The sequence below is a fragment of the Salmo trutta genome, chromosome 28 (genome assembly GCF_901001165.1).
Source record: "Salmo trutta chromosome 28, fSalTru1.1, whole genome shotgun sequence".
NCBI lineage: Eukaryota > Metazoa > Chordata > Actinopteri > Salmoniformes > Salmonidae > Salmo > Salmo trutta.
In genome coordinates, this window is record NC_042984.1 from 29,923,031 (window position 1) to 30,046,760 (window position 123,730).

The following is a 123,730-nucleotide window of genomic DNA, read 5'->3' on the forward strand; positions in this document are numbered from 1 at the left end:
TGGCCACCGTGCTGCAGCTCAGTTTCAGGGTCTTGGCAATCTTCTTATAGCCCAGGCCATCTTTATGTAGAGCAACAATTCTTTTTTTCAGATCCTCAGAGAGTTCTTTGCCATGAGGTGCCATGTTGAACTTCCAGTGACCAGTGGGTATGAGGGAGTGTGAGAGCGATGACACCAAATTTAACACACCTGAGACCTTGTAACACTAACGAGTCACATGACACCGGGAGGGAAAATGGCTAATTGGGCCCAATTTGGACATTTTCACTTAGGGGTGTACTCACTTTTGTTGCCAGTGGTTTAGACATTAATGGCTGCGCGTTGAGTTATTTTGAGGGGACAGCAAATTTACACTGTTATACAAGCTGTACACTCACTACTTTACATTGTAGCAAAGTGTCATTTCTTCAGTGTTGTCACATGAAAAGATATACTCAAATATTTACAAAAATGTGAGGGGTGTACTCACTTTTGTGAGATACTGTATATGTGTGGCTGACGAAAACGTATTTTCTGAATCAAGACCATACTTGGTTACAACAACAAGAAATGTAACATCCGTCACTCCTAGGTATCACATATGACTTTTTCCATATGTCATATTGTACATAAGTACTGTAGACAAAATAAATCAAAAATAATTCCCAAAAGGGCATTTAATTGGTCAAAAGAACATATTCCTCTGTAAAACATTCTCTCTGATCTCTTTTCTTCAATTCATTCAAAAGTCAATCTACCTTGGAACACAAAACATGTTTAATTGGTCCATATCCATTTGTCGTGTTAAAGACATAGCTAGACAGCAAACTTGTGCAGATGGCATCATGTCAAAACCATGAAATGAATGATTGGGAGTTACTGACAGAAGCAGATGACCTATGTAGTGCAGACAGTTCTACTGACAGTTTTACTGGCATATTCAACATCAGAAGGAGCTCCCTGCTATGTTCTAACAGACTACAGCTGTACAGTACACATGACCCAGTGTTCCTCCCGACACTAACAGTTGCCGTATATCTTTATTTTTTTTTGGTGATAATATTCTTTATTAAATTCATTTTCCAATTTGACAGAGAGAGAATGGGAATGAAGCACCAGTGGTACATTTTCATGAATACAGTTTTTCTCTCCTACATCGTTCAATTCACATGATCAGTTACAGTTGTTGTATGTCTGCACCTGCTTTCGTATGGCCTCCCGTGCTTCCGTGGCGTTCCTCTCCAGCTCTCCTAGCTCGCTCTGCTGGTCCAGCATTTTCTGCTCATTATTACGGAACTTCTTCTCCAGCTCTGAAACAACGGAACAACAGAGAACAGATTATGGGAAGACGACAATAGAGGGACATTCTTTGAAAAGCTTAGCTGTGTCTCAAATGGCACACTAGTCCCTATATAATGCCCTACCTCTGAGCAGAGCCCTATGGGCCCTAGTCAAAAATAGTGCACTATGTAGAGAACATCCAGTTACGACCACATCTGCATACAAAACCAAAGACACTATATTGATATCCTTTGGCCATGGACTACTCTTAACCATGATTACTCTTTATGGATTCATACCACTCTATCTACACCTGTTGAGTATGTATTCTGTATCATATGCTTCAGAGGGCAGTACAGTAACGTTACATACTCCGTAGCGTTTCTATGCCCTTGTTGGCCTTAGTGAGCAGGTCTTCAGCCTCCTTCTTGATCTCCTTGGCCCTCTGGTTGACGTTCCCCAGGCCCCCCGAGGCCCCACCCAGAGAGTCCACCTTCATCTGCAGTTCCTTGTACCGATCCTCCGTTTCATTCAGCCTCTGGAGCACAACCAGACACATAGAGCAACAAGTCAACGTGCCGGACCACATGGATATCTATTGTCAAAATGAATAGATTTCTTCCCGTGGCTCCCCCTTCTGGCTATTGGGATAAAATTCATAGTGTGGTTTAGAAATGTATATGGCAAGGTAAAAGATAAAATGAACACGTTTACAAATAGGGGAAGACGCAGGAAGACTATCCGTACCAAACTTTAAATTGTATTTCAAGGAACTAGCATTTCGGCTCTTCCTAAATCGATTTAGACATGATTCTTCTGCCCCCTGAGTATGGAGAGAAATATGATGTCTCCTATTGCTCTGGAAGAGGTGCTCTTCACTGACACTGTACAGTGGGGGGGGAAAGTATTTGATCCCCTGCTGATTTTGTATGTTTGCCCACTTACAAAGAAATGATCTGTCTATAATTTGAATGGTAGGTTTATATGAACAGTGAGAGACAGAATAACAACAAAAAATCCAGAAAAATGCATGTCTAAAATGTTAAAAATGTATTTGCATTTTAATGAGGGAAATAGGTATTTGACCCCTCTGCAAAACATGACTTAGTACTTGGTGGCAAAACCCTTGTTGGCAATCACAGAGGTCAGACGTTTCTTGTAGTTGGCCACCAGGTTTGCACACATCTCAGGGGGGATTTTGTCCCACTCCTCTTTGCAGATCTTCTCCAAGTCATTAAGGTTTCGAGGCTGACGTTTGGCAACTTGAACATTCAGCTCCCTCCACAGATTTTCTATGGGATTAAGGTCTGGAGACTGGCTAGGCCACTCCAGGACCATAATGTGCTTCTTCTTGAGCTACTCCTTTGTTGCCTTGGCCGTGTGTTTTGGGTCATTGTCATGCTGGAATACCCATCCACGACCCATTTTCAATGCCCTGGCTGAGGGAAGGAGGTTCTCACCCAAGATTTGACAGTACATGGCCCCGTCAAATGATGCGGTGAAGTTGTCCTGTCCCCTTAGCAGAAAAACACCCCAAAGCATAATGTTTCCATCTCCATGTTTGATGGTGGAGATGGTGTTCTTGGGGTCATAGGCAGCATTCCTCCTCTTCCAAACACGGCAAGTTGAGTTGATGCCAAAGAGCTCCATTTTGGTCTCATCTGACCACAACACTTTCACCCAGGTGTCCTCTGAATCATTCAGATGTTCATTGGCAAACTTCAGACGGGCATGTATATGTATTCTTGAGCAGGGGGACCTTGCAGGCGCTGCAGGATTTCAGTCCTTCACGGCGTAGTGTGTTACCAATTGTTTTCTTGGTGACTATGGTCCCAGCTGCCTTGAGATCATTGACAAGATCCTCCCGTGTAGTTCTGGGCTGATTCCTCACCGTTCTCATGCTCATTGCAACTCCACGAGGTGAGATCTTGCATGGAGCCCCAGGCCGAGGGATATTGACAGTTCTTTTGTGTTTCTTCCATTTGCGAATAATCACACCAAATGTTGTCACCTTCTCACCAAGCTGCTTGGCGATGGTCTTGTAGCCCATTCCAGCCTTGTGTAGGTCTACAATCTTGTCCCTGACATCCTTGGAGAGCTCTTTGATCTTGGCCATGGTGGAGAGTTTGGAATCTGATTGATTGATTGCTTCTGTGGACAGGTGTCTTTTATACAGGTAACAAGCTGCGGTTAGGAGCACACCCTTTAAGAGTGTGCTCCTAATCTCAGCTTGTTAACTGTATAAAAGACACCGGGAGCCAGAAATCTTTCTGATTGAGAGGGGGTCAAATACTTATTTCCCTCATTAAAATACAAATCAATTCATAACATTTTTGACATGCATTTTTCTCGATATTTTTGTTGTTATTCTGTCTCTCACTGTTCAAATAAATGTACCATTAAAATTATAGACTGATTATTTCTTTGCCAGTGGGCAAACGTACAAAATCAGCAGGGGATCAAATACTTTTTCCCCCCACTGTATATCCCTTAACCAATGTAAACTATGCTTTGGTCCTATTATTGCTCACACAATTTATTTTTGGCGCAAATTGAAAAACAATGTAACTGGGAATCAAAATGGCATGCCCATGCTACAATATTTCACAATAATGCCTTGAGATCTGGAGGGCACCCTTTTGCATCCTCCCAATGGCCCAAATGTGGAATCCGTACCCTTGCTGATATCATGGAGAGTAATGGTTGAGAACATTCCAAGATTTGAAAGACACATACACATTACCAGGCAACTCCTTTTTTCAATATTTACAACCTAGGTCAGTTAATGCTGGCTTATGGAGTCCCTTGGGGAACCCAACTACCGAACCCTCTAATGATGGGATTTATAAATAAATGATCTGGGCTCCCAAAAGGACTGGTCTATATAATATATAAACTACTTTTGGAAAGCTCATATTCTAAGCTAGCCATTAAAAAAGTATGGTCCGGGTACAAACAAACAACAACTAACAGACACACAAACAATGACTACATCTCCTCTGCCCAGACCTGCATGCTCACCACCTCATCCCTGGTGTCTGCATTATTGTTTGTCACTTGGCTTGGAAATTGTACCAATTTTTTTTTCTCGGTCGCCCATGTTATTTCAATATTTCAATAGTAAATCATTAGATTTTTACATTGTGTTAACGACGGCGAATTGATTGATTTAGAAGTTTTTTGTATATATTTTCTCCAGATGAGTGATGAGAAGATAATCGTCCAGCCCATTGAGTATCTCACTACACCCCCATATGCCATGTCTTGAAATATACAGACAGACGGATTACAAGTTTACGTTGTAATACTTCTAACAGAAAACGTTCCAGCTCCGCCCACAACTTCTGGACTTCATAGCATTAAACAAAAGCATGGATTATTAAGTCTTAATTAGTTTTACACTTAGGGATATCTTTGTATGTATTTCTTTGATTATTTTGGTACCTGTAACCCCCTTAAAAATAAAGACTAAATTAAATGAAATGTTGGTCACAAAAAAGCATGGAGGACCACAACCAGGACACTCATCCAAACACACACTTATGCCGGCACGCAGGCAAGTACACAGTCACGAATGCACACACACCTGCTCCAGTCCCGATGCTGCATTAGTGGCATTTTGGGCCTGGTTCTTGGCATCTTGGGCCATCTCCCTGTTCTGATCGGTCTTAGTTTTTAGTGCCTCTACCCCCATCGACAGGTTGGCCAGTCGCATCATAGCATCCATCTGCTTGGCCTCCAGATCCTGAAGATTCTCCTCCACCTGCACGGGGACAGAACAAGATAGATAACAGAATGAAAACACACACACACACGGTGGTGTGGCTGTGGACAGTACCGTTGCGGTGGTGTTCCTGGTGCTGTTGAGGTTGTTTAGGGCCTGGTCCAGGGCTTTGGTTGCTTTCTGAATAGCCTTTTCAGATGCATCCAACGCCTGCTTAGTCGTGTTGGCTGTGTCCTTCACTCCTTCTGCTCGTGTCCTTCAAACACACACAGGACACGTGTGAGACCGGGAGCTCTGCTGTTCTATGAAAACACGCTCTGTGCATGTCCCGTGTTCCATGTTATATCACATAGGCTAATAACAGAGGAACTACTGGTGAACAGACAAAGATCATCATCATTGACGTAGGAGTCTATACGTCTAAGTCTAACAGGCCTCTCTTTGCCTCTTTCTCCCTCTGTCTTACTTGGCATCCTTAGCTCGGTTGAGCAGCTCCTTGACCTGTTGGAGTTGCTGGGAGGTGTGGTTGAAGACCCCCTCTACGTCTGTCAGGTTGTTAATGTTGTCTTTAATCTGCTGGACCATGCTGTCCAGAGTGGTTCTGTTGACAGGAAGTGATATGGCCAGCACCTGCTGAGCCACCTTCTCTATGCTCTCTGGGTCCGCACCCTCCTCTGTACACAACACACAGTGGAGAAGGACCATGATCAATTTCATATCATAAGACGTGTTCCACAGAGAGAAGTTATCTGAAAGGTTACTGGCATTAACAAACCAGTCAGGAAATCTTTGATCTTCTGAATGAATTCCTTGAGTTTTTTATTGGAGTTTTCAAATAAGTCCTTCTTCTTCTGGGCTTTGTCCAGGGTGTCCATGGCTTGATTCTTCACATCCTGGGTCAGCATAGCAATGTCCTGGAGCTGGAAACATAAAACTGGGGATTACTGTACATGCAACACATATACAAAACATGCTAGGATTGCACTCACAAGAGCGCTGACGAACACATAATACATCCCCTTTTAGAGAAGTTAAACGGCAGATTTTGCTCAGCGATTCAGCTTATACTGAGATGCAGTACATGCATGCAGAGGTATAGTGCATGTGAGATATTTAGGCAGACAGACCTTCTTCGCCATACCCTGGAGATCCTCACTGGCAGCAGTCAGGTTGTCTGTGACATCATTGGCATGTTTCAGTCCCTTTAGGGAGGCGCTAACAGTCCCGTCACACCCGTCCCCTCCACACACCCGCCGACCGTCATTGTCATGACAACCAGCACCCCCACATGGGCTGTCGTGACATGTGCCATTGGAGCTGGCATTGGAATGGCCACCACATACCTGGAAGAAAAACAACAACACCGGTGGGGTTAGAGAGCTACAGGGTACAGAGAGCTACAGGGTACAGAGAGCTACAGGGTACAGAGAGCTACAGGGTACATATCTAGGGCAGGGATAGTGTAACAGTTGTCACTAGTGAAATCATGACAGGTCTGACAGTTAGCTCTATGTGACAGGGATGACCGTCCTGCTATGATAGGCGACTAGCTTCCATTTAGGATACAGACCCCACTACATTGTCCCCTACAGGCCCCTACACTCTTAGAAAAAAAGGTTATTTGTTTGTCCCTATAGGATAACAAGTTGTGGTTTCAGGTAGAAAGAACCCTTTGGTGGTGAAAAAGGTTATACTTAGAACCTTTTTGTGTTGAAAGAGTTCCACGTAGAACTTTGTATAAGTGAAAGAGTTCCACGTAGAACTATGTATTAGTGAAAGAGTTCCACGTAGAACTTTGTATTAGTGAGAGTTCCACGTAGAACTTTGTATTAGTGAAAGAGTTCCACGTAGAACTTTGTATTAGTGAAAGAGTTCCACGTAGAACTTTGTATTAGTGAAAGAGTTCCACGTAGAACTTTGTATTAGTGAAAGAGTTCCACGTAGAACTATGTATTAGTGAAAGAGTTCCACGTAGAACTTTGTATTAGTGAAAGAGTTCCACGTAGAACTATGTATTAGTGAAAGAGTTCCACGTAGAACTTTGTATTAGTGAAAGAGTTCCACGTAGAACTTTGTATTAGTGAAAGAGTTCCACGTAGAACTATGTATTAGTGAAAGAGTTCCACGTAGAACTATGTATTAGTGAAAGAGTTCCACGTAGAACTTTGTATTAGTGAAAGAGTTCCACGTAGAACTTTGTATTAGTGAAAGAGTTCCACGTAGAACTATGTATTAGTGAAAGAGTTCCACGTAGAACTTTGTATTAGTGAAAGAGTTCCACGTAGAACTTTGTATTAGTGAAAGAGTTCCACGTAGAACTTTGTATTAGTGAAAGAGTTCCACGTAGAACTATGTATTAGTGAAAGAGTTCCACGTAGAACTATGTATTAGTGAAAGAGTTCCACGTAGAACTATGTATTAGTGAAAGAGTTCCACGTAGAACTATGTATTAGTGAAAGAGTTCCACGTAGAACTATGTATTAGTGAAAGAGTTCCACGTAGAACTTTGTATTAGTGAAAGAGTTCCACTTTGAACCAAAAAAATGTTATTTTCAGAGGGTTCCCCTTTCGGGGACAATCTTTGAACCCTTTATAGCTCTAGGTAGCACCTTCTTTTCTAAGAGTGTACCTTGTGGCTCAGGTGGTGGACTTTCTTGTCTACGTCCTGGGCTTTGTCCTGCAGCTCTGACAGTGATTTCTTCTGGGCCGCCACCGTGCGCAGGAACTTATCCCGCCTCTTGTTCAGAAGGTCCTCGGTGTGTGCGCGTGTGGCTTTAGACTCCTCCACGGGGCTGAAAGGACCGGACACTGAGGCGCTGCACTTCTGTTGAGCCTTCTGGGACTCACTGTAGTACTTCTTCACATTGTCAAACTGATCTGGGACGGGACAAGAACAAGGCCAAAGACATGAATGAAAGAGACTAACTAGTGCACTACATCTTAATGTGTGTGTTTAATTATACTAGAAGTCCCCATAAGAACAGTAAACAAACAAAAAAAATTGACCAATAGGGGCATTTCTTTAGTCCCCACGATAGGGCTGGGCGATATGGCCAAAATGTCTTATTCCGATATAGGTCATTTCATATCCCGATAACATAACATATCACGATATAGCACATTTTCTGTAAATTCAATGAATAAATTGTTTATATAAAATGACCACATGTAAAGGCCTATTTCTTATTACATGTGGAATTATACTCAACAAATAAAAGGTACTTAGTCATATTTGATTATTTCTCCTTTTATTTAGAACCTTTGTGCACATTTTCAATTAAGCATGTAACAAAATATATAATATTAATGTATAAATCTAAAAAGGTAAATAGAAAACACCTCAACTATAGTTGCAAACAAAATAAATATAGGTCTAATATATATATATATATATATATTGGGGGGCTTGCCTGTTTTACATGTTATTTTGGCATTAATATGTGTCACATATCAATTTGCATTTGGTACCTTGGGTCGAGTGTTCGCACCAACTCACGAAACCCCCGTTTCTCGACCGTGTAAATTGGGGCCATGTTTTTGTAGATGTAAGTTGTAACTGCAGCTGTTATCTCCTTCCATCTTCGTGATTCTTTACCATATGGTGTGCCGCGGGCAAAAGCCTCTTGCCATGTCTGAGTCGGGGGTTTGTTTTCGACTGTACTTTTTGGGTCTCATCCGTACTGTTTCACATGATTCTTGCGTAGGTGGTAAAAGAGGTTAGTGGTGTTTGAGCCTGTTGTCGGGACAGGCCTGCGGCATATTTTGCAGAGGACGGTTTTCTGGTCCGTGTCAGACTGTTCATACCCAAACCACGTCCATACGACCGAAGTAGCCCCTCTTTTAGGTACGAGCTCTGTGTCAAGTTCACTCTTCTCCATGTTCGTTTGCGTTGCAAATTTCCTTCCACACGGCACGTGTGCAAAGCGCCGTCCAATCGACTAAAAATATTGCCGTAAAGAGTGTTATTTGCGACACGACGAAATAAACAATAGAGCATAATATGAAACAATAGACGTTTTTCTATCGTCACACGATACATATCGTCAAATCGCCCAGCCCTACCCCACGAGATCAAATGCTACTTCTAGGGGGTTTAGGGTTAAGGTTAGAATTAGGGTTAGGTTTAGGAGTTAGGGTTAGTTTTAGGGTTAGGAGCTAGGTTTAGGGTTAAGGTTAGGTTTTCGGGGTAAGGGTTAGGTTTATGGTTAGGGGTTAAGGAAAATAGTATTTTGAATGGGACTGAATTGTGTGTCCCCACAATCTTAGTTGTACAAGACTGTGTGTACATGTGTGTGAAATTGTCACGTGTATATGTGTCTATGTGTCTGTTTTGGTGACTGGGGAAGAAGAGCGTGTCCAGAGGAAGGCGTTACCTTGGAAACCAGAGCTGAGGTTGCTCTCCTGTTTTTGGCGCTGGTGCATCAGAGTGGTGTTGAGGTCTCTGAGTTCTCTCTCCATCTGGGTCAGGTTCCTCCTCAGTTCCTCGTCCTGCACCGCTGTTCCATTCAGCTCCCGGGCCACACCCATCAAACGGCCGTCAGTCAGAGCTATCTCTGCTCTGGAATGCCACATAGTCGTGTTGGACTTCTGACTTCTCATATGACTCAGTCCATAGTCAGTGGGCATTGTCATTTTCACACAGATTCCTGTTTTATGTATGTACTTTATGTTAGTATGTCATCAGTGGATTGAACTGCTCTATACTGCAAGAGGTCAAAGAGCACTTCCAGTCTAGTGCCACCTACAGTACAGTACAGTATGACGCTGTTACCTGAGGTCATCGATGGACTGGCCAATCAGCTGGTGTAGTCTGTCTGAGTCTCCGTCTTGGATCAGGTCCTGTACCTGGGCCAGTTTGTTCTCCAGCTCGCGGATGCGTTTGTCTCCCACCCCGGGCGTCTCTCCGCTCTCCAGGATCTTGTGGATTTCATGGCGGATGTGGTCCAGGTCCCGGCGGATCATACACACTGCGTCGTCCCACAGCTCAAAGCAGGGGTGGCACCGGACACACTTAGGGAATACCCCGGTGAACCCGCGGGCACACTCGTCACACCGCCGCCCCACCGCCCCCTCCCTACACTCACACACCCCCGTCACACGGTCACACTGGGCCATCTCCGAGCCCAGCAGGTGACAGTTACACTCTGAGGGAAGAGGGAGAGGGAGTAGAGAGATGGAGAGGGGGAGAGAGATGGAGAGGTGGAGAGAGATGGAGAGGTGGAGAGAGATGGAGAGGGGGAGAGAGATGGAGAGGGGGAGAGAGATGGAGAGGGGGAGAGAGGTGGAGAGGGAGTAGAGAGATGGAGGGGGGAGAGATGCAGAGGGGGAGAGAGATGGAGAGGGGGAGAGAGGTGGAGAGAGATGGAGAGGGGGAGAGAGGTGGAGAGGGAGTAGAGAGATGGAGAGGGGTAGAGAGATGGAGGGGGGAGAGATGGAGAGGGAGAGAGATGGAGAGGTGGAGAGAGATGGAGAGGTGGAGAGAGATGGAGAGGGGGAGAGAGATGGAGAGGGGGAGAGAGATGGAGAGGGGGAGAGAGATGGAGAGGGGGAGAGAGGTGGAGAGGGAGTAGAGAGATGGAGGGGGAGAGATGGAGAGGGGGAGAGAGATGCAGAGGGGGAGAGAGATGGAGAGGGGGAGAGAGGTGGAGAGAGATGGAGAGGGGGAGAGAGGTGGAGAGGGAGTAGAGAGATGGAGAGGGGTAGAGAGATGGAGGGGGGAGAGATGGAGAGGGGGAGAGAGATGGAGAGGGAGAGAGAGATACACATGAAGATGTACATAGTGAATATGAAGGTGGCAGTAATGCAGAATATAGAATTAAAGACAGACTTTGAAAAGCTTATTGAACTGTGTCATGTGATCACCTTCACACTGCACACGTGGGTCTCCCCAATGGAACTGCTCACACTCAGTGCACTGCCTTCCCCCAAAGCCTTGCTGACAGTGACACTGTCCACTAAACTACAGGCAGACAGAGAGAGGGACACCACTGATAAAGTCAAGTACACGAAACAAAAGTATGTAAAACTGCCTTTGCCAACTATAGGGCCTACCATGTTGCAATGTGATCCCATAGCGTGCAGAGGATGGCAGCCACAGCGCTCACACCCCCTGTCTGTGCCATAGTTCCAGTGGTCGGGGGCACACTGGTCACAGTTGTGGCCGACCACATTGTCCCGACACGGGCATGCCCCTGTCTGTCTGTCACAGTGGCAATGACCGTCAGGGCAGTAGGACTGCTGTGTACCTGCTGTTACACAGGTGCAACCTGCAGATGAAATAAGACACACATGTCAGTCACAATACAACACTCACAGAGCAGAGAAGGTCGTACTATATACTGGAGCGAATGTGCCCTGCAGACACGTATCATCACAAATGCCAATTGTTTGTTTCCAGTGGGCATGACCAGTCCCTTATACACATAAGAAAACGCAGAGACAGAACTCAGTAGAGGTTCAACCATCTATTGTCATGTAGTAACTCACGCCTGCAGTCCTGGGCCAGGGCGTTGCCGAAGTAACCACGTTTACAGTCGGAGCAGGAGGCGCCGTCCGTGTTGTACAGGCACCTCAGGCATTGTCCTGTCCCGGGGTCACATGACTCTGGGTCCTGGGTGTCGATGTTGCCACTGCACTGGCACGGGCGGCACTGCCCGCCTGGGTGCTCAGTGTTGCCATAGTAACCAGGGGCACAGCGTTCACAGCGAGAGCCTAGGGTAGGGAAGGGGTTAGGTTAGAGTTGAGGGGTTTGGGTTAGGTTAGAGTTGAGGGGTTTGGGTTAGGTTAGAGTTGAGGGGTTAGGGTTAGGTTAGAGTTGAGGGGTTAGGGTTAGGTTAGAGTTGAGGGGTTAGGGTTAGGTTAGAGTTGAGGGGTTAGGGTTAGGTTAGAGTTGAGGGGTTAGGGTTAGGTTAGAGTTGAGGGGTTAGGGTTAGGTTAGAGTTGAGGGGTTAGGGTTAGGTAAATAAGTGAAATACCGATAAACCAAGCTAGGATGCATTTTTTTGTGAGCTAAACTGTATCATTGGGACTCACCTGTATATCCCTGTTTACAGTTGCAGAGGATCTGATTGGATGAGATGTCAGTGTGACAGGAGTCCCCATTGGAGTGTCCACTTCCTGGGTTCCCAGGACAGGGACATGGTCGACAGTGATCTCCAGACCCCAGCACTGGGTTCCCAAAGAAACCCTTCACACACCTGGGCAGGGAGGGACAGAATATGTGTATTTGAGTATTGTGCATTACCCATCATCCCACTTTTATCTATTGGACTATTACTGATCAAACAACTATCTGATCCAACCATACTACCCCGACCAATCACTACCCTGTCTATCTCACTCCCGCTGCCCACCTTTCACAGTACTGTCCATCAGTGTAGTCTCTGCAGTTCTGGCACTCCCCTGTCTGCGGGTTGCAGTCATCAGTGTGACCGTTACACTGGCATGGCCTGCAGCTGGGGAAGCCCCACTGGCCAGGCTGGCAGTCTGAACACTGGCGCCCACTGGCCCCCTGTCTGCACGGGCACTGCCCCGTCACCGGGTCACACTGGTGCCCCAGAGAGCCCTGGGAATGGCAGTCACAGGCTGTGAAGGGAGGGGGAGAAAGAGAGGGGAGAGGAGAGAGAAAAAGAGGGAGAGGGAGAAAGAGAGAAGGGGAAATAGTATTTTGGATCTTGTGTGAGGTTATCCAATGTTTGACACACACAAGATGTAGCACATGCCACATATAGTATATAAACTGAGTGTACTAAACATGCATTTTCAATGACATAGACTGACCAGCTGAATCTAGGTGAAATACATGATCCCTTACGTCACTTGTTAAATCCACTTCAATCAGTGTAGATGAAGGGGAGTAGACAGGTTAAACAATGATTTTTAAGCCTTGAGGCAATTGAGACATGGATTGTGTATGTGTGCCATTCAGAGGGTGAATGACAAAAGATTTAAGTGCCTCTGAACAGGGTATGGTAGTAGGTGCCAGGCGCACCAGTTTGTGTCAAGAACTACAACGCTACTGTGTTTTTAATGCTCAACAGTTTCCTGTGTGTATCAAGAATGGTCCACCACCCAAAGGACATCCAGCCAACTTGACAACTGTGGGAAGCATTAGAGTCAACATGGGCCAGCTTCCCTGTGGAACGCTTTTGACACCTTGTAGAGGCCATGCCCTGAAAAGGGGATTCAACTCATAATGTTTTGTACACTCAGTATATATATATATATATATATATATATACAGTGCCTTCGGGAAAGTATTCAGACCCCTTGACTTTTTACACATTTTGTTACATTACAGCCTTATTCTAAAATGGATTAAATCTCAATCTACACACAAAACCCCATAATGACAAAGCAAAAACAGGTTTTCAGAAATGTTTGCAAATGTATTAAAAATAAAAACAGAAATACCTTATTTACATAAGTATTCAGACCCTTTGCTATGAAACTCGAAATTGAGCTCAGGTGCATCCTGTTTCCATTGATCATCCTTGAGGTGTTTCTACAACTTGATTGGAGTCCACCTGTGGTAAATTCAATTGATTGGACATGATTTGGAAAGGCGCACACCTGTCTATGTAAGGTCCCACAGTTGACAGTACATGTCAGAGCAAAAACCAAGCCATGAGGTCGAAGGAATTGTCCGTAGAGCTCAGAGACAGGATGTGTCGAGGCACAGATCTGGGGAAGAGTTCCAAAAAGCTTTGAAGATCCCCAAGAACACAGTGGCCTCCATCATTCTTAAATGGAAGAACTTTGGAACCACCAAGAATCTTCCTGGAGCTGGCCACCTGGCCAAACTGAGCAATCGGGGGAGAAGGGCCTTGGTCAGGGAGGTGGTCACTCTGACAGAGTTCTAGTTCTCTGTGGAGATGGGTGAACCTTCCAGAAGGACAACCATCTCTGCAGCCCTCCACCAATCAGGCCTTTGTGGTAGAGTGGCCAGACGGAAGCCGCTACTCAGTAAAAGGCAGTTTTCCAAAAGGCACCTAAAGACTCTCAGACCATGAGAAGTAAGATTCTCTGGTCTGATGAAACCATGATTGAACTCTTTGGCCTGAATGCCAAGCGTCACGTCTGGAGGAAACCTGGCACCATCCCTACGATGAAACATGGTGGTGGCAGCATCATGCTGTGGGGATGTTTTTCAGCGGCAGGGCCTGGGAGACTAGTCGGGATTGAGGGAAAGATGAACGGAGCAAAGTACAGAGAGATCCTTGATGAAAACCTGCTCCAGACCGCTCAGGACCTTAGACTGGAGCGAAGGTTCACCTTCCAACAGGACAATGACCATAAGCACACAGCCAAGACAATGCAGGAGTGGCTTTGGGACAAGTCTCTGAATGTCCCTGAGTGGCCCAGCCAGAGCCCAGACTTGAACCCTATCGAACATGTCTGGAGAGAGCTGAAAATAGCAACGCTCCCCATCTAACCTGAAGGAGCTTGAGAGGACCTGCAGAAGCTCCCCAAATACAGGTGTGCCAAGCTTGTAACGTCATACCCAAGAATGCTGTAATCGCTGCCAAAGGTACTTCAACAAAGTACTGAGTAAAGGGTCTGAATACTTACGTAAATGTGATATTTACGTTTTTTTTTTATAAATTAGCAAATATTTCGAAAAACCTATTTTTGCTTTGTCATTATGGGGTATTGTGTGTAGATTGATGAGGGGAAAAAACTATTTCATAAATTTTAGAATAAGGCTGTAAAGTAACAAAATGTGGAAAAAGTCAAATGGTCTGAATACTTTCCGAAGGCACTGTATATATATATATATATATATTAAACAAAGATATGATTAATGACTGAAAGATGCTCACTCACCAGTACAGCCATATGGTCCAAAACCGTAAGTGCCAGGTGCACACTGGTCACACCGTTGTCCAATCACGTTGGGTTTACAGCGACACTGACCTCCGACCCTGTCACACTCAGCACTGAGAGACCCCTGCGGGTCGCACTGACATTCTGTAGGGAACATGAGAGGAGAAGAAAAGTGTTTAGTCAAACAAGCCATGGGTGATGGCATACGGAGACAATATCAAATTGTGTTACTACAGAGTTACATTCAGTGTTGCCAATTTAGCGACTTGGTCGCTATATTAATTGAATTTTCAGGCCACTCCAGTGACTTTTATTGGAAAAAGAGGCTAGTGACAAATGCACTACTTTTCAGGCTTTTTTTGAGGAGTTTTGCCTCTGAGAATTTCTATGGTTTTGATAGCATTTAGTGACTTTGAGTGGGAAAAGTCACAGCAACGGTGCACACACAGGCAGCTCAAGGGGAGGGGGTGCGTGGCGGGAGGGGGGGGGGCGAAAACGCTGCGTCAGGGACCGCAGCAAATTGATGCTGTGACGTCGTCGCAAAACGCAATCTAGCGACTTCTAGCGACAAATCAAGGAGCCAATGATTCTTACTGAAAAATTGTTGGCAACACTGGTTCCATTGTGTTACTGATCATAGTGCAGCTTGTAACAGTAGATTGGTAAGTAAAGTGATTCAATAGTTGGACCGGAGAAGTATTTGATACCCAGTATTCAATAAGAAGGCATTAATGGAGGCATTGCCTAATGTTCCCTTTCCTTTGATATTTGACCCCTGACCCCCCGGTTCAGTGTGTGGTTGTGCGAGGGTCCACTCACGCAGGGCTCCATCATGCAGGATGGCAGAGATGCTGCAGATGAGCTTGGTGCACGTCTCTGCCAGCATGGGCATGGGCATGGCCATGAAGGAGTCCAGACACATGTAGCGCACCATCTCATCACGGCGCTCCTCCGCCGCGGGGTCGTTACCCTGGAAACCAGGCAGCTCCGTGTACTTGGGGATCAGCACCAGCTGGGGGGAGGAATGGAGGGATGAAAGGTAGTAAAGAAGGTGAGAGAGAGGTGAAAGGAGGTGAAATGTAAAGTGAATTTGGTACCTACTGCAGTCTTACTCTTAATGTAAGTGCACTTTTGTATTCAGACCACTAGGTTGCGGTATCTGGTCAACAGTTACTATCACACCACTGCTGATTGTTCCATCACACACATAAAAAGGTCATTTTGCTTCCTGTTTTACACGAGCTCCATCTAATGCAGGGCTTTCACACCAGAGTCTGACTGACTCACCGAATCAACAAGGATGAAAGCGGTCAGGTGTCTCTGGGACACTCCGTGACGCTGGAATCTGATGGCCACGACGTAACGGTTACTGGGCTCAAAGCAGAAAGGCCTGGGCATCTGGACATACCTGTTGGGTCACACAAAGAGATTCTCTTAGCCAACAATCTGATATGACATTGTTCTTGTGTGAGTTGTGACACAGCCGTATGGCCCTTTTAAAGATGAAAAGAAATACAGCCAGAAAAATAAACGTAAAAGAAATCAAAGCTAGTGTCACGAATCCCACCGAAGGTGGCTCCCCTGCCTGCTCAGGCGGCGCTCGGCGGTCGTCGTCACCGACCTACTAGCCGCCGCTGATCCTTTTTTCCTTTTCGTTTGGTATGTCTTATTGTTTGCACCTGTCCCTCATTTGGTTTATTGATTTTGGTTATTTAAGCCTGGTTAGCCCGCCCAGTGTTGTGCGGGATTATTTAGCGTCAGGTTGTGTTTTTGTATTTGGATGTGCTGGCGATCTACTACTGTTATCTTTTATGCATGCTGTGCACCTGTTCTGGGCACTTTGCATTTTTTCCACGCCGGTTGTGTTGGCGTCGATCATGTTGTGTTTTATTTAATAAACACAAAGTTCCTTACCTCTGCTCTCTGCGCCTGACTCCTACCACCACTCCTAGCAACTACTGACAGAATCCCGCACCAACTATGGAGTCAGCAGGAGCAGCCTCCCCTCCTCTCCCATCGATGGAGGAACGGGTCCTTCACCATACCACCATCCTCCACGAATCGGCTCAGCGATGGAGCAGATGATGGAAAGGATGGACCGATGGGAGAGGAGTGGCCTCCCTACCGCATCCCCAGCCCCAAATCCCCCTCCACCATCTACCCCTCCACCGACGTCCGGACCCGGAGCCCTACGCCTGGCTCTCCCCAGGGAGTACGATGGAGCGGCGGCTGGGTGCCAGGGGTTCCTGCTACAGTTGGATTTGTACCTGGCTACCGTTCATCCAACTCCCTCGGGAGAGGAGAGCGTAAGCGTCCTCGTCTCCTGCTTAACGGGACGTGCCCTGGAGTGGGCCAACGCAGTGTGGTATGGTCCAGACTCGGCAAGGGATCATTACCCCGAGTTCACCCGCCGTTTCCGGGCCGTGTTCGACCACCCAGCTGAAGGCCGGGCGGCGGGTGAACGGCTGTTCCACCTGCGTCAGGAGACGAGGAGCGCACAGGACTTTGCTCTGGAGTTCCGGACCTTGGCTGCTGGAGCGGGGTGGAACGACAGGGCCCTGATGGACCACTATAGGTGTAGCCTCCGGGAGGACGTCCGCCGTGAGCTAGCCTGTCGGGACACTACCCTGTCACTTGATGAACTGATCGACATGTCCATTCGTCTTGACAATCTGCTGGCTGCGCGCGGGCGTCCAGACGGGGCCCTGTTGGTTCCACCTCCAGGTCCTCCAGCTCCCATTCCTATGGAGCTAGGGGGGGCCGCGTCCAGGGGAACCGGAGGAGGAGGCTCCCCTTGTCCCCAGTGTGGTCGGAGAGGACACACTACCGACCGGTGCTGGGGGAGCTCCTCTGGGAATCGGGATGGCAGGCGGAGCACTCCTCGTCCATCTCAGGTGAGTAAGCACCAACCTCACCCAGAGCCCCCTGTTGGTCACATGTTCGTTTTAGTAACTTTCCCCTTGTTTTCTCCCTCTTTCCAGCATAAGGCGCTAGTCGATTCAGGCGCAGCTGGAAACTTTATGGATCGTGGGCTCGCATTAAGGCTAGGGATTCCCCTTGTATCGTTGGACCAACCTTTCCCCGTGCACTCCTTAGATAGCCGACCATTAGGGTCAGGACTGGTCAGTGAGGCCACGGTGCCACTGGACATGGTAACGCAGGGGGATCATGGGGAACGGATTAGTCTCTTCCTCATTGATTCTCCTGCGTTTCCAGTGGTGCTGGGGATTCCCTGGCTGGCCAATCACAATCCCAATATTTCGTGGAGACAGGGGGTTCTCAGAGGGTGGTCAGAGGAGTGCTCAGGCAGGTGTAAGGGAGTTTCCATCGGTGCGACGACGGTGGAGAGTCCAGACCAGGTTTCCACAGTGCGCATTCCCTCAGAATATGCCGATTTGGCTATCGCCTTCTGTAAAAAGAGGGCGACCCGATTACCACCTCATCGACGAGGGGATTGCGTGATAAATCTCCAGGTAAACGCTGCACTTCCCAGGAGTCATGTGTACCCATTGTCACAAGAGGAGACGTTGGCTATGGAGACATATGTCACGGAATCTCTGAGACAGGGGTATATACGGCCCTCCATGTCACCCGTCTCCTCGAGTTTCTTTTTCGTGAAGAAAAAGGATGGAGGTTTGCGCCCGTGCATTGATTATAGAGGTCTAAATTCCATCACAGTAGGGTTCAGTTACCCACTACCTCTCATCGCTACGGCGGTGGAATCATTTCACGGCGCGCGGTTTTTCACGAAACTGGACCTCAGGAGCGCTTACAATCTGGTGCGTATCCGGGGAGGAGACGAGTGGAAAACCGCATTCAGTACCACATCGGGCCACTATGAGTACCTCGTCATGCCGTACGGGTTAAAGAATGCTCCAGCCGTCTTTCAATCCTTTGTTGACGAGATTCTCAGGGACCTGCACGGGCAGGGGGTGGTGGTGTATATTGACGACATCCTGATTTATTCCGCCACCCGCGCCGCGCATGTCTCCCTGGTGCGCAAGGTGCTTGGACGACTGCTGGAGAATGACCTGTACGTCAAGGCTGAGAAATGTGAGTTTTTCAAACGAGCCGTTTCCTTCCTGGGGTATCGCATTTCCACCTCGGGGGTGGTGATGGAGGATGACCGCGTTAAAGCCGTGCGTAATTGGCCGACTCCGACCACGGTAAAGGAGGTGCAGCGGTTTTTAGGGTTTGCCAATTACTACCGGAGGTTTATCCGGGGCTTTGGTCAAGTTGCGGCTCCCATTACCTCACTGCTGAAGGGGGGTCCGGCGCGCTTGCGCTGGTCAACAGAGGCGAACAGAGCGTTCAGTCGCCTGAAGGAGCTGTTTACCGTTGCTCCAGTGCTGGCTCATCCGGATCCCTCTTTGGCATTCATAGTGGAGGTGGACGCGTCCGAGACTGGGGTGGGGGCCGTGCTATCACAGCGCTCGGGCACGCCACCCAAACTCCGCCCATGCGCTTTCTTTTCTAGGAAGCTGGGGCCGGCGGAGCAGAACTATGACGTGGGGGACAGGGAGTTGTTAGCTGTGGTCAAGGCTCTGAAGGTGTGGAGACATTGGCTTGAGGGGGCTAGGCACCCTTTCCTCATCTGGACTGACCACCGTAATCTCGAGTACATCCGGGCAGCTAGGAGACTGAATCCGCGTCAGGCCAGGTGGGCCATGTTCTTTACCCGTTTCCGGTTCACGATCTCTTATCGGCCAGGTTCACAGAACACGAAGGCCGACGCACTGTCCCGCCTATATGACACCGAGGAGAGGGCCATCGATCCGGCTCCCATTCTTCCGGCGTCGTGTTTGGTAGCTCCGGTGGTATGGGAGCTGGACGCGGAGATCGAGCGGGCGTTACGGTCGGAACCTGCACCATCGCATTGTCCGGCAGGTGTTCAGTACGTACCGCTTGGTCTCCGTGATCGATTGATTCGATGGGCCCATAATCTCCCCTCTTCGGGTCACCCTGGGATTGAGAGGACAGTGCGGAACCTGAGGGGGAAGTACTGGTGGCCCACCTTGGGTAAAGACGTGCGGTTCTATGTTTCCTCCTGCTCGGTGTGCGCTCAGAGCAAGGCTCCTCGACACCTGCCTAGAGGGAAATTACACCCCCTCCCCGTTCCACAGCGGCCGTGGTCACACTTGTCAGTGGACTTCCTCACTGACCTTCCCGTATCTCAGGGGAACACCACTATCCTGGTCGTTGTGGATCGGTTCTCGAAGTCCTGTCGTCTCATCCCGTTGCCCGGTCTCCCTACGGCTCTGCAGACTGCGGAGGCACTGTTTACCCATGTCTTCCGGCACTACGGGGTGCCCGAGGACATCGTTTCTGATCGGGGTCCCCAGTTCACGTCCAGAGTTTGGAGGGCGTTCATGGAACGTTTGGGGGTCTCGGTCAGCCTGACCTCGGGTTTCCACCCCGAGAGTAATGGGCAGGTGGAGAGGGTGAACCAAGAGGTGGGTAGGTTTCTAAGGACGTATTGCCAGGACCGGCCCAGAGAATGGGCGAGATACGTGCCATGGGCAGAAATAGCCCAAAATTCTCTACGGCACTCATCTACCAACATGTCACCGTTCCAGTGCGTGTTGGGCTACCAGCCGGTCCTGGCTCCATGGCACCAGAGCCAGACCGAGGCTCCTGCGGTGGAGGATTGGGTGCAGCGCTCGAAGGACACATGGAGAGCCGTCAAGGACGCACTCACCAAGGCGAGTGGACGGCAAAAGAAGAGCGCTGACCAGCACCGCAGTGAGACCCCTGTGTTTGCACCAGGGGATCGAGTCTGGCTCTCGGCTAGAAACCTGCCCCTCCGCTTGCCCTGCCGGAAGCTGGGTCCGCAGTGTGTAGGGCCGTTTAAAGTCCTGAGGAGGATAAACGAGGTGTGTTACCGATTACAACTTCCATCTTACTACCGTATTAACCCCTCGTTTCATGTGTCTCTCCTCAGGCCGGTGGTGGCTGGTCCCATGCAGGAAGGTGAGGTGCCGGAGGTTCCTCCCCCCCCGCTGGACATTGGGGGGTCCCCGGCGTATAGGATACGCGCCATTCTGGACTCCAGACTTCGGGTGGGGGGGGGCCTACAGTACCTCGTCGACTGGGAGGGGTACGGCGCGGAGGAGAGGTGCTGGGTACCCAGGAGGGGCATTTTGGACCCCCCACTACTGAGGGAGTTCCACCGCCTTCATGGGGATCGCCCTGCACCTCGTCCTCCGGGTCGCCCTCGAGGTCGGTGGCGGCGCGCTGCGGGAGCCGCGCGTCAGGAGGGGGGTACTGTCACGAATCCCACCGAAGGTGGCTCCCCTGCCTGCTCGGGCGGCGCTCGGCGGTCGTCGTCACCGACCTACTAGCCGCCGCTGATCCTTTTTTCCTTTTCGTTTGGTATGTCTTATTGTTTGCACCTGTCCCTCATTTGGTTTATTGATTTTGGTTATTTAAGCCTGGTTAGCCCGCCCAGTGTTGTGCGGGATTATTTAGCGTCAGGTTGTGTTTTTGTATTTGGATGTGCTGGCGATCTACTACTGTTATCTTTTATGCATGCTGTGCACCTGTTCTGGGCACTTTGCATTTTTTCCACGCCGGTTGTGTTGGCGTCGATCGTGTTGTGTTTTATTTAATAAACACAAAGTTCCTTACCTCTGCTCTCTGCGCCTGACTCCTACCACCACTCCTAGCAACTACTGACAGCTAGCCTTGTCACCAGCTGACGCACAGACATTGGCAGCAGCTAATGGGGATCCATAATAAATACAAATACAAATACAAAATAAAAAAACACATTCACACCCACAGACACTATACAAACACACATACTCACCCACAGACACTATACAATCACACATACTCACCCACAGACACTATACAATCACACATACTCACCCACAGACACTATACAAACACACATACTCACCCACAGACACTATACAATCACACATACTCACCCACAGACACTATACAAACACACATACTCACCCACAGACACTATACAACACACATACTCACCCACAGACACTATACAATCACACATACTCACCCACAGACACTATACAATCACACATACTCACCCACAGACACTATACAAACGCACATACTCACCCACAGACACTATACAATCACACATACTCACCCACAGACACTATACAAACACACATACACACCCACAGACACTATACAATCACACATAGTCACCCACAGACACTATACAATCACACATAGTCACCCACAGACACTATACAATCACACATACTCACCCACAGACACTATACAAACACACATACTCACCCACAGACACTATACAATCACACATACTCACCCACAGACACTATACAAACACACATACTCACCCACAGACACTATACAATCACACATACTCACCCACAGACACTATACAAACACACATACTCACCCACAGACACTATACAATCACACATACACTATACAAACACACATACTCACCCACAGACACTATACAAACACACATACTCACCCACAGACACTATACAAACACACATACTCACCCACAGACACTATACAAACACACATACTCACCCACAGACACTATACAAACACACATACTCACCCACAGACACTATACAATCACACATACTCACCCACAGACACTATACAATCACACATACTCACCCACAGACACTATACAATCACACATACTCACCCACAGACACTATACAAACACACATACTCACCCACAGACACTATACAAACACACATACTCACCCACAGACACTATACAATCACACATACTCACCCACAGACACTATACAAACACACATACTCACCCACAGACACTATACAAACACACATACTCACCCACAGACACTATACAAACACACATAGTCACCCACAGACACTATACAATCACACATACTCACCCACAGACACTATACAAACACACATACTCACCCACAGACACTATACAATCACACATACTCACCCACAGACACTATACAATCACACATACTCACCCACAGACACTATACAATCACACATAGCCACCCACAGACACTATACAATCACACATACTCACCCACAGACACTATACAGACGCACATACTCACCCACAGACACTATACAATCACACATACTCACCCACAGACACTATACAATCGCACATACTCACCCACAGACACTATACAAACGCACATACTCACCCACAGACACTATACAATCACACATACTCACCCACAGACACTATACAATCACACATACTCACCCACAGACACTATACAATCACACATACTCACCCACAGACACTATACAATCACACATACTCACCCACAGACACTATACAATCACACATACTCACCCACAGACACTATACAATCACACATACTCACCCACAGACACTATACAATCACACATACTCACCCACAGACACTATACAATCACACATAGTCACCCACAGACACTATACAATCACACATACTCACCCACAGACACTATACAATCACACATACTCACCCACAGACACTATACAAACGCACATACTCACCCACAGACACTATACAATCGCACATAGTCACCCACAGACACTATACAATCGCACATACTCACCCACAGACACTATACAATCACACATACTCACCCACAGACACTATACAATCACACATACTCACCCACAGACACTATACAATCACACATACTCACCCACAGACACTATACAATCACACATACTCACCCACAGACACTATACAATCACACATAGTCACCCACAGACACTATACAATCACACATAGTCACCCACAGACACTATACAATCACACATACTCACCCACAGACACTATACAATCACACATACTCACCCACAGACACTATACAATCACACATACTCACCCACAGACACTATACAATCACACATAGTCACCCACAGACACTATACAATCACACATAGTCACCCACAGACACTATACAAACACACATACTCACCCACAGACACTATACAAACACACATACTCACCCACAGACACTATACAATCACACATACTCACCCACAGACACTATACAATCACACATACAGTAGGGACAATGACAGGATGAAACAGGGAGGTCTGGGACCCCTTGATTGAAAGAGACAGATGAACAGTCTCTGTCAGAGGGCCTTTCTCCTCCTGCTCTTCAACACTGGTAAACAAACAACAGAAGGATAACCTATCCATTGTGTGTTTTTAGAGGTGCTGCATTCCACAAAAACGAATTGCACACAAATAATTGAGAACAGGTGTTTGAGTTCATAAAGAGGAGGAGTTTATACCCCACCACCTCTTTAATCGCTCCACTCTCCACAAAGACTGTGTGATCCAGTCTACCCGCCACTGATGCCCTGGCATCCTGTCTGACTTCTGACTCGCTGTCTGTGTTTTGGGTCGCTTTGCTAATTGGTTCTGCCCGAGGCGCCAATCATAGAGCAGAACAGCAGGGGGAGCCACGGTCCAGTGAGCCAGTAAGATCCGGGCTAGGGAAGCCGGAACTCTTCCTTACACTAAAGTTCATTCTAAGGGAAGTTTCTCAACATGTATAGGTTGGTTAACCAGAGAATAGCCGGGGTACAGACCATACTAGGCAGGTAAAAACAGAGAGGTAGACTGTCAGAGAGTCTTTATTAGATGGGGTGGAGAAGGAGAGGAAGAGTTGAACTGGCCAGTCTCCATGGTGATGGTTGACAGGGTGTGAGAGAATGAGTGTGGACAAAGAGCATGCTGCAGGACAGGCGCGTCCATATACAGAGGAATGTGGTGGCAGGACTATTTTCCAAAGCAAAGTTCAGAGGAACTAAATCTTTATTGCTGATAGCAAACAGTGTACTGTATATTGCCTGTAATCAAGTACATGTTCTCCTATTCACTGCAAGGCCCCCCTCCCAGGTGAACAGTCATTGTGAACAGCCATACACACAGGGAACATTTTCTCAAACAAATCATTCATGCGTTATCTTCTGGCAAGCTTTTATCTTAACCATCTGCAATCTCAAGGATGCGCTCAGCTAAATAAATGTAAAACGAACTCAGTGAACCGACAGCAACTTGCTCTCACCTAGACTGGGCGTTTTCACGGTTACCCAATCTCAATACACTATCAATTTACTTTAACAGAAGTATGTGCTCTCTCACCCATGTGCTTGGCCAGAACCAAGTTCCAGGAGACAGTATATTGGCTCCTCTGTATCCTAACAGTGAAATATCCAAAATACCCCTTCGGGAATGTTGCGAAATCCTTAGTTACCAGATGATCAGCTGGATTGTAAACATTGCTAGAGGTTTAGATAATATAATAGGAGTCACTGTTAGATTTATACCTGGGTAATAAGCAAAAGACCACACACACACACTGACATACAGGCTGGCACACGTTAATGACACATATATGGGAAACATACACAACAATTAAAACCTGTACTAAAACCCTCTCTCTCTCTCTCTCTCTCTCTACCTCTCTCTCTCTCTCTCTCTCTCTCTCTCTCTCTCACCTTAAAACTCTCTCTCTCATGCACATGCACGCACACACGCACGCACGCATGCACACGTACACACACGTACACACACACACATGCTGTTGGTATCAGTAGTACCTCCTGTTGTGCGGCAGGGTGACAGTGTAGAGCTGTTCAGTGGGAAGCAGGTTGCCACAGCGGGAGCTGGTGGGCAGCAGCAGGGAGGTAACACTCACTATGGCCTCCCAGTCCTCAGTAGACTACACACACACATAACAGACAGTGTTTTAAAGGTAGGAAGCAGCATTTGTTTTACTCTGTTCCATTGTCACCCTGTTGCATTGTTCCTGCACTGACACTCGCCCTTGTCTTTTCTGACCAGCACCGGCTTTGCTGATGTCTGCTTTACTGAGGAACGGTTTGACTTACTATGACTGTGATATGTGGTCGTTCCACCTAGTTATCTTAAAATGAACGCACTAAGTTGCTCTGGAGAAGAGCGTCTGCTAAATGACTAAAATGTAAATGTCAAACGTTATCACAATTATCATTTCCAACTACCCCCTGTGGAGTAATAAAATGAGGGAGACGACGTTCAGATCATTTATTTCAAACAGTGTAATCTTGTCATACTGTAATACTGTATATTGGGTTTGAATTAAGGTGCCATTCTGAAAGTATACAGACCCCTTTACTTTTTCCACATTTTGTTACGTTACAGCCTTATTCTAAAATTGATTAAAGAAAAATAATTCCCATCAATCTATACACAATACCCGATAATGACAAAGAAAAACAGTTTTTTATACATTTTTGCAAATTTATATATATTAAAAACAGAAATATCACATTTATATAAGTATTGACCTTTTACTCAGTACTTTGTAAAAGCACCTTTGACAGCAATTACAGCCTTGAGTCTTCTTGGGTATGACACTACAAGCTTGGCACATCTGTATTTGGGGAGTTTCTCCCATTCTTCTCTGCAGATCGTCCCAAGCTCTGTCAGGTTGGATGGGGAGCGTCGCTGCACAGCTATTTTCAGGTTTCTCCAGAGATGTTCGATTGGGTTCAAGTCCGGGCTCTGGCTGGGCCACTCAAGGACATTCAGAGACTTGTCCCGAAACCACTCCTGTGTTATCTTGGCTGTGTGCTTAGGGTCGTTGTCCTGTTGGAAGGTGAAGGCCCTGAGCGCTCTGGAGCAGGTTTTCATCGAGGATCTCTCTGTACTTCGCTTGTTCGTCTTTCCCTCAATCTAGTCCCTGCCGCTGAAAACATCCCCACAGCATGATGCTGCCACCACCATGCTTCACCGTAAAGATGGTGCCGTGTTTCCTCCAGACATGACGCTTGGCATTCAGGCCAAAGAGCTCAATCATGGTTTCATCAGACCAGAGAATCTTGTTTCCCATGGTCTGAGAGTCCTTTAGGTGCCTTTTGGCAAAGTCCTGTCATGTGTCTTTTACTGAGGAGTGGCTTCAGTCTGGCCAGTCTACCATAAAGGCCTGATTGGTGAAGTGCTGCAGCGAAGGTTCTCCCATCCCCACAGAGGAACTCTAGAGCTCTGTCAGCGTGACCATTGGGTTCTTGGTCACATCCCTGACCAAGTCCCTTCTCCCCCCAGATTGCTCAGTTTGGCCGGGTGGCCAGCTCTAGGAAGAGTCTTGGTGGTTCCAAACTGCTTCCATTATTCTTCCAAGAATAATGGAGGCCACTGTGTTCTTGGGGACCTTCAATGCTGCAGAAATGTTTTGGTACCCTTCCCCAGATCTGTGCCTCGACACAATCCTGTCTCTGAGCTCTACGGACAATTCCTTCCACTTCATGGCTTGGTTTTTGCTCTGACATGTACTGTCAACTGTGGGACCTTATATAGACAGGTGTGTGCCTTTCCAAATCATGTCCAATCAATTGAATTTACCACAGGTGGACTCCAATCAAGTTGTAGAAACATCTCGAGGATGATCAATGGAAACAGGATGCAACTGAGCTCAATTTCGAGTCTCATAGCAAAGGGTCTGAATACTTATGTAAATAAGGTATTTCAGTTTTTTATTTGTAATACATTTGCAAGCATTTCTAAAAACCTTTTTTCGCTTTTTCATTATGGGGTACTGTGTGTAGATTGATAGAGGAAAACAATTAATTTCATCAATTTCAAAATAAGGCTGTAATGTAACAAAATGTGATACAATTCAAGGGGTCTGAATACTTTCCGAATACACTGTATATGGTTCATTGTGGGGAAGACATGGAGGAACTCTGAGTGTGAAGTGTACCTCTGGCTCATAGCGGATCATGATGTCATACTCCATGGCATAGGGGATGTTGTCAATTGTGAAGACCAGTCCAGCGCCATCCTTGACCCGGGCAAAACCAGGTCCAGTCCAGGTGACCATGTGACCCTGAGATCTCTCCCTGTGAACACTCCTTACATCAGGCTGGAACACACACATAGAAGATGACCCGTGAACAAAGCCGATTAACTGGACCCTCACAGTCAACAGGTGTACATTCCTGCCTGCATACTGAACTATGCCAACAAGACGAGTCAAATGAACAGCATCTAAAACAGCCCTGTTTAGTCATCCTTGACAGGTAATCTAGTCTGTGGTGGAGGAGAGAGACTATCCAGGGAGCAGGTTAAACAAACACATACCTGTATGGATTGTATGGCTGGACTCAGATTCCTGCTGTCAAGCCCTGGTTGCCTGCGCCCACTGCCCACCCCATAACCACCTGACTGGTCTATGGAATATGTCTGTGTGGAGACATTCTCCACTATCTCTACCATGTGCGGGCCACTTTCACTGAGATATATAAGCAGAGCTCTTTAAGTGCACTGAAAAACCGAAACATCCCAATCGCTCTGTATGTGATAATGTAATCATTCAACCGATATGAAATCGCTTTGCCGTGGTTCAAGGCAAAGGGAAATCAGAGGTTAACATAGAGGTCAGTAGTAGTATTTATGTATATGAAGGGAACAGACAGCGAGCGTTACCGTTTGCTGCAGCTGGCGGATGCGTCTCAGTGCTGCCCTCTGCTGCTGGGTGGTGGCGATGCGTCTGTGGCGTCTGTGTCTCCTCAGCTGGTTGTTGAGGTGCTCCACACAGTCAACCTCAGCCTGGGGCCTGGCCTTGCCCTGGGAAGAGGAGAAGGTGGAGGAGAGGATTAGTTCAACTGATTTACTGACTTCCGACTTTATAGACTTAGTGTACCTGCCTTGCTAGGAGCAGAATTGCTGTATCTTGACTAGGCTGAAACGAGTGACCATGAGGATATTAAATGGAAACTTTTACATTCATTTCAACAGAGAGAGAAAGAAAGAAAGAAAGAAAGAAAGAAAGAAAGAAAGAAAGAAAGAAAGAAAGAAAGAAAGAAAGAAAGAAAGAAAGAAAGAAAGAGAAAGTGCATGTGAGGGAGTGGTGCTGTTAGAGATATTTCTAAATCGTGTGTGTGGGAGAGAGAGAAAGAGGCAGAAAGCTGTGGCTTTGTGTGTGTGTATGTGTGTGGCAGGCAGCACTAACTCTCTGTGACAGGCTGGCATCTCCTCTACCGTCTGATCTTTTTCCGGGTCACTTCAGCTCTGGGCCAGTGTCATAGCTCTGAGTGTCTGTCTATGAGCTACTGCGCTCCGCTCTGTCTGCAGGCCCACTGCACACTACTACTGTAGCTAACAGACAAAACATACGCCAGCCAACACTCGCTTATCTGACCTCTGATATACACAACATGCTGCCACCCTCATCTAATGCAAGGTCGCCCTCAAAAGAGTGCAGTTTGAATGACACTACGAAACCTGAGAAAACCTGATCAATCAATCAATCAAATGTATTTTATAAAGCCCTTTTTACATCAGCAGTTGTCACAAAGGGCTTTACAGATACCCGGCCTAAACAGCATGCAATGCTGAAGCAGAAGCACAATGGCTAGGAAAAACCGCCTAAAAGGCAGGAATCTAGGAAGAAACCTAGAGAGGAACCAGGCTTAGAGCTGATGCTAAGCATGAACTGATGCCATGTCAATAAAAAGAGAAAGAGATGCCAGGAAATTAGAAAGTATAATCAGTATCATGTTAGCTAGAAAGAGAGGGGATGTGGTGCAAGAAAGAATAATGTTTATTATCACATGACCACCCCTGACACCACATTATAATAAATCAAGTTTCCAAAAGTGACAGCTACTGCATGACCCACAATCCCCTGGTCCTGTACTCTATTGTACTCTACAAACAGATTCTTACGTACTATATCTCATACTTTCACATTCCTTATTTCATTTTAGCTTTTGTCTGGGATGTTGAGGCTTGTCCTGGGGGAAGTGAGGAGACAGGCGGTATGATATGAGATAACATAACAGAGGCCTGCTGCCTGCAGGCGTTGTCTGTCTGTCTGTCTGATGTGTTCTGTTCTGTTCCAGCAACTGTCTGGGTGAGTAGGGAGGGGGTCTGTACACGCAGCAGGTCATCTGATTGAGCAATCTTACTCTCACATGGGTTGGAGGACAGAGAGGAGTGTAAACCCCTTTACCTGTGGGAGCCAGACTATCAGTACCTTCCATAGTCCACACACACACACACGCACACACACGCACGCATGCACGCACGCACACACACACACACACACTACTACTCCTCCTCTGCCCACACAGAGACACATTCTCCTGGTCTGATACCCATCTCTCTAGCTCTGCCTGTACCTGCCAGGCACAGCTAAACGCAGTCAAACATCACAACATGACCCAGATACAGACCTCTGATAGTGTTCCGCACAGAGACTTAGCAGAACCGACACAGACATACAGTTTCTAATCCACTACGAACGACCTTGGATGTGAAATAATACAGTCAAATCTCCTTATGTTAACAACTTGTGCCCAAGACCAAACATGGAAAAGTTGAGTCTGAAAACCACCTCGCACCGATATAGAATCGCAAGGTCGGATAGTATATCAGTGAAAGGTGCTTACACACACTATTTAAAGCTCAAGAGAAAGTACCAAATCCACAGAAAGACCTTTCACTTCCTAACGGTCCTACAAATAAAGACTTAACATATTCCAAGGCAAGGACATAATATTCAAGGTTTGTACATTTAGCAGTGAAGCAGGTGAGAGCTGTGAACAGCAAACACTGGTATGCTAAATTCACACTAGACTATACTCAATTTACATTTATCAATAGTGCCCTATCGTTCAGTTGTTCTGCTTGCACTGTATAGGCTTACCGGAAGGTTGTGGTCACTAGGTGAGTGGCCAACGGCGTCCTCTGCCTCGTATTTGTAGTAGTCTAGCGGAGCACAGAAGTACCCAGGCTGCACGTCAGAACACTGACGACCAATCAGGTGCCTCCTACAGTCACACTGGCCATTTTCAACCACACACCTGTGTACAGACAGACATACAGTACACACAGACGTCATAGCCTGGTTCACTCACAACTCACCGGTCAAGACACGGTAAGAAAGATCGACGCGTACGATTATTCCATTTAACACCTAATAATGAAGACTTGTACAACACTAAGAGCTAAGTCCTATTCAGTGTCATTAATCATACACACACACACGCACACACACAGTGAGAGAGAGAGAGAGAGAGAGAGAGAGAGAGAGAGAGAGAGATAAGAAATTATCCTGAAACGTCAGACATACCTGTTGCTGTAGGCTCCACCAAAGTCACAGTCACAGGCCCGGCAGCCTGCTAGGTCATTCCCGAGACCCCAGTACTCCGGCTAAAGGAGAGGACACACACAACATGGCGACCGCATCCTCAGAACCCAAACGCAATCCTTACAAGACGGAAGACGAGGCATCAGAATAGGCACGGCGTGTGAGATGGTAGACGATGGGTCTATAAAGAGCGCAGGGCCAGTCTTACCAAACACTGGTTGCAGTGGCGGCCTGTGACGTATCTCTTACAGGAGCAGCCCCCGCTGACCTGGTCACATGGCGCTCCCAGCATTATGGTCCCACGAGGGTCACAGTTACACGCTGAGAGAAACAAACAGCAGACACACATATGGTTTACACTGTCTGCGGCAACACACACACACACACACAGATGCATACACAGGTTAAGGTATACACACTCACGTTGGCAGCCCTGTGGGTCGTTGTGGGCCAGGCCGTAGTAACCCTCCTTGCAGTAGTCACAGCGGGTGGCCTTAACGTTGAGCTTACAGCGGCACTGCCCGGCGATCATGCCCATGTCCAGGTCTGTGTGGCTGTCACACACACCTCCCTCCATGGAACCCACAGGGTCACAGTCACACGCTGGGGAGAGGGAGAGTGAGAATAGGACGATAGAGAGAGACAGAGAAACAGTCACACAATGAGAGTGGTGTGCAGAGAGACCAAGATGGGTCAAAGGTGAGTCGTCCATCTACACCGTATTACCATGAACACATGGATAGTGCTATACAGACAGCAGAACATTAGGTTGAAGTATTGTACTCCAGGTTTGCTCACCAGTACAAGCGGCGGGGTCTCTGATGTCCCTGCTGGGGTCCTTGTAGTAAAATGGTTTACACATCTCACAGTTGCGTCCCATGGTGTTGTGGAGACAGTGGTCACAGACGCCACCGCCGGCATTGCCCGTGGCCAGGTACACCGCCATGTCAAAGTGACACTGGCTGGAGTGACCGTTACAGTTGCATTCTAAGTAAAGAAGCCAAAAAAATCACAAACATCAGAAATGGTGCAGCATGTTGTTTCTGCGGCTGTGTGTATCCTGTAGTGTTACTTCTACATATACTGTAGGGTTGGACATCGACAGGTTCCTCCCAATCCAAGTGAGTGTGTGTCGTCTTACCACTACAGGGGAGTAAAGTTTAGTCTCACCTCTGCATGTGTGAGGGTCGTTGGCCTCGGCTGGGCTCCAGGCCAGGTCGTTGTGGAAGTCTCTGCAGCGTTCACAGTTCAACCCCTCAGTGTTGTGTTTACACACACATCGCCCGTGGATCTGACCAATCCCAACACAAAAAGAAAACCTGAGGGCTACCATTGTCTCTTGGACATTTCTCACAGTCATCGGCGTATGCAATGACCAAGGGTTCCCACACAGAGACAACATATGACATTTTCATTTTTGTCATTTAGCAGACGCTCTAATCCAGACTGATTTACAGGAGCAATTAGGGTTAAGTACCTGGCTCAAGGGCTCATCGGCAGATTTTAAACCCAGACGGCTCGGGATTCGAACCAGCGACATTTCAACGCTATTAACCACCAGGCTAGCTGACACAAACTGAGGTGTAAAAAGAGTTGGAGACTGGATATTTTCTATGCCTCGGTCCTACCCACCATGCCACTGTCCCTGGCATCAACCCCTGGCACGGGGGCACACTCTGAGGCGTGTCCGTAGCAGAAGCAGCTGCCCCTCACCACCAGCTCATACAGGGAGTAGTAGTACTTCTGCAGCACGTCAGAGCGCCGGTCCAACAGGTTATCTCCCAGGGTGTGCAGCTTGGTGAAGTTGATCCGCAGGTTGGTGATCCGCAACAGCTCTACCGAATAAAAGGGGATGTTTACACAAATTTTTCATTATGTCAATTAATGGAGTCCTATAAAATGTAGAGTTTATAGGTCACTTTCAGTAGTCCTCTGATTGTCCTCTTAATTGATCGAATTTCCCAAGTATTTGTCCCACCTTGAATCTCCAGACTGTAAGGGTCTTTCACATGTATGGCAGGGTCGAGGACTTTATAAATGACCTGCAAGAGAAAAGAGAGTAAACGAGAGTCATCTCACAGCTCAGATAATCAGCAAATGCGCATTTCTTCATCTGAAGAAGGAAACTCCGTCATTGTCCCTAACTCGCTTCATGGCCTCACCTCTCCTTCCGTGGAGGGCTCGATGTCAGAGTATCTCTCCTCACAGATGACATCATTGATGTAGTGGAGGGCGTGGACGGGCACGCGTGGGAACGTCTTGGTGCAGTTGTAGGCAAAATAACGGTACGGTCTCCAGGAGCGACCAAAATCAGCCGACCGCTCGATCAGCATGGCGGCCGGTCGGAATGTCTATGGAAAGAGAGATGGAACAGCCGGAACAGAATTCAGGAACGGCAGGGACTTGATTCAGAATGATTGATGTGACAGTTATTACTTCGTCTGTTTTATGGGTAATAATATGTTTGGCGATAGTTTGGATTCCTGTCTCTTGGATATTACTCAACACATTCCTGAGCTGGCATCAGACAGCAGCACACACACACATACTCTCACCTTAAACTTCATGATGAGGTGAGTGAAGTGGAATTCTGCCTCCAGATTGAGTCTGATACTGACACCCTCCTCTCCTGTAGGGAATAAATCACACAAAACATAATGAGAGATTATTACAGCTGAGACACACACACACACACACACACACACACCGTTGATGGACTGCCACCATGTGAGGTCTTCGTTGCTGTCCTTGAGTTGGATGACATTCTCCACGCGGTGACTGTTTTTGTGGTAGTACGGGTCATAAGGCCGCTGAGAGTTACACGCAAAACACTTGTCCAATTCCTACAGGGAGACAGAAGCAGAAGGTATAACAGTATGTTTACGCCACATGACCCCATTTGGGATTTGTTTACTTGTGTGTGATACAGTAACGCCTGACTTAAATAGACATGTTCCTTGAATTACAACATTCGGCTGACGTGTGTATCTAGGAATTTGACACCACCAACAGGAAAACCCTGGTTGCCTATGGAAACTCGAAATGTAGGTCGGCCACTCATTTGCAAGTCACAATGGCAGCAAGCGGGACCGGAGCCAGGCAGTGGTAACATGGTCCCCTGGATCATAGGCTTAATTACTGTGGAGCGGATTGGGTGGATAGCGAGGGGGGCAGAGAGGACGTGGGGGGGGCATGGAAAAACGCAAGAGCAGGGTCTCTTAACTAGGTTGTTGTTAAGGGAGATTACGCCTCTAACAACACTTATGTGAAAGGATTGCGGGGAGAAATCAATAGGAAAGCATAAAGTGTGTAGGTGGGTTCCCCAACACATGCACATGACTGTCCCACCAGCTTTAAACCCTAAAGCTTTAAACCCTAAATCTCCTTTTCACACCCTCATTTAGGACCTCGTCTTATAAAAGCATTCCTCTCTTCAAGCTAAGGCTAAGTCTTACACTGATCCTCCATCGCCAAACCTCTCTGCCTCTCCTCACATCTTAGACGTATTTACCCCCCATTAGTCAAGCTCGGGGGACACTCAAATTATAACTAGCACTCATCAGCACTCATCTAAGACGTTGATTTGACTGATCTTGATTGACACAGGAAGATGGTGGCTTATGAGTGTCTCAGCCCACTGGCTCCCCCATCCTCCATCCAGTGGAAGCTGGGATAGCGTTAAAGCTTTAGTTCCAGTCCATCAGGTGGGTCGTGGGGCCAGACGGGAGCCCCTCTGATGGAGAGTCACAACAAATAGCCCATAGGAAGATTACTGCAGATCAGTCCCCAGCCCTGGACTTGGACCAGCCACCACACTGACATCATTAGATTACTGTAGGACCAGCCACCACACTGACATCATCAGATTACTGTAGGACCAGCCACTATACTGACATCATCAGATTACTGTAGGACCAGCCACTACACTGACATCATCAGATTACTGTAGGACCAGCCACTACACTGACATCATCAGATTACTGTAGGACCAGCCACCACACTGACATCATCAGATTACTGTAGGACCAGCCACTATACTGACATCATCAGATTACTGTAGGACCAGCCACTACACTGACATCATCAGATTACTGTAGGACCAGCCACCACACTGACATCATCAGATTACTGTAGGACCAGCCACTACACTGACATCATCAGATTACTGTAGGACCAGCCACCACACTGAGATCATCAGATTACTGTAGGACCAGCCACCACACTGACATCATCAGATTACTGTAGGACCAGCCACCACACTGACATCATCAGATTACTGTAGGACCAGCCACCACACTGACATCATCAGATTACTGTAGGACCAGCCACCACACTGACATCATCAGATTACTGTAGGACCAGCCACCACACTGACATCATCAGATTACTGTAGGACCAGCCACTACACTGACATCATCAGATTACTGTAGGAAGATGCAGGAAGTGACCAGTAGCTGCATTTGTTACAAAATGAATTGAACAGGCAAACTTTTTTTTAATCATACTTTTTGTGCACCTTCCACTACAGGTATTATAAAAAGAAAACCAGGACAAAATGAGTACAACTACCGAAAAAGAGGAAAAAACACAGTGGAATGAATAGAACTGATTGAGACAGGGGTGTTGGGTGTGGGCCGGTGAAGAAGCAGTTGAGTGATTTGACTGACAGGTGATAGTTCCCACCTGGAGCTACAGTATGAGGGGCTGTCACCATGTCAATCATGTAACCCTATAACACTCCACAATGTGTTGCCGTATCTGCTGCCCACAATGAGGTAGAGCACAGAGAGGGAGGGAGAGGGAGAGAGGGATGTAGGGAGGGGTGGGAGGAGGGAGGGAGGTGGGATCCGCTGTACACCTGGGACATTGAGACATTGGGAGGCTAGGCAGTCGGGGGGGGGGGGGGGGGGGGGGGCACACTTAGAGATGGAAACAGACAAGCCCCTCACCCCACCGGATGTCCTGACTTCTACTGAGAGACATGAGGTAAGATGAGGTGGGGTAAGGTGGATAATGGGGTCTTATTTCCAACACAGGTTTAGGTTCAAGTCCAGGTGTGTGTGTGCGTGTGTGTGTTCTCACCTGCAGGTGGCTGACTATGCAGTAGTGTTCAGGCCCATGAAGACCACAAGTGGAGGTGGCGCTGAGATTAATGGCTCGGCCAATCAACAGGTTGCCTGTTGCCGGGTAACAGCTGCCCTCCATGCAGCCATGCGGGCTGGAGGGGAGCTGCTGTCCCACAGCACTCAGAGCTGAGGGGGGATTGAGGACAGGGAAGAGGAAGGAAAATAACACAAAACACCTCCAGATTAGTTCCTCTATCATTTATAAAGCATATGGATTGAAGAGTTCAATATTATGGAGATCGGAGACCTAAAGAAATGACATATACACAGTTTTACTCAGGTATCATGTTATATTTGCAGTCTGTAAAGAGAATTTAAGGGTAATGACTTCATGCTTCGTGACTGGAGACAATGGGCTTGTCTTTCCACAGGAGTGATATCTGTATCACTAAGAGCATAGTGTTTACAGTGTTCAGTCAGCAGGCAGGACAAGAGGATGAGCTCACTCTGCATACAGCCACTCCTGTACGCTACGCTAGGTGCGCTACAGTCCCACCCTGACTGGGAAATCACAGGAAAACATCTCTGTTTTCCATCATAGACAATTCTACAGTGGTTACTGGGTTACTACTAGTGTTGGGGAGTAACAAAATACATGTAACAGGATGCCATATTTTCGATGTAAACGCAGTAACTGTTTTCCGTTGCAGACCTGTAGTAATTGTCATGACAGACAGGTCAGATAGAGTCAGTGTCAAGTTAACTAATGTAAATAATGGTATCACATCAGGTTACATAGGGGTCGTTCCATTTGATTTCAATCCCTTTTTGAGCACCCCTTTTGTTTTGAACAAAACTTGATACATATTTGCCCATGGTAGAAATGGTCAGAAAGTCACTTTTTGGACCTGAATGCCTGTAACGCCCTGGCCATAGAGAGGGGTTTTTGTTCTTTATTTTGGTTAGGCCAGGGTGTTACATTGGGTGGGCGTTCTATGTTCATTTTTCTATGTTTTTGTATTTCTTTGTTTTGGGCCGTGTGTGGCTCCCAATCAGGCACAGCTGTAGTTCGTTGTTGCTGATTGGGAGTCACACATAAGTAGCCTGGTTTTCCTTTGGGTTTTTGTGGGTGATTGTTTCTGTTTAGAGTATTTCCTAACAGGACTGTTTTGCTGTCGTCTTTTGTTCATTTTTGTAGTGTTCTCTTTTTTCTAATTAAATTTCAAGATGAACACACGTCCTCCGCTGCACCTTGGTTTCATTACGACGACACACCTTACAATGCCAAAACATTTCGGAGATATAGATGCTCCAAGCTGACCTTTTTTGCATACCCCACCCTTAGCCTGGCTGACACGACTCACATGGTAAGCGAGGAAGACCTGACGCACTGGTCTGGACAGGAGGCCATTGTAAATGCAGTATTCGGTCAGAGTTGTGCTTATTTCTGGCTGAGCTTTGATCGGTTTTCTCAGATGTAAAATGTTTTCCTGGGGGGTTGAGACCTCACTGTCACGACTTCCGCCGAAGTCGGCTCCTCTCCTTGTTCGGGTGGCGTTCGGCGATTGACGTCACCGGCTTTCTAGCCATCGCTGCTCCATTTTTCATATATCCATTTGTTTTGTCTTGTTCCGTACACACCTGTTTTTCATTCCATAATCAACTGCATGTATTTAGTCCTCTGTTTCCCCTCCATGTCTTTGTGTGTAATTGTTTATTGCTATGTGGATATTGTTCAGGCGCTATACTTTTGTTATGTTCCGTGTTTTTGGCACGTTTATGTTTTTATGTGCTGTCGTTTTTGGACCGGAATTAAAGTGCGCCTGTTTACTACACTCTGACCTCCTGCACCTGACTTCGCCTCCGTACACACCCCTATGGTAGGGTGTTGTATGCAAAATGGGTCAACTTTGAGCACCTCTATCTCCTAAATGTTTTGGCATTCAGGTCCAGAAAGTAACGTTCTGACCACTTCTACCATAAGCAAATATGTATGGAAAGTTTTGTTCTAATCAAAAGGGGTGTGGTCAAAAAGGGATTGAAATCTAATGGACAAGGGTCAAGTTGCTTTACTGTCCTTAAGCCAGGAGTCTGAGGTGAACATTGAAGAGAGGTAAATAAATCACTGATTCCCCGAGGCTGTCTCTAGGACACTGGTCGGACTCTCTGACATACTACTGCTAGTGCTGCTTCGGGCTCCTCACAGCTGAATGGTGGCTGTTAAAATAGAGACCATAAATGTTGTTGTCATTATTGCGACCTCATTTTTAACGCACTGCCATAATCTGTGAACTATGAACTGCACAGCTCCTTCTGCACCTGGAGGAGACCCTTGTGTTCAAGGTAGCTGTTCAGAAGGGGCCAGGGCCACTGCAGAATTGCCCTATTATGCCCTATTTTGGGCTCTGAGTATTACACCCTGTTGTCCCTCTCACCCACGTAAATGTTGTCTACACATCGCTGACTCTGAAAAACCACTCTCATCATGGTTGAGAGCAACAAGAGAGGAAGCGAGAGTGATTGAGTGAGGGGAATAAAAAAAAAGGCAAAGAGAGAAAGAGAGTGAAGCGGTAGGAAGAGGGTGACAGAGAAAAGAAATGGTGGACTGATGACTTTCTACAGAGCGGGAGAAATAGAGAGGCATCTAGAGATGTGAAAAGAGATACAGAGATCGCTGGGGCCCCTTTCAACATCAGAGGCCCAGGTAACATCAAACATACAGCATGTTGGGACACGATGGAGGTGGAAGGTGTGATGTGGAATTAAAAACATCCTGTGTTACCCATGAGAAATGAAATATATCATATTTCCCAGAGACACCCAGTCATTAGGGCATGATAAGGAGAACCAAGTAAACATAGGGCCGAGTCTGAAATTTCTAAGTGGAAATTACAAGCTTCAGAAGCCTTCTCCTGCAACAGGGTGATCAAATGAAGATCCTATACCTGTGCCGTGAGTTGGCCCCTGTTGAAGTAAAATATTTAACTGAAGCAGATTCCCTGAATTCCAGTAAAGGAGAAGTAAAGCATTCACACAAGGCAATATGCCACTGGGCCTTAATTAACCTGAGACATTCAGCTACTCACACACACGTACAGGTACAGTAAACCTGCAGTTAAATCAAAGTGTGACCTTTGGAATGTTGATATCTGCACATGTCCGACTCTCCCTGGGCAAACAGAACAGTCTGTTTAGGAGTGCTGTACATTAGCCCACAGAGAATACCTGAAGCTCACCGGAGATGTAGGACAAAGATGGCGGCGGGTGGGAGTGACTGTGACGCCTAGGACCCCTCCCTGGCTGTGACAAGCTATCTCTCTGACAGTGATACAGAGCCTAATGGCTTCTCTGAGCTGCAATGTCGGTGTGTTGCATGACTGGACATTGGAAGGAGCAATCTTCTCTATCTCAGTGTGTTGAATTGTCCACAGTATGTGGTGTTGGAGGTTATATCTTCCCTTCATATGACTTTTCTATTTTCTCACCGATGTTGAAATATACAGTGCACCTAGTCTGGGTTTTGGCTGATAATTACAAGGCACCACTGCAAACGGGTGTTCTGTTAGCAGACAACACACACATATCATTTTTCTAAATAGCTCTGACTTCTTAGACTTGACCGTGATGTCAAGCCCCTCCTCTCTGATGGGTGATACGGTATCTGTAATATATCCTTTACCTTGTTTTCTCCTGCACCGACGAGCAAAGAGAATGTGTGTGTGTGTGTGCGTGTGTGTGTGCGTGCGCGCGTGCGCGCGTGTGTGTGTGTGTGTGTGTGCGTGTGTGTGTGTGCGTGTGTGCGTGTGTTTTGTAAGAGTGTTTTTGGGGAGGGCCCTGGTAAAGCCACCCCAGGGTCTGCCTTCACCTACTCTGTTATTGCACTCATTCGTCTTTCCCCCCCCAAAATAACAAAAATAACAACATACACTTCAAAGAGCATTTCAAATCCGACCTAAGCACCCATTGTTTAATATACAGTAGACCAGTGTAGACGCTGTTGTCCCTTCTGCTCAACTCCTCTTCATGTTCTCTTCTTAAAACTCAAGAGAAGGTATGGCGCAGCTGCTCACGGAAATAACTGATGAAATTGACATATATGAAGTCAAACTACCATTTACATCACGGGTCTCAAATAACACCCTTTTAGCTCATTCCTGACGCCATGTGAGAGAACGTTACTGTTAGATCGGGTCCTGATGCAAATGTATTGGAGCGTGCAGAGAAAAACACAGCTGTTGACAACAGCTGGTTTCTCATTCTGATTACAACGTTGGTCAAGCACGTGTCTGTACGCCGCCCGCCACGTAGCTACACACACACACGCATGCCGAAGAAGGAAGGCGTAGGCAGACACACACTTGCCCAACATCCCATTTCCGGCGCTACAGTAAAAATGCAGCGAGACTGCGAGAGGGGAAATGTGTATTTATTAAGAAAAACATTCCAGGTGTCAGACATGGACTGTTCCAAACACTCCGCCCCATCCCACAATGCCCCTGTGCAGAAGTAGAACATGTGTGTTGGAGTGTGGAGGGCCCGTCCAACATGCTCTGTGGTGCTTATCTCTGTACGGGCTGGGCCAGGGAGGGCAGAGGAACCAGCCTTAGGCCGTCAGGCTAACAGCATATGGATCCTCCACGCTACTGGGCTTCAGTAGCTGTCTTTCCTCTGGGAGTCAAGGCTTAATCCACACACCACCTGACACTTTCTCAGCCCCTGGAATGGAGCACAGAATCCATTGTCTGTCAGAGCTGCTAGGGCCAGGACCTGTCAACCTCTGATTCCTCTACTGGATCTAACACTGCTTACTGTGCTCAGAGATCATCTCTCCCAGATTTCTCCATAGGCTATTCATCGGTTGGTCCACTGCCCTCATAACTGTCATTGTTGACCCTTATCCAATAACAGCAGCTCCTACAAGCTGTCTCTGAATCCTCACTCCCTATTTTCTTTTACATTTGATTTAACTAGACAAGTCAGTTAAGAACAAATTCTTATTTTACAATGACGGCCTACCCCGGCCAAACCATTCCCCTAACCCGGACGACACTGGGCCAGTTGTGCGCCGCCCTATGGGACTCCCGATCATGGCCGGTTGTGATACAGCCCAGGATCGAACCAGGGTCTGTAGTGATGCCTCCAGCACTGAGATGCAGTGCCTTAGACCGCTGCGCCACTCGGGAGCCCAAGTGTACTGGTCAAGCATGCAGCATCAGAGATCCGGTGATCTGTTGGATTTGAATCCAGTCCCTTCAAATCCCTCTCTTCTCTGACACCATATTCCAGTCAGTGGAATGGCCTCACAGCACTAAAGCCCAGTGTGTCAGTCACTTTACTGTCATCATTAGACAATCCCAAGAATTGATGGATTGTGAATCAGACAACTATAGGGGGCTGTGCTGTGATTGGAAGATGTGTACATATTCTCACTGATGGTTAATTTAACATTGAACAGGACCAGTGGAGGCTGCTGAGGGGAGGATGGCTCATAATAATGTCTGGAATGGTTTTCATGTGTTCGATACCATTCCATCCATTAAACTCCATTCCGGCCATTATTATGAGCCATCCTCCCCTCAGCAGCCTCCACTGAACAGGACACAGTCTAGAAAATATCCAGTTCTGTATTGATTGTACAGTAGGACAGCGATAGCAAAGCACCAATTGATACAGATTGAAGGTAAAAGGTAACAGTTCCACACACTTGCAATACATGTTTCCCAGTTACAGTCATTAACAGAGAAAATGACCCAGATTCCTGACTGCAGGGGAGTGAGGAGAAAAGGGCACATATCCCAGAACACCTAGCAGTCTGAACTTTGTGCCAGTGCCACCCAGAGAAGGAGAGAGAGGGGAGGGTTTAAGAAAATCACAAGACCCGGTAATCTGTCTTTAACTGGATTAGAGCTGAGTTCCTGGGAAAGAAACGATGACGCCCAGGTGGAAGAGGAGGAGCGGCGAACGGTTGTCTGGCTCCTGGGCTGGGAGGACAGACAGACAGTAGTCACCGGAACACACTTCATAGCTCACTGGCTGCATATACTGTATGTGTGTGTGGACCGGACCCCTCTGTCAAAACACACCTCAGTCACCAACGACCCCTGAAGAGGCCCATTCTGACAACCACACAGAGACAAGAGCTGCTGCTAGTAACCTATCATTTGCCAGACATTCCAGAAATGCCCCAAATTCTGTTGGATTTAAATAACAGATTCTCAACTGAATCTTCCCCTGTGAGATTACCGAATAAGGTTGCATGAACAGAGAAGTTAAAAAGAATCATTCAGAGCATCAAAGCTTTCAGTGCTCACTGTTCTGGCATCTTAAGTTACGGTGGTGGGACCCCTGTCATACAGAGGGCACCCCTGAATTCTGTCATTCTCAGGTTCCATCCATTCAACCCTGGTTGTCAAGATATTTTACAGAGAACTCCTATACCTCCTGTGTGTTGTATAGCAATTACCTCACACATTACGTAAACAAAGGGTGGCGCTGCAAGTGCAAAGCTATACAGAACCATTACTGCATCAGATCTCGCCTGAACAGCTGTCTGAGGAGTGGCTCCTCTTTTGTAGGAAGAGACTGGTGAAAGATCAGAGGCAGGACCATCAGTCAGCAGAACAATGGCAGCAACACAGTAAAGCAGAGACAAATCCCTTCTCTGCATAAAACTCAACCTGTGCTGTGCTGTGCTGCGCTGTGCTGCGCTGTGCTGCTCTGGAGGAAACACCATACACACATGCGGTTTAGCGCCCTGCGCTATAACAAAATACTTCCAATACATCACATCATACTTTCTTTGAATCGTTTAATACATGTGTTTCTAAAATGTGTCAAAACATCACATTACATGAATGGCTGCCTATAGTCCATCTCTCTGTAATAATCTTCTGTCTCCAACATATGAATTTGTAAACAACTCATGAAACCTCAACTAATTTTCTGTCGACTAAACATTCCCTTGTTTCTTCAATGTTAACTATTCTAACCTAAGGTGGGCTGGGTAGACTGTCAGTCACCTTCATAGCTGCAGCGGGGTTATTCTGCCACATAATGCAGGCTATGTGTTAATTACTGCACATACTCTCCATATCTGTCCGGTGGTTTGACAACTCTGCCATGAGAAGTCATTGGCACTGGAGTCTGTGGTGCTGTGACAGGAGGTGGGTCAGCATCTGAAACAAGTAAGTGCAACTCTGTGTCACACTCTGGGTGTTCCTCTCCACCTTTTGGAGAAGTCTCTGGAGCAGGGAGTACAGGAGGGGACTAAGCACACATCTTGGAGGGGCACCCGTGTTGAAGGTCAGCGTGGTGGAAGTGTTATTTCCTACCCTCACCACCTGGGGCCGTCCCGTCAAGAAGTTCCTAGCAGGATTTCTTCCATGTGTCCATGTCTGTGTCCCATTTCTTGGAAGCGGTAGCTCTAGCCTCCAAGACAGCTTCTACCCCCAAGCCATAAGACTTCTAAATAGCCATAAGACTTCCATAAGACTTCTAAATAGCCATAAGACTTCTAAATAGCCATAAGACTTCCATAAGACTTCTAAATAGCCATAAGACTTCTAAATTGCCACAAGACTTCTAAATAGCCATAAGACTTCTAAATAGCCATAAGACTTCTATAAGACTTCTAAATAGCCACAAGACTTCTAAATAGCCATAAGACTTCTAAATAGCCATAAGACTTCTAAATAGCCATAAGACTTCTATAAGACTTCTAAATAGCCACAAGACTTCTAAATAGCCATAAGACTTCTATAAGACTTCTAAATAGCCATAAGACTTCTAAATAGCCATAAGACTTCTATAAGACTTCTAAATAGCCATAATACTTCTAAATAGCCATAAGGCTTCTATAAGACTTCTAAATAGCCATAAGACTTCTATAAGACTTCTAAATAGCCATAAGGCTTCTATAAGACTTCTAAATAGCCATAAGACTTCTAAATAGCCATAAGACTTCTATAAGACTTCTAAATAGCCATAAGACTTCTAAATAGCCATACGACTTCTAAATAGCCATAAGACTTCTAAATAGCCATAAGGCTTCTATAAGACTTCTAAATAGCCATAAGACTTCTAAATAGCCATAAGACTTCTAAATAGCCATAAGACTTCTAAATAGCCATAAGACTTCTATAAGACTTCTAAATAGCCACAAGACTTCTAAATAGCCATAAGACTTCTAAATAGCCATAAGACTTCTAAATAGCCATAAGACTTCTATAAGACTTCTAAATAGCCACAAGACTTCTAAATAGCCATAAGACTTCTAAATAGCCATAAGACTTCTATAAGACTTCTAAATAGCCATAAGACTTCTAAATAGCCATAAGACTTCTATAAGACTTCTAAATAGCCACAAGACTTCTAAATAGCCATAAGACTTCTAAATAGCCATAAGACTTCTAAATAGCCATAAGACTTCTATAAGACTTTTAATAGCCATAAGACTTCTAAATAGCCATAAGGCTGCTAAATAGTTCATTAATGGTTACCTGAACTATCTGCACTGACCCTATCTTGCACGGACTCTATGCACACTCACAAGACTATATATACATTCCATATACACAGTCACACACACACTAGACTGACACTCTCACACAAAACCCACACTCACATACGCACACACACACACATAACACACACACGCATACCAACAACACCAACACACATACACACATGCATACTGACACAAGACACACACACACACACACTTTTACACTCATCATATGCTGCTGCTACTCTTTATTTTACTCGTATTATTATCTATCCTGATGCCTAGTCACTGTACTCTGCCTGCATGTACATATCTAACTCAAATACCTCGCACACCTACCTGCACATTGATCTGGTACTGGTACTACTTGTTTATAGCTCCATTTTTGTGTTTAATTTCTCTTGTGTTACTATTTTTCTTTATAGATATATATATCTGCATTGTTGGGAAGGGCTCATTAGCAAGCATTTCACAGTTAAAGCTGCAATATGTAACTTTTTGGGAGACCCAACCAAATTCACATAGAAATGTGAGTTATAGATCTGTCATTCTCATTGAAAACAAGTCTAAGAAGCGTTAGATCTGTTCTACTTGTGCTATTTCTATGCTTCCCGGTCTTAAGTTAGGTTTTTGCGTCTTTTAGGTTCAGTTTTGTACACCAGCTTCAAACGGCTGAAAATACAATATTTTTGGTTATGGAAAAAATATTTCACAGCGGTTTAGATTGATTATAATGATTATCTACACTATACTTGCTTGTTTTGTCACGTAAACTGAAATTAGGCAAACTATTAGAATTTTAGCAAAGAGGAAATATCTTTAAGTCTACACCCTTTTTATTTGGTGCATGTGACAAATCAAATTTGATTGATTGATTTGAGGAAAGTGGTGCAACAGTCTGTATGTGCAAGTGCTGCAGAGCACAGAGACTGGGCTCTCTCTGCTTTCTCACACTGCTGGTAATGAAGTTGTGCTCTAATAGCCCTCCCTTTCTCCATCACCCCTTTCTTTCGAATATGGACACTAATGAGCTTTTCTTACTCTCACACCCTTGCTGTGCTCTCTCTTTTCTCTATGTTCTATACAACCACCAATTACTGACCTCTGTCTTCCTTCTCCTCCTCTCCTCTCTGTTATACCCTCCTTGCCTAGTCTCTCCTCCTTTCCCTTCATTCCAGCCTTGATTTTTGGCTGCATAAACATGGGATATGTTAAATAATCAAATCTTTCCAACTTTAATTTCAGTGTGCTGTGCAATAGGATTCTCCAGACCCCAGGGCTAAACTGTCTGATCTAATTCTTATCCAACCCACCCCTGGAGAGAGGCAACAAAAAAGCAGTGGTTCTGTTTGAGAAATAGAAGCTTGCCAAGGTGAGCTGGCAAGCTTCTATTTCTCAAACAGAACCACTGGTTGGAAGGAAGGGAAAGTAGGACTGACTAGGCAAGGAGGGTATAACAGGCGAGGAATTTACCACATTAGTCATCGGCTTCATTAATAAGTACATCAACGACGTAGTCCCCACAGTGACCATACGTACATATCCTAACCAGAAGCCATGGATTAAAGGCGAAATCCACACTGAGCTAAAGGCTAGAGTGACGCTTTCAAGGAGTGAGACACAAATCTGGACGCTTATTAGAAATCCCGCAACGCCCTCCGAAGAACCATCATTTTTTCAAGTAGACCACTTGAGTCCCTGTACCCAAGAACGCCAAGGTAACCTGTCTAAATGACTATCACCCCGTAGCACTCACATATGTAGCCCTGAAATGCATTGAAAGGCTGGTCATGGCTCACATCAACACCATCATCTCAGACACCCTGAACCCACTCCAATTCGCATACTGTCCCAACAGATCCACATATGATCCACAGATCCACAATGCTCTTTCCCACCTGGACAAAAGGAACACCTAAGTGAGAATGCTGTTCATTGACTACAGCTCAGCGTTCAACACCATAGTGCCCTCCAAGCTCATCACTAAACTAAGAATCTGGGATTAATCACCTCCCTCTGCAATTGGGTACTGGACTTTCTGATGGGCCGCCCCCAGGTGGTGAGGGTATGCAACAACACATTCGCCACGCTGACCCACAACACGGGTGCCCTTCAGGGGTGCGTGCTTAGCCCCCTGTACTCCCTGTTCACCCACAACTGTGTGGTCGCACACGACTCCAACACCATCATTAAGTTTGCTGACGAAACGACAGTGAAAGGCCTGATCACCGACAACGATGAGACAACCTACAGGGAATCAATGCGGCTGTAGTGGACATGATCGAGAGCTTCAAGTTCCTCGGTGTCCACATCACTAAGGACCTTTCATGGTCCAAACACATCAACACAGTTGTGAAGAGGGCACAACCATGCCTCTTCCCCCTCAGGAGGCTAAAAAGATTTGGCATGGGCCCTCAGATCCTGAAAATGTTCTACAGCTGCACCATCGAGAGCATCTTGAATGGTTGCATCACCGCTTGGTATGGCAACTGACTGGCATCCGACCGCAAGGCGCTACAGAGGGTAGTGCGTACGGCCCATTACATCACTGGGGCCGAGCTCCCTGTCATCCAGGACCTCCATAACAGGCAGTGTCAAAGGAAGGCCCTAAAAATTGTCAAAGACTCTAGCCACCCAAGTCACAGTCTGTTCCCTGTGCTACCGCATGGTAATTGGTACCAGAGAGCCAAGTCTGGGACAAAAAGGCCTTTGAACAGCTTCTACCGCAAAGCCATAAGATTGCTGAACAGTTCATTAAATGGCTACCCGGAATTTCTGCTTTTCTCCCCCACCTACATGTACATAGTACTTCAATCAATCACCTAATCAAACCTACATTTACATATTACCTCAATTAATCACCCCAACTACCTCGTACCCCAGTACACTGTCTTGGTACCGGTAGTCCTTGTATATAGCCTGTATATAGCCTTGTTATTGTTATTTTATTGTGTTTCTATCTTCTTTTTATCTACTTGTTTATTTTCTACTTTTTAACTGCATTGTTGGGAAAGGGCTCGTAAGTAAGCATTTCACGTTAAAGTCTATACTTGTTTTATTCGGCGCATGTGACAAATAAAAGTGTCTTTAATTTGATTTGAAAGAACCACAAACACAGGGTTCTGAGCGAGGTAAGTTCAGACGTTACACTCCAAAAAATACTGGGATAAAAACAACCCAACATTAACATGTGATAACCACAGAACAGATGAACTGGGATGACATTTACTCTCCTGGGAGGCCAAAAAGGACTATCTTAAAGGCTTACACAAGTGTACTAAGCCACGCCTCCATAACCCAGCATCAAAAACCCAGCAGTTTCGTAAAGAAAACAACCCGGAAGTGACCCAATGCCTGCAACCCAGCAACACAGCATTTCTTTGAGTGTAGTGTGACTGGAGGAGTGGAGACAACAGTGAGTTGTTGTGGCCTGTGGGGCTCTTATGTATAGTACAAGGTCATCAAGGCCTGTTTTCAAAACCAGATGCCTCAAACTATTGTTGTCCTCCAGTGTGGGAGTCTACGGCATAATATGCCCATAGCTGATTCAGGTATGGGCATATTATATATTCAGGTATGGGCATATTCAAGTAAGAGTTGGAAAATTAGTATTTTCAATACTCAATAAACTCATGAAATACAACATTCATCCTGGTGTTCAGGGTAAGCAGCTGATTCTGAGTGACAAACATCAACAATATATATTTCAACACTGAGAGTATTTGTGTACTCAGAGCGCTGTGGTTCTGGATGGGGGTGATGAGAGAACTGTAGTCTAGTCGCCCCTCTCTCTGGTGGACAGTTTCCCCTGTCTTTTGTGTGTACCTTTCGTCGGTGAGTAGAAAGCAGAGGCGCTCACACACAATAATCTTAATTGAACCTCTTCAGAGAGGGCGCAGCCATGTGTGTCAACAGTTAATGACAGAGGAGGGAAAACACGAGTGTGGATAATAAAAGAGTCAGGAGAGAGAAAGGGGAGCCATGTCTGTCTGTTGACAGGACCAATAATAACACAATGTCTGAGGGGCTGTTTAGAATCAAGGTCTATAGAGTTAACACACAGACATACTGATGTAGAATCTTAATTTGATCACCCTGTTGCAGGAGAACTTTCCTGCAATGGAAAAACATTTTTATTTTATTTATTTTGTAATGTTTTTTTGTTTTTTGGGGGAGGGGAACATTTAAATGTGTAGTGTATTTTAGGTTGAACCTTTTACTGCAGTGGGCTAAATCAGGGTCACACTGAGTGTTTCTTGGAAGTCTTAAACAAATCTACTTTGAAACAAAAGTATACACCTCACACACATGGTTATGCGTATAAGACACCTGTACCATGTCAGATATAGAGTTGTAATGTATTACATTTTGAGTTTGCATCCCAATATTACACTTTATATAGATCACAGAAGACTGAAATAAGAAACCCGTGCTGACATAGAAACACCAGATTTGAAAAAGATTGTTTAATAATTATGAAATTATGATAAATATTAATAACATTCCACCCATGAAGCCACTAGGTCATTTGACTGCAGGAAAGGGCTACGAAGGCTTCTGAAGTTGGCAATTTCCACTTTGAAATTACGACAAACGTACCAACCCTTACAAAAATGTCCATAATGCTCATAATCCACATAATCATTTACATTTCCTGTTGCTGCAGGATTATTTTCCTGCTGTAGCAAACTGGCTCTAATTAAGATCCTACATCTATATTGTCTGCGATGTGTTGTTCATCTGCCACCAAGATAGATTATACATCACCTCAGAGACCTACTGTAATACAGTGTTAACAGAGAGCAGGATAAAACTGAAACTTCCACTCACCTAAAATAAATATGCCCAGATATGCAGCCATGGCGGATGTCAGTCGATTTTGACAGAAGGCCATCCGGAAGGCTGAAACACAGAGTAGGAGAGAGTACGTGTTAATAAGACAAAATATACCTGGTCTTTTTGGTCATCAATGTCATAATATCATCATTTTGCATCATAATACACAATGATCCTCTATTGAAATGCTGGAGGGCCCAACAATTTATATCAATAAATCCATTAGGAAATGTGTGTATGTGCTGCTGACCCTAACCCACTTGACCTCAGGGGGCCAGGGGCGCCTCTGTGACCGTGTCGTGACACTGTGGAGAGAAAGGAGTTGTGTGTGCACAGTCTCCACAAACACAGCTCTAAGGACTGAATGTGACCGAGCATGTTCCCTACAGATCTGTGCGTGGGAACACAGATTACAGATGTCCAACTATTCTAATCTGACTTGGCTCAAACAAATTCAAGTTGTTGTCGAATAGTACTACATCCTACCAAGTGACAATAGTACAATTTCTAATACTTTTTTCAATGTGGGTTAACGTGGCAAATATTTTTTTACATAATCCCACCAGCAATCCTTCAAACAAACCTTCAATACAGAACACTGTACATTTGCATCTGTAACAGATTAACATGTACTAATAGTGAGGCCGAGGGATGCCGGTACCACACAGTGATGTCATATCCATTGTACAGGGATAGCTAACTCCACGTGCTGCTGTTCTCATATGGCCAAGGACCAGACCAAACCAATCCTCTATAATGCAGAATAACAAGAGAAAAAAGAAAAAAAAATCCCAATAAAATAAAAAACTCTGCAGTGTTACAATCCCAATAAACTCAGCAAGCTGAGTATTGACAAGTAGAATTACAGCGGGGAAAAAGTGGAAGAAAACGCTATTGCACTGCGGAGTTCCGTATCGCTGCTTGGTTCCCTACCTACTGCAGCCTGGGGACAGAGGGGCTGGCTGGCTGGCGGGTCTCTCTGTGGGTATAAACCCTTGAGAGGATCAGGGCCCCTCACTGCAGCCACTCTACTCGGCTGAAGAGTGTCCAACACTGGGACAGGACAGCTCTGCATCATAATGCCGCTACCACAGTTTCCCACCAACATAAAACAACCACAGGGAGAACAGTTAAGAGCAAATGAAGTGATTTTAACACAGCTGACAGTTTACCATAGAAACAAGACAACCTGCCACAGAAACCTGACAGTTTACCACAGAAACAAGACAACCTGCCACAGAAACCTGCCAGTTTACCACAGAAACAAGACAACCTGCCACAGAAACCTGCCAGTTTACCACAGAAACAAGACAACCTGCCACAGAAACCTGCCAGTTTACCACAGAAACAAGACAACCTGCCACAGAAACCTGCCAGTTTACCACAGAAACAAGACAACATGCCACAGAAACCTGCCAGTTTACCACAGAAACAAGACAACCTGCCACAGAAACCTGCCAGTTTACCACAGAAACAAGACAACATGCCACAGCAACCTGCCAGTTTACCAGACACACTTATCTACCACAGAATGCCAATTCAGTATCTCACAAAGTCACATCTACCATGAAGTACAACAAATTCACCATAATAACAAAATAATAACACAAATCTCTGACAGTATGTGTTTACAAAAATGGAGTGTCTGTATGTAAAAAAGACTCAGATAGAGTCCATTTTTAAAAAAGAAAAAGGGTGCAACACACTAGTAGACAAGATGTTCATTCACAAAGACAAAGTTCTGAAACGGCTGGGAATTACCAGGGACCTCACGATACCATATAATCACGACACTTAGGTGCCGATACCATATGTATTGCGATTCGATACTGCGATTTTATTGAAATTTCATGTTCCAAGCATATTGCTCACCATATGTCTGCTGCAGAGAGACAAGAGAGAGACATGAGAAAATGTGTTTTGATCAGTCATGGAAATAAAAGTGATGAAAAAATATTGTCTCACTCTTTAAAAAGAGATGGAGAAGAAGCTATAGGATGAAAAATACAGCAGGTACAGCCGACTAGCGCTGCCTAGCAAAAACAAACTGGAGTCAAAGTATCGATATAATATCATCCAAAATAATATGTAACTGTATCGATTTATTCCCCCATCACTATCAAACCTGTTCAGACAATCAATCCCACACAACATCTGTTAGGTCCAACTTCTGAGAAGTGATGTATCTATACAGATTAATAGCATAAATAAGATCTAAGTACTCACACAGCCACGCAAGTAAACTCAGTCCTCTCTGTGGTGAGAAGCTTTCTGCAGGCTGGTTCACTTTTAGTGTGCGTGTGTGTGTGTGTGTGTGTGTGTGTGTGTGTGTGTGTGTGTGTGTGTGTGTGTGTGTGTGTGTGTGTGTGTGTGCGCAGTATGGACAGCGATTCTTATTCAAATTCAGCTGTCACTCTGAGAGCCACTGTGTGAAAGGGGAAATGGTCTCTAGGCAGGCGGAATGCACTGCCCCACTTTTTTGTGTGTGTGTGTGGGGTGGGGGGTGGGGGTTGAGTTGGGATGGAGGGAAGGAGAGAAGGAGAGAGGGAGGGGTTGGGGCGCTGTGTTGGCTGTCCCTGGGCCGTCGGTGCAGGGACACCCCCTCCCTGCCCCCAGAGAGAGGAGCATCCAAACTGACCACCAGAGAGACGACACAGGACCTCCGGTCCAGGGAAAAATAACCTGCTGAGTTTGTGGCATAAGTACTTCCTGTTGCAGACAGGGTTGTTCCTGTGCACTACATGACATAGGAATTACAGCTTAACTAAGAAGTTGAAATGAGGAGAGAAAATAAAAACATGCTCTATATTTTCATTGGATGAAATAAGAAGATACCCCACAACCTTGAAGGTTGAACTGTGTTACTTTAGCATAATGTGGCACAACAACTTTAAGTTGATACAGTAAGTCTCTATCAATAGGACACAGTAGTTTACTAAACTCTGACAAAGTCAGAGAAACTGTGGTTTCCAATAACATGATATCCTTTCAGTTCCATACCTAAGGTGGGAGGGACTCTCATATACCATGCTTAAAACCCTTTAATTGCCTCTTCTTCAAAAACATGTCAAACATTAAATTACTATTACTAACAACTCAAATAAGAACTTCCAATATTTGTTTTAACTTTATGTTTATTTGGGGAATAACAGAGCTCTACCAGGCTGTTGAGAAGTCAAAAGAGGGTCATACCAGCAATGCCATATTAGAATGGCAATTTCCATTACATTTTTGTTCATCTCAATAATACTACAAAAAATGACCTTAGGTCTGCTTCAATGGCTTTTATAGGTAGGTAAGCATTATTAAAAGAGTAATTATGATAATTGTACACATCCAAACATGAATATTCAATTACATTGAAATATACGTTTAGTGTATATAGTGCAATGTCTATCAAAATGGTTTTCTTACATTTCAAATGATCCAGGTTCTTCCACCGTCTTTTCCACATATTCAGACTGCATTTTTAGATAATAAATTACAAAGTACCGTTTTTAATTACTGTTATAGGCATTCTTTTATAGGCGACCTTAAAGGCCCTTCTGAATATTGATTAAATGACTCCATTGGTCAATTTATGTTGCCTAATATAGTGTGTTTTCAACAATTCAATCCTATTTTTTTATAAAAAATATAACATATTAGTTCACAATATTTGTCACTGACATATCAACCCCCTGGATGAGCACATTTAAAATATATATTGCTTTTTAGCCTTTTTACATTTTAAATATTTATTTTCATATTTCTACTCTTCAAGGTCTCTACTAACAGGAAATGTGCAATATTTATCCATCACCAACTGAATTCCTGCCTTTTATCCCATATCTTTGGTGACTGATTTTGAGTTTTCTTACAGACCAAAATGGGCAAAATTAGAGTGCCACAACACTGAACTGTAGCAACCCAAAACAACGGATACAAATTATGTTAATTGTTGCAGGAGGGCTGGGGGAGTTGACCAATCAAGTTAAAGTGAATATTTTTTTTCATATCTACTTCTAACTCCATTGCCAAACATGCTCTACCAGCTGGTTGAGGGCTAAAGCAGTGGTCACCAACCTTTTCTGAGTCAAGATCACTTTCTGAGTCCAAATGCAAGCTGAGAGCTACCGCTCAGATTTTTTATATGACTTAAAAAACTTAAGTCTATGCAACATTATTCTTTTAAAAACAGTTCTGTAGCAATGAGGTTTGTGCAGTAGGCTAGGCTATTGTCACGTTCTTGAAAATGATTGGACCAAGGCGCAGCGTCAGTATAGTTCCACATATTTATTTAAGTGAAACTAACAAAATAACAAAACTTACAAAGACCGTGAGGACGTAGTGACCAAACACACTAACAATCAATCAATATCCCACAAAACACAGGTGGGGAAATAACTACCTAAATATGAGCCCCAATCAAAGGCAACGATAAGCTGGACTGGACTGGATGCCGTTCCTGGACTGGGCACCGGCGCAGAGGAAGGCTCCTGCCCTGGAGCTGGACTGGACACCGTGCCTGGAAGCTCCGGACCATTGACCGTCGCCGGAAGTTCCGGATCGGGAAACGTCGCCGGAGGCTCCGGACCGGGAAACGTCGCCGGAAGTTCTGGACCGGGAAACGTCGCCGGAAGCTCCGGACAGGGAACCGTCGCCGGAAGCTCTGGACTGTGAATGTACACTGGAGGCCTAGTGAGTGGAGCCGGTACAGATGGCACCGGACTGGTGACACGCACTTCAGGGCGAGTGCGGGGAATAGGCACAGGATGTACCGGACTGGGGAGGCGCACTGGAGGCCTGATGCATGTAGCCGGCACAGGTGACACCGGACTGGTGACACGCACTTCAGGACGAGTGTGAGGAGCAGGCACAGTACGCACCGGACTGGGGACACGCACTTCAGGGCGAGTGCGAGGAGCAGGCACAGGACGTACCGGACTGGGGAGGCGCACTGGAGGCCTGATGCGTGGAGCCGGCACAGGTGGCACCGGACTGGTGACACGCACTTCAGGGCGAGTGCGAGGAGCAGGCACAGGATGTACCGGACTTGGGACACGCACTTTAGGGCGAGTGCGAGGAGCAGGCACAGGACGTACCGGACTGGGGAGACGCACTGGAGGCCTGATGCGTGGGGCCGGCACAGGTTGCACCGGACTGGTGACACATTCTTCCGGGCAAGTGTGAGGAGCAGGCACAGGACGTACCGGACTGGGGAGATGCACTGGAGGCCAGATGCGTGGAGCCGACACAGGTTTCACCAGACTGCTAACCAGATCTTCTGGTCGAATGTTGAGCAGAACACACTTGCACAACATCTCTCTCTCAACTTCTCCATTGCCTCCCTGACAGTCTCTGGCTCTTCCCGCGGCTCAGCCGCCAGCTCCATGTGCCCCCCCCCCCCAAAAAAAAAATCTTGGGGTTTCTGTGGCAGTGGTCTGACGACACGCTACTCAGAGTTTGCCATTCAGGCTCTGGCACTCTCCTCGGCGCGACCGGCCACCCCTTGTGCCCCCCCCCAAAGAAAACTTGGGGTGGTCCTTGGGCTTTCTGTGGCTGCGAACCCTGGCGCCGTCGCTGTCCTCCATTATTACCTTCCGTCTGCCGTCAAGGAAGGGTTTCGCATCCACCCATCACTTCTTCCCATGTCCAAAACTCCTTTACCTGGTGAACACGCTGCTTGGTCCTGGTTTGGTGGGATATTCTGTCACGTTCTTGAAAATTATCGGACCAAGGCGCAGCGTGAGTATAGTTCCACATACTTATTTAAGTGAAACTAACAAAATAACAAAACTTACAAAGACCGTGAGGACGTAGTGCCCAAACACACTAACAATCAATCAATATCCCACAAAACACAGGTGGGGAAATAACTACCTAAATATGATCCCCAACCAGAGGCAACGATAAACAGCTGCCTCTAATTGGGAACCATATTAGCACCAACATAGAAATAAACATACTAGATCACCCCCTAGTCACGCCCTGACCTACTACACCATAGAGAACCAAGGGCTCTCTATGGTCAGGGCGTGACAGTTATAGGCCCAATACATTATCACTGCATATTAGCTTTGCTTGAATTGCTCTGCCAATCCATTGCTGTTCGGACCGTTTAAAAAATATATATATAAACATTTTGAGGTAGACTATATGATCACACCGGTAATAGATCAGTTGTTGTATTACGTGTGAGGCACAGCTGAGTGAGCATACATTTAAATAATTCGCTTTTTATTTGTATTTTACTGGGCTGATGGATGCCTGCGCATCTGATGGTCAGTCTCAGCAGAGGGTTAGAGCAGCAGACTGAGGGCCCGCCTCTCAACGTCCCTCCGCTCTCCCTTTCCTCTGCTGACGCTGAGCAAAAAGGGACACTGTCTTCCAGCTGATGGCGAAACTGTAGTCCCACCGCATTATTTCTGCCTCATGCACAAATCCATGTTTTTACTCCTACGAACAGAGAAGGTGAAATATTCCTCTGCTAATAATAACGGAGCAAGTCTATCGATACACTTTCCTACTCATTCATTACAGCTGTAGTGCAGGTTGTAGCACAAGTGGAAGTAGGGAAAAACGCACATTTCTATGACTTATAAAAGTGTTGAATAAAAAGTGCGGACAGCGCTGAGTAAGCACTTAAACATGAACTCACTGAGAACTACAGCAGCACATGGCTGTATTCGTTGACAGTCGATCTCTAGTCATGGTTTTAAAAGTTTTGAAATCTCACAGTATCAACTTTGCTGTAACCTTTCTTTTATGCCCGCTAGGTTACTGCAGACACGGTATTTTGAGCCATCCGATTGGCCAGCGGTAGGCCTACAGTGCACTTCATTTGCTCTCTGGGCCCGCAGGGAAGGCAGAGTTTGTACCTTCAGAAATATTTCAAAATGTGAAGAATTCCACAACCCGGCGAGCAGGGCAGCTGAATTGGGTGCACCTACCACCAACAGCATGAGACCAATACAAATAAACATAGGAACGCAAGGCTTTATCATTAGGTTTTTTACAGAAACGTTTGGAGATGGACCAGTCGATCAACCTGTTGGTGACCACTGGGTTAAAGGTTAAACCTTTGTATGAGATGGCAGTAAGGTCGTGTGTCAACCAGCCAAACCACACAACGGAACCTCACATTCACTGCTCTGTGGTTACATGACCTTTGAACCTGAGATGGAGTCCGATGCGGGGCAACCGCAGCACATTCAGAACCTGAGGAACAGTGATTTTATAAGCATGTCGCTATGGTCTGATCTTGATCTTGCATGTGTTTTTTTGCCAAAAAGTGGATGTATGTGTTGACATTGAGAACATAATGGTAACCCGATCGAGTCCCAATCAAGACAGAGATGACTATAGCTCGCCTGTTCACAGACTAGTGGGGATGGGATAACATAGCCAACTACATCCTCTCTGTGAATTAAAATGCCAATTCAATGGCTCCACAGAGGAACTCTCCACTTTAAAAAAAAGAGCAATACATGACTGCATTCATCCTTCCGTCAAATAGGTATTGTAAGACATCCATCCTAAGGGTGGTGGTGGTACGGTAAAGCACAGCGAACACACAGGTCAAAACCCCCTCAACACTATATTCTTTCTGCTAGCCTTTTATCCTGAACTTCCAAGAACATGTCCAGGCCTCTGGCCTAGACTACAGTTGAGTGAAAAAAATGGAGGGTCTTAAAGTAACTGTCCAGTTTTTCCAGATTTCTATGAAATATTGCCTATAATTAATTGTAATATGAGTGAAATAGTTTCCCTTCCAATTTTGTGATTTTTTATTAAGTATGTTAAAAAGCAGCTCTTCTGTGTTGGAATGGTGTGGGCATACCCCAACAACAGAATGTGGGCATACCCCAACAACAGAATGTGGGCGTACCCCAACAACAGAATGTGGGCGTACCCCAACAACAGAATGTGGGCATACCCCAACAACAGAATGTGGGCGTACCCCAACAACAGAATGTGGGCGTACCCCAACAACAGAATGTGGGCGTACCCCAACAACAGAATGTGGGTGTATACCGGACATTCAAAAGATTAACGCGAGTAGACCGCTGATTGGCCAGCTCATCCTAAACAGGTCTATTTCAGATACAAGGTTTTAAGTGTTTTTTTCTGAAATGTATGCTTTGGACAAAAATATGAGTCAACAGCATTATTTGGGTATGTGTTAACAGAATATGAACTTTTAAAAGTGACATTTTCACTGGACAGTTACTTTAAAACAAATCCAGGTAATACAGTCATACTTCAGTTCAGTTCAGTATACTCAGTGCACGCGCGTGCACACACCCACACTGACACACATTTTAATAGGAGGGAGACATGCTGTTGGAACAGTGCTCACCACTATGCCTCCCCAGTAAAAGTCAGATGAAAGATAAAGTGTCCTGGGGACACTAGACAAAATAATCCCTGGCTTCCATATCATTGAACACAATAATGATAAGCCTTGCCATGTGTGTGTGTGTGTGTGTGTGTGTGTGTGTGTGTGTGTGTGTGTGTGTGTGTGTGTGTGTGTGTGTGTGTGTGTGTGTGTTTGTGTGTGTGTGTCATGTAGACGGAATAAAGTGATATTAATTTGTATTGACACCAGCTGTGTTTTCATGGACAAGCAGTGCTTCAGAACAGTACTGAATGAAATGTACACATCATAATGAACTCATTTCGACAGCAGCTGTGCATAGGCAACCATTCAATAACACATTTCTTTAAAGTTGCACTAAGCAGATATCACTCAGCCATTTCCTGGTTGCTAAAACTCTAATAGTTATGTGGTAAAATAAGCTAGAATCATTGTACCATCTAAACCGCTGTGAAATATATTTTCCATAAGCAAAAATATTGTATTTTCAGCTATTTGAAGCTGTTGTACAAAACCAAAAGTAAAAGATGCAAAAACTAAACTTACGAACAAGAAGCATAGAAATAGCGCACATAGAACAGATCTACCGCTTCTTAGACTTGCTTTCAATGATAGATCTTTAACTCACATTTCAGTGTGAATTTGGTCGGGTCGCCCAAAAAGTTACATTTTGCCACTTTAACTGTCCTGAGTCAATGTTCACTGGGACATAATCCAAAGAAAGGTTGACACCTAAAATAAACTCATTATGTCAGTCCGACTTATTTCTTATTAACTGACCATCTCGATAAATGACAAAGATTATCCATTGTGTATGCGGCCATCAGACCAAAAGTAGAAGGACAGGCAGAGGCAAAAGGAGTGACAGCAGGCCAAGTACGACAGAGCTTGGCAACATCAGGTTGCTGCTCACTCACATTAGGTCATGATGGAAGAGTCTCTCTCTTTACAAAGGCAGATGACTCAGCGTGGCAACCTTCACAAACAACATGGTCCAAACTCAACACTGAAATAACGTCAATGAAACATTAACAGTAAAGGAGTAAAATGGTGAGTGATTAGGATCAGTGTTTAGTCTCTGGATGATCCTCAGGACATTTAAAACCCTTTCCAGAGCTGACCTGAGACCTGCTATCTATCACTAACCCAAATATACTGCTGTGAGTCCTTGAACAAACTAGTAGCCTGCACATTGTATGTCATTGTTAACCTGTTTGTACTTAATGCAATTTGACTCTTTGTGCTGTAAGTAAGACTATGACCAATAACCCGTCTAGATTCCCCCTGATCAAATAGGCCTCTCCATTCAGTACGGCTGGGAAGGAGACAGACCACCCAAAAGTGACATCCCAACAGAAGAAATCTCTATAGCTATGTAATGATTAAAACCCCACTTCAAATACTGTATAATCCTCTGAGAACTTCAAACATACACTACTGGAAATACAGGAGCCTCTTCCCTGACAAATTACATGACATAATCATATACCGTCTGCATGGCAACTTCTGCTGTGTTTTCAACAGGGTTGCGATTAGAGCTGCGATTGATATTATGACGATTTTCCTTCCAGAAATAAAAAGACATCTCCAGATTTAAATCCAGGATCATCTGAAATATCTTTCTGTGCCGATCTCCGCAGTAGCCTAATTGGCCCAAATCTTCAATGACGCAGACAGAGTGTATCTGAATGACAGACATACAACAACTTGTTTGTCTCCTTCCAGTCCCCTTAACGGTAATGATTTTTTAAAATCAGATCCAGGGTCTCAATGCAAGCTAACTAAGCCGCTGCAGGTAAAATATCACATCAACTATTCTTTAAGCCAACACGCCAGCACACCTGAGGTCTACAAGGTGCTCACCAGAGGGCAAGACCAAACAGTAGCCAAATAGAAACATTAGAGCTAACCCCACCTGGCCCATCAAGACCACCACTACCGCATACAGAATAAGTCATACAATATACAGGTAACTGCCAAAGTAAAGGAAACACCAACATAAAGAGTCTTAACAGGGCGTTGGGTCAAAACGAGCCAGAACAGCTTCAATACACCTTGGCGTAGATTCCACAAGTGTCTGGAACTCTATTGGAGGGATGCGACAACATTCTTCCACGAGAAATTACATATTTTGGTGTTTTGTTGATAGTGGTGGAAAACATTGTCTCAGGCACCACTCCAGAATCTCCCATAAGTGTTCAATCTGGTTGAGATCTGGTGACTGAGACGGCCATGGCATATGGTTTACATCGTTTTCGTGCTCATCAAACCATTCAGTGACCACTCGTGTCCTGCGGATGGGGGCATTATCATCCTATGGGGGCATAGCCATTGTCCTGCCTTCTAGATCTCCACTTGGTCATTTTGTACATATATATTAGATTCTGTAACATGCGCCCATCTCGTTAATATGAAATTATTAGAGGTACACAAGTTGTTTATGAAATAGGTCACTGGAATTATTTCTACGGACACCGCGCGTCCTGCGTGTAATGGTCACATGGGCGGGTGTTCCAACAGTTTCCAACATGTTTTTTTTTTACTGTTTCCTAGGTTTTAACTTGAACCCATTCGTACGAATATCATCCTTTATGACCACATGTACCTCTGGGATGAATTATGATTGACTGTACGCAAAAGTGAATTGAATGGTTTCCACACCCACCATGCGTCATGTGTGTAATGGTCATACGAGGTGAAGTGTGTGCATTCTGGGAAGTGAGCACTCGGTCTGTAGTCAATAAAGCAGTGAATTGGCAGCTTAAACAGTGTGCGGGCCTTCCTGATCTTTACTGGCATAGCCATGGTAGACAAAATAATGGCCTGCCCAGCATTTTCATACGTGACCCTAAGCTTGATGGGATGTTAATTGCTTAATTAACTCAGGAACCACACCTGTGTGGAAGCACTTGCTTTCAATATACTATGTAGCCCTCATTTACTCAAGTGTTTCTGATATTTTGGCAGTTACCTGTACATTCTCCTATCTCTTTGTAATCATTTGTTGAGCTATGGTTCATTACAATGATAAAAATTCCAGACATTTTGAAAGATGTGCTCTGTGTCTGGGCTGAAGTTGAGGGCACTTTAGGGACATGTAGCTGCTGCCACTCTAACCTGGTGGTCCCAGCGCGCACGACCCACGTGGAGTTCCAGGTCTCCGGCAGCCTCTGGAACTGCCGGTCTGCGGCCAACAAGGCTGAGTTCATCTCAGCCTATGCTACCCTCCAGTCCCTAGACTTCCTGGCGCTGACGGAAACATGGATTACCACAGATAACACTGCTACTCCTAGTGCTCTCTCCTCGTCTGCCTACGTGTTCTCGCATACCCCTAGAGCATCGAGCCAGCGGGGTGGTGGCACTGGAATCCTCATCTCTCCCAAGTGGACATTCTCTCTTTCTCCCCTGACCCATCTGTCTATCTCCTCATTTGAATTCCATGCTGTCACAGTTACCAGCCCTTTCAAGCTTAACATCCTTATCATTTATCGCCCTCCAGGTTCCCTTGGAGAGTTCATCAATGAGCTTGATGCCTTGATAAGTTCCTTCCCTGAGGATGGCTCACCTCTCACAGTTCTGGGTGACTTTAACCTCCCCACGTCTACCTTTGACTCATTCCTCTCTGCCTCCTTCTTTCCACTCCTCTCCTCTTTTGACCTCACCCTCTCACCTTCCCCCCCTACTCACAAGGCAGGCAATATGCTTGACCTCATCTTTACTAGATGCTGTTCTTCCACTAATCTCATTGCAACTCCCCTCCAAGTCTCCGACCACTACCTTGTATCCTTTTCCCTCTCGCTCTCATCCAACACTTCTCACTCTGCCCCTACTCGGATGGTATTGCGCCGTCCCAACCTTTGCTCTCTCTCTCCCGCTACTCTCTCCTCTTCCATCCTATCATCTCTTCCCTCTGCTCAAACCTTCTCCAACCTATCTCCTGATTCTGCCTCCTCAACCCTCCTCTCCTCCCTTTCTGCATCCTTTGATTTTCTCTGTCCCCTATCCTCCAGGCCGGCTCGGTCCTCCACTCCTGCGCCGTGGCTCGACGACTCACTGCGAGCTCACAGAACAGGGCTCCGGGCAGCCGAGCGGAAATGGAGGAAAACTCGCCTCCCTGCGGACCTGGCATCCTTTCACGCCCTCCTCTCTACATTTTCCTCTTCTGTCTCTGCTGCTAAAGCCACTTTCTACCACTCTAAATTCCAAGCATCTGCCTCTAACCCTAGGAAGCTCTTTGCTACCTTCTCCTCCCTCCTGAATCCTCCTCCCCCTCCCCCCTCCTCTCTCTCTGCGGATGACTTCGTCAACCATTTTGAAAAGAAGGCTGATGACATCCGATCCTCGTTTGCTAAGCCAAACGACACCGCTGGTCCTGCTCACACTGCCCTACCCTGTGCTTTGACCTCTTTCTCCCCTCTCTCTCCAGATGAAATCTCGCGTCTCGTGACGGCCGGCCGCCCAACAACCTGCCCACTCGACCCTATCCCCTCCTCTCTTCTCCAGACCATTTCCGGAGACCTTCTCCCCTACCTCACCTCGCTCATCAACTCATCCTTGACCGCTGGCTACGTCCCTTCCGTCTTCAAGAGAGCGAGAGTTGCACCCCTTCTGAAAAAACCTACACTCGATCCCTCCGATATCAACAACTACAGACCAGTATCCCTTCTTTCTTTTCTCTCCAAAACTCTTGAACGTGCCGTCCTTGGCTAGCTCTCCTGCTATCTCTCTCAGAATGACCTTCTTGATCCTAATCAGTCAGGTTTCAAGACTGGGCATTCAACTGAGACTGCTCTTCTCTGTGTCACGGAGGCTCTCCGCACTGCCAAAGCTAACTCTCTCTCCTCTGCTCTCATCCTTCTAGACCTATCTGCTGCCTTTGATACTGTGAACCATCAGATCCTCCTCTCCACCCTCTCCGAGCTGGGCATCTCCGGCGCGGCCCACGCTTGGATTGCGTCCTACCTGACAGGTCGCTCCTACCAGGTGGCGTGGCGAGAATCTGTCTCCGCACCACGTGCTCTCACCACTGGTGTCCCCCAGGGCTCTGTTCTAGGCCCTCTCCTATTCTCACGATACACCAAGTCACTTGGCTCGGTCATATCCTCACATGGTCTCTCCTATCATTGCTACGCAGACGACACACAATTAATCTTCTCCTTTCCCCCTTCTGATAACCAGGTGGTGAATCGCATCTCTGCATGTCTGGCAGACATATCAGTGTGGATGACGGCTCACCACCTCAAGCTGAACCTCGGCAAGACGGAGCTGCTCTTCCTCCCGGGGAAGGACTGCCCGTTCCATGATCTCACCATCACGGTTGACAACTCCCTTGTGTCCTCCTCCCAGAACCTTGGCGTGACTCTGGACAACACCCTGTCGTTCTCCACTAACATCAAGGCGGTGACCCGATCCTGTAGGTTCATGCTCTACAACATTCGCAGAGTACGACCCTGCCTCACACAGGAAGCGGCGCAGGTCCTAGTCCAGGCACTTGTCATCTCCCGTCTGGATTACTGCAACTCGCTGTTGGCTGGGCTCCCTGCCTGTGCCATTAAACCCCTACAACTCATCCAGAACGCCGCAGCCCGTCTGGTGTTCAACCTTCCCAAGTTCTCTCACGTCACCCCGCTCCTCCGCTCTCTCCACTGGCTTCCAGTTGAAGCTCGCACCCGCTACAAGTCCATGGTGCTTGCCTACGGAGCTGTGAGGGGAACGGCACCTCCGTACCTTCAGGCTCTGATCAGGCCCTACACCCAAACAAGGGCACTGCGTTCATCCACCTCTGGCCTGCTCGCCTCCCTACCTCTGAGGAAGCACAGTTCCCGCTCAGCCCAGTCAAAACTGTTCGCTGCTCTGGCACCCCAATGGTGGAACAAGCTCCCTCACGACGCCAGGACAGCGGAGTCAATCACCACCTTCCGGAGACACCTGAAACCCCACCTCTTTAAGGAATACCTGGGATAGGATAAAGTAATCCTTCTAACCCCCCCCCCAAAAGATTTAGATGCACTATTGTAAAGTGGTTGTTCCACTGGATATCATAAGGTGAATGCACCAATTTGTAAGTCGCTCTGGATAAGAGCGTCTGCTAAATGACTTAAATGTAAATGTAAATGTAGCTTAAGACTACTGCCTCTGACTTTCTGTCAAATGGATTAGAACCAAAGTTGGTGAATTCTAAGTGTATGCACAACGCCATAATGCATAGCAGTTGTTCAGTCACCAAGAGAGAAGATATCGAGACTTCATTTCCAGAACATCAGGGTGAGCATATGTGTATTATTCTATTCGTTTGTCTTTATTCAGAGTTACCAGGAGAAGACAACGGCTTGGACAGCTGACATGGGAGACAGGCAGAGTATTTTGACAGCTCTGTCGCAAAGGGGCGTGGCCGCAAGTTTGAATGGTTTCCTGTTATTAGTGAGATATATTTCAGACGCAATCAGGCATTTCCCTGGAGATTAGCATCAGCTCAGATCATCAGAGGACGTGCATGTGCGTGCGCCTGTGCGAGCGTGTGTGTGCGAGCGTGTGTGTGTGCGAGCGTGATTTTACTGAAAATTAAATGGATTTCCTGAAGATCACTTTATCAAGGAGTTAAGATGACATCTTCTGTGAAGACAGACTAGGCCTCAACTGTGAGTCATGTATTATTCCATCAGACTGCTTCAATCACATGGTTTTGCCAAGGGTACATGACATTATTTGACAGACAGGGGCTTATCTTCAATTATCTCTTTACATCGTAGCAGAACAGCTGTCTGGAGTCACACTGTAAACCGAACCGAAGCCAGATGTAATTGAGAGACGAATCACTAATACAAGTCCCAAGTCCCATGTCAGGAGGAAACAAGGGGGTGATTTCAGTCAAGGAACATGATTAGGTTTGACTCACAACCCCAGAGAGAATCTCAAATGTCAAAGACATATTGATACAGTGTTTTTGGGCTTTGGAAGGGGCCCCTCTCCACACACTAGCTCCTCAGAGCAGAACAGGGCAAAGGCTGAGGCAGCAGGTGCTGACGGACTGGGGTGAGAGATGAGGCTGAGGCCCTCCCAGGGCTGCTCGGGGCCAAGACTTGCAGATCTCTTGAACCCCTTAGGTTAGGGACACACACAGCAGTGGTGCTAAATAACAACCAGGAGCTGATTAAACCTATACTAACTTAGCCCACAGACAGAGACCATGGAAACCTTTCAGATGTTTAAACAGTTGCCTGGCTACCCAAACTCCTTGCTCCAACCAAACGCTACGTCACACCCATGGACGTTAGTGGCTTCTCCGCAATGAGCCTGTACCTGAGTAGCTCTCTGGCGATTTCTAGACTGGAAATTCATTTTAGACCGTCTGTTTGGTCCCAGAAACCGGGTTGAACCAGAGCCGGAACACACGTGGGTAAAGCAGCGTTTGAAAATTCGTCATTGGCTTTGATATTCTGATTGGTTAGAGATGATCCAATAGCTGATGACTTTGTTTTGTACAACACCCCTCCTTTTGACGTCACCACAAATGACTTCAGTGATGGCAGTCTCAGACTGAAGTCCGTAGCAAACGGTAGAGCAGCGGGAAAAATTCAGTTGGAGTTGCCATGCAATCTAAACAGTGCCATATGATGCATTAGATATTGATTGGGTACATTTGCAGGGACCACAAACCTAAGAGCGATGGTCAACTTTGTCCAACTCGTGTCACAGTTAACAAACAAAAGTAAGAAGGATTTATAAGGGCTATTTTCCAGCTAAAGCCTCATGTCATAGAATAGTCCTACATATACATTGGGGACTCCCTAATCAATCTAAAATCTTTACTGTGATTGAAAGTGATTGAACAGGAGGTCCCACTTTCAATGTTCATTTGAGTAGCTTCCTAATCCCAGTGGAATGTGTGAAATGGTGTCAGTAATCTGCTCGCCCTGACCCTGTGGCCAGTGGAGTGGTAGAGGGCCATGCGCAGCACAGAGCAGAGCTGCTCTAGTGTCAAGCAGTAATAAAACAGGAACAAGGTATTGTGCGAACAGGACAGCAAATATAAGGAAGAAGTTAGAAATGGGTATAGAGAAAGACCAAACTCATGGAAAATTGTATACTTCAGTGAATGGTCATGAATGTCATTATTTTCATAACCACTGTAATTTTACTTCCATTTTTATCTCAACTTGCCTTGTTCCCTTTACTAAAATCTCAGTCAATAGACCAGGGGTTAGGACTGAGAGCTGGAGTGTTAGCCTATGATCTTCCTCCATCCCATACCTCTCGATTACAATATTTGACCACAGATGAGGAGATACCTCCGCAGCTCCTGATCGTCAATATCTGATTATCCATAGCAAGTTGAATCACTTTATGTGTTATGCTCTAAGTTACAGGCTCCCTAATATCCATCTGCATGAAAACTAGATGCGAACTATGGAAGTTATTACATTGATTATAACGAGTAGGATACAGTTCCTCCCATAAATCAATGTCACTTAGAACACTCTTCTGTACACTTCCTTAGGGTTCTACAAACACAGGTCAGGATAAACGGTCGCAATACAGCAATTATGTATTACCATAAATGACCGATAAGTGTTTGAGAAATAAAGAGTGCAGTGAAGTTTAATTCTACAGCTAAAACGAAAAGGTAAAAATGTGCAGTAGTCTCACCTGTTCACAACTTCTCTGATCCACTGTCTCTGCTTCCCGAGCTCGCCTCGACCACCTGTATGAGTCCTGTGTACAGTTTGGTCTGCAGTCCAGTACTGTACGGAAAGGAGGAGTCGAAACCAGCGGTTATCAAAATTAATATATATATATATATGTAGGCCTACCCTACTGTACAAACAAGGTAGATTTCTGTTAGGTATGGGCGTCACCCCGACGCTACACTGACTGGGCTACAGTACTACACAGTTCAACCCCCGACATCGAGGTCTTTCAGTCAGGTCGCTGGTAGGTTATAGGCTAACGTTATGACGACAGAATGTTACCTTATCGTGCTGGAGATCAAAGTTAAACTTGGACGAAGAAGGACAAAGGCTCGGTTTGTTTGATACACATTGCAATTCCCTATACCTAGTTTCTTATAATTTCCCGTAATAGTCACTTGCTCCTTTTCCCATCTGCCTCTCTCTCTCTGTCTGTAATCTTTCTACAAATATTGATTTCCCGCTCCTCTCCAATAACTCTGATCAGGACAGGTATATCCCGAGTCGTTACACATTTAGGATCAGAAATGGAAATAAGAGGGGGGTTGAACATGTTTCATTAGTTCATTTCCCGTGATAATTCTTAATAGTTAGGTTATGGGTCATTTCCTTTGTCAGAAATAATTTAGTATTTGTTTTTTTAGTGCCTCCATGCAAGCCTGTTGTAGGTACTGCAGCTGGGTATTTTGTTATGAGGAATATAAACATCTTTATAGAATGATGATGACAAAAGCCATCAACAAGCTCATTATCTGGTGCCGGCCAAATCTGACTGGGAGATAAACCTCAGAAAACAGACTTCTGTCGAGCACAGGAACAAGAGAGCAGTCTGTTGTTCAAGGGGCTGATGGGGGTGATATTGTGTGGGGATGGGTAGTGTGGTAAATCTGTTATGTCGTTTGCTGTTCATTACTGTATTGATTTATTGTATTGGGTTTGGAGTTGTCCCCATCGCAGACAAATACAACACTCAGATCCATAACCAAGTCCTGCACCAGCATACCTCACATTCCCTCCCACTAAAGGATTCCCCTCATCATAACGCCAACATGGTAGAGAGGGCTGTTAGACCCTGTCTAGCTGGACCAGGGATTGTTATAAATATACCTCCTCCTCCATTCCCCTTCACACTAGGTGTAGAAATATGTTCATGTGACAGGTGAGGGCAAATCATGGATTTATGGGTTTGGTTTGTGAGGGTCAATTAAATAATTGTTTTTTGAGGGTCAAATATTTTTTTTTTTGGAGTAACGTGCATAACTCTGCGCTGTACATACAGTAGTCCATAGGACTGCAAAATGTATTATATTTTGTATTATCTAGTGTATTTTTAGGATTTGTGGGCTCAGGGCTATATAGGTCTGAATTCCACACTTCCATGAAGTCAGTGGCAGTATTGGCACAGTTAATACATGATGGACGGACACCATCACACACGCCCCTCTCCCACCATCCATCTTCCTTCCTGCTTCAGGTGTCAAATTGTGGGTTTTGGAGCTGTAATTTCACAGAGCTGTACTCTTCCAGGTGATTGATGCATGGCCATGGTAAGGGAAAATTAACCACTGTGAAATCTAAAGTACCTTCTTGCTTTCATACTGATCGTGTTTGGCTGCAATCAGACGTTTATGTTTAGTGTGTCTATCCTTTGGGCCTGCATACCACCAATCAGGAGCCTGGTCTGTATGGAGGCTCGTTGCCCTGAGAACCGGAGCAGTGTGGAGTAGGATTCAATGATGTGTCTATAACAGAGGTCAGAGGTCATTGAAGAGTGCTGAGTTGACATATTGCAGGTTCCAGCCATGGATGCACAATCACACTCACACACTCTTCCACGTCCAACCATACAAGCACACAAACATACAGTATAAAGCAATGCACTTGAGTGAAGATGCTTCATAGCTCTTTTCATTCAGCTGACAGTTTATGGTATCCACTTAGATTACATTTAGGATCAATATGGTGATTTTGATTGATAATACTTATTATTCATTTGGACACTGAATGATTCAATCAATTAGACTTGCCACGTGTCACTTTTAATTACAAACTCACAGAATAATACACAGTTTCACAAACACAATAATGACTATTTGTTGAAAACTATTAGTGGAAATGATAGAAATACAATTCTGAAAGTACAGCTTGTCATATTAAAGTGAAAACTAACAGCGTAAATTCAACTAAACATTCATCCTCTTAATCTGGGACTGCCCTCTTGTGGAAGATTTGTCCCCGTATTACACACAAATTCAAATTTCACTGACACAAAGGGATTTTTGTTACAATACGAATAACACAGCATAAGCACATTTAATAACACAATAGCAGTAGTTATATTACCAATAGTGATAGCTAATGCTTATTTAATAATGCTAGGTTTCCCTTCACCTGTTTATTTGTGAGATAGGCTGGTAACTATGTGGTCCCTCAAGCTCCTCCAGGTCATCTAGGAGCATAGCTGGATTGTTGAGGGAGAGAACATGGGCAGAGTAAGCCTGGTGGAGCTGGGCCAGGTTGAACATATACCTGACCCCTGCCAGGTGCCGTAGGTGACCCCGCTCTCTCTGTCCATCCTGGTCCACAGAGACTTTCACCAACTGTGGACAAAGGGACAGGAAAGTGAAGTCATAGCGGTGTATGAGAAATATCAACCTCAAACATATTTTGTTCTGCATTTTTATCCCTGACTTTTGCTGACAATGTGACCCTGACCAGGAACCGCTCAGGGGCATTACTCATTAGTACTTATTAGCCAGGGTAATGAATAATTAGCCTGACCTCAAGAGACTCAGATTCCTCCTCCTCCTCTAGGTCTCTGAGTCGTCTGGTGGAGTGTTCTCTCAAGGTGTCCCACAGGGCCTCAGCACTCACCTCATCTGACACACAATCAATCAATCAAACGTAATTTATAAAGCCCTTTTTACATCAGCAGTTGTCACAAAGAGCTTTAACGATCCCTAGCCTAAAACCCCAAAGAGCAAGCAATGCAGAGACAGAAGCACAGTGGCTAGGAAAAAACTCCCTAGAAGACAGGAACCTAGGAAGAAACCTAGAGAGGAACCAGGCTCCGAGGTTTAGTTCTGGCTACACAACACAATAAATACATAACACAGAGGCACATTGGTCACATGAAAAGCTACGGACAACACACTGCAAGACACTAGATGGCAATAAATACATTAGCAGTGGGAATTAGTCTGTTGAACCACTAGGCTAGATAATGGGACTTTTCAGAAAGGTGAAATGGTGGACATCACAGTGCTTGCTTAGCCGGGCTGTACCACTTCCTCCCGCTCCAGTTAGAACACACTTGAATGCCTTCTGGAAACGTTCCAACCAGTTGCGCCACCAAAAAAGGGTGCATTTGCATACATCATTTGCATACAACATTGTCACCTAAAAGGGAAGATGTACTTTTGTATTATAACAGTTACCTCCCATGTTCTTCATCAGTTGTGTGTACCAGGTGGGTGAGGAAGTGTGGACAGGAGATGGGTTGAGGAAGTACTCAGCTGTCTCCTTCCCGAACAGCCTACCGAGAGACAGCAGCTGATCAAACAAACACATACATACACACACGCACCATGCCCTCAGTATGTCAACCCGTACTTTGCATCACACAAACAAACACTTCCGTCCAATTATATTGCCCACATTATATAAAAGTGCAGTGTTGTGAGGATTGTATGATACCCACAGAGATTAATGCATTCTGAAAAAATGACCTAAGACATACAATTCACACCCATAAACACTAATTCACTAATAATTACTATTACACACACGCATACATGTAATAGTGCCAGACATGCACACAAACATATACAGTTGGCATTGCTGTTATGATTTCAGTTGTCCTTGATGTCCTTTGTTTAAAAAATATATATATATATTTTTTTTGCATTGTTGTTTGCTGTTTTCTTCTGTCTTTTCCTTTTTCTCTTTAGTTCATTCTCTTGGTTGTTGGTGCATTGGGGGGTTCTTGGGGTGGGGAATGGAATTAATTGTTGGTTTTTTCCCGGGGGGGGGGGGGGGGGGGGGGGGGGGGGGGGGGGGGGGGGGGGGGTGCTGTGGGAGGGGTCTCGAATGGTTGAGGGACAGCTATTGGGGAACTGTGGGGGGGATCTTGGAGGGTTCGGGTTTCACAAGATCGTGATCATGAAAAAGGAAACAATGACATATATTTTATATCACTATCATGCACATGCACCCTCACACATAAGGATGGCTCTGTTGCGGAAAGACTGATACATGTTTGATAGTGTCTTGATGCTGTATTGTTTGTCCTTCATGTTCTAATACTTTAATGTTACCCCTTCCTTGTGTTTTTTGTAATAATTAATAATAAATTAAAAAAATAGCTGTAAGTAAACAGATATAATTGGAACATTTAACATCCACACAGTATGCATATGGTTCCAATATACTGTATGTGCAGCATACAGATCTACACTCGCTTACTTAAACCCAAAGAAACACACGGACATCCAGTACCTGTGCAGGTAGAGGCAGTAGTCCTGTTCAGTTCCAGCCCCAGTGATTGGTTCAGACGGGCTGTGACTGGGCCCCAGAACATCTGTCGCAATACCCTGTGTGCTCATATCGACAGGGAAGCTGAACAGGCACAGGGATGGAGTCCTCAGTCAGCACCATATTATTTGTATTTGGTTGAATGTATTAGTTATTTTCTGTAATTTCCAACTCATCTGTCTTCTATAATCTATTCCCAGTGTAACAGCAACAAAGATAAACATCAAAGTAATCACACATCAGAGATCATACACTCCCTCATCTCTCCTGTCAACAGGAAGAATTACACAATCAAATCCCTAGCTGTTCTGTCCTCATTTAACACTGTGCTCATTATCACATGAAATAGAGAGGTGACAGGACCTCACCAATTCAAACAGATAGCTAATATGTAAAACCTACCTCTGCATTAGGTGATGAAAGCTGCTGTGCGGGGCTTTGTGTGTGTGCGCAGTTTGCTGCTGGGCTGTTTTTATGAAACAGAGAAACGCCTCTGTTTCACATCAGTGGTCAGTGTAGAGACACTGCATCTCTCAGCAGCTCCACAGGGCCCTGTTACTCTAGGGGCAGTGGGTTGTTGTTACGCCCACAGAGAGGTGATGGTTGCCAGGCTGCGGGGAGCACCTGATTCCCCTTGTTGGAAGAGAATACAAAAGCTCTCCTGGCTCTCAATCATTCTCTCACTGTCTCACATCCTGTCAGATGGAGAGACCTCCATCTGACAGGATGTGTGTGTGTCTGTTCCAGTCTAATTATTAACCAAGACTGCGCGCCCAAACTCGCCCTGTTAATCCCAAACCAATCACTAGTCAAAAGGTAACAGAATAAATACATTAGTGAGAGACGACAAGCGAGGGGGGTGAGAAAGTCATCTTACATTACAGGCTGAAAAAGACAGAAAGCCTAATGCTTACTGGAAGAAAATCACGGCATGCAGTGAATACCATAACTAAACAAATTAGTTAGAAACCACTAGTCAGATTTGTCACACAATTAGCATACAGATTCTCACATGCCTTGATCCACTCCATTTTCTCCATGCCAAAATTGTTGTGACATTAAATGTAACCGTTTCAATTAAATGTTAGACCAGTAATGACATATCTCTGCCCCTCTATAAATAAATGAAAACATCTACCTAGCCCTAGGCAGAGTTGCCATAACATGAGATTCTGGAGATAGCTGGAACCGTTTGATGGCTGAGGTCTCCCTTTCTCTCTGTGTTGACTAAGAGGTGCCATGCCCCTTCAACATAACTGATTTAAAATGGTGCTAGAAAGCTCCAGTCCACTCTGAACACCAGAGGAAATCAGTCATGCTGGGAAAAGGCAAAGGTCACAGGTATCAGGCAGCATCTGTCACATCCCTGGAAAGTGGAAACAGAAGGCCAAATTAAAGGCCAGCAATAGTCGAAACAAAAATGTGACTCTATAGTCGGTAAAGAAACGTATGCCCATATAATAGTGTCTTACAATAAACTGTGTAGATGTTTGATGATCATGATGTTTTTATTACCAATAGAGAAGATTTAGGCAAATGGGGATACCTAGTTAGTTGTACAACTAAACGCATTCAACTGAAATGTGTCTTCCACATTTAACGCAACCCCTTTGAATCAGCGAGGTGCTGGCAGATGCATTTCTCTCAGTGTTATGTCCTATAATTAACAATACTTTCATCATTAATATTAAGTCATTTTGGCTTGGCTAATCTATCAGTGGCTGTGTATCTATCTGTGTGTCTCTCTCCTGTGTCCACTCCCTTGCAGAGCACTTACAGGTCAGACTGAGGTTGTGAAGGGGTTATCTTCAGTGGACATTCCCATGGGCTGGTGTCAGTTAGCATTTCCCTCCAAAATATAGGGTGATTGTGGGGCCTTCCGTACCCCTGCAGTAGCCCCCCCGTCATGGGGGGGTCAGAGGACGCTGCACCATGTCATAACAGGTTAGCCACGGGCCGCTGCAGCTCAAAGCAGGGTTCCTGCAAGAGAACACGACATCGAAGTGGAACATACACACCATCACATACAGTATATATTCATTAACTTTCCCATTCCCTCTGGTAAATGACATATAGAAACCAACGGCATCCATGTAGGTGAACAAGGAGGATTCATTCCGGAAGGATGCAAACAATGAGAGATCTGAGGCTGGAGAAAATCGAAAGAAATCTATGGAGCTCATTATTCTCACACAAAATATAATTACGTCTTGATTAATCACTCAACTAGTTCATTCTCATTTCATTCTCAATCTTCACCTGTGCTCATATTAATGGATATTCCCAGGCAGCGTCTCGCCCCTAATAACATGCCCCACCACTGCCCCACCCTGGGGAGCGTTCTCATCTCCACGTGGTGACAAAGACAGGTTGTGATGGGGGAGGGCAGGAGATCTAGGGCGGTGGTCTCAAATTATAACGCCCTGGCTACCAGCATGTCTAGCACAGCATTGTGTACAGTATATTGTTAGGACAAACCCATTTAAAGTGACCATCAAGACTTGATTATTACTGTTATTTAGCCAGTAGCTATCACATATTTGACAAAATGACGCAAAAGTAGGCCACATTTTTCATAATTGCACATAGATTGAAGGCTGCTAGGACAAAACAACTGAGAAGATTCTGACAACCTAGTAATTTCACACCATAGATATTTCAGTCAAAACAGATCTCTCCCTCTTATGCTGTCAGAAATAATGGTACGGGCAGGGCCTATAATGGTTATTTAGTCTTTTTAATCCTTCATACACAGTATGTTGGTCTACATCCTGTTCTGTGCTATTTAATCATGCAAAAGAAAAAAAGTAACTTCGGTTACTCTATGTCCATTAATAAAACGATTTGATTTGCTGTTGTTATACATTAGAAAAGTGAATAATTGGACCATGAATCTCATCATTCTATCCTTGTTTCATATATCTATAGATGGAACATCATTTGTGAAACAGGGAGGGAGATCAATTTCAACTTGGCCTCCATAACTTGTCCATCTCTCACACGGAGCAGTTACCACCATGTGAGACCTTAGAGGACCTTCGCTCACCACACCCCAGCCTCGATTACTTTGATTAGTTTCATATATCTATAGTTATAATATCAAACAGAGAAGTTGTCCATCATACCTTTAATGTTAATCTCACAATAACCCCCATGTGAGACTCCTTTAGAGGCCATGACTATAATCAAACAAACCCTTGTAAGGAAGACAGTGGAGTAGTATTGATTCAAGGAAAGCAATCAACTCTAAAACAACAACACCCAGCTTCAGTTTCTCTCAGACAGCCACCTCTTGCCCAGTACAGAGTCCAACACCCTGCACAAAGCCGCAGCATGCCATGGCAACACACACTGTGCCACCCCTGTGACTCACACACATTTCTTGCTGGCACACCGCTGGTATTGTTCGGAGAAAAGCCCCTGAATGGTGACCTAAAACAGAACTATCTAACGAACGGCACCTGCGTTTTAATATCCAACTACAGCTCCCTGTAACTCTGTCAACGTGCTGTGGCGAGAGGATATAGTCCTTTTTGCCCATACTGTTACTCTTCTACATGGTTGGACACCCATAGACTTCAATGACTAAATACAACCCCATTTTCATATTTCGCTAGAACTGGACATCCTAGAAGAGAGACATGGACTTACCCCTTGATGCAGTAGGCAGAGTGGTGGCGGTGGTGTCTGAGCTTTGCCCGGTGGCGTGGGCAGGGGGCACCCAGTGCTCCAGAACCGGGCCAGTGGCAGGTCAAACCACTAAGCAGCTCTGACACAGTGACACAGAAACACTACACTAAAGGGAGAGGGAGGGGGGGAAGGAAAGGGGGGGTAGGAGAGATTAAATGAGAGGGACAATATAGAAAAGGACAGTAGAGAACATGGAAGAGATGAGGAAAACTAAAAACTAGTATTTGTGGGAAATTGTTTCAAAGGAGACAGATAGATGAAACAGGCGATGAAGGAGCGAGCTAAGCAACCAGGGTCGTTAAAAGAGAGCATCAAAAAGGGGGAGGAGGAGAGCGAGTAGAGGAGGCAGGTCCATGCTGCCCCCCTTCACTACACAACTGTACCCCTAAGTGCCCTTGTCCTACTATCACATGCAGGCTCTGTGAGGCTCCGCCCACACAGCTTTAATTAACTCTCAAAATGAGGGTTTCTGAGAAACATCCCCTGTCTGCATCATGCTGCCTGTCACTATAGTAGGCCTACACATACAAGTGACGGACAAACATGTACACAAATAGATTAGACCCCCTCACAGACACTACATTGTATATCTGTACTAATATACATGCATAACCTCACTATCTCTAGTCACTTTCTTTACTAACACTCACGGTCAGAAATGAATGGTACATTATGTATTGTGTCATTCTGGAGACACTTTTATTGTAAATAAGAATAGAATATGTTTCTAAACACTTCTACATTCATGTGGATTCTATACTGAACAAAAATATAAATGCAACATGTAAAGTGTTGGTCCCATGTTTCATGAGGTAAAATAAAAGATCCCAGAAATGTTCCATATGCACAAAAATATTATTTCGCTCAAATTTTGTGCACAAATGTATTTACATCCCTGTTAGTAAACATTTCTCCTTTGCCAAGATAATCCATCCACCTGACAGGTGTGGCATATTAACAAGCAGATTAAACAGCATGATCATTACACAGGTTCACCTTGTGCTGAGGTGTCACGATCATCGTAATAATTGGACCAAGGCGCAGCGTGAGTAGCGTTCCACATCTTTATTATAATGTGAAACTTAGCAAAATACAAAAACAATAAATGAACAAACGAAATGTGAAGACAGTGAAGTGGAAATAGGCACCTACACAAAAACAAGATCCCACAAACACAGGTGGGAAAAATAACTACTTAAATATGATCCCCAATTAGAGACAACGATTACCAGCTGTCTCTAATTGGGAATCATACAAATCACCAACATAGAAATAATAACCTAGAACCCCACATAGAAATAATAAACTAGAATACCCCCCAGTCACACCCTGACCTACTTCACCATAGAGAAACAATAGCTCTCTATGGTCAGGGCGTGACAGTACCCCCCCCCCCCCAAAGGTGCGGACACCAGCCGCAAAACCTGAAACAAAATAGGGAGGGTAGGGGAGGTGATTAGTGTCTGTGGTGGCTCTGGTGGGGGACGAAGTACCCGCTCATCCCACCAGCATCGGGGGCGGTTCTGGTGCGGGACGAAGAACCCGCTCAGCTCGCGGATCCAGCCATGGACCCAGAGTGAACACTGTGCCTGGACTGTATCTCGATGCCGAGGAAGGCTCCTGCCATGGAGCGGGACTGAACACCGGCCCTGGCCTGGACATCGGTGCAGAGGAAGACTCCTGCCATGGAGCGGGACTGGACGCCGTGTTCGGAAGCTCCAGACCGTTGACCCTCGCCGAAGGTTCCGGACCGTGGACCGTCTCAGGAGGTTCCGGACTGGAAACTGTCGCCGGAAGCTCTGGACTGGAAACTGTCGCCAGAAGCTCTGGACTGTGAAGGCGCACTGGAGGCCTGGTGTGTGGAGCTGGCACATGACGCACTGGGCTGTGGAGGCGCACTGGAGACCTGGTGCGTAGAACCGGCATCAATGGTACCGGTTCAATGACACACCTCGCACGGCAAGTGCAGGGAGCTGGCACAGGATACACCGGACTGGGGACCCGCATTTCAGGGCGAGTGCGAGGAGGAGACACATGACGTACCGGACTGGAGAGGTGCACTTGAGGCCAGAAGCGTGGAACTGGCACAGGTTGCACCAGACTGCTAACCGGATCCTCTGGTCAGATGTTGAGCAGAACACACTTGCACATCTCACTCTCTCCCAACTTCGCCATTGCCTCCCTGACAGTCTCTGGCTCTTCCCTCTGCTCAGTCGCCAGCTCCATGTGCCCCCCCCCCAAAAAAACTTGGGATTGTCCTTGTGCTTTCTGTAGCCGCGAACCCTGTCGTCATCGCTGTCCTCCATTATCTCCTTCCGATGTCCAGAAATCCTTCACCTGGTGAACACGCTGCTTGGTCCTGGTTTGGTGGGATCTTCTGTCACGATCGTCGTAATAATTGGACCAAGGCGCAGTGTGAGTAGTGTTCCACATCTTTATTATAATGTGAAACTTAGCAAAATACAAAAACAATAAATGAACATACGAAACGTGAAGACAGTGAAGTGCAAATAGGCACCAACACAAAAACAAGATCCCACAAACACAGGTGGGAAAAATAACTACTTAAACATGATCCCCAATTAGAGACAACGATTACCAGCTGCCTCTAATTGGGAATCATACAAATCACCAACATAGAAATAATAACCTAGAACCCCACGTTGAAATAATAAACTAGAATACCCCCCAGTCACACCCTGACCTACTTCACCATAGATAAACAATGGCTCTCTATGGTCAGGGCATGACATGAGGACAATAAAAGGCCACTCTAAAATATGCTGTTTTTTCACACAACACAATGCCACGGAGTGTCTCAAGTTTTGAGGGAGAGTGTAATTGGCATGCTGACTGCAGGAATGTCCACCAGAGCCCATTGCCAGAGAATTGAATGTTCATTTCTCTATCATAAGCTGCCTCCATTGTTGTTTTGGAGAATTTGGCAGTACGTCCAACCGGAATCACAACCGTAGACCACGTGTAACCACGCCAGCCCAGGACCTCCACATTTGGCTTCTTCACCTGCGGGATCGTCTGAGGGAGCTGGGGTGCTGAGGAGTATTTCTGTCTGTAATAAAGCCCTTTTGTGGTGAAAAACAAATTCTGATTGGCTATGCCTGGCTCCCCAGTGGGTGGGCCTGGCTGCCAAGTGAGTGGGCCTATGCCCTCCAAGGCCCACCCATGGCTGCACCCCTGCCCAGTCATGTGAAATCCATAGATTAGGGGCTAATTCGTTTATTTCAGTTGACTTATTTCCTTATAAGAACTGTAACTTAGTAAAATCTTTGAAATTGTTGAATTTTTATATTTTTGTTCAGTATACCATGATTACGGTGTCTTGAATTGTGAATAATGATGAGAGAGAAAGTTATTTGTGTGAGACAGACACACACATATCATACCCCTCTCACCATTACAATAACAGGGGAGGTAGGCATTTTTGGGGGCTATGATATTTGTGTCTATAATTTTCTCCCTCATCATTATTCACAATTCATTCAGGACTATCCGTAATCATGGTAACATCCACATTAATGTAGAAGTGTTTAGAAACATATTCTATTCTTATTTACAATAAAAGTGTCTCCAAAATTACACAATACATTATTTACCATTCATTTCTACTGGGCATAAAATAATCTGAAACACAACCAAAACAAACAGCAACTGCACCTAACAACGTTTTAGAGTCACAAGCTTGATGTAATCATTGCATGCTGGGAATACAGGACCCAATACTAAACTTTAGACTACTTTAATACACATAAGTGAATTCTTTTCTAATAATTTGGTCCCCTAAAATGGGGGGACCATGTACAAAAATGTCTGTAATTTCTAAACAGTTCCCCCGATATATTAAAGCTGACAGTCTGCACTTTAACCTCATAGTCATTGTATCATTTCAAATCCAATGTGCTGGAGTACATTGCCAAAACAACAAAAAGGTGTCACTGTCCCAATACTTCTAGAGCTCACTGTGCATGTTGCTAAGACAATTCTTACTTTAAGACTCAAAACATAACTTTTTTGGCAACCCAACCAAAAACCACATAGAAATGTGTGTTATAGATCTGTCATTCTCAATATAAATACAAGCAAGTCTAAGAAGCGGTAGATCAGTTCTATGCGTGCTATTTTATGTTTCCCGTTCTTAAGTTTCGGTTTTGTGTCTTTTACTATCGGTTTTGAACAAAAATACAATATTTTTGGTTGGGAAAGGGTATTTCACAGTGAGTTAGATAGTACAATGATTCTCTACACTATACTCGCTTGTTTTGTCACATGAACTGAGATTAGGTGAACTATTAGAATTTTAGAAACCAGGAAATGGCAGAGCGATGTCTGCATAGCGCATCTTTAATGTCTGTTGGGTAATATGGCTTGCGGAAGTCTACATTCATGTATATGGACCGAACGTCTTATTCCTGTATTCATCCTTTGTTGTTTTCTTGATGCATTCGGTGATGAATAAGAATGTGGCTTTGTGCAACATTAATTACAGTCTATATTACCCGTCTATATACCCTTAGCCAATTATAATTGAGCGAATTAACCCAAGCATTATTAAAGGATGAAGGACATACAGTTCATATGATTTGGGTTTAGTAGACATCATTAAGGAAGTAACACATTGTCCGCATGCTAACATACCAATTTATTCTAATCAACACAATTTATTCTAGTCAGCTGGAGCATATCGCACAGGAGGACAACAGCAACCCTCCCTCATGCAGGATTTGAATTTGGCCTGACACTTGAGTACTATAGAAATTACACACATTTTTGTACATGGTCCATCCATTTTAGGGGACAGTCTGTTGTGTAACACCTGATTCTGTTGGGTTTAAAAACAAATGATAAAATCATATGAATCTCAGGCATAAATGGGGTTCTGGAAGTTGGTTCTACTTAATGCCAGCCAACATGTGGATCCACCAGTTGGCCTGCACCGTCCAGCCCAGTTCCTCGCACTTCGCTATCTGCTGGTGGAAGTGGTCCCGTGCGCTGTCCTCCCCCTTGTCGTCCTGCAGTGCGTCCCGGAGGTAGCGCATGTCCTCTGCAGCGCTGAGCTCAGGGATCCCCGTCAAGAGCATGAGGGAGAAGAGGGTCACCAGCAGGCGAGAGTGGGAGCGCAGGGACAGGTAGGCCTGGGTACATATGTCCTGCAAGTGGGGATAACCACTCGTTTGACACAACCACACACTTACACAAACATACACAAACTCAGAAGACAAGGATAGACAAAATAATAAAGAACTCCAACAGTTATTTAGTCTTCACATTTAAAAGAAAGTGAGGACCTTCAGATAGGCAGCTTACCCTGAACTTCTGGAAGTAGAGACTGGGTTGACCTTTGATCCTGCCCATGACGTAGAGGAAGTCAGGAGTGAGGACAAAGGGGACCCTCTCCCTGCTAACCCCCAGGAACCGTTTGGTGTTCCCCAGGATGTGGCCAAAGTCAATGTGAAACAGATTCCCTTTGGAGCAGAAAAACATGCTTTACATTTTTAACTCTCCACATCAAGAGGACAGTGAATCAATCAAGAAAATGTATTTATAAAGCGCTTTTTACATCAGTAGTTATCACAAAGGTCTTTACAGATACCTGCCTAATACCCCAAAGAGCAACCAATGCAGATGTAGAAGCACAAGGGACAGGATATGAAAAGGGACAGGCTGTTTCATTGAGACTGACGACCTTGCCTTGATTTTTTTTTACATTGCAGGTACTGCATGTAAAACTTTATATAAAAAACAGTTGCCACTGACAACTAAATGTACATGCTTCAATCTGCTCAGAATACATACAAATGCTCATCTTTATTTTGGTCTTTGAACACTGGCCACAAATTATTTTGTGACTTTGTGATTTTGTCAAACAAAAAACAGATAATGCAGAAAAGGTGAACCTGACATGAGTGAAAAGGTCACCAAAGACGTATTTCTGGTGCTGTGTTACTCAACCATGTTCCCTTAAGGCCCACTGTGAATGTTTGAGCAGCTTGGCAAAATTAACTGCAGTTAGTACATCTAATTGGTGCACTAATTCGTCACACAACACACATATGGTTGATGACAAATCAACAACAAATGTACATATTTTGAACCATTATAATTATTTATATTGGTACATTTTTCAAATGTATGTTATGGATTCTTGTTAATGGAAGTTATTTGTCAAAATGAAAACCTGCATAGTGCAATTCATTGGATTCAATTAGGTTGCCAGTACCGGACTAAACTCTAGGACTACTAAAACTAAATAAAAACACTGGAGAATATTGAACCAATGGATGCATCTATTTTTTCCAATCCATATGTGTAACGGGCGTCGTAAGGATTAGACCAAGGTGCAGCGGGAACGTGTATACTCATCTTCTTTATTAAATCAAAAGAAGGGAAAAAAAAATAAAAATCACGTATACAAAACAACGACCGACACTAAACAGTCCTGTCAGGTGCACAGACACAAAACAGGAAACAACTACCCACAAACCCCATAGAAAAAACACCCCATTTAAATAAGACCTTCAATTAGAAGCAACGAGGAGCAGCTGCTTCCAATTGAAGGCCAACCCCATTAACTAAACATAGAAATAGAAAGACTGGAACTAACATAGAAAAACACTAACCTAGAACATAGACCAAAAACCCCGGAATACTCTAAACAAACACCCCTCTTACATAATAACATAGCCCAACAAACCCCGAACCACATAAAACAAACACCCCCTGCCACGTCCTGACCAAACTGCAATAACAAATAACCCCTTATACTGGTCAGGACGTGACAATATGTGTGATGGGTCTGCACTCAGGCTACAATGGAAGGTTACCGTTGCGTGGGAGAATAAATATGTTTAGGCTTCTATGCCTTCATCAGTGCTCTACAAGCACTGGTACGGACTGATGAAGCCATATAAGCCGAATGTCATGAATCCCACCGAAGGTGGCTCCCCTGCCTGCTCGGGCGGCGCTCAGCGGTCATCGTCGCCGGCCTACTAGCCGCAGCTGATCCCTTTTTCCTTTTCTGTTTGTAATGTCTTATTGGTTGCACCTGTTCCTTATTGTCTTGATTTGTGTTTATTTAAACCTGCTTAGCCCGCCCAGGTTTGTGCGGGATTATTTTCTGTCAGTGTGCTTTTTTGGATGTGCTGGCTATTCGCCGTAATTTATCTTTCCGGCCTGTGTGCCCGTTGTTTCTGGGTTGGTCATTTTGTTCACGTGCCTGTTGTGTTGGCGTTGACCGTTTTCTGTACCGGGAAAAAATAAATTCATTTTTTCCTTACCTTTGCTCTCTGCGCCTGACTCCTACCACCACTCCTAGCAATTTGTGATACCGAAATATGTGCTGTTTTCTGTTTAGAATTGTTTTGTGGCTCGCACTAGCACCTTTTGTTATTCTTTCGAGCATGTATTAAATTACGTTTATTTTTGCATCTCGGCCTCCTTTGTATTCCTTTTCATGTTTTCAGCTGTGTCTTCCATTCTTCTTTTCTGTTAGTGAAAGGTATAATAATATTCTCATTCTTACCTTGGTCTGTAATCATGATGTTGTCATTGTGGCGGTCCCCTATCCCCATCACATACGTGGCTACGCAGTATCCAGCACAAGAGTTAACAAACCTCTCCATAGCCTGATAGTGCTGAGATTAGGTGGGAGAAGGTCAGGGAATTGTAAAAGCATGAGCATAAAATGTCACAATGTCACTGGGGAAAAGCGAAATTACTTCTGTACAGTCTCTCATAAACTACTGTATCATGTCTAAGATTGAAAAGGGATTTGTGGAGATAGGAGGTATAGCTATCGATCCATATTGAAATGAGGGAAGAAATTGTGATATTTCTGTGTTATTTACAATCTCTTGGAGTGGACACTTCCCCTTGAGCCACTCAAACAGGGCATCGTTCTTGAAGGCTCCTGTTGTGCCTCCTTGGATCCTCTGCAGGGCAGCGATGGTGACGGCATCTCTCACAATCTCTATCATGCCTGAAAACAGATAAGTAAGTGGTTATCAATGATTGTAACACAGTGCATTTTCAATTAGAGACTGAATATCGAACTATTGTTAATGACCTATATTGTATCCTGTAGAGATGCAGCCATAGGGCACAAGATTCAGATCCAGTGATTTCTCCTGCCATATAGAATCCATCACCACCAGTGTCTGGAAACATCATACAAATGATCAATCAAATATAAGTCAAACATTACCTGACAATGAAATAAGATACGTTTTAAGTCATATAATCACTTTTTAAATATCGTATTTTCCACCGATCATTTAGCTAGTCTTTACTCACCTGAATCACCAGCATGTCCTGTCGGAGGTCATCCCCTTGTTTGAAGATGATGCCTACAGGGGGACCAGAGGGGCATGGAGAGTCCATGGAGGAAAACTCAAGCCACAGAGGCTTCTTCTTGGAGGCCATAACCTTGCACCTGTCCAGCTAGAGTTGTGGGGATTGGAGGATTGGGAATGGGATTGGCCAGAGGGAAGCGACTGTTAACATATTATAATATGAAATGACAACCAACAACAGGAATTATTAAAGGTCATGAACAGTCAAAATCATGTTTTTCATGAACCAACATTGGAGAAGGACAACATTGGAGAAGGCCAACATCGGAGAAGGCCAACATTGGAGAAGGCCAACATCAGAGAAGGCCAACATCAGAGAAGGCCAACATCGGAGAAGGCCAACATCGGAGAAGGCCAACATCGGAGAAGGCCAACATCGGAGAAGGCCAACATCGGAGAAGGCCAACATCGGAGGTGTGTTTGCAGAGGGGCGTGGTTTACATAGTTAGTTAGCTACTCTACTGGTGCCAAAATGTGACTGTAGGGTGTCAGCAAGTATAATTAAAAGTTTATACTTCATCTATGGCAAAGACACTTATGTTTCCCTTTTCATCTGTGTCTGGTGTTTGCTAGTTACTGGCTAGCTAAGGTCTTCAGCCAGCATGGAACAAAATAGGAGGGAAGGATCGTTCAAAACTTAACGCAGTTGTCATGTCAACATATCCATCACTGCTGCTGTGAACCGCATCACAAGAGACATGTCAAATTGGAGATATACATTTTTTTACACAATTGATGCAATTTCAATGTTGTTTGAGTTGCTTTGTTAATAACCAAATTTGATTGAGATAATTTTATTGCAACATTTCTCACTACACTATATCCAAGTTTCTTGATATAGGCGTTTCAAAGAGCTGTCAGTCAATGCGAGCTCATGAATATAAGCTCCACGCCCACTCAGCCTGTCTTTTCAAACTTCCTGGTAGTTAGCCATGAGAGAAAAAAGTACTTCAAAAGGATATTTTACATGGGAATCAGAATGACTGTTAAGATAAATCAAGTTCAATTTCACCTCGGGACTCATTGAAATTAGAGTGTAAAATACATGGGGGGTTAGAATCACAGTAAGTTGTTTTTGTGACCCTGAGAGCAACAACACATTCTGGCTAAAATGTCCCTTCCTGCTATACAGACACTGAATTAACCTTACCAGGATTCTGCCTGCTCTGATGCGTGGGTCAAAGGGCACTTGGAAGTCTGATGGGAGATTACATGTCCTCAGGAGCTCCTGAAGCCTCTGGGCAGCTGGGGAACAAACAATCTGTTACCAGCTTTATATAATTCGATCAAATTTGATTTTATAACACTCCAAAGGCTCCAAAGAGATGAATGTGCCTATTACTGGGGGTATATAGTATCTAGTGTATGAACCTCTAAGGTTCCAGCTATGAATTGCGCAGTACTACTTCAAGAGACAAGTATGACCATTCCAACGTTCACAGCAATATATTTAGACCACTCTGACCCAATGAAATTTGTTCTATTTATATTCTATGACATGTTCTATGTTCTATATCCCAGTGGAGCCAGGCCAGAACCCCACCTGTGGATGGGAGGTCCGTCTTGTCAGGGTAGAGTCTCTTGACCACACTGGCTACCTCATGTAGTGCCTCCACAGCCTGCACCTGACTGATGAAACTGCTCAGCATGGCCTGGCCACAGCCCAGCAGGTAGGCCTCTAGCACCACAGCCATACGCTGACGGAAGAACGGGCAGCCCGCCACCTCACTGCGCAGGTACCAGAAGAAGAAGTGGCCAATTCTCTTGCTCTGTACGCCAGAGGAAAGTTAATTGAAGTATATCTTACTATAGCTAATGTATGTTATTTATGCATTACAAGCATAGCAGGGTACAGGTTCACTCCCGTGACCCCAATAAATCACAGTCAATAATTTCCTTGGAAACTAAAACATAGAAGTTCACACACAGGTCACATACTCTGAGAGCTCTTTGGATGAGGAATCTAGCCAGGAAGCTGTCATGGTAAGGCTCCACTTTGAGAGTCTATGAAAAAGAGAGAAATAATAACACAATACTGGTCACAAACATCCCAGTGTGCACAGTGAAAAGCTGCCCTTTGTGCTATGTCAATGTTTGCTGAGCAACATGAATGAGTGACTTCTTGGTAACAATCGTTACTCTCTTGTATTCTATCAAATAAAATGTTATGTTACATGCACCGAATACAATGGATGTAGACTTAACAGAGATAATACAATTGTCCAGTTCTAAGAAATACCAGGTAATAACCAGGCTGTAAAATAACGTTAACCATAGATATCCTATTATTAAAGACTTATTTCAAGTTGTTTTTTTCAATGTTCAGAAGGACAAATCAATCATATGATTCCATCTATTCCATATTCGTCCCCTATTCAACGTACCTGAACCAGCTGCAGCAGATACTTCAGCATCTCATCATTAGACAAGCTCTCCAGTCTCTGGACAGCCAGCTTCCTGACCCTCTCATCGGCAAAGTCCACACTGAGCAGCTCCAGGGCCACGGAGACATCCAGGTCTGGGGGTTCCCAGTGACTCAGCAGCCAGTGGACATCCTGCACAGAGCTGGGTTTTAGCCAGTCTACGCTGCGCAGGAACTGGGGGAGGTTGGAGGCATACTGGACACTCTCCTCCCTGAACCTCCTCAGACGGGCCCTGTCTGTGGTCACTGGGGACGAGGAGGATCTGGCAAACGGGTCGCTCACGATGGGAGACAGGCTTTTATCAGATAAGCTGGAGTCGGGTGAGGATGAGGGGAAAGACTGACCAGGAGAGGAGCAGGATCCAGGGGAGGTTGTGCTGTGAGGGAGAACCACAGGGAAACTGTAGCGGTCCAGGAGGAAGGTGATAGCCATGGATTCTGCCACGTCTGGGTTGGTGGCAGAGGAGAGCTTATCCGCCTTATAGGTAAAAGCCTCTTCCTCCATCTCGGGATAGGCCCACATGTGAAGGGTGTGTGGCCCTTGGCTAAGGACGGACCTGTGGTCTATCAGAAGGAGATTCACAAAGTACAGCAGCTTTCCCTTCCCTCTCTGCTGGTCTGGAGCTTTAAGACCAGAGGATGGGGACTTGTATTCCTTTGTTGCGGCGCTATCATGGGTGCAAGCATTGATGGTCAGGCCCAGCTTAGCTCCACGGGGAAGATTCCTGAGGAGGACATCAAACTCCAACCACTCGTTCCACAGAACTTCATCAGCAAAGGCCTTGGGTGTGGAACAAACAGAGGTTACCACCTTGCTCCCGTAGAGGATAGAGGCCTCCACGTGGATGAACTGAGGAGGCTTGCCAGGGGGTTGGGGTATGTCGAAGCCCAGGAGCTTCACTCTGAACTTTCGGTTACAGTCCCAGAGTGAAATCATGAGGATGTCGTCCACATCCTTTCCCTCCAGGGCCAGCTCCTCGTGGGAGCTGGAAAGCCCAGTGAAGCTGTCCACAAGGGGCCAGTCTTCGGCCCTCACAGTGTCCTCATCAAGCTGCGCCATGGGGACCACAGACAGATGGAGCGCCTGCATGGACTTCAGACACTGCCGTACCCACAGGGAGTCAGAGAAAGGGAAGTCTCCAGAGAGGAACTCCTCCCTGCCACAGACCTTGAGAACCATGTCACCAGACTCACATTCCAGAGCATGGTCTACCATGATTTTTCGGAAGACCTTTATGAGACCTTCAGGTGTTATATTAATATCCACCTTTACACTGAAGCACACATCATTGTGATGCATGGTGACTGATATCTTTCGGCTGAACTGTTCCTCCTGGATCTTTGGGACGGGGGCTGAGGTGGTCCATGGCTCTGTTGCATAGGCCCTGGCATCCCGCCTTCTTAGCTCTTCCTGGCGGGGAGAAGCCAGCTTCCTGCGTGTGAAGCTGAGCTCACCGAGCCTATTTGCTGCTACTGTATCCAGGTCATGGCCAATCAGGTTGACCAGGGTACGGTGGTGGCTCTGCCTCTCCTCTGTGTCATCTGGCTGAGGCGACACCACTATGCGAGCTACCTGCCGTCCCCGGGAGTCACATGACCATGGTACATCCAGAGTCCGGAGAACCTGGCAGTCGTCAAAGATCTCATACCAGTCCTCTCCCTTGGGGTAAAGCAGTATGAACTTTTCAGGGTCCAACAGGCTTAATGGATCGGGATGGCAGTTCAGCTCTTGAGTTTGCATGCAGATACGAAGACGTAGCTGATGTACACTGCATTGTGCTGGTAGCCTCACCACTACCAGGTCTTTCTCTTGCCTCTCCCCAGCCTGGAGGCCCTTACCTGGGCGTAACTCACAGATGAACTCCAGGCTGTTCTCAGAGCAGCTGGCTCCAGACGTATCTGTTGCAAAATCTGCATATTCCCTGATGCCTTGACCAGAGTTCGATTCAGTAGCCATTAAATCTCCTAGACTAACAAGAAAAACAATGATCTAGAATTAAAAGCTTTCCTCGTTTTGATACTGTGCATTAACCGCACGCACACACACACGCACACACACACGCACACACACACGCACACACACACACACACACAATAGCCTACACATAATTCCCACCTTTCAATGAGACAGTTCATCTGAAATTGTAGATTAGAATGACATCTTACTTGATGATAGAAAGCTTTACTTTCAGAAAAACTATAAAAAATCTCACCTGAACAGATTTGTCCTTCACCACAGCAACAATGAATGACTGACTCCGTGTGTACGTACTTAAATAAAATTTCCCCTTCTGTAATTCTTGGATACTTCCTCATTCCTTTTTGAGTTGCTACCCATAAGTCAAGTCAAAGAGAAATAAATCCTTGTAATGGCCTGATAAGGAGTTCCTCTATTGTGGTCTGATAAGAGTTTACTGTAAACTGATCGGTAACCTAACAGAGGAAGCATTACCAGTAAAGTCCCTGTGGATTGAAACATGCACGCATGAAAGTACAGAGACAATAACAAAGCATTTGTACATTTGTGGAAACCTGTTTAGCTTGTTGTCACTCATAGCTCAAATGCTTTCCATCCATATTTTTTTGTGAGTGTATTGTCATACTTGGTCCCTTTCAGTCAATTTGTGTGAATTCAACGCAGTTCGCTTAATTTTTTGTGCAGTGTGACCACTCCAAAGGAACTCAGACCACTTAAAAGAGCCCCCGAAGCGAACCCGAAGTGAGACCATCTCTAGAGGTGGTCCGAGTTCGGTTCCGAGTTCGGTTCGCTTGAATTCCACGGTCCGGTTCCCTTTTTTAGGGCAATGTGAACACAAAGCTCATCAGATTCACTTGTCATTGTTCCCGTACCCAGAGTGTGAATTACGGGAGAGTTAAGTTCCTGAATTTAGACATGAGCTCCTCTAAAGGCAAACAAGTCAAACTTTGTGGAGGTCTCCAAATATTGATCACTTGATTGAGAAGCGCGCCGACAGCAAGACGTATCAATCTCACCAGAGAAAGCATCCGAGAATTAAGAACACCTTGCTAGTATTGAGTTGCACCCCCCCATTCTTCTGCTCTCAGAACAGCCTCAATACATCAGGGCATGGACTCGACAAGGTGTCAAAAGCATTCCACAGGGATGCTGGCCCATGTTGACTCCTATGTTGACTCCAATGCAGTTTGGGTATTGGACCACTCTTGATACACACGGGAAACTGTTGAGCGTGAAAAACCCAGCAGCGTTGCAGTTCTTGACACAAACCGGTGCGCCTGGCACCTACTACCATACCCTGTTCAGAGTCACTTAAATCTTTTGTCTTGCACATTCACCCGCTGAATGGCACACATACACAATCCATGTCTCAATTGTCTCAAGGCTTAAAAATCCTTCTTTAACCTGTCTCCTCCCCTTCATCTACACTGATTGAAGTGGATTTAGCAAGTGACATCAATGACGGCTCATAGCTTTCACCTGGTTAGACCATGTAATGGAAAGAGCAGGTGTTCTTAATGTTTTGTATACTCAATGTAATTCGTACTCTGCCCGCACCACACTAAACTACTGCAACGCCGTTTCCCTTGCCATAACCCCTCACATTGGTGCCACAAAAGAGAAAATTATGATGTGCTCTTTTTGGTTGTTGATTAGTGATTGTCAAGGATGAACAGATATTCCAAAATATGTGTGGCGCTTTAGTTCAAGATTACTTGTTTGCAATATGTGATTTATAGGCTAAGAGAGCTTCATAAGCTGTTTATTGATTGCGGGGTTTGAATAGTGTGAGAAGACAACATATTTGGTGAGAATCACAACATAGGGTGCAACATCAACTCTTGCTCTTAAAGGGGCAGTAGCCTACATTGGGTGTACAATTTTCAATAACAGCATTATTTAATATGCAGTTATTATTCTTCTATTTATTCTGAGATTGATTATTTTAAAGAGGACTACAGTATATGTGAAAACACCCTCTATGAGCAGAAAAGGAAAACAGCCACAGTTAGAATGTCTTACAAATGGTTACATTGTAGCTAACAATTGCAGTTGTCAATGTACATTTAGATTTCTAATGTATTCATCTTATTATCTTTTTTACATGTTGTCATAGTGCTCCTGACGTAATCACTTCAACTGCTAACGTATCCCGATTATGAAGATGGAAATGGTTGAGAATCCACAATTAACTTACTGCATGGCTTCAGGAGATGAATTAGAGTACCATGGTAACAACACGATACAGCCCCTGGCTTATACACTGTATAGGCGGATGTCTTAAGTTCATCATCAAATGTTAGCCGAATCTTGTTTGGCCAGCTTTATGTGAACCAGTTTGAGACTACAGAGGCTGGCTCACAAGGCTAATGCAATGGTACTGGCTAAACGGGTATTAAAACCTCTTAAGGATCGGACCATTTTTTTTAAATTTATGCCTAAAATGACATACCCAAATCGAACTGCCTGTAGCTCAGGACCTGAAGCAAGGATATGCATATTCTTGATACCATTTGAAAGGAAACACTTTGAAGTTTGTGGAAATCTGAAATTATGTAGGAGAATATAACACATTAGATCTGGTAAAAGATAATACAAACAAAAAAACTGCCGTTTTCAATTTTTTTTGGTTCCATCATCTTTGAAACGCAAGAGAAAGGCCATACAATAAGATAGGATTCAATGTGTATTTTAGATGTTGTTCACAAGATGGCAGCAGTGTGTGTGCAAAGTTTCAGACTGAACCAGTGAAGAATTACCTCACTACATATTTTGCATCAAATCTGCCAGGAGTATGCCCAAATTTGCCGAATTGGTCAATTTATACATTTCCAAGTACATAACTATAGAGAACATACAAAAATGCTATGGTAATAAAAAATAAACGTTTACACACTCCCAGGAATGTCATACATGATGTATCATTACCATCCCTACAGAAAAAACGCGTCTAGATGGCTGGGCGGGGTGGGTGTGGGTGTGGAGCCAGAGACAGGAGTGCGGTTAAACTGTAGAACCCAGTTCCTACATTTGAATATAAAAATGTATTTTATCTCTGGGACCCTCAGGATGACAAATCAGAACAAGATTCCTGATTTACCTTCAGAGATGAATGTATCAAACCAGTTGCCATGATAAAAGTGTTTTGTTGTTGTGAACAATAGCCTGGTATTTTATTTCTGTAATAGCTACTGTAAAATGGACACTGCAGTTAGATTAACAACAATTTAAGCTTTCTGCCCAATTAAGACATGTCTATGTCCCAGAAAGTTGGCTGTTGGATACAACATTTTCTAGTCACATTATCGCATATTGAGCAACAACCGTCCCGGCATTAAAACCTCCTTAAGAGTACCCTTTTAGCTAACTCCTAACCTTAACCCCTAGAGCTAGCAAACTTTAGCGTTAGCCACCTAGCCACCTAGCTAACTTTAGCCACAACTAATTGGAATTTGTAGCATATTGTACATTTTTAAAATTCGTAATGTATTGTATGAATTACAATTTCGTAACATATTGAACAAATTGCAATTTGTAACAAATCATACAAATTCTTATTTGTAACAAATCATACGAATTGTTATTCGGAATAAATCATACAAAATGGATGATGGACATCCCCAAATGAATAAATACCATATAAAATGTAACATATTATACTAAATGGAGTGTCTTGGATTTATGTACCTAATAATATGAAATGCCCTGAGACCGTGGTGTTTTGGGAATCGTACAATATACACAAAAAATACAGATTTCCATTTTGATGAACAATAAAGCTGTATTGTAATGCCTGCCATCAGCCCACTCATTTTCATAACATACAGTCGGGTCCAAAAATATTGGAAACCTTGATAAAGATGAGGCAAAAGTACTGAGCTATATTGTGTGAAAAAATGTTTTAAATTATATTTATACTAATACAATTATTGCTCAGAGAAAGAGATTAAAACTTCTTCGGGATCGGTGTGCCTTTCAAAGGACGGTTGAGCTAACGTAGGCTAATGCGATTAACAAGAAAAAATCCCAGGACATAGACATATCTGATATGGGCAGAAAGCTTAAATTCTTGTTAATCCAACTGCACTACCCAATTTACAGTAGCTATTACAGTGAAAGAATACCATGCTATTGTTTGAGGAGAGTGCACAATTTTTAACATGAAAAGTTATGAATAAACAAATTAGGCACATTTGGGCAGTCTTGATACAACATTTTGAACAGAAATACAATGGTTCATTGGATCAGTCTATGACTTTTCACATACACTGATGGCATCTAGTGGCCAAATTCTAAATTGCACCTGAGCTGGAATAATACATTATGGCCTTTCTCTTGCATTTCAAAGATGATGGTACAAAAAAATAGAAAAGAATGGTTGGTTTTTTCTTTGTATTATCTTTTACCAGATCTATTGTGTTATATTCTACAACATTCCTTTCACATTTCCATAAACTTCAAAGTGTTTCCTTTCAAATGGTACCAAGAATATGCATATCCTTGCTTCAGGGCCTGAGGTACAGGCAGTTAGATTTGGGTATGACATTTTAGGCAAAAATTGGGGGGGGAAAGGGGCGGATCCCATTAAGTAAAAAAATTAATCTCAAAAAGATAGGTGTCAAAATTATTGGCACCCCTAAAGATTATTATGAATAAAAACAAACTAAATTAAATCTGCATTAACATTCTACTTTTTAAAATGAATCCCAGTTTAAGGAACTGTATTGTGGGGTATAAAAATGAGGTAAAAACGCATGTTAAATCCCTTTTACATGTGGCAAAGAACTCACAAACTAAAAGAGACAAATGGGTGTTGACCTTCATAAATCAGGCAATGGGTACCAAAAAAATGCTCAAAAAACAAATATACCACTTACCACTATTAAGGGAACAATTTGGTAAAACTTGGTAAAACATATATATTTCAAAAGGAATCGTTTCACCATATTCAAACAACTTGGAGAAATGTTGGGGTTAAGTGGGTTAAAATATTCCTAGAAGTTACAGAGGGTGCACAGAGCAACATGCCAAAATGCTGAATTTTGGCACTTTAGCAAGTCTTCATTCATATTAGAAATCTGATTAAAGGGAAATTGATTTTATATAACAGGCTTTTAAAATTCAATATTGACGCACAATTTCTACTTAAAATATTAAAGGAACACAAAAGTCACTAATTTCATGGAACGACCCAGCAACCCTCTGGTTGCTGGCTCACTACACCATATTTTTTCCCTTCAACCCTGACATTCAAACTGCACTTCTCTAGACCTGAGGTTATCACATCCCTCCAGTTGATAACCAGTTGATCCAGCTGGAATGACTGTTTTAGTATTTGGGCATAGTTGTTGGTGGAGCAGTGTCCATGTTTATGCGATAACAGGCATGTAACACCAGGGGGTCCAAGAGAGTTTCAATGGCTCTGCAGAAGAAGAGAGGACATATGTAAAATACCAGCAGGTCAAATTATTCCTAAATTCTACCAGGCAACAGGGTAGTGATTGCAATGAGAACCACTACAACCCATTTGTAAATAGACAATGATCAATTATCATGCAATATCCACTGACACTCTCATCTGCATGAAAATAATATTTGTTATTTATTTAACAAGGCAAGTCAGTTAAGAACACATTCTTATTTACAATGACGGCCTAGGAACATTGGCTTAACTGCCTTGTTCAGGGGAAGAACGACAGATTTTCACCTTGGGGATTCGATCGAGCAACCTTTCAGTTATTGGCCCAACGCTCTAACCACTAGCATACCTGCAGCCTCACAATACATCTTGCAAATCAGGGTTCTGGCCGCCCGCGGGACAAATCCGGCCCACAAGCAATATTATTTGGCCCCCCAAATTAATTATGAATATTTTTTTCATACAAAAATACGTATAATCATTTAAAAAATATATCAGAACCGAGATGCAAAAACTCCCAAATGCGATTTCCCAAGAAGGAAGTTACCCTACCTAAATAATGCAAAAGTTACATTTTATCTAAACCCTTGTGCTTCGCTGAAAACTATTTTACGTCCATTGTGGTATGGGTCAGATTGACTCGCACAGTTTAAACACACTCAAGACAGTAAAGAATGAAGTAAAAACAGTCAAAACTTTATTTTGTCTTATCAGACATTTTAGAAAGAAGACATACAAGAACATTTGATTTTAAAAACTTCCTATTTAAGAACTATTTGTTAAACATTTCCCTTCTCACAAACAAGCATTTTCTGTTTGGGGCTAATTTTTTGAGTGTTTGTGTCAGAGATCTGCTGCTCTTGCACTGAAAAGGAGAAGCTTGGGAAAGATGTCTGTATCTGAATGTCTGTATCAAGGCACAAGGCGAGACCCAGATGCAGACACAAGAGGCAGATGGTAGGAGTCTTACAATGTTTATTTATCCAAAGGGGTAGGCAAGAGAATGGTCATGGACAGGCAAAAAGGTCAAAACCAGCTCAGAATCCAATAGGTACCGAAGGGCAGGCAGAATCAAGGTCAGGGCAGGCAGAATCAAGGTCAGGGCAGGCAGAATCAAGGTCAGGGCAGGCAGAATCAAGGTCAGGGCAGGCAGAATCAAGGTCAGGGCAGGCAGGATGATCAGGCAGGCGGGAAAGTAGTCCAGAGTCAGCCAGGGGTCAAAACCGGGAAGACTATCAAAAAGAGAATAGAAAAGGAGTACGGGGAAAAACAAGCTGGTTGACTTGACTAAACATACAAGACGAACTGGCACAGAGAAACAGGAAACACAGGGATAAATACACTGGGGAAAACAAGCGACACCTGGAGACAATCACAGAAACAGGTGAAACAGATCAGGGCGTGACATGTCTGTATCGGGAGAGCTTGCTCCTGTAAAGACAGAACAAACAGAAAATACTGTCAACTTGAGGCCTAAATATCTCTGGATAAGCATTCATAATAATGTTAGTATTTACTAATTACAGTTATATAGGCCACTAAATTAGTTACTCAATGGGAAAAGTTGCATTTCCCCTCGGACACTATCTTATGGATGTCGCGTGAGATGGATGTGATTTGATGCGCAGGCAGTCCTCGATTGATTTGTGTGAAAGCAAGATCCTGTGGTTAATCTATACTGCGTTCAAATAGGAAAATTAGGACTCGCAGGCGTAAATCGATCCAAACATTGTTAGCAAATAAAATGCACGTTTCTTTATTGTTCTGTATTCCTCTGAGCATACCACCCAAAACGCTCACAAAGACAAGGCACTCCTGAGTGCACCTCTGAGATGGCTCGATGTCTGGAATTCAATTAGTTCAGGTTGAATTGCGGCCTCATCCAGCGAGGTTATCGTTTTCTTAGCAAGGGAGGATAATTATCCACCTGGGCGGATTTTGAGAGGATCACGTACAAACGCAATATCCTTGGGCATGCTGTAGCCTTCAAATCTGGTGGAGAAGTTGTCTGGTCCCTCTGCCTGGCATTCTTCATTGTGCTGAAGTGCAATAGCCTTCCAGATGAAAATCAAACAACTCAAACCTCCTAGTAAAGGCCTCAAGTTTTTCCACCATGTCCGCGACTGTCTTCCCTCTTCCTTATAACTGCAGATTTAACCTGTTTAAGTGACTGAATTGGTCAGCCAAAAAAGCCATGTGTGTAGCTTGCAGTTAACGCTTCTGTCTGGAGCGGGAGGCCACTTTTAAAGTTCCATGTTTAGATTCATAATGACGTCTGATATTTAATTATTCGCAAACAGCGACATTTTCATTGTAAATAAGACACACTGGCTTGGCATTGGGAAAAGATGGTAAGATGAACACATATCTCTGTACATTCTTCCCCGAAACTTCGATTTTCATTATCCACCTTTCTTTCGTTTGATACTTTTTGAGAGCACATTTTCTCTTGCTATCAATCTAATTGTTCTGAACGAATGTTGACGTTAAAAACAATGGTGTAGCATACAGTAGGCTACGTAGACCTGTTTTCCCCACCAATCAATGCGCAGAGAAATAGACAAAGATAATAATTGAATAGAGACATGGAGATTTTATGAGCGTATTCAGATCGAAATGATTATGTTATTGTCACTGAGTTTATTATTTACTAATCCGATGTTTAACATGTTTCATTTGTAGTGTAGGCCAATTCATTGTGCTAATAGTAATTAATAGTAATTACTAATTATGTTCTGGCCCTCCGACTTGTAGCTCAGAAACAATGTGGACCGAGGCCAAAACAAGTTGATGAAGCCTGCAGTAGATTATGTTTGAAAATGTGGCAGAACAATCAGTTGAAGAATAAACCCTGACAACAATCATCTATACTACAGATTGTGTGTATTAATCAGAAGTGCAAAAAACAATATGGGTTCATTATGTTGTCTTTCAATGAAACTGAAATAGAATGCTTCCACTGGATGCAAACAGAGAAAAAAAGATGGTAAAAACATCTCTCAACTGAAGACAATTTCATTAGAGATATAACATGTATTCCCAATTATCATGCCAACAGATTAGTTTAAAAACATGATTCATTTTATTCAAAGAAAAAACAGAAATTGGATGTTGAACTTGAATAATCCAGATGTGATCATCTGAAAATCACCTGACCTTGTGTAACTTGAGCAAAATAACTATAAACAGCGAGTGAGTATGTATGAAGGCTGATGGAACATGTTATGACAGTTTCTATCCAGGATATCCCACAAAGATAAATCAATAAATGAAATACCCGGACAAGAAGGCAGCTGCTCCTGTAATAAAATGAAAACAATCATACTCTCAGAACATTAAATAAAATATACAAAACGTCCATCTATGACTTTAAACATGTACCCACATCACACTGTTATTGCCTCATCCTCACTGCTTCGCTAACAGAATTTGGGGACATGGGCACACCATCTTTCTTTCATTTTCTGCCTGAGTACAGAGAAAACATTTTCAAATGCAAGACTGAGAGCCAGTGGTGGGAAAAAGTACTCAATTGTCATACTTGAGTAAAAGTAAAGATACTTTAATAGAAAGTACCCAGTAAAATACTATTAGAGTTAAAGTCTAAAAGTACCTGCTTTCACATGTACTTAAGTTCAGTGGTGGAAAAAGTCCTCATTTGTCAACAACAAAAAAGTAAATGCTGTACATCAAATTCCTTATTTAAGCAAAGCAGACGGCATGATTATCTTGTTTCTTTAATTTAGGGACAGCCAGTGGCACACTCCAACACTGAGACATAATTTACAAAGTCAGTAATTGGAGGCTGCTGAGGGGAGTACTGCTCATTATATTGGCTGGAACGAAGCAAATGGAATGGCACCAAAAACATGTGTTTGATGTATTTGATACAATTGCACTTATTCTGCTCCAGCCATTACCACAAGCCCGTCCTCCCCAATTAAGGTGCCACCAACCTCCTGTGAAGTCAGTATTTGTGTTTAGTGAGTCCACCGGATCAAGGGCAGTAGGGATGACAACGCATTATATTGATAGGTGCATGAATTGGACCATATTGCTGTCCTGCCTGAGCAATCGAAAGGTAACTTTTGGGTGTCAGGGAAATGTAGTGGAGTAAAAGGTACATATTTTATTTAGGAATGTAGTGGAGTAAAAGTAGTCAAAAATAGAAATAGTAAAGTACAGATACAACAATTGATTTTACTTAAGTAGGACTTAATTTTGACTTAGTTACTTTACACCACTATTGAGAGCCACTCATGATGAGATATTGAAAGAGCATACAGCAAAAGAATGAGAACCTTGTCAATGAAAATAAATGATTAAAATACAATATCAAGTGCCTCAGTTTACACTACACAAACAATACACCAATAACAGTCAGTATAATATTATAAAACTGGTCATTTTGGTCCCTACTGTACTCTTTGTCCTTACTATGTATCCTTGATAACCATTGTACATTTCCTTCCCAGGTTTTTATCTCTCCTCCCAACTTCAATGCTCCTCATCGTACCTCTCCTCAGTTGCCATATCTGGGAGACCCACGTCCTGTCCATGTCTAGCTCAGGGCGTTCACCCTTCCACCAGAAGAGTCTGGGCAACGCCTGACGCACCTCCCAGTTGCGGAGGCCATAGATGAGGGGGTTGATGCAGGGAGGCACCAGGATGAGAGCCAGGAGGGAAATGTGCAGGGTGCCGGCCGACAGCGAGGTCCCAGCCCCAGAGAGAGTCGTCAGGGGAGCCATCATGGCCCCTGTGCCCTCCAGCTCCCACAGAGCATCTGAGGTGATCTTGAGGAACATAGGGAGCAGCTGCAAGAACAGCATCCCACAGTAGAAAAGCACAGTGTTGCGTGCCTGCGTGTTCACCGTGTTGAAGGGCACCACAGTGTTGCGGGCGTCCTGGTACATCCGCACATAGGCAAAGAAGTAGCTGAGGAGGCAGAGTAGGGTGATGATGAAGCCCACCAGCTTGCGGGTGATAGCCGCTGCCCTGGGGAAACCCATGTGGCGTTCCACGGTGTCAGGCTCACATATGAGTCCAGAGGTTGCTGTGCCATATCCCCCCTCACCCAGGTGTAGTAGGGTGATGTTAATGCAGCCAACGCTGATGGAAAAGACCCAGGTGAGGCTGATAGTGAGGCGAAGGCGCAGTGGGGTGAGGATGGACAGGTAGTGGATGGCATGGCACACATACAGGTATCGCTCAATGGCCATGCAGGTGATGGTGATGAGTGTGCAGAAGATACAGGTGCTGCCTGTGAAATACTGGATGAGGCACCAGGTGTCGAAGTTCATTGTCCTTCTCTGCCATAAGCAGTGAGTCACAAATGGGCCCAAATTGATGGTTTGCACAATGTCACTCAGAATCAGGTTCTTCAACAGGGCATAGCGTGGCTCCCAAGACAGGTCCTCCGAGCATCCAAGTCCAAACAAAGTGAATCCGTTAAGAGCCAAAGAGAGGATGGTGAGCATCAAGAACACACAAATCAGCACATTTACTTCATAATCAAATGGCATCATGGACAAAAAGAGGCATCCACCGAGGTCGAAGATGTGATTGTCATCTTCCGTTCCGTTCTCGAAAGGTTGCGCAATGCATGGACCGGTGCGGTTGAACACCTGACTGGAATTCATGATTTAGGAACTCATGTGCCGTGGCCTAGCTGAGCGCATTGTTTTATTCTCTCTCTCTCTCTCGCTCTCTCTCGGTATCGATCACCCGCTTGCGCGCTGGAGAAGGATGCTAAGGCTGTGTGTTACACAAAATCCACCTGTAGAATCAGTGGTTGCAGACTTTCATGTTATCTGTTGCTAATTTAGCTACAGTCCCTTGTAGGCTACATGTTTAAATGTATATTTTATTTAGTATACTTTTATTACTCATTAGCTTTCTTTTTGTCTTATTTATTTATTGCACTATTAGGCTATAAGCTAGTTACACTTTCTACTCAAATTGTAAAGACGTTATATCGATGGCTCCATAATCATCATGATATTGATCTTTGTGGGTTTGATAATACATTATAACAACAGCATCGTCATCACCATCCTTGTAATTGACATTGTCATTATCTACTAGCCTTCTATATACAAATGGATTTGCTTGATTTAACAATGGCTTAAGTAATTGTATTGAATATATTCTTGTTTGGTTATAAATAGAAAATGCACTATCCTAAAAAAGCTGTATCTCATCTGCGGCAGCTGTGTGCATATAATTACTTAATTATTACTATGTAATTCGAAATGACGTGTGGGAGGTTGTGTGTGACTTGTTTTCAAGACAATCATTTATTTGATAATGAAAATCATTATCAAAGGTTTAACTTATTTGTAGGCCTAGTTCAGATCTATATTCTCAGCAATCCTACACATCAATTGGGTCAATGCACCAAAATAGTGCATTTTGGGTAGTCTAATTTGCTAACAAAACAAAAATTGTGTTGACCATAACAGGCTTGATGATTGAATCTTAAATAACCATAAATTCCCTTGCAAGTTTACATTTCTAGCCTATCTATGGGTAACACGGTTGACTTGTTATGCTTGACTCACACAGTTTTCCACCACAAAACGACCAAAAAGAGTAGAACCAGCTCACCTGCTTTTACTCTATGATTTGACTATTAGATGTTTCTTTTGAATAAAAAATAAAAAAGGAGTAGTAATATTAAAACGAGAGTTCAGTTCACATAATAAGGTTGACCTTAAAATGAGGGACAAATGTAAATGAATCACTAATCACATAATAAACTAGCAACGTTGTGGGGCTTGCTATAGCTGTCAAGGATACTCAAGGAAGCAGGAGGGGTGAAGTCAGGCGCAGGAGACTAATGTCCGTGAAAACATGTTTAATAGGCACAATCCACAACTGCCAAAAACAGGTAAGACATGGCAACAATATAAATAACGGAACGAGCCCGAAAACAGAGTAGGGGCGCAGCCCAAAATTTGCAGCCTTACAAACAAAGGCAGAGGGAAAAAACACCTAACCCCAGCCTAACAAACCTGACAAAAACAATCACGCACAAACCCAAACCTAAACAGAAAGACTAAATAACCCCCCCACTAATGAACTAACACAACACAGGTGCAAACCTAAACTAGACCTAACCAAAAGAAAATGGACAGAGGATCGGTGGCAGCTAGTAGGCCGGCGATGACGACCGCCGAGTGCCGCCCGAACGAGGAGAGGCGCCACCTTCAGTCGACGTTGTGACAATAGCTCTGTAAAAATATTTTTGTGGTAGTAGAAGAAGTTTAAAAAGTTGCACTTTAAATAAATTATTCAAATAGTGAAATTATTTAAATTGCTTATCCTAGTAATTGTGGTCAGTAGTTGTGGTCAGTAGTTGTTTGGTTCAGTAGTTGTGTTGTAAATAGTTTTGTGGTTGTGGTCAGTAGTTGTGGTCAGTCGTTGTTTGGTTCAGTAGTTGTGTTGTAAATAGTTTTGTGGTTGTGGTCAGTAGTTGTGGTCAGTCGTTGTTGGTTTCAGTAGTTGTGTTGTAAATGGTTTTGTGGTTGTGGTCAGTAGTTGTGGTCAGTCGTTGTTGGTTTCAGTAGTTGTGTTGTAAATAGTTTTGTCGTTGTGGTCAGTAGTTGTGGTCAGTCGTTGTTGGGTTCAGTAGTTGTGTTGTAAATAGTTTTGTGGTTGTGGTCAGTAGGTGTGTGCACTCCAATTAGTATAATATGTTACAAATCTTATGGTATTAATTTGTGGATGTCCATCATACATTTCGTATGATGTTACAAATTAGAATTATGAATTTTCAGAACTTATAATGTTACGAATTTGCTAAACGTATGTTATGTTACGAATTCCAATTTGTCCGTGATGAGATTTGAACACCCACCCTTTGGGTTGCTCGACATTCGCATTACACACCTACCCATCCACCCTGACCAACCACCCTCCTTTCGTTTTTGCCTTAAGTAACCTTCTGTCTTATGTAACCATACCAGACGTAACATATCATACTCATTTCAGTGTCTCAGATATACATTTACTATGTTATGTCGAGTCTATGAGAGCAGGCTGCCTACCCAGGCCCAAATGCTTCTGCCAAATTTAATGAAACCCAAAATCAGAAATAACTTCCTCCACTAATAAATCCATTAGCTGTTCCTCTCTGTCTGTCACTTGATTTCTCCCTGCATGCAAGCAGTACACTCTGCATACACTCTGCTCATGGTGGCTCTCAGTGTGTAGGTTTCCATAACAACAGCTTCGCTTGGGATGCTCTGCTCAATGAAGAGATGTGAGAGAGCTGTTAGCTACTTCTCATCACTCTAAATTCCGGGCAAAACTCAAGGAGCATTATTATTTTTTGTTAAATAATCTCTCCTGCTTTATATTTTTGATGAGGTTGAAGCACTTCTGACACCATGTTGTGATCTTAGTCAGATATGAGTGTGTTGTGCAGAAGAGCATAAGCAAATGACTCAGCTTCAAAATGTTAGTGATCAATTTAGTGATACTCGAGTTCTACCTGTACCCTAGCCCGATGTATAATGTTGGGGCCCATCGGGCTCGGGTCGGGTAGCAGAGCTCTACTAATAAGCATTAGAAATCTTTGCTGTATCATTCCAGGTCATTCAGACCGGGGAAGCATTAGAAATCTTTGCTGTATCATTCCATGTCATTCAGACCGGGGAAGCATTAGAAATCTTAACGCTAGCTGTTCGGTCCAAAACAGATTCACAGATCATGGGAATTTGTCAACCCCCCCCGTAAGTGTTGCTAGGCAACAGTAGCCTTGGCAACACTGCTAAAGCCAGTGTGAGAAACATGCTAGCTAACAACAAACGTTTTTGTTTTAAACTAAATAAATACTGCACTATGACCCACAAAACGTATTTGCTAGATTCATGATAATGTTGTTAGACAAAGCAAGGAAAGTGAACTTGAATGTGATGTAGTTTTTTTGAAATCTGCAGTTGTTGTTGGTAAGTAATGCAGTTGATGGGTTACTAAAACAGCTCGTTCTATTGATTGGTCGAAGCTATTCCTAGTAGTGGAAGATTTTTGTCTGACTTTTCGGGGAGTGGTCAAAACCGCAGTTGTTTGCAAAAAGGTTACAGGAAATGTTGTTGATGCAGTTACTAAAACAGCTGTAACTTATTATCAGAATAATATATTTTTGTTCAAACGCCAGATGAGTAGCAGAGAAGTTAACAAAGACTGTCTAAGTTGTTGCAAAGCAGTCAAAGTAGCTGATTTGTGTCAAAAGTTGCATTATTGCATTTACAGTGAATAGAATATTGGAAGTGATTCATTAGAATGATGAGGAAATGCCATTAAAGTGAACAAAGATTGACAAAAAGAAGGGCAAACAAAATACAAGTAACTCAATCCAGACCAGTCTACACATTTTACACAAGTTTGAACTGCGTTTCTAGCTTAAACGGTGTAGGAGTTGAGTGCTAAAGAATAACTATATAATAATCATTATTATGTCGATGATTTAAGTTACAATAATAATCTTCAGGCATGACTGTGAAAGCTACAAAATAACAAGTGCTTTACAATTATGGCCTTGAGGGACCACGCTTTGAGCCAACGAGTAGTCATTTTGACTCAAACATTGTAACAGTCTAATAAATACATTTCATATATGCTATTCGAAAAATAAACCTTTGGTTGTATATATGAAGGTCTTGGGCAACATCAGAATACAAAAAAATATTATTTCAAAGAACACAACAGCATTTCCATTATTTTATGTTACTGTAGGCTATCTGTTGCCATGTGCTTCATGGAAAAAGTTATATTTTGAAATAGAGCTCATCTCTTCAATTTTGAGAATTATTTGGCAATGGTAAGGGTTTTCCAAACCTCAGAATCTGCTCTTTCTGATACTACAGTTGAAGTCGGAAGTTTACATACACCTTAGCCAAATACATTTAAACTCCGTGTTTCACAATTCCTGACATTTAATTCTAGTAAAAATTCCCTGTCTTAGGTCAGTTAGGATCACCACTTTATTTTAAGAATGTGAAATGTCAGAATAATAGTGGAGAGAATGATTTATTTCAACTTTTATTTCTTTTATCACATTCCCAGTGGGTCAGAAGTTTACATACACTCAATTTGTATTTGGTAACATTGCGTTTAAATTGTTTAACTTGGGTCAAGCGTTTCTGGTAGCCTTCCACAAGCTTCCCACAATAAGTTGGGTGAATTTTGGCCCATTCCTCCTGACAGAGCTAGTGTAATTGAGTCAGGTTTGTAGGCCTCCTTGCTCGCACACGGTTTTTCAGTTCTGCCCACATATTTTCTATAGGATTGAGGTCAGGGCTTTGTGATGGCCACTCCAATACCTTGACTTTGTTGACCTTAAGCCATTTTAAGCCACTTTAGAAGTATGCTTGGGTTTATTGTCAATTTGGAAGACTCATTCGCGACCAAGCTTAAACTTCCTGACTGATGTCTTGAGATGTTGCTTCAATATATCCACATAATTTTCCTTTCTCATGAAGCCATCTATTTTGTGAAGTGCACCAGTCCCTCCTGCAGCAAAGCACCCTCACAACATGATGCTGCCACCCCCGTGCTTCACGGTTGGGATGGTGTTCTTCGGCTAGCCTCCCCCTTTTCCCTCCAAACATAACGATGGTCATTATGGCCAAACAGTTCTATTTTTGTTTCATCAGACCAGAGGACATTTCTCCAAAAAGTAAGATCTTTGTCCCCATGTGCCGTAGTCTGGCTTTTTTATGGCGGTTTTGGAGCAGTGGCTTCTTCCTTGCTGAGCGGTCTTTCAGGTTATGTCGATATAGGACTCGTTTTACTGTGGATATAGATACTTTTGTACCTGTTTCCTCCAGCATCTTCAAGGGTCCTTTGCTGTTGTTCTGGGATTGATTTGCACTTTTTGCAGCAAAGTACATTCATCTCTAGGCGACAGAATGCGTCTCCTTCCTGAGCGGTATGACAGTTGCGTGGTCCCTTGGTGTTTATACTTGCGTACTATTGTTTGTATAGATAAACGTGGTACCTTCAGGCGTTTGGAAATTGCTCCCAAGGATGAACCAGACTTGTGGAGGGCTACAATTTTTTTTCTGCGGTCTTGGCTGATTTCTTTTGATTTTCCCATGATGTCAAGCAAAGAGGCACTGAGTTTGAAGGTAAGCCTTGAAATACATCCACAGGTACACCTCCAATTGACTCAAATTATGTCAATTAGCTTATCAGAAGCTTCTAAAGCCATGACATCATTTTCTGGAATTTTCAAAGTTGTTTAAAGGCACAGTCAACTTAGTGTATGTAAACTTCTGACCCACTGGAATTGTGATACAGTGAATTATAAGTGAAATAATCTGTCTGTAAACAATTGTTGGAAAAATGTATTGTGTCATGCACAAAGTAGATGTCCTAACCGACTTGCCAAAATTATAGTTTGTTAACAAGAAATTTGTGGAGTGGTTGAAAAACAAGTTTTAATGATTCCAACCAAAGTGTATGTAAACTTCCGACTTCAACTGTATATAGAAACAAAAACGTCTTTCCTGCATGTGACTGCGATTTGAAAAAGTCACTTTTTGGCACTCTGGGAAAAAATGACGTCCTCTTAAAACTGCTTTTAACCCAATTCTGTTTGTGATATCAAAATTCTTACAACATACACTACAAGGCCAAAAGTATGTGGACATCCGTGACTTTCAACATGGCATCATCATAGGATGCCACCAGTTTGTCAAATTTCTGCCCTGCTAGAGCTGCCCTGGTCAACTGTAAGTGCTGTTATTTTGAAGTGGAAACATCTAGGAGCAACAACCGCTCAGCCGCGAAGTGGTAGGTCATATAAGCTCACAGAACGGGACTGTCGAATGCTGAAGATAGCGTGTACAAAATCGTCTGTCCTCAGTCGCAAGACACACTACCGAGTTCCAAACTGCCTCTGGAAGTAACGTCAGCACAATAACTGTGTAACGATTGTCGTCTGGTGACGAGGAAGCGGACCAAAACGCAGCTGGGAGCGAATACATGTTTATTCAACACACTAGAATTAAACATGTACACAAAAATCAAGGAAAAACTGCCAATACGTTACGTGCTCAAATAACGAGACAACAACCCACCAACAGCGTGGGGAAAACAGCACTTAAATGTGATCCCAATCAGAGACAATTAGCGACAGCTGTCTCTGATTGGGAATCGACAGAACCCAACCTAGAATTTCCCACCTAGAGCCTACACAAGGCTAAAACGTAAACAAAACAAAAACCAAGGAAAAATACCTAACATGACACACCCTGACCCAATATCCCCGAGTTCACCTGGTCAGGGCGTGACAGAACCCCCCCCCAACGATGCGTACTCCCGGCGCACCAAACTTAAGTCTATTAGGGGGGGACCCGGGTGGGCGCCTCACCCTCGGTGGAGGCTCTGGCCCCGGGCGTGTTCTCTCCCCCGCCTTCACCTTAACCCTACCCCTCTGGCCCGGACTGGACCACTGTGGAGCGGCATGCTCAGGCTCCGGAACGGAGCCGTCGACCGGAACAGGATTGGGCACCGGTGGACCGGACACGGGCCGGACTGTGGACACGCACCGTGGGCTTGGTGCGGGGAACAGGAACGGGCCGGACAGGACTGTGGACACACACCGTGGGCTTGGTGCGGGGAACAGGGACGGGCCGGACAGGACTGGGGACACGCACCACTAACCTGGTGCGGGGAGAAGGGACGGGCCGGACAGGACTGGGGACACGCACCACTAACCTGGTGCGGGGAGCAGGGACGGGCCGGACAAGACTGGGGACACGCACCACTAACCTGGTGCGGGGAGCAGGGACGGGCCGGACAGGACTGGGGACACGCACCACTAACCTGGTGCGGGGAGCAGGAACGGACCGGACTGGGGACACGCACCACTAACCTGGTGCGGGGAGCAGGGACGGGCCGGACAGGACTGGGGACACGCACCACTAACCTGGTGCGGGGAGCAGGGACGGGCCGGACAGGACTGGGGACACGCACCACTAACCTGGTGCGGGGAGCAGGGACGGGCCGGACAGGACTGGGGACACGCACCACTAACCTGGTGCGGGGAGCAGGGACGGGCCGGACAGGACTGGGGACACGCACCACTAACCTGGTGCGGGGAGCAGGGACGGGCCGGACAGGACTGGGGACACGCACCACTAACCTGGTGCGGGGAGCAGGGACGGGCCGGACAGGACTGGGGACACGCACCAATAACGGACTGGGGACACGCACCAATAACCTGGTGCGGGGAGCAGGGACGGGCCAGACAGGACTGTGAACATGTACTGGTGACCTGAAGCGTGGAGCCGGTTTAGCCACTCGTCCTGGCTGGATGCCCATCCTAGCACGGCATGTGCTGGGCATGTCCACCGGACGCACCGGGCTGTGCGGGCGCACTGGCGACACAGCGCGCAACTCCGCTTCCCATGGCTTGGTGCGGGGAGCAGGAACGGGCCGGGCAGGACTGTGGACACGCACCGTGGGCTTGGTGCGGGGAACAGGAACGGGCCAGACAGGACTGTGAACACGCACTGGTGACCTGAAGCGTGGAGCCGGTTTAGCCACTCGTCCTGGCTGGATGCCCATCCTAGCACGGCATGTGCTGGGCATGTCCACCGAACGCACCGGGCTGTGCGGGCGCACTGGCGACACAGCGCGCAATTCCGCATACCATGGCTCCTCCTCCAGATCTTCCCTCTGCAGGTCCTCAATCAAACGCCTCATCTCCTTCTCTTCCTCCGCCGTCATCCCCCACGAGAGCAGTGGTCTGGGCTCTTCCTCTGCCCTTCAGGACCACCCCATTAGCCCCCCCAAAAAAATTTCTTGGGGGTGTTTTCCGGGCCTCCTCGACCGCTGCCTGCGACTCCGTCTACCGGCTGGCTTTACCTCCTCGACCTGGGAATCCTTCCGCCAGGGTCCTTTCCCCGACATGATCTCCTCCCAGGTCCAGAACTCCTTCCCCTCGCGAGCCCATCTCTCGCGCTCCTTTTCCTCCCGCTGCTTGGTCCTGGTTAGGTGGGTTGTTCTGTAACGATTGTCGTCTGGTGACGAGGAAGCGGACCAAAACGCAGCTGGGAGCGAATACATGTTTATTCAACACACTAGAATTAAACATGTACACAAAAATCAAGGAAAAACTGCCAATACGTTACGTGCTCAAATAACGAGACAACAACCCACCAACAGCGTGGGGAAAACAGCACTTAAATGTGATCCCAATCAGAGACAATTAGCGACAGCTGTCTCTGATTGGGAATCGACAGAACCCAACCTAGAATTTCCCACCTAGGACCTACACAAGGCTAAAACGTAAACAAAACAAAAACCAAGGAAAAATACCTAACATGACACACCCTGACCCAATATCCCCGAGTTCACCTGGTCAGGGCGTGACAAACTGTTCGTCGGGAGCTTCATGAAATGGGTTTCCATGGCCGAGCAGCCCTATACAAGTCTAATATCACCATGTGCAATGCCAAGCGTCAGCTGGACTGGTGTAAAGCTCTCCGCCATTGGACTCTGGAGCAGTGGTAACGCGTTCTCTGGAGTGATGAATCATGCTTCACAATCTGGCAGTCCGACGGACGAATCTGGGTTTGGCGGACGCCAGGAGAACACTACCTGCCCCAATGCATAGTGCCAACTGTAAAGTTTGGTGGAGGAGGAATAATGGTCTGGGGCTGTTTTTCATTGTTCGGGCTAGGCCCCTTAGTTCCAGTGAAGGGAAATCTTAACACTACAGCATACAATGACATTGTAGACGATTCTGTGCTTCCAACTTTGTGGTAACAGTTTGGGGAAGGCCCTTTCCTGTTTCAGCATGACAATTCCCCCGTGCACAAAGCGAGGTCCATACAGAAATGGTTTGTTGAGATCGGTGTGGAAGAACTTGACTGGCCTGCACAGAGCCCTGACTGCAACCCAATCGAACACCTTTGGGATGAATTGGAACACAACAGAAAAACAGAAAAGCCCGTAGATGTAGCTAGCTATATGCTCTATTGGGTAAATAAATTAAACAAGCTCCAGTAGACTAATCTTTTTGAGTGTGAACTGTATTACTGTACTATAATCTATTATACTGTATGATATGGACTGGAATTATGCACATCTTTCAAACCATGATAAAGCAGGAAGAAAACATGCAATTCTGGTGCAGCACATACAAAGTTACAAGTATAGGCTAGCGAATTTAATTTGAATTTTGAAATAGAAAAGCCCTATTTGTATAACCAGTAATAGGCTGACGCATACAGTATATACCGTTTATAATATTTCCCCTAATGTTATTAGCATACCTCCTCTTTCTCTCTATTGTTGCTTCATTCCTTCCTCGCTTTCAACAGTTAAATGAAATAATTTCCTTTGTCATTATCTTCATCATTCTGATGACATCCTTGAATAATATAGGACTAGAATTAGATGCAGAAGGCTTTCACTTCACTTCACAAAGATTGAATGGTTATGGGTCTAAATAAATAACTGCTATAGCCTACCACCATTGCGCGTTTGCTCTTCTTTCAAACAACCCGTGAGTTCTATTGGCTGTTGTATATAACATTCAGCAAACAAGAGCTTGCTTCCCTCTTCGAATAGTCTATTGGTATAAGAAATGCAAAAACAATAATATCCAGCAAGCTGTTCTAGCTTTTCCTGCATGGGACTCCAAGAGCATGGGACTCCAAGAGCATGGGACTCCAAAAGCATGGGACTCCAAGTAGTGTTTTTTTACCTCTAAGGGATTGGTGTCCCTCCCCGCGGGACGGTTAAGCTAACATAGGCTAATATGATTAGCATGAGGTTGTAAGTAACAAAAAGAAATCCCAGGACATAGACATATCTGATATGGGCAGAAAGCTTAAATTATTGTTAATATAACTACATTGTCCAATTTACAGTAGCTATTACAGTGAAATAATACCATGCTGTTGTTTGAGGAGTGCACAATTATGAACTTGAAAATGTATTAATAAACCATTTAGGCACATTTGGGCAGTCATGATACAACATTTTGAACAGAAATGCAATGGTTCATTGGATCAGTCTAAAACTTTGCACATACACTGCTGCCATCTAGTGGCCAAGATCTAAATTGCGCCTGGGCTGGAATAATACATTATGGCCTTTCTCTTGCATTTCAAATACGATTGTACAAAAAAATTATGTTTTCTTTGTATTATCTTTTACAAGATCTAATGTGTTATATTCTCCTACATGAATAGACTATGCTGCAGCAAATATAGGCCTACCTGTTACAATGCTGAGATGGGCTGTCTGTCCCCACCCTCATTCATCATGCAGAGGCCGTAGAGAAGGCAGATTTAGACATTGCATATAGTTTAACAATTTCATTTCACACCATGCTTGTCACGTCCTGACCAGTAAAAGGGGTTATTTGTTATTGTAGTTTGGTCAGGGCGTGGCAGGGGGTGTTTGTTTTGTGTGTTTCAGGGTTTTTGATTTATGTTCTATATTTTCTATTTCTTTGTTTATTCTAGTTTTCTATTTCTATGTTGTATTTTTCAATGGCCTCTAATTAGAGGCAGCTGATTGTCTTTGTCTCTAATTGGAGGCCATATTTAAGTGTGTTCATTTTTCACTTGTGTTTGTGGGTGGTTGTTCCTAGTATTGTCTGTGCACCTTAATGGACTGTTTTCGTCATTTGTTTGGTTTAAGTGTCTTTTCTTTAATAAAATAAAGAAGATGATCAATATACCCACTGCATTTTGGTCCACTCCTTATGACACCCGTGACAATGCTGTTCATATAAGTAACTTATTATGATTTACCGTTCTCGCAGTTATTTATCCCTGGAAAAGGTAAGTGGTAAATCTCGGTAACCGGGTTCCCGCCATTCACCCCTAGTTTACACAGCATTTCCAACTGGACATTAAAACCAGCGTTCATTTACGGACAGTGTTGAATATAGACAAAATGACAATAGGCTAAATTGAAATGTCCCTTGCCTCAAATATCCTCTTTTGCCATTTTAGTATTGTGCACAAGTTGCTAGGCAGAAATGTTAGGCATAAATGCAAAAGATCTTGCCTATGTTTGAGCAGTCTTTCCCAACTCCAGTCCTGGAGTACCCCTTGGCAGCACACATTTTTGTTGTAGCCCCTGGCTAATTTGTATAAACAAAATGTCACATGAACATATTCAAACCCCCAGTTTTTGGGAAACATAGAAAAGGGGTGGCCAACCCTCTTGGAGAGCTCCCTCTAGGCAACATATTCTACAGTTCTACGGTATTTTAAAGGGATAGTTCACCCCAAATAATTACATATTTACATGTTTGTTTCTTATGGACAAGGAGAGACTGCAATCCATCCTATGGTTAGCCACTGCCACCAACCGTTGATATTGGCATTTTCTAACCAAAAACCAATGTAATTCAATGTCCCCCAGTTAGCAAACTCTAAATGTCACGCCCCAATAATCTCAAATTATCTTCAAATCAAGTCATGACATTTTTAAGTGGGGGTTCAACTGTAAAATGATCCTGAATACACCTGACCTGTGATTTCTAAACATGTTTATTCCAAATGAACCACTGGATTCTTCCTTCCACTTGATGGAGCGGCATTTACACCTTATTGTTTCATCATGGACAATGTGGGCGTCATGACAGCAAAGAAACCCAGTTGTCTCCATGACAACAATAAGGTTTGCTGCTTATTTAATTAACACACTTAATCAAAGTAGGCACAGAAAATAAATCCTCCACACAATATAATAATGGATTTGATACAGTATATTGCCTCTTCTAGTCCTACTCTTTGTCCTCCTGCTTATAAATACAACATTGACTCCTGTGCCCGGCAACTAACTGTCAGTCCACTAAGCCGTCTCCAAGGACTGGGAAGTGTGAAAGGGACGGAGGGGAGGAGTACACATGCCTCCCCTAGCCTTATTTAGTTTGGAACGTCATGTGGTAGGTCTCGAGCTTCCAGCTGCTTTACTTGGAAATTTCCAAGAATAGAGTGAGAAAAAGAGGAGGATGGGGAGGGGTTAAGGGAAGGGGAGAGAGAGTGAAGAAGAGGCAGGGTGAAGGCATCGGGATCAGCTGGTTCCGTCTGTCAAGGATAGATTAGACACTTGGACTAGCAGAGGTGACATCAGTGGTCCCAGGAAGGGAGGCAGCAGAGGAAGGAGAGAGGAAGGAGAGAGGGAGGAGAGAGGGAGGAGAGAGGGAGGATAGAGAGGAGATGTGTTAACTGAGCCCTCTCCTTGGTATGAGGGAAGGAGGAGATAGATAGACTCCGACTGCTATTTACGAGGTAGGTTGGATGATTAGAAGCCAAACAGACAGGTGTGTTGTTACACTTTGGGTAGCTCAAAGTCCGTGATGACAGGCCACTGAATCTGCAGCTGGTACACAAAGACCTTGTTTTCCTAACCATGTTACACAGTAGTATACTGCATACTTGTGAACCCCACTGCACAATAGAAACGTAGATAAAGACTTCATAATTTGACATTCACTTTCACGCAAAGATTAAGATCATTGCCCCAATAGTAGCCCTTTTCTGCAGTCAGATGACCTAGTGGCCTCATGGGTGGAATGTAATTAATATTTTTCATAATTTCATAATTAATAAACATTATTTTTTTTTTTAAGCAGAAAATCTGGTGTTTCTGGTGTGTCTATGTCAAGCAGTTTTGTAATATTTCAGTCTTCTGTGATGTATATAAAGTGTAATATCGGGATGTGAACTGAAAATGTAATACATTTCAACCCTATCTGACATGGTACATGTGTCTTCTTTTTTTAAGTCCATAACCATGTGTGTGAGGTGTATACTTTTGTTTCAAAGTAGATTTGTTTAAGGCTACCAAGAAACACCGTGCGACCCTGATTTTGCCCACTGCAATAACAAGTGAAGGAATTTTACGCAAGGCGCAAAGGCTGTGTTTACACAGCCACCCTAAGAACCCAATTCTGATGTATCGTTTTTTTCTGTCCACACTCAGTTTTGTATGTGACCCATATCAGATTTGCGCATTCACACTGATGCAGTCTCTGAAGTAGGACACAGATGCAATACTCATTTCCTGTCATTGTTCCTTTAAATCTGGGGGTAGTTGTCTTGGTACTGGCAGAACAAGTGGAAAAAGCCACAAAAAAAATCCATCTGGACTGAGGTCGCATATGGAACATCAGAATTGTATGAGGTTTCAGATAAATCTGAACTGAAAAGATCAGATTCCATGAAAAGATCAGATACGTATCAAATATGCCAAATAATTAGCAAAAGATCTGAACTGGGTTGCCTGTGTTAAAGCAGCCAAAGTATTGTTGGACAAATTGTCTTATTTCAATGACTAGTGATGATTCCTATTGTTATAATTTTGAGGCTGTTTAAATATCTAAATGTATTCAGCTAGGGACCCTGTTGTTACTGTGTCTGTACAAAACCCTCTGACTAAAGCAATGAAGGAGGTTAAATAGAGTGGTTACATTTACTGTAATATACAATGAGTGTTAAAAACATGAGGAACACCTGCTCTTTCCATGACATAGACTGACTAGCTGAATCCAGGTGAAAGCTATGATTCCTTATTAAGGTCACTTGTTAAATCCACGTCAATCAGTGTAGATGAAGGGGAGGAGACAGGTTAAAAACTGACTTTTAAGCCTTGAGACATGGATTGTGTACGTGTGCCATCCAGAGTGAATGGGCAAGACAAAATATTTAAGTGCCTTTGAACAGGTTATGGTAGTAGGTGACAGGTGCACCGGTTTGTGTGTGTCAAGAACTGCCACACTGCTGGGTTCTTCACACACAACAGTTTCCCGTGTGTATCAAGAATCGTCCACCACCCAAAGGACATCCAGCCAACTTGACACAATTGTGGGAAGCACTGGAGTCAACATGGGCCAGCATCTCTGTGGAACGCTTTCGACACCTTGTAGTCCATGCCCCGACGATTTGAGTGGGTGCAACTCAATATTAGGAAGGTGCTCCTAATGTTTTGTACACTCAGTGTATGTCTCTGTGGTTGAATCATGTCATGTCACTCTCAGGATATTATGCCTATTTAAGGCATGTGCAAACTGACTTATCTTTGTTATATACAGTCATATACAGGTACCTGCCAAAATAAAGTGTCTTAAAAGGGCGCTGGGCCGCCGGAACATAGATTCTACAAGTGTCTGGAACTTTATTGGAGGGATACCATTTTTCCACGAGAAATGTCATACTTTGGTGTTTTGTTGATAGTGGTGGAAAACAAAGTCTCAGGCACCACTCCAGAATCTCCGATAAGTGTTCAAATGGGTTGAGATCTGGTGACTGAGACACACACACCCTTTAAACACATAATGCTTCTTTGAGACCTCTCTTTCAAAGTCACTGAGATCTCTTCCAGCCATGGTAGCCAAAATAATGGGAAACTGGTCAACCTAAGCATGATGGGATATTAATTGCTTAATTAACTCAGGAACCACACCTGTGTGGAAGCACCTGCTTTCAATATATACGTTGTATCCCTCATTTACTCAAGTGTTTCCTTTATTTTGGCAGCTACATGTACAGTACATTCGGAAAGTATTCAGACCCCTTGACTTTTTCCACATTTTGCTACGTTTTTAAATAAAACATTTTCCTCATCAATCTACACACAATACCCCACAATGACAATTCAAAAACAGGTTTTTAGAAATTGAAAAACAGAAACATATACAGAAAAGTACCTCATACCTACAGTAAAATATGGTGGTGGATCTTTGATGTTATGGGGATATTTGACTTCCACTGGTCCTGGGGCCCTTGCCCTCAATGAACTTTACCAAGTACCAGGTAATTTTTTGCCAAAAACCTGGTTGCCTCTGCTAGGAGGCTGACACTTGGCCGCAAGTGGGTCCTCCAGCAAGACAATAACCCCAAGCACTAATCAAAATCAACAAATAAATGGTTAATTGACCACAAAATCGCCATTTTACAATGGCCATATCAGTCCTGGACTTGAACTCCATTGAAAACCTGTGGTTTGAATTGAAGAGGGAAGTCCATAAGAGTAGATGAAGGATATCAAGGATCTGGAAATATTCTGTATGGAGGAATGGTCTAAGATCCCTCCCTCCCAAAGTGTTCTCCAATCTCATGAAACATTTTAGAAAAAGGCTCAGTGCCGTTATCCTCGCAAGGGAAGGGTGCGAGAGTATAGAAAACAGGTGTTAAGGGCGTCGTATAGAGGAGACCAAGGCGCAGCGTGTAGAGTGCTCATCGTTATATATTTTAATGAAAACAAACACTAGACAAAATAACAAAATGACAGCCAACAGTTCCGTCAGGTTAACAAACTAAACAGAAAGCAACTACCCACGAAAACAAAGAGAAAAACAGGCTGCCTAAGTATGGCTTCCAATCAGAGACAACAAATGATAGCTGCCTCTGATTGGAAACCATACCCGGCCAAAACATAGAACACAACACATAGAATGCCCACCCACCTATCACACCCTGACCTAACTAAACAGAGAAAACACAGCTCTCCTAGGTCAGAGCGTGACAACAGGGGTGCCAATAATTCTACTTGTTAAACAAAATCTCTTGCTCTGACCAATTTTATTAGTATAAACTAATATAATTTCCCCAAAAAATGTTTGCATACAATATAGCTCAGCATTTGTATTATTTATTTTATACAGACTTTTTTGCTCATATTTATCAAGGCTGCCAATACCTATGGATCTGAATGTAAATTGGACCCTATCACGTTTTAGAGAAGACCCAGATGCAGACAGTGTCGAAGTAACCAAAGTTTATAACTAGAACAGAGGCAGGCAAAACAAAAGGTCAAGGGCATGCAGAGGTCAGTAATCCAGATCAGAGTCAAAAGGTACAGAACGGCAGGCAGTCTCAGGGCAGGCAGATGTTAATAATCCAGGGCAGTGTGACAAGGTACAGAACAGGGTCAGGGCCAGGGTCAGGGCAGGCAGAATGGTCAAAATTGGGAAAACTAGAAAACAGGAACTGTAGAAAACGACAGGAGCAAAGGGAAAACCGCTGGTAGGCTTGACGGACAAAACGAACTGGCAACAGACAAACTGAGCACACAGGTATAAATACACTGGGGATAATGGGGAAGATGGGCAACACCTGGAGGGGGGTGGAGACAAGCGCAAAGACAGGGGAAACAGATCAGGGTGTGACGCTCTCAGATTTAAGTTTGGGCTAAAGTCCTTATTTTAAATTATTAGATTTGGTCTGGAATTTGATTGTTGCAGTTAGTGCTCTCTCTGTGTTGTGCTTTCATTTGCACTGCAGAATGTTTCAGTGTAGGATGAGTAGCATCATATCCCCACCATCAAAAGGTTTTCCTTTAGTTAGTCTATTTATCTGATCATTAACTTAACAACCACATTAAACCTGATTTGTTTTTGAATGAATGATCATTTGGTAGTGGTTCCTAAATCCTGGTATTTTGACACTATACGGCTGTATTTACACAGGCAGCCCAATTCTGATCTGCTGTCCAATTATTGGCAAAAGAGCTGATCTGAATGGTAAAAAGTTTTTTTCTTTTAATCAGAATTGGGCTGCCTGAGTAAAGGCAGCCTAAGTTACATGTAATCAATGACATATCGACCTGATGGTGGATCTGATTTGTTTTTCACTTCACACTGTGAATTAGTGTTTCTCTTTGACAGTATGCTCTGTGTTGGTCTGTTTACTGTAATCATCTAAAGATACAGTGATAGATGCCTGTTTGTATGTGTTTGTTTGTATCTTTGTGCACCGGTGAGTCCATGTGAGTTATTTGTAATAAATACATCACATAAGCAGAGGGTGGTACGCTCAGCCGAACGCACCATTAGATGCACACAGCCTGCCCTCCAGGCAGTGGCGATTTTAGCATGTAAATCTTGGTGGGGGAAAAAAAAACTAAAAGTGGGATGCATGCCAACAAAGCCACTACACAACACAACACTAATACATGAATTGCACTATAACGGTGACAAACAGTGCCCACAAACTGTTAGCGCCTACATAAAGCTGTCCAAACAGCAGTCCAAACATCTTACCCATGCTACACCTGGCTTTCAGCGGAGCCTTGTCTGGCAGCAAAACAGTTCATTCAGCCTCATTTACTGCATTTAAAGAAAACATAGCTGATATGGCTGACTTGCTTAAACAAATGTGGTTTCTAATGACAATTTTGATGTACAAAATTGGCATAAGGGGACGACAAGTGGATAAGAGGCAACCCGGAATTTCGATTAAGACATTAATGAGCGAGCTCGGACGGACGTAGTCAATATAACTATTTGTTTAGCACTTTTGAAATGTACAGTGACAGAATTCAGAACATGGCCCATTACAGTTTTCTCCTTGTACACCAAGTCAGAACTGTAGGATAAATAAAGGGCGCATATAAGCAGACAATGAAAGCTCTTACAATATTCGATGATTACATTTCTCAAAAACAGGTTATAGGCTACATGTGTACGACCAAGTCAGAACAGTAGGCTAAATTAAGAGGAGTAAATAGACCAAATTATTAGGGTGAGGCACATGGGCTATTAACATCTTACTACACAACATACAATTAGTATCACTTTCTTAGCTACAGTATACATATCTCCCTGGCATTTTACATAATTTTTGCAGCAGCATACAAGACATTTTTGGACTCGTGTTGTGCTGTGCTCACTTGAACAGGAACGTGGCACAGCGGTCCTTCGTGGGCAAATTTTGTCATCAAAGTCTGTCATTCTCTGGTGTTATGGTGCTTTCAAAACAACTGGGAACTCTGAAAAAAACAAGGTCGCATCATGATGACATCATTGATCTTCAGGTCATGGCTCTAGAAAGAGGCCGGATTTACAATTCCGAGTTGGATTACCGTTCAAAACGTATTTTCCCAACCAGAGCTCGTTTATTCCCGACTTCCCAGTTGTCTTGAACTCACTGAAGTCAAGTTCTCAAGTCCAAGTTAACAGTTGTTTTGAGCGCGGCACAAATCATGCTTCATTGACAGCATGGCCAATGTTGAATGTTTATCATTTTAAACTTGGAAAAGAGACCCTTAATCCCAGATTTGGGACCACACAGCCACTGTCACTGATTCCTTCCAAACCACTCATTGTTGAGTTTGCGATTTCCAACTTGTTGTGTAATGTTTATGTCCAATTGCTGATGATCACTGATACGTTCCATCTATAATTTCTCTTCATTATTTATCTTCATATTTAATTTTATTAAAAAAAAAACATTATTTAACCAGGTAGGCAAGTTGAGAACAAGTTCTCATTTACAACTGCGACCTGGCCAAGATAAAGCAAAGCAGTTCGACACATAACAACACAGAGTTACACATGGAGTAAAACAAACATACAGTCAATAATACAGTAGAAAAATAAGTCTATATACAATGTGAGCAAATGAGGTGAGATAAGGGAGGTAAAGGCAATAAATAGGCCATGGTGGCGAAGTAAATACAATATAGCACTGGAATGGTAGATTTGACAGTAGATGAGTGTGCAAAGTAGAAATACTGGGGTGCAAAGGAGCAAAATAAATAAATAAATACAGTAGTGGTAGAGGTAGTTGTTTGGGCTATTTATAGATGGGCTATGTACAGGTGCAGTGATCTGTGAGTTGCTCTGACAGCTGGTGCTTAAAGCTAGTGAGGGAGATAAGTGTTTCTAGTTTCAGAGATGTTTGTAGTTCGTTCCAGTCATTGGCAGCAGAGAACTGGAAGGAGAGGCGGCTAAAGGAATAATTGGCTTTGGGGGTGACAAATGAGATATACCTGCTGGAACGAGTGCTACGGGTGGGTGCAGCTATGGTGACCAGCGAGCAGAGATAAGAGGGGACTTTACCTAGCAGGGTCTTGTAGATGACCTGGAGCCAGTGGGTTTGGTGACGAGTATGAAGCGAGGGCCAGCCAACAAGAGCGTACAGGTCGCAGTGGAGGGTAGTATATGGGGCTTTGGTGACAAAACGGATGGCACTGTGATAGACTGCATACAATTTGTTGAGTAGGGAGTTGGAGGCTATTTTGTAAATGACATCGCCAAAGTCGAGGATCGGTAAGATGGTCAGTTTTACGAGGGTATGTTTGGCAGCATGAGTGAAGGATGCTTTGTTTTGCGAAATAGGAAGCCAATTCTAGATTTAACTTTGGATTGGAGATGTTTTATGTGAGTCTGGAAGGAGAGTTTACAGTCTAACCAGACACCTAGGTATTTGTAATTGTCCACATATTCTAAGTCAGAACCGTCCAGAGTAGTGATACTGGACGGGTGGGCAGGTGCAGGCAGCGATCGGTTGAAGAGCATGCATTTAGTTGTAATTGTATTTAAGAGCAGTTGGAGGCCACGGAAGGAGAGTTGTATGGCATTGAAGCTCGTCTGGAGGGTTGTTAACACAGTGTCCAAAGAAGGGCCAGAAGTATTCAGAATGGTGTCGTCTGCGTAGAAGTGGATCAGAGACTCACCAGCAGCAAGAGCGACATCATTGATATATACAGAGAAGAGAGTCGGCCCGTGAATTGAACCCTGTGGCACCCCCATAGAGACTGCCAGAGGCCCGGACAACAGGCCTTCCGATTTAACACACTGAATTCTGTTGGAGAAGTAGTTGGTGAACAAGTCGAGGCAATCATTTGAGAAACCAAGGCTGTTGAGTCTGCCGATGAGGATGTGGTGATTGACAGAGTCGAAAGCCTTGGCCAGGTCAATGAATACGGCTGCACAGTACTGTTTCTTATCAATGGCGGTTAAGATATCGTTTAGGACCTTATATGACCTTATATGACAAGGATTTGCCAGGAGATTGTCGACTTGATTCATGATGATGACTGCTAGCTAAGATTTTGAAAGTATCATGTTGACATGATCAGTCCAATCAAAGCTACTGTACATATAACGTGATTTGACGTCATTTTATCTGTGGCCAATGACCTTGAGCCTTCTTGGATGGGCACTTGTAATGTAACTCTATGGCAGCACCCAAAGGGCTAGAATTTTCGAGGTCTACCCTTAGACTTGGCAGTGACGTAGTGTCCCCATGAGTGACAGAACACTGAGCCAATCACGGCACAACGCTCCGTATTTTCTGCTGGCTGAAACACCTACATTTTGGAGCTGCCTCCCTCAAGAATTAAAAAAAGAAACCATGTTTGTATGCGGCTTTATTAACTTAATGATATATATATATTTTACATTGTTTGCAAACTGATATGTGACACATATTAATGCCAAAATAACAGGCAAGCCCCAAGAAGAAAAAAAAATATATATATATATTTTTTTTCTGCTAAAAATGTGGTCTCAAAACAGGTGGGCTCTGCCCCACCTGCCCTGACTGACGGGTCGCCACTGCCTCCAGGAGACCTACAACACCTGGTGTCGCAGGAAGGCCAAGAAGATCATCGGGGACCTCAGCCACCCGAGTCACAGCCTGTTCACCTCGCTCAGACGCGGGTAGTACAGGAGCACCATGGCTCAAATGAACAGACTGGTCAATAGCTTCTACCCCCAGACCATCAGGCTGCGGAATAGCCACCACTAGTCAGCCCCCACTCATTTAGCACTGTGTGTGCATGTGTGTGTGGGGAGGGGTGGGTGTTGACTTTGATCGCTTGGTTAACAGACAGAGCTGGTATGCCACATGTATGTGAGGGAGACGGTCCCGCCTCATGCCCAGCCCATTCCACATAGAACACTATCCTAATGTGCGTGTGTGTGTGTGTGTGTTAGATCCTCTGTTATGATTCTCAGTTGAACCCTTGCCATAATAAATGTCAATGAGACTGCTACTCTTGTCCTTTAGTTAAATATGGGGGATAGGAGGGAACTTAAGGAGGAAAGGGGTAGGCGGTATGACTGAGGTGGAGGTTGTGTGGGATTGAAGTAAGCAGCAAGTGCTTCATGCCCAATCCGGATCATATTCAGACAAAGAGTTGAGGGGGTACTTATTGCGTACTCATAAAGCTGTGTATCAACCATATATCAGAAAGCCACTCTTCCCTGCAGTTCCATTAACCTGTCTGTTGTCTGTTGCAGCGGAGCCAGCCAACATACTGTAAGAAGAGTCCGTAGAGGGTGAAACAAAGAGAGAAAGAAGATAATTATATTTTAATGAGCAGATGTCTTAGGATTGTTTCGCTCATTCTGATTTTCCACAGATGTGATCAGATTTTTTTTATTATTTTCAGATATTTTTTTCATTGTGGGAAATGGAGTGGAATTGTCGACTGAAGCTGGACTAATGTTTACCTGGTTTGGATTTTGATGTTTAAGGCTCATATTTTGTTGTTGTGGCCCACACACAAACACTTGTCTTTTTTCAATTCTGTTTTTTGGATTGGCTTTTATGAGAGTGATATTAGGTTGCATTTACCATATACCAAACATCATGCAGTGTTATATGTACTGTATGCATTTCAATTCACGTTGTCGTTGTGTTCGATGTTGGTTAGGTTTTTCAAAGCCACCATGGTCACCAAACGTTACTGAGACAGTGGTTGCTGGCTAGACAGAAGATGGTGACAAAATGATTGAAAGTGACAAAGTGAGTAATTGATAGGTGGAATGCCTGCATATTTATATCCGTGTCACGGGGTAACCATAGTGACTAGTCATGACTAGGAGCATCTTTACCATGGCGGCCAGAGGGGGTCAGTACAAGGAGTTGTTGAAGATGGATGAATCAGTATTGTGGCAGAGTGGTGGGACATGGCTGTGATTAACTATCAACTCCCCCTGGAGGTGTTTTAAATCTCTGTCATATTGTTCCTGTTGAACCAATGGTTCAAGGAGCAAAGACAAAAATAAATAGCCCCATCTTCCTTCATGACTTCTTGGAAATAATCTATATTTTTATTCATCACATGTAAAGACATGAAATAATGTTGTTTGATTTTGATTATCTATCATGGACCTTTTCAATACTCTGCGTCCCGTTAATGGATAATTGGTTCTAGACTGAAATGCTAATTGAAATTAAGGTGCTAAAAATGGAACATTTGAGAATCAGGGGACGAGACACGGCTTCCCTTGTAACCCACCACACCGAGTTAGGGTTCAAGATCAACCAGAAAGAAAGCTGTTTGGTGCCCACACAGAGAATAGAATACCTAGGTGTCAATCTGGGTTCTCTCTCTTATCGGGCTACACTATCGGACCACCGCATCACATCGTTCCCGACAGTGCCTCTCCCTGTTCGACATTGGGGCACTCGGTCACGCTTAGAGCGCGTCTCTGGGTGCTGGGGTTGTGGCGTCCACCATCTCCACCACTGGGACTACTGAGAATGGGAGACTTCCAGCGTTGGGTATCTGACCAATGTCTGTGTACATGATGTCACCTCAATCAAAAGATAATGGTAACCTCATAATGTCCCTTGGTTCTCTGTCACTGGAAGAGCCCCTCGATATTTGTTTCTGGCACACCCCTAAAGGTAGTATCAAGGTGGTGACGGCAGACACCACTCACAGGGTGGGGCGCAATTTACGAAGGAAGAGCAGTAAACGGATAGTGTTTCTTTCCTTGAAAAACGTTCTACCCTGCCTTCGAATTGTCACATCCTGGTCCGGACAGACAATACGACCGTGGTGGCATTCATCGACCGCCAGTGTGAAGCAGAGTACACCTACTCTCACTACGCGTGGCTCATGTCCCAGGAGTACTGAATGAAGGAGCGGATTGGAGACTCCATCCACAAGTGGTGAACCAGATCTGGGAGAGATAAAAACGTCACACCCCTTGATGTTTTCCACATTTTGTTGTGTTACAAAGTGGGATTAAAATGGATTTAATTGTCATTTTTTGTCAACGATCTACACAAAATACACCATAATGTCAAATTTGCCTTGTCACCTAAAACCCTCAAAAACTTTTACAGATGCACAATTGAGAGCATCCTGTCGGGCTGTATCACCGCCTGGAAAGGCAACTACACCGCCCACAACCGCAGGGCTCTCCAGAGGGTGGTGCGGTCTGCACAACGCATCACCGGGGGCAAAGTACCTGCCCTCCAGGTCACCTACAGCACCCGATGTCACAGGAAGGCCAAAAAGATAATCAAGGACAACAACCACCCGAGCCACTGCCTGTTCACCCCGCTATCATCCAGAAGGCGAGGTTAGTACAGGTGCATCAAAGCTGGGACCGAGAGACTGAAAAACAGCATCTATCTCAAGGCCATCAGACTGTTAAATAGTCTATGTATATAGACTTGAAATCACTGGACACTTTAATAAATGGAACACATAAACTTGAAATCACTGGCCACTTTAATAAATGGAACACTAGTCACTTTAATAATGTCACTTTAATAATGTTTACATATCTTGCATTACTCATCATCTCATATGTATATACTGTATTCTATACATGCTCATCCATTTATATATTCTTTACTTAGATTTGTGTGTTTTAGGTATTTGTTGTGAAATTGTTAGATATTACTTGTTAGATATTGCTGCACTGTCGGAACTAGAAGCACAAGCATTTCGCTACACTCGCAATAACATCTGCTAAACACGTGTATGTGACAAATAAAATTTGATTTGATTTGGAAAGCAGACTGAACCTGGTTTTTCTAAAGGACTTTGCCTGTGCTTTGCTCTATTCATTTCCTTTTTATCCTAAACAAACTCCCTAGTCCTTGCCGTTGAAAACCATAGCCATAACATGATGCAGCCAAAATATGAAGAGTTGTACTCAGCGATGTGCTTCGTTGGATTTGCCCCAAACATAATGCTTTATATTCAGGACAAAAACTTCATTTCTTTGACACATTTCTGCCTTATTGCAAACAGGATGCATGTTTTGGAATATTTTTTATTCTGTACAAGATTCCTTCTTTTCACTCTGTCATTTAGATGATTATTGTGGAGTAACTACAATGTTGAACCATACTCAGTTTTCTCCTATCACAGCCATTAAATTCTGTAAGTGTTTTAAAGTCACCATTGGCCTCATCGTAAAATCCCTGAGCCGTTTCCTTCCTCTCCGACAACTGAGTTAGGAAGGACGCCTGTATCTTCGTAGTGACTGGGTGTATTGATACACCAAGTGTTATTAATAACTTCCCCATGCTCAAAGGGATATTCAGTAGGTGCCCTTCTTTGCAAAGCATTGGAAAACCTCTCTGGTCTTTGTTATTAAATCTGTGCTTGAAATTCACTGCTCGCCAGATAATTAATTGTATGTGTGGGGTACAAAGATGGGGTAGTAATTAAAAAATCATGTTAAACAGTGCAACTTATTAGATGACTTGTTAAAGGTGCAATATGAAGAAATCGCTCCACCATTTCCTGGTTGCTTAAATTGGAATAATTTCAGTTTATGTGACAAAATAAGTCATGTGCAGAGAATCATTTTACCATCTAAACTGCTGTGAAATATATTTTCAATCACCAAAAATACAATATTTTAAGCTGTTTGAAGCTGGTGTACAAAAACTAAAGTAAAAGACGCAAAAACATTTAACATTTAAGTCATTTAGCAGACGCTCTTATCCAGAGCGACTTACAAATTGAAAAACAAAACATAAGAATGGGAAGCATAGAAATAGAGCACATAGAACAGGTCTCACATTTCTATGTGAATTTGGTTGGTCAGCCAAAAAGTTACATATTGCAGGTTTAAGATAATGTTTTGTCCTGAAGTGATTTAGGCTTGCCATAACAAAGGGGGTGAATACTTATCAAACCATTATTCCACATTGACATTATGGGGTTTTGAGTGTAGATCAGTGGCACAAAGTCTAAATGTAATCCATTTTAAATTCAGGCTGGAACACAACAAAATGTGGAAAAAGTCAAGTGGTCTGAATACTTTCTGAAGGCACTGTACATCTCATTCATATTCTCAAAGAACTGGGGTTACGAAAGTAACCTTAGTTTCTCACCCTGGTTCAATAACTAGGAATACCAAAAGGTGGATGGCCTGTCAAAGGACCTGCCTCATTATGAACCTTTAATGACAATTAGCTTAATTTCC

The 123,730-nt window shown here is 44.5% G+C and overlaps 2 protein-coding genes across 5 annotated transcripts; both read right to left on the reverse strand.

Moving 5' to 3' along the window:
- Nucleotides 1-633: 633 nt before the first annotated feature.
- lamb2l (laminin, beta 2-like) lies at nt 634-66,745 on the reverse strand. 4 transcript variants are annotated; one of them, XM_029719552.1, is made up of 35 exons: nt 66,650-66,745; nt 66,327-66,421; nt 49,316-49,387; nt 35,999-36,168; nt 33,624-33,759; nt 33,472-33,545; nt 33,079-33,267; nt 32,895-32,958; nt 32,549-32,751; nt 32,087-32,207; nt 31,715-31,903; nt 31,340-31,519; nt 31,125-31,237; nt 30,899-30,978; nt 30,473-30,629; nt 28,249-28,389; nt 27,524-27,685; nt 25,383-25,504; nt 16,097-16,217; nt 15,629-15,821; nt 14,810-14,953; nt 12,337-12,568; nt 12,017-12,180; nt 11,471-11,695; nt 11,036-11,250; nt 10,847-10,943; nt 9,756-10,128; nt 9,358-9,542; nt 7,614-7,861; nt 6,112-6,327; nt 5,760-5,904; nt 5,451-5,658; nt 4,847-5,240; nt 1,633-1,798; nt 634-1,289 (listed from the first exon to the last, which is right to left on the reverse strand). In XM_029719552.1, the coding sequence occupies exons 3-35, from the start codon at nt 49,377-49,379 to the stop codon at nt 1,153-1,155; spliced, it is 5,628 nt and encodes a 1,875-aa protein (XP_029575412.1). In that variant the 5' UTR covers nt 49,380-49,387; nt 66,327-66,421; nt 66,650-66,745; the 3' UTR covers nt 634-1,152. The 4 variants fall into 4 exon arrangements, with proteins under 4 accessions (XP_029575412.1, XP_029575414.1, XP_029575411.1 ...); XM_029719554.1 differs by lacking the exon at nt 66,650-66,745 and having other exon boundaries at nt 4,847-5,023; nt 5,099-5,240; nt 66,327-66,562; XM_029719551.1 differs by lacking the exon at nt 66,650-66,745 and having other exon boundaries at nt 66,327-66,563.
- A 12,433-nt stretch (nt 66,746-79,178) lies between these two features.
- si:rp71-17i16.5 (phosphatidylinositol 4,5-bisphosphate 3-kinase catalytic subunit gamma isoform) lies at nt 79,179-87,898 on the reverse strand. Its single transcript, XM_029719558.1, has 11 exons — nt 87,592-87,898; nt 85,341-87,348; nt 84,895-84,960; nt 84,500-84,725; nt 84,107-84,201; nt 82,898-83,044; nt 82,671-82,761; nt 82,453-82,583; nt 82,128-82,239; nt 79,913-80,070; nt 79,179-79,755 (listed from the first exon to the last, which is right to left on the reverse strand). Exons 2-11 carry the CDS (start codon nt 87,333-87,335, stop codon nt 79,498-79,500), a joined length of 3,279 nt encoding a protein of 1,092 aa, XP_029575418.1. The 5' UTR covers nt 87,336-87,348; nt 87,592-87,898; the 3' UTR covers nt 79,179-79,497.
- Between the last annotated feature and the right edge of the window lie 35,832 nt (nt 87,899-123,730).

Coding starts and splice junctions, on each gene's coding strand:
- lamb2l (XM_029719552.1), bottom strand. CDS start 49,379: ATGGCCTTCTGTCAAAATCGACTGACATCCGCCATGGCTGCATATCTG. Junction 25,505..27,523: donor TGATCCGCTATGAGCCAGAG/GTACACTTCACA, acceptor GTGTGTGTGTAG/TCTACTGAGGACTGGGAGGC. Junction 10,129..10,846: donor CCCACGTGTGCAGTGTGAAG/GTGATCACATGA, acceptor CTCTTCCCTCAG/AGTGTAACTGTCACCTGCTG.
- si:rp71-17i16.5 (XM_029719558.1), bottom strand. CDS start 87,335: ATGGCTACTGAATCGAACTCTGGTCAAGGCATCAGGGAATATGCAGAT. Junction 83,045..84,106: donor TCAGAGCAGGCAGAATCCTG/GTAAGGTTAATT, acceptor CCACAACTCTAG/CTGGACAGGTGCAAGGTTAT. Junction 82,240..82,452: donor AGTGTCCACTCCAAGAGATT/GTAAATAACACA, acceptor ACCTAATCTCAG/CACTATCAGGCTATGGAGAG.